The sequence below is a fragment of the Xyrauchen texanus genome, chromosome 29 (assembly GCF_025860055.1).
Source record: "Xyrauchen texanus isolate HMW12.3.18 chromosome 29, RBS_HiC_50CHRs, whole genome shotgun sequence".
In the NCBI taxonomy this organism is placed as follows: Eukaryota; Metazoa; Chordata; class Actinopteri; order Cypriniformes; family Catostomidae; genus Xyrauchen; species Xyrauchen texanus.
The window spans coordinates 35,366,574-35,510,752 of record NC_068304.1 but is presented as its reverse complement, the minus strand read 5'-3'; the positions used below and the strand labels follow the sequence as shown (position 1 = coordinate 35,510,752).

Here is a 144,179-nt window from a genome sequence, read left to right as displayed (position 1 = left end):
TTCGGCTCTTCTCCAATCGCGGTCCTTATCCACATCGCTGTACACAAGAACAAACCATTTTTTTCCCTCAACTCCCAGCTTGGCACACCAAAACTTCAGCCTACTCCAGACTCTAATCTCTCTTTCTGTTGTGACAACCCCCAATTTCAACCATCTTCCTGGTTACTTTTATTGCTGACATAAGTGTTGTCACCTGGTGATCAATCAAGCAGCCATTTTAGATGGTAGTGGTGGAGGATCCTTAAAGGGGCAGTGCGTAGTCCTGCTCCGCCACAGTACATTACTTGATCAGTCTGCCAAATGTTTGATCAGTTTGACATTTTTCCACAAAACTAGATTAAACATTAAAAAATTAAAGATTAAATATTTTTGATAATGGAGATGACAAATAGACGCCACTCTCTGAATTAAACATGCAAAATTATGTTGCTTAAACAAAGGTGAGGGGCCAGACAAAGAGGGATCCAACCTAATCCCCTATGAAGAGGTCGCCAAGTGCCACTTGGTGGCCAGGCTTTGACCCATTGGGCCCAGCCGAGCTCACCCTGAAACAATAACATCAAGGGTCACTGCTTTGTGGGCTCAGCACCTGCAAGGAGGAACATAGGGGATGGGTGCAATGCCCAACAGGTGGCAGACAAAAAGATCAAAAGATCGTAAGCCTATGCGGACTGGACCTTGGTACATGGAATGTGACCTCTCTGGTGGGGATGGGGAGATGGGGGTTAACTCTCTCCTTTTTCTGGAGTCATCCAGGGTGAGAGGCGCCGAGCGGCTTTGGGGATACTCACAAGTCACCGCCTCAATATATCTTCGTTTTACAGAGGGAAAGGCTCTTGTTGTGGTCTATGCCTATGCACCGAACCACAGATCGTAGTATCCGGCCTTCTTGGAGACCCTGTGAGGGGTGCTGCCCGGGGACTCCATAGATATGCTGGGTGACTTCAGTGTTGGCGACAATGGAAAAATTTGGAGGGGAGTGATTGGAAGGGATGGCCTGCCCAATCCAAACCTGAGCTGTGATTTGTTTTGGCTTTCTTTGCAAGTCATGGATTGGCCATAACTAACACCATGTTAGAACATAAGGTTGTTTATAAGTGTACCTGATTCCAAAGCACCTCAGGCCATAGGTCAGTGATCAACTTTATTATTGTATCATCAGACCTGCGGCCATATGTTTTGGACACTGGTAATGAGAGGAGCAAAGCTGTCAACTGATCTCCACCTGGTGGTGAGTTGTATTAGATGGTGGGGGAGGCTGCCATACAGACCTGGCAAACGTAAGCATATAGTGAGGGTGAACTGGGAATGTCTGGTGTAGTGGCTTTGTCCAGGCTGTTGTAAGCAGGGATGGGGAACTGCTAACCTTGTCTGGCAATGTAGTCGAGTGGTGGAAGGAACACTTTGAGGAACTTCTGAACCCAGTTGACACGTCCCCTATGGAGGAGGCAATTTCTCTGGCTGAAGTCATTGAGGCAGTCAAAAAGCTCTTAAGTGGCAAGGCTCCGGAAGGCGACGAGATTCACCCTTAGATGCTGAAGGCCCTGTATGTTGTTGGGTTGTCATGGCTGATAGGGCTCTTCAGCATTGCATGGAAATCGGGGACAGTGCCTGAGGATTGGCAAAAGGGGTGGTGGTTCCCATTTTAAAAAGGGGGACCGGAGGGTGTGTTCCAATTATTGAGCAAACACACTTCTCAGCCTTCCTGGGAAAGCCTATGCCAGGGTGCTGGAAAGAAGACTCCGACCAATTGACGAACTTGAGCTAGAGGAGCAACGTAGATTCTGTCCTGGTTGTGGAACAGTGGATAAGCACTTTACCTTAGCGAGAATCCTAGAGGAGGCATGGGAGTTTGCTCACCAAGATTACATGTGTTTTGTGGACTTGAAGTAGGCTTATGACCACGTCCGCCGGGGTGTCTTGTGGGGGTCATGTGGTCCGCTAATGCGTGCCAGTGGGTCCCTGTATAACTGGTGCGAGAGCTGGGTCTTTCTCTGTAGTAAGTCAAGCGTGTTCACAGTGGGTATTGTACTCCACCAAGGCTGTTCCTTGTCACCTATCCTGTTTGTGATATTTATGGACAGGATTTCAAGGCACAGCCAAGGATCAGTGTATGCCCAGTTTGGGGGCCTCAGGGTTTCATCTCTGCTTTTTGTGGATCATGTTGTTCTGATGGCATCATCAGGCAGTGACCTCCAGCATGCACTGGGCCGGTTAATGGTTGGGATGAAGTGTATCCGTAACCCCCTAAACGATCCCCCACCCATTAAGCCTGTTTTACAGAGCAGTTTCATAGTAAACAATTAATTATAAACAGTTAGTTTTAAGGAACATTAGTATTTATTACTTTTTATAATGGCAATAGTAATATAAGTTGCCAAATTTCAATAAATAAAAGTAAAAGGTACATAAAGCCAATCTGCATGGTCAGTTGGCAAGGCCTGAAGTTTACATTACACAGGGTCTGTGCTGCTGGACTAACTAATGAACTTGAGAATTGTCCCAGAAGGCAGGCAAAAAAAAAAGAACCTTCATTTAAAATGGCCTAACAAAGTAACAGCACAAAGGAATGGTATCAGCTAAATTTACAGAATAGTAACGGCAAAGTTTATACAAACAATGAAGCAATAAAACAAGAGTAATGAGTGAAGACTGAAAGACAGATAAAAAAAAAATATATAAAAATGGGAGAAAGACAAATTAACAATTAAATGAAATAAAAATTAGATTGACAGCTTGCCAAAAATAACACTCTAATGCCATCTAGCATTCTGGAAAAATTATCACCATTAAATGCTTTTCCGATCCATCACAAAATTTACTAGGAAATATGAAAAAAAAATAACATTCTCAAGAAATATAAGTAAACATATGAGAATATTTATTTATATGTGCACACTTTGGACAAAAAGTTCTAATGGATATGGTTTACTGAAGCATTGACATTACATGGCCTATTAAGCAGAACTTGCATGATTGAACATGTTTGTACATTTCTTTATTACATTCTGAAACACGTCGCATTTTGATTTAGCATGATGTGATGTGTAGTCCTGACACAAATTAAGAAATTACTTTCAATGTGGCATTTCTGTCATAAAAAGCTGTCTAGTATTGAAGCTGGAGATCTTTATTTTGAGGTTTCTAATTAAAGAAGAATTTTAAATATAAGATAAGGACATACATTCTTGCTTGATCGTTTCACTATCCTGGTGCGTTTTTCAAAATTTTCAGCACCTGATGTGAAGTAGCTAACCAAAGCCATGCCTAAATGGTACATATCTCATTAGCGGTTGTAACACAGTTAAAGGATGGTCAAGGAGGAGGCGAGAACCGGCTTGTCAACATAAATAATATTTAATGAAAACTTAAACCAAAAGCACAAACATAAACACACATGACGGACATGCGTCCCGCGTGGTCATCCCCGCGAGGTAACAAGAGTAGAGCCACTGCTCCTCCATATTGAAAGGAGCCAGTTGAGGTGGTTCAGGCATCTGGTCAGGATGCCTCCTGGGCACCTTTCTTGGGAGGTGTTCCGGGCATGTCCAACTGGGAGGAGACCCAGGGGCAGACCCAGAACATGCTGGAGGGATTAAGTTTTTGGCTTGCCTGGGAACGCCTTGGGATCTCCTAGGAAGAGCTGGAGGATGTGGCAGGGGAAAAGGACATATTTTGTCTTGCTGAGTTTGCTACCACCATGGATGGTATAATGAGTTCATGTGAAATTGTAACATACTATTGTTTGAAACATTTATTTGAAGACAGACAGTATATAGTGTGCAGTACGCTAGTATTCCATTCTGAACGCCTACCCAGGTCACCTTGAGATGTTTATCACACACACCCTACCCACCATGTACAAACATCCTTCAGATCATCACTGCACGTGTGAGTGTGCATATGAGAGTGAGAAATGTTTACAAGTGTGCATGTGTGTGACAGGCTGGGACATATAAAACTGCTCCCCATGTGAACTGATCCCTGGAGCCCCGACACCACTGCAAGAAATACAAGAAGCTGGTCTTTACAAAGTCCTCTTCACACCAACACACACACCTCAGTGGAGGCAAAGGGCATTGTTCAATTACACTATATTCTAATTCTAATAATGACGAGGGTCTGGTAAGTAGGAGTTTATAACTCTTATGCAGCACTTTTATTAAGTAAATGAAAATCAAAAACAAATAAGGCCAAAACGAAACAAGAGCTGAGCTAAGCTAACCAAAATAAGCAAGAACTAACCAAACTACAAAGACATCAAATAATTCAAGACAAACGACACGGAAAACATAAGGGTTACATGTACACACACAAGATCTAAAAAGGGTAACAAGACACAGCTGGAATGAATCAAAGAGAACACAGAACAGAGACACAACAAAAACAAAACTTCAAACTAAATGTCTTAAACTTCCTAGTGACCTCTAGCAGGAGACAGAAGCCCAGGGGGCAGCGTTGCAAGAGGCTGAGGCCCAGGGGCGGAGTCACAGCAGGAAAAGTCGCAGGAGTATCAGGGAATGGAATCCCAGGAGGCGGAGCCGCAGGATGCGGAGACACAGAAGGCCCTGGAGGAGCTACAGGAGGCTGAGGCTCAGGGGTCAGAGCTGCAAGAGGTGGAGGCTCAGAGGGCGGAGCCGAAGGAGGTGGAGGTTATGGCATCTGGGGATTCAGAGGGCTCAGAATTAAAATCAACCTGGGACACAGAGTGCCTGGGGACTCAAAGGCACTATGGAACTCAGAGATCAAGGCACAAGGGAGCAGGGCACTAGGGGATTTGGAGAGCAAAGCACTAGGGTGCATGGCACTAGGGGACTTGGAGAGCAAGACACTAGGCAGCAAGGCAGCTGGAAATCAGAGGGCTCAGAGGCCAGGGAAGCTGAGGTTTCATGGGACAGAGCCATTGGAAACTCGAGGGGCAGAGCCATGGAACATTTGGAGGCAGAGCCATGGAAGACTCAGGGGCAGAGCCATGGAAAACTCTGTGGTCACCGGGGACACAGGGGACTGGAAAGGCACGTCGACGGACACAGAGGACTGGAAAGACTCGTCGACGGACACAGGGGACTGGAAAGGCTCGTCGAGGGACACCGGGGACTGGACAGGCTTGTCAACGGCTTCCATAGCCGGGAGCTCTGGCAGCGACTGGGGATCAGCCTCTGTGGCCGTGGGCACCTGCAGAGACAGGGGAATGGCCTCCATGGCCGTGGGCACTGGCAGCGACTGGGGAATGCCCTCAGTGGCCGTGAGCACTGGCAGCGACTGGGGAATGGCCTCCGTGAGTGCTGGCAGCGACTGGGGAGCATGAGCTCTTCTCCTCCTCTTCCAGACGGCCAGAAGCACTGCTGTGGGAATGACTTCCGTGGCCGAGGACGCTGGCTCCGGGAAGGACGAGGCTTCAGGCACTGGCTCCAGGACAGGCGAGGCTTCAGGAATTAGCTCTTTGACCCTGGCAGGTGTGGGCTCTGGCTTGTTGACCATGGCAGGCGTGTGGGTGGGCTTCAAGCAGACTCTCGTGTGACGTATTCGCGTTGTCATGATACTGACATAATTTCACGTTCTCCAGACATCCAGTATAAGCACACAAATGCACCATTATGAGTAAAGAAATAAATAAATACAGATCTAAACCAAAACCAACCAAGCTACTGTACAACATTCCTCCTCACTTGTAAACAGCACTGCCCTTCTGGCTGTGACGCACGTATGTCAATTCTCACGTGTTTCAAATGACAATGCAATTACATCAGATGCACGTACAACTACAGAACAGAAGCATGATTTAGAGTTGAAAAAATTACTTAAGTATTTATCTTTTTCACACCAAAAGCCACTGGCCACTTTAGAAGACATGAATTTAACAGCTGTTGTCATATTGATGACATTTATGCTGACTGTAATCAATAAAATGATTTTTGAAGATTACAAAGAGAAATCTCAATTCACTTGCCTACTGCCTAAGGACCTACTGAGATAAGAAAAGAAAGTCATACACACCTCGGATATCATGAGGGTGTATAAATGATGAGGTAATTTTTATTTACGGGTGAGCTCTCCCTTTAAGCTACTCAAAAAAAAAAGATTGTGTGTTTTAAACAAGCTTTTTCGATTTCACATTATCATCACCTCATCACCTGTCATTATTTGTCATTATTTGACCCACAAACCATTTAAAATAACAATATCATGATATGTAAGGTTATTGCAATGCTTCAACCCAAATAAATTTCTGACAGTCTTATTACTATCAAAACAGTAGTACTCATACTGTTAAGATGACCATAAGATTATGGTTATACAACCCACCCCTAAATTACACTGTTGTACTGTTGTTGAGTTTCACTATTGACTAGAGATTGCTGCAATCCTGCACACATTGCATGTCTTCCAGCACAAGTACAAACAGTTCACAAAGTTCCTTGGATATAAAAAGCACAAAACTTTGAGCAGCTCTGTGAACAGAGCCTGAAAGCTGATAATTGGCAAAAAATGTAGCTATATTGGCAAAAAAAAGCCTTTTAACAGACCAAAATATACACCTTTATATTCAGATCTATAGACTCTTTTTAGACTCTAAGGCTCTTTTTTAGACACTAATGACTTCACACATTTCAGACCATCCATTACTGCTAATTATTTGTCAGGTTGGCTGGAGTCTGAACATACTAATGGAGAATTTCTTTTTGGAGTGCAAACACAGATCCTGCGAAAACCCACATTCAACTGTAACAAGCCAGATGGAGACCTCTATGACCCAACAATGTTCTGTAATTATTGTCTTTTGTAAGCTCGTTATTTTAGATAATATAATTTGCACACTGTGCAATGTAAAATTAAAACATTGCTAAACTGTTTTTATTATTAATATTATTATTATTATTATTATTATTATTATTATTATTATTATAGGGAACATAAATAACTAATTACATTTATGCAAAGGGTAATTCATTACACCAAACGATTAAATTGCTGTGTTGAATCCACAACCGTTGGTTCTCACCAATGGAAAAGAACGAAGGTGCGTCGTCCATCTTTTTTTACAGTCTATGGTTTCAACACAACAAAATTACTGCTGAACTTTTGCTTTTGTATAGTTACATAAACAAGCATTCCCATAGCAAAGGACTATCACAAATGAGATTTGCTTTCATATAGTTTTTTCAAGCCATGAGATTAAACTGAGTCTGCTGCTTATCAGATTTTCTCAGTTAAATTGTTAAATGCCTGATAAAGGTAGACCCATTTACACTGTAAATTCGGACACAGAAGACCAAAAGTTTTGTTGCTGAATTTGGTCTATGCTTACTGAAATTAAAATCCCTCACAAAGGAAACTGATGAAATATAATGATTAGAAACATGTAAAGACATACACATGAAAAGAACATGATATAAGGGAATTAACAGGAGGAATTAGAAAGAGACAATGGAATTCTTAAAAATAAGGTTTCTTTATCAGCATGTATGGTTCCAAGCAAAAACTTTAACATCCATGGAATATTCCCATTGCACAAAAGGTTCTTTGTATTGTAAAAAGGATCTTTAGAATAGAAAAAAGATTCTTTATGGTTCTTTTAAGAACCTTTCACCGAAAGGTTCTTTGGGGAACCAAAAATGGTTCTTTTACGGGATCGCTGAGAAGCACCCTTTTTAGAACATTAATTTTTAAGAGGCGTACATCTAACAATATTATATAAAACAGTATTAAATCATTCTCAAATGTACCAAAAAGCAGTTTGGGTTCAGATTTGTATCACTTAACGTAGCAGAATTATTGGATTTTGCAAGAGTGTGTAGATTCTTTGAACAGTATTAGTTACTGTCTGCACAAAACCTAGATTTATTTTCCCAGATTTAAAGCTTAATATTTATAAAAGATTATTTCACCATTTAAACATCATAGGCTTCTTGAAAAGGTATCTCTTAAACTGTACCTTAAGCTCTGACTTAGTGTATTGATTCTGGTGCAGTGTAATATGTGGGGTTCTGCCATTCGGGCCGATCCCTCACTGAGTGCGCTCCGACTGTCAGGTCATTCAACCGCTGATCCATTCACACACTCACTGCCTGGATCCATGTACTGTTCAATCACACAGAGCTCTATCCACTTCCTGTTCAAGCTCTGCCAAATCTGACATCAGCAGGAGAACGCCAACTGTCACTGTCAGCGTGGAAACCCATCGTGGCCTGTGCCATCCTGAATAAGGGTTGGCATTTCAGACAAGACTAGGTGTACAAGAGTCATGATTTTGGGTGTCACTTATGGATTATGAAACATATTGTTATGGGAAGACTGGGGCAGGGGCATTTTTTTACTACAATGAAAATTTCTCAGGGAGGCTGTGGCAGGGCGGAGGGCGGGGCCGGGTCGTGATCCTACATACCTGGTTCCATATTAGGCTAATATGCATCCGTGAGTGATAAAGGTCGACTGCAGGGGATCGTGCGGGAGAGAGAGATCGTTTACGGACATGTCCGTCATGTGTGTGTTTATGTTGTCTTTTAAGTTTATCATTAAAACTATTATTTATATTGAAAAGCCGGTTCTCGCCTCCTCCTTTCCATTGATCCCTTTACACTGGTGACGAAGCCTTGGAAGGAGGAGGGATACGCCGTAGTAGAGTTCTCGCCACTACCGTCCACCCCAACGGAGCAGCCGCGGCCATCTGCCGGGGGACGAGGAGCCCAGCCGCCTGAAAGAGGACGATGGCCGTTGACCGCGAGGGGAGAAGGGGCTCCTAACCGACCGTCTGGAGTGGTCAGGGCCGCTGCCAGGGGCGCAGGAGTCGCAGGAGTCACTTACCGGCCGCTGAAACGTGGCGGGGTTTAAGACCGCCGACCGCGAGCGGGGAGGGGCTCGCTACCAACCGCCTGGAGCGGGAAAACCGCTGCCAGGGGCAAGGGAGACCCCTTCTGTTCCCCGAGAACGCGGCGGGGCGTTCCGTCCGCCAGGGGCTGGAGGACTGCCTCTGATCCGCCCGTAGAGGCGCGGCTGCCGTCCGATAGAGGGTGGAGGAGTGGCCGAGGAACAAGCTGGTTGTTTACTAACACATGTAAAATAAAATGCCACCCATGACAACTTATCTTAAACTGTATTTTCGGCTATTTAAAGGGATAGTTCACCCAAAAATGAACATTTTCTCACCATTTACTCACCCTCATTCCATCCCAGATGTGTACGACTTTTTCTTCAGTAGAACAAAAACAAAGATTTGTAGAGGAATATCTCAGCTATGTAGGTCCATACAATGCCACTGAATGTTGCTCAGACCTTTGTAGCTCCAAAAATCACATAAAAGAAACAAAAGTAATCCATAAGACTCCAGTGGTTAAATCCTTATCTTCAGAAGCGATATGATAGGTGTGGTTAAGAAACAGGTCATAATTTAAGACCTTTTCACTTTCAATTTTACATCTGAAAGCCACATATGGTGGAGTGAAAATGAAAGTTAAAAAGAGATTTAGAGTAAAAAAATGACTTAAATATTGTTCTGTCCCTTTAATTAATTTCAAGCTAAATTAAAGGGGACTTTAAAACATTAAAGGAGGTAGTTCACCCAAATAAATAAAATGTGTAATTTACTCATCCACATATTGTTCCAAATCCATATGATTTTTGTGTTCAGTGGGACAATAAAGATGTTAGGTAGAATGACAGCCTGTCAAAATTCACTTTCAGTGTATGAACAAAAAATAAAACGTGCAACAAATGTGAATGGTGACTGAGGCTGTCATTCTGCCTAACATCTCCTTTTGTGTTCCACTGAACACAGAAATCATATGGGTTTGGAACAGCATGAGGATGACGAAGTCAGTAAATGACAAAATTATTATTTTTGGGATAAAATTAAACATGTAACAAAAATATAATATTGTTTTTTTTGGCAAAAAGATTTTTATTATTATTAATAATAATTCTTAATACATTCATTAATACATTGTAGAAAATCACAAGAAATAAACTTTTAAAATGTGTGAAAACTTGCCCCGTCCTGACTTTTCCCTGACTTTTTAATATGTTCTAGAACCCTCAATGTGCTAATGTGTATTGTTTTAACAGCACAGACTTCAGGAGGGCCTCGATTTTGAATTTAATTCTTTAATTTAGTCAAATTCAATAAATGTATAGAATGATATCTGAAAAAGATGCATTGATTCATTAAAACAATTGGATCAACCAGACTTGTAACAGCGCCACAAGGCTTCAGATTGGAGAGTAACTCAATAAAGAAGACCTAGAGTTGTTGAGTATTGCCAAATGCAAAGTAATTCAGGCGTAAATGATAAATATAAGTATGTGAAGTGTGGCGCTGCCCTCAAGACAGAGGCATGGACTGTTCAAAGCCATCAGTCTCTGCGGTAATTAATTATCACTACAGGGCAGAAATCTCTGTCCGTGCTTCATCACCCTGTTTGGACAGCGTTATACCTGCTCACTTGATAGTTGCAGATTCACGCAAACACGTTTCTGTGCCACTCATTTTCCAATGTAAACATGTGCCAGGTGGACGTCTTTGTCTGTTTTGCCACGTCTCGTACAGGAATGCCATGTTTTCAGCTGAGTTCTGTTCTGTTCTGTTCATTGTGCTGCAGCTAGCTTTTTAGCACAAGAACGATTTAGATACATAGTTACATTTACATTTATGCATTTGGCAGATGCTTTTATCCAAAGCGACTTACAGTGCACTTACTGTATTACAGGGACAATCCCCCAGGAGCAACCTGGAGAAATGTGCCTTGCACAATGGTGGTGGCTGTGGGGATCGAACCAGCGACCTTCTGATTAACCGTTTAGTGCTTTAGCCCTCTACATGTCTTGTGCTCAAAAATACTAGGAAAATCTATTATGAATGTACAGTATAGGGTCAGTTTTGATTTAATCTCGACTTTAAACTTTTGGCCCTCTAGCAGTTAAAAAATAAAACAACATGTGTCTTGTGGAAGAACATTGTTTTGGAAATTATGTAAGTCATGCTTCGGCTCTGCTCCTCGGTGTGGATGATTGTCCCTGTAATAATTGCACTGTAAGTCTCTTTGGATAAAAGCGTCTGCCAAATGCATAAATGTAAATGTAAATGATTGTGGTTCAAGGCACCGGTGTACACAATGACACAGGACATCTTATCAGAGTGAATTGACAAATAAATAATGAAAGAAAGGAAAAGACAGATATCTAAAAAGATGTCATCTGAGTATGTAAGTGCCATATCTTATGCTGTTGTTTTGACTTATTGGAAAAATTTATGCTTTGAAATAAATTACATTAATTAAGTTAGTCAACATTCGTTAACATTAGACATAACGATAGCTAGTCTGATAAGGTCAAACGTAGTAAAGTTTTTATAACTGCAGGATATTCTGGCCAAATACAACATGGTAATAACTAATTTATAGATTGTCATTGTTAAAACCAGTGGTCAACATAATTTCAAGACTCACATGTCCTTGGCAAGCCTAGGACTTAAGGATTTATTTATAAAAATGATTGCCATAATAAAGAAAAATACACACGTGTGCAGACGTGCATTATCAGTGTTTCCATGGGAAATTAGCGTGCTAGCAATACCTGGTTCTCTTCTAATTCACTCCCTATTAAACCCTTTGTGTTCTCAGTTTCCTTGCTAGATTGTTGTTTGATGATGTGAAGTAACTTACCTCATTCTCTCTACCTAATTGGTCCTGTCTCATGTATCTGTTTGGTTGCCCGCCTCTGCCCACGTGTCGGCAGTGTGGTTACCTTGCATCTTGTTGTACGCTTGTTCTCTGTACTCACGAATCTTCAACAGAGGATTCCTCATCTATGCCCGCATGTCGGGAAAGTGATTGCCTTCCAATATGCTGGCCGTTATTCTCTGCACCTCACCACACTTCTACAGAGGATTCCTACAAAGCTTCTCCTAACTTCCACAATGTACACACTCATCTACGAACACCCTCTTCATGGATCTACCCATTGTGCGGCTACGGTGCATACTCATCCACAAAACTCCTTCCCTCAACTGCAGATGGTGTTGGGATCACCGGTCTTCGTCAGCACAGATAAAGGCACAGACAAAACGCAACCCAGCACAGACAAAATGCAACCCACACAACCTACGGCCGCTTTGCACTCCAACACCTGCTCCACTCTCGTTCTCAGTGGGACTCTGGAACTGCCAGTCTGCTGTGAACAAAGCTGCCTTCATTCCAGCTTTCGCCACGCAGTCCACCCTCAGCATCCTGGCACTGACAGAGACATGGATACGTCCTGAGGATACAGCAACACCTGCTGCTCTCTCTAACAACTTCTCCTTCTCCCACACCCCTCGACATACTGGTAGGGGTGGGGGAACAGGTTTGCTCATTCATAATAACTGGACTTTTTCACCACATGCTTCACTATGTAACAATACATCTTTTGAATTCCATGCCATTACTACAATGCAACCCACAAAATTACATGTTGATGTCCTGCTGTCCTGAGGATGGCAGGCCACTTGTGGTTCTTGGTGATTTCAACATACACCAGGACAAACCCCAGGCCATTGAACTGAATACTCTTCTGGCCTCATTTGACTTGGAAAGACTACACACCACAGCAACTCACAGGTCGGGCAACCAGCTGGACCTCATTTTTACACGTAACTGTACCACCTCTAATATTCTTGTTACACCTTTACATGTCTCTGATCACTACTTTGTTCAATTCAACATGATTCTCCCATCCATTGTAAAACCGACCCCACCTTTGGTTTCCTTTCACCGTAACCTCCGTTCCCTCTCACCCTCTCGCCTTTCCACTGATGTCTCTGCCTCTCTTCCCACAATAAATGTATTTTCCATGCTTGATGTGAACACTGCCACAGACACACTTAGCTCTACTTTAACAACCTGTCTAGACAACATCTGTCCTCTCTCCTCTAGACCAGCATGGACTACACCACCCAGCCCCTGGCTGTCTGACGTCCTTCGTGAACATCGGACTGATCTCAGGGCAGCTGAGAGGAGATGGCGGAAATCTAAAGATCCAGCTGATCTAGGTAAATATCAGCTTCTGCTCGTAACTTTTTCAAATAACGTTAAAACTGCAAAAACTTCATATTACCAGACCAAGATCAACAGCACCACAGACACTCGTAGCTTGTTTAGAACATTTAACACACTTCTCTGCCCTCCCCCTCCACCACCTGACACATCACTGACAGCAGATATATTCGCCACATTTTTTACTGATAAGGTTACAGCCATCAGCAATACATTCACAGCACCACACCCTGTCAAACACCTGGCTCCTGTATGCAACTCTTCTTTCCCTATGTTCTCTCCTTTAACTGACACTGAGGTCTCTAAACTCCTCCTCTCCAACCACCCCACAACCTGTTCCCTTGACCCCATTCCATCACACCTTGTCCAGGCCATCTCTCCGTCCATCCTACCAGCACTTCCACACATAATTAACACATCCCTTCTTGCAGGCACTTTTCCCACTACATTCAAGCAGGCTCGAGTAACCCCACTGCTGAAAAAACCTGCACTTAACCCCACACAGATAGAACACTACAGACCAGTCTCTCTCATCCCATTCATGGCAAAAACACTTGAAAGGGCAGTTTTCAATCAGATCTCCGCCTATCTCTCACAGACCAAGCTGCTGGATGACAATCAGTCGGGCTTCAAAAGTGCCCACTCCACTGAGACTGCCCTGCTGTCTGTCATCGTGTCGCTGAGACAGGCAAAAGCTGAATCCAGATCATCCGTTCTGATTTTGCTGGACCTTTCTGCTGCCTTTGACACAGTCAACCATCAGATCCTACTCTCCACCCTCTCTAAACTGGGTATCACTGGAACTGTGCTTGACTGGTTCAACTTTTATCTCTCAGAAAGGTCCTTTGAGGTAGCATGGAGAGGGGAAGTATCCAAGCCACAGAAGTTACTTACTGGGGTACCTCAGGGATCAGTGCTTGGGCCACTTCTCTTCTCCATATACACAACATCATGGGACCCATCATCCAGTCACATGGTTTCTCTTACCACTGCTACGCTGATGACACGCAACTCTACTTGTCTTTCCAGCCCAACGACACCACAGTGACCGTTCGAATCGCTGCCTGTCTGGCAGACATCTCGGCCTGGATAAAGGAACACCACCTTCAACTCAACCCTTCCAAGACCGAACTCCTTGTCTTTCCAGCCAACCCGGCTGTTGAACACAACATCACCGTGCAGCTGGGTCCAACTACAGTTTCGCCTTCCAAAACGGTCAGAAATCTAGGGGTAACCATTGATGATGAGCTAAATTTCACAGACCACATTTCAAAAACTGCAAGATCTTGTAGATTTACACTCTACAATATCAGGAAGATAAGACCCTTCCTCTCTGTACATGCCACACAACTGCTCGTTCAGTCCCTTGTCATAACTAGACTGGACTACAGTAACGCTCTCATTGCAGGCCTTCCTGCATGTGCTATTAGACCTCTCCAAATGATCCAGAATGCAGCAGCACGTCTGGTCTTTAATGAACCTAAGAGAGCACATGTTACACCACTCTTTGTCTCTCTCCACTGGCTGCCGGTTCATGCACGTTTTAAATTCAAGGCCCTGATGCTGGCATATAAAACAGTCACTGGGTCTGCTCCAGCATACCTAAAAACATTTATGCAGAGCTACGTTCCCACCAGAAGCCTGCGGTCGTCTAAGGAACGTCGCCTTGTTGTACCAAAACAAAGAGGCACCAAAACACTTTCCCGGACTTTCAGTTTCATCGTACCACGGTGGTGGAATGACCTTCCCAACTCAATCCGGGAAGCTAACTCACTCTCTATCTTCAAAAAACGGCTAAAAACACATCTTTTCCAAAAGCACTTAACCGGTCACAAAAAATATATATATATATATATATATATACACATTTCTTGTTGCACTTAAATCTGTTTTGTATACTATTATGATGATAGTGAAACTTTGTAATATGGCACTTTTTGTACCACTGTCTCCTTAAGATGATTCGCTGATGTTCTTCCTCTTTTGTAAGTCACTTTGGATAAAAGCGTCTGCCAAATGAATAAATGTAAATGTAAATGTAAAGGTATCATCTATTGTTTATAAATCCTTGGAACTGTTCCTTTGCTCTTGAGACTCTTGGTCTTGCTCTCTGACAGTTTTCCCATAGTTCGTTGTAGAGTTTCTTATGATGGGTCCACCTTCACAGGATTTTTGCAATGAATCTGACACAGTACTTCTGTAATAGCCCAACAAAGCCATTATGCTCCCAACTTTAACGTACATTTGAACTTAACTTTATAATTATTAGCGCATTTACAATCACTGTAATTACATTTATAGTTTATTGAATTGTCTACAAGTCTTAAAGCTCTTTTATTGACTGCAAAGCTCTGAATTTGGTAATGTTCCCAGAATGGTACAGTAAAAAATATCTAATCAATAATTAACGATTCTTTGCTGGTGGACAAAGAACATATTGCTTATTTTAATAGATTATTAAGACTCATGACTCATGTTGACTTGTGGTTAGAACATAATTTCTAATCAGAGGGTGTGAAATAAACCTAATTAATTAAGCTTCAGAATATATCTGTTGCGTTTATTGAAGTGCAAATGAAAGCTGTAAAAAATTTAAATCAGTGGGGTATACAGAAGGCCTTGAGCTACTGATTAATCCCACCCATGTGTAAAAAAATGTTGTACTCATAAAACATAAACCAGTAGCATGATGAAAAGGAATTCTTATAAAACAAATCCAGAGGCAAGCTGCTCATTTTTGTGTTCAAGATTTGTGCTGTTGTTTTTCTAAAGTGATCTAAAATACTAATCTCATAGCAAAAGCAATGGACATATTTTTTTACATGTCCATCTGATGGCCTAGTTCTTGGCCAATAAAGGCTCCAATGTGCACCAGACTTTGGGTCGATAGAGGAAATTCTGGCTCTGCAAGTATAATGTAAGAAAATACATTGTAACAGTGGACCGATGTCAAAAAAATCTTTACGGCAGATTCATAAAACCATATCTCTGCTCTAGTCAGGCCACACCATCTCCAGCTGGTTCTAAATCTTTGCTGAAGACTATCGGAAAACAAAACTAATGACGTTTGCTGACTGACGTCTGTGGCCATTTTTTTCTCTCCAGAGAACGAGAGGCATTGCAAGCATAGTCTCTAACCAGCTGGCTTGACTCAATAAGCAAATCTGGTTTGATAGGATATTTGAATTAAAGACTTTCTGCAAATATCTTATATATTTTATCGCAACCAATGTCAGAGAGGTTTAGCAAATGGTTTTAGCAAGTGGCTTATATATGCTAACAAATAAGTACCAAAAAGTTACAATGTTAGTACCATGTTAGTACCATGTACCATGTGAATACCATGACTTGTGCCATGGCAGTAAAGTTTTTTGGATATGAACCATGGTAATATTCTTTACACTATCTAGGAGTACCAAATGAATACCATAGTATACTCATGCGATTATCTAATCAGCCAATTGTGTGGCAGAAGTGCAATGCATAAAATCACGCAGATACAGGTCAGGAGCTTCAGTTAATGTTCACATCAACCATCAGAATGGGGGGAAATGTGATCTCAGTGATTACAACCGTGGCATGATTGTTGGTGGCAGACGGGCTGGTTTGAATATTTCTGTAACTGCTGATCTCTTGGGATTTACATGCACAGCAGTCTCTAGAATTTACTCAGAATGGTGCCAAAAGCAAAAAAAATAACATCCATTGAGTGGCAGTTCTGCGGATGGAAACGCCTTGTTGATGAGAGAGGTCAACAGAGAATGGCCAGACTGGTTCAAGCTGACAGAAAGTCTCTGGCAACTCAGATAACCGCTCTGTGCAATTGAATTGAGCACAATAGCAACTCAGAATGCACAACATGTCGAACCTTGAGGCGGATGAGCTACAACAGCAGAAGACCACATAGTACTGAATATATATATTCTATATATACTTGTAGAAAACAACATTATGCCACAAATCCTGTCGATTGAGCTTAACTTGTATTGAACTCAGAATATTCCTTTATTTTGTATTTGGTTTCTCCATAAAAGCATGGCACTGGTGACTTTGCATGCAGGGAGTTCCAACTGTGAGAATCTAAATATAGCCCCCAAAATCATCATTGCTGTTGGAGGCAATATGACGCCCCTCTCTTCCTCTGTATCACTAATAGTAACAACAGAAAATATGTTTGTTTAGTCCTCTTCTGTCATAATGAGACATTTTAAATCCATTATGACAGTGATGTCTTTTCCACATGGGAATGCTATTACCATTCTGGTAATGACAGCTGCTGATCACAAAGCACATTTAAAAGTTCATTTAAAAGGTCACCCCGAAAATGGGCTCGGATATGTGGTGTGGTCATGTGCTATCAGCTCAGACTCGTAACCAGAAGGTGGATGGTTTGAGCACTGTCAGGAGAACATGAAACAGCCTTTATAATCCATGATTTACAACTTAAAATGTGACATATTTCCGAGTGAAATAGGATATTCAATGAGAGAGAAAAAATGTAGGGCGAGACTCGATTTTATCCATCAGGAGTTGATTAGATGGTGAATAATGGGCATTCCTTAGAATAGATCCAAACCTGAATGCAAGTTTTCAGTGGATTTAAAAATCCTTCTTCAAATCTATAGTTATGTGCTATCATTGCTGTAATCTTTTACATTAACGTTAAGCTCAGGCATTAAATTATGCATTACATTTGAAAAGATTTTAGAAAGGCAGCATTAACTGCAACACTAGGCACATCATCTGAAAATGATTATCAAATCATATCATGATTATTTGAAAGTTATCAAATTTAAACATAAACTATAAAGACAAACCTTACTTTTTATGGAATAACGTGCCATGATGAATTCACACAATACTCCAAGGTACTTCAATGAATACCATGGTATTACCATGGTGATATGTCCAAAATAAAATGGTAACACCATAGTGGAGTACTTTTGGGTACCTATTTGTTAGTGAAGTGTATAGATGGAATTTTACACTAGGGAACTTCATATATATCAACCAATTTCCCTATCACACACACACGCATACAGTGCTCCCATGGGAAATAGACTGATGCTTTACTATTGGAGGTGTTATTGCTTCGAGTGCTATTGTAGCAAAGCTGCCAGCAGCTATACACAAACACTGCTGCTCGTACTGCAGATCAGGTGCCATACAGGATTTTATAGCCCACACTCATGGAAGGATTTAATCAATATGAATTTTAACAGACTAGAATATGTACTGTATATGTAAATGTTTGTAAATAAAGAGAGAGTTGTCATTGATCACAAACTCTGTTTTTATGCCACTCTCAATGTAGTTTGTCATGAAAAGTCTCTTCAGCATTAGCATAAGGACTCAACTCTCTGGATATTTAACGCTGCTGAAAAATAGCACAATAGTTTTCAGAAGCTGAACATACAAATTTAAACATTAGTTCACCCAAATTTTTTTATTCTTTTTCATTTACTCACACTTTTTGTTATGAGTGCACATGAAGGCAGGCGAGGAGGTTGGATCTACGTGCGGGTTTTATTTGACAAGAGTGGAAATAAACAGACATGCACAAATGAAACAACCACGATGGGTAAAACGAAACTAAAAACACGAAGAAAACATCTAGGGAACACGGCTGGAAAGAACACGGGAAGACAGGTAACCGAGCAAACATCTGAACATGGGACATCAAAACAGTGGGAACAACGAACGACAAGGTAATGGAGGAACAGGCAGGGTTTAAATACACAGACGCATGAGGATACAAACGAGAAACAGGTGCGAACAATGACACAATGATGGCAGTGATGAGGGCAGGGAACTATGGGAAATGTAGTGCATGACAGTGACATGTGAAACGCGGGGCAGACAAAAGGGAATCGTAACACTCTTGGCGTTCCTAAGCAGTATGTCTTCCTTTCTTCTGTGAAGCATAAATGGAGATGGAAGGCAGAATGACAGCCTCAGTCAATGTTAACTTTAAATTTATAGAAAATAAAATGCAAATTTGCCATGAAAGTGAATGGTAACTGGTAACAGACAGTTGAAGTGCATACGCCAGTCCATTACATTCTGCCTTATATTATATTTTTTGTTCCACACACCCAACAAACATTAAAAATAAATGGTAATATTCATGCTCTAAATTTTTAAAAGACTACTTATTATACAATGAGCTGAACAACTGAGAATCTCAACAGACAAGCGCTCTCTCTCTCTCTCTCTCTCTCTCTCTCTCTCTCAGTTTCAATTCAATGTAAAGTACTTTATTGGCACAATTCTGTTTACATAAAATATTGCTGAAGCATCAATACACAAAATGGATAATGACAAGACAAATAATAATAAAAATAGAATAAAAATGATAATATATAAGGTTCGCCCAATGTTAGCTGGGATAGGCTCCAGCCCCCCGCGATCCCTGTACACAGGATAAGCGGTTGACGATGGATGGATGGATGGATATATAAGGTACCAGGTAATGAATAGAATAAAATAAAAATTATAATAACAATATACACTATACAATATAAAAAGACATTATAAACATTAACACATAAAATACTGTGACTGAAGTACATTAAGGCAGTAATTGGTTTCTGAGGGTGTGCACATCACAAATTAATTTTGCTGCAACTGATGCATGATGGTCCTCCCCCAGCAACACCTGCATTTGATCTGTTTCTGCTGAACTGGAAAACTGTGGCATGAGGTTTGAGAGTTTGTCAAATTATTTATCTCTCACCTCTGTACATTTCTCACAGTGAAGGAGAAAGTGTGTCTGTCTCGACTTCAGCAGTGTCACAGTGAGCACAGACTCGTTCTTCCTTTGGAAGCCATGTTTGTCTGTGTCTGCCTTTTTCTATAGCCAGACTGTCATCGCTGAGTCTGTATTTGATTAGGATCCATCTCTGTTTTGGATCTTTTACAATGTGGAGATATTCTGCTAGATTATACTTTCTGTTTAGGGTCCGATGACATTCTAATTTGCTTTGGTTTTTATTTTCACTTTCCCAATGGTCCAAATATGATTTTTTGTATTATTTTATGATTTGGTTTTGTTCAGCAGTGCTGGTCTGAATCTGCTGTTTGTTAGTTGTTATTGGGTTTGTGAGTTTCAGAGCCAGCTGAAAAGGGGACTGGTTTTAGGCTTCAACTCTTGGGTTTTAAGGGCTTCATATTGCAGTGTGTTAAGGGAACTTGAATTTAGGTGTGTCCAAAATTTGAGGGATAGTTTTTCAATATGTATAATTAGGGGGTATCTGCCTAGTTCGGCCCGGCATGCATTAGTAGGTGTACTTCTCTGAACCCTTAGAATGTTTCTAGAGAATTCTGCATGCAGGGATTCTATGGGGTGTTTGTCCCATCTAGCGTAATCTGCCAGACAGAGTGGACCCCCAAACCTCACATCCATTCAGAGCAATAGGCACAGTACCGCCGCTCCCTATAAGCAAACTAAGCAGTTTGTGTACGGCGCCAACTCCCTAGGGGGCCACCCTCTTACACTAGGAGGGCACCAGAAAGTCCACGTTATTCAAGGACCCAAAAGCAAACACAGCTTTGCAGACACAGATGATCGCTTCACTCTCATATCACACGATCAGACGACATCAGCCCCCTCCAGTCCACTCCTTGAACTCTGCGTAGGGCATCAATTTGGCCAGCGGCGAATATACCCTGAATAGGTATAATTACGCTATCAAAGATTTTACACCAAATTGTTGCCTTTAATAGCATAGACTGCTCCTCTAGCTTTCTCTTTTAGTGCATTCACTGCCAGACCAAAACCACCGTGAAGCACTGATTTTAAGACCGAGGTAGTCGTAGTGTAGGGTGTGTTCTATTGCAGTGTTTCCCAGAGTGAATGTGTATCTGGTTTCCTGTAATCTGCTCCCTCTCTCTCTCTCTCTCTCTCTCTCTCTCTCTCTCTCTCTCTCTCGCTCTCTCTCTCTCAATAGAGGGCATGAACCTCTCGAGTGTGTATAGGACAGTTACTGTGTGAGATGAAGAAAATTACGTCCTTCCGAACAGTTCATGGCATTCCCGACTGCTCTGTTAATTGATGGCTTGGTGAGAGCACTTCAACTGTCTGTTACCCAGGCGATAAGGACTTAACTGGTTGCTATAGTGAAAGCATACTGTCTTTGCTCTCTAATTATCCATCACTCTCTCAAAGCTGCTGGAGGAGAGAGAAAAGAATGTATCACTTTTACTATTGCTCTTAGTAAGGGTTAGTGATTTGAACAAACTCCTAACCCCAAGTTTAATCTTTAACATGTAAATCGTCCCACACCATTTGTGTTACAAACATAAATAGTGCATTACATCTTGCAGCTTGTTATGGAAAGGTATCTGAAAGTAATCAGAATAACTCAGAATTGCTCTTTTGAGCAACCATCCAGAAAACCCTAACAACTGCATAGCAACAAGTTAAAAACCACTCTGAACACAATAAAGGCTCATTTATACTACACAAGAAGCCAAACTTATTTCTCATGCATGAACTAAAGTACCCTAGGCAACAGATCTGATGTTTATACTTCGTGCTGCATTGCTTTCAAATGACTTTGTTGTGGGTGACATCACAGTGTACAACGTATTGTTCCAGCCATGGAAATAATGCCAATAATGCAGGTCTTTCTCTCCGTGGATCACCGCTTTTATGGCTGTATCGATTCTTTGCTTTAATAAACATGTCATGGAGCCCCTTCCACTTTTGAGGACAAGTTATCTGATCTGACTTCATAAATACCGGAATCTGTCTTTACGCATTTGCAGTGGCCACACTGTCTTTGTGGAATTTGTATTGTAAACCATAAAAAAGGGTACTTCTGCACAATCTCTTAGAGACAGGCTTCAAAGTTATCCATTGTTCACCATAGTAACTTATGCAACAATTCAACTCGATTTTATGACACTTCTTACATATTTTACGAGTTGGCTATTTTGTATGATTTCCTTCGTATGGATTTGTATGATTTCATCACATGCAAATGCCCAGATGTGTAATGAGGAAGTAAGCGTGAGTTTCACACTCGAGAGGTTAAGGATATGCTTATTAATAATATGCACTTCCCCAAACGCCTAACCGATCAGTAGAGTATGTAAACATAACAGGAAGCTGTTGTGTGTGACAGAAGCAAGTAATTGTCACATATTAGATGACAACATTGTCCAGCAACATCATAGGCTGCCGTGAAAGTCATACGAATTCACTCCCATGATTAGTTTAAACCAGTCTTCAATGCTCTTCAAATAGCCGAGTTCTCCTAGATCAAGAATTTCAGAGATGAGTACAAACAGGAGAAATATCAGCAAACGAATACCTTTGGCAGAACTAAAATATCAGTGCATTTTTTCATCATTTTTAGGCAAACTAAAAGAAGCCTGTTCACCCAGTAAGTATAAATTAGCCCTAACAAACGTATAGCTACCACTCAAAACATCCTTACATTCACATAGCAACAAGCTAAAAAAAAACTCTGAACACCATAACAACCCCCTAGCAACCACTCATAACACATTGTTATAACAAATGCATGATGACAAGCTTATTAATATCTTACCAGATAGCATCACACTAAATACCATTAAGAACACCTCAGCTAGCTTAGCAACATGCTAAAAACCAATCAGAACACCCTTTAGCATCAGCATATCTCTGCCCAAACAACCACTCAGAACACCTTAGGAACTGCATAACAAAGCCAAAGTAACCACACAGATCTCCATGATCTGAAATAGCATAGCAACACAGTACTAGAAACCATTCACAACACAATAGCATAGCAATGCCCTGGCAACCGCCCACAACTCCTTAGCACTACTGCAGCAAATTTTCCTCTGACAAGCACCAATTCCATTTTCCGTAACAAAATGTAAAGAATCTTGTCCAATCTCCTACATTTTTTTTATTTGCTAAGAACTTTTCCATGTTTGAAATTTCAACTTTTCTAATTAAACGGAAAAAGTCACAATTTTGCATGTATTTCTAGGGCACACAGAGGATGTCAGCAGCTTCTGGAAAGACAGGGAGAGACAGAGGCGTGTTACATTTTTTGATAAGGGAAAGAGAGAAAAAGAAGAAGATAGGGGGGGAAAGCAGAGGAAGAACATGCTCAATAAGCATGTCTGAGGAATATCACATGGCCGCATACGGTCGTGTTTCTTGTTGGAATCGAGCAGGCGTTTCACCCCCAGTGCAGGATCGAGTTGGGATTATGAAGGGGTTATTGAGCAGGACACAATCTCAGAGACATCTAGATATAGAGAGACTGTGTGTGTGTGTGTGTGTGTGTGTGTGTGTGTGTGTGTGTGTGTGTGTGTGTGTGTGTATGTGAGCGTGTATTTATCACTTTGTGGGGACCAAATGTCCCCATAAGGATAGTAAAACCCGAAATTTTTGACCTTGTGGGGACATTTTGTCGGTCCCCATGAGGAAAACAGCTTATAAATCATACTAAATTATGTTTTTTGAAAATGTAAAAATGCAGAAAGTTTTCTGTGAGGGTTAGGTTTAGGGGTAGGGTTAGGTTTAGGGGATAGAATATAAAGTTTGTACAGTATAAAACCATTATGTCTATGGAAAGTCTGCATAAAACATGGAAACCAAACATGTGTGTGTGTGTGTGTGTGTGTGTGTGTGTGTGTGGCGTGTTTATCACTTTGTGGGACAAATGTCCCCATAAGGATAGTAAAACCTGAAATTTTGACCTTGTGGGGACATTTGTGGTCCCCATGAGGAAAACACTTATAAATCATACTAAATGATGTTTTTGAAAATGTAAAATGCAGAAAGTTTTCTGTGAGGGTTAGGTTTAGGGGTAGGGTTAGGTTTAGGATAGAATATAAAGTTTGTACAGTATAAAACCATTATGTCTATGGAAAGTCCCATAAAACATGGAAACACAACATGTGTGTGTGTGTGTGTGTGTGTGTGTGTGTGTGTGTGTGTGTGTGTGTGTGTGTGTTAGAAAATGACAGTATTAACTGGCTTACAAAAGCTCCTCTTTTCTGTCCGTTCATCCATAACCCATCTCCTGTTTTCCATCTTTTTCATAAGCTCGCCCTGTGTCCTGAGAGATACAGACAAAATCTTCAAACAAAAGATTCAATCAAACTTTGACTGGCTTACACAGATGGGGAAGATTCTGCCAATATACATCAATTTCTCTAATAAACGATTTGGCAGTCTTTGACTAAAGACACAATACAAAACAACAAAAACAAAACAAAAACATCAACAAAAAACTTAAACAACAACAAAAAGAACATATGAAAAATGTTCAGTGTGTCTAAGCATTTGACTTGGCAGAATTGTTTAATAAACCAAGCAAACCTGCAACTGATCTTGACAGCCACAGATCCCCATGTTATTTCGTTGTATGGAAAAGAGCATCTTGGACACTAAATAACTGTATTAAAAGTTAAAGCAACATGAACTAGACTGTGGCTTAATTTTTTGGTGTTTTGGGTGAATTTTCCATTTAAAGCAACTATGATCTGACCAAATTTAGATATAAATGATTGGTTTCTGCAACAGCGGATTAAGACCAAGTTTTTTTTTCCCCTACAATACTTGTGGAAGTCAATTATCAAAGTAAATTTTTGAAAGTTGCACTTAAATCCACTTTGCTCAAAAATCTGTTTGAATGGACATGACCCCTGCGTATATACTCAGACTCAGAAAAAAAGCCTTAAACTTATTAGACTTCATCTTTCATGGGCTGCTGTTTAAACCTTCAAGGCTATATCAATTATCTGACACATCTGGCTCTTGTTTTACACATTCCTCCTGAATGACCTATGATTGGTGTAAACAGTGATCAATAATGGGAGGGAGAGACAGCCATCAGCAGAATGAATGATCGAGTGAAAATCAAGAGAGAAAGAGAAAAGACAGGGGATCTGAATCGTGTCGAAGAAGGCTGCTTGTCATTCAAATTAGACCTCCAAATAATTTTTAGTAACACTTTTTACACCAGCATCCTTTAAGCACATTACTATTTATTTTTTTTACCCATCAAACTCACATAGAAAATACAAAATCACAAATGAAATCTGTTTTAACATCTCAATTTTTTCTCGTAGACAGCATTGAGATTGAATGGAAAAGCAAATGGAGACTGGAGTCAACATGAAACAGCATTCACGATAGAAGAGATCTCAACAATGTTTGAAAAACTGGTTATATTTGCCACCAAATATAAGGGGTGGCTGTGGCTCAGGTGGTAGAGCAGGTTGGCCATTAATCACAGGGTTGGCGATTTGATTCCTGGCCAACATGACTCCACGTGCCAAAGTGTCCTTGGGCAAGACAATGAACCCCAAGTTGCTCCCAATTGCAGGCTAGCACCTTGCATTGCAGCTCTGCCATCGTGAGTGTATGTGTGTGAATGGGTGAATGAGTCACAGTGTAAAGTGCTTTGAAAACTTCTAAGGTTAAAAAGTGCAGACCATTTACCACCATACCAAAGTTTGCAATAAAAACTCAGATATCTATTTATTTTTATTTCTCCAAAGGAATTTAAGAAGTTAGCATACAGTATAACTTAGAACTACATTAGGTCTCCTGTGCTATGAAAAAGAAACTATGAGCAATAACGTTTTCCTTTAGGCAAACAGACATGTGAATGCAGTCCAGTTCCCCATTTATGAGGAAAATCTATTCAACACTGCATCCCATTCCCCAATTACAATCAAATGTCTTTTTAAATGAAGTGATGAAGCCAACACATTTGCAAGGCACTGCTTTCATCTGCAAACAGGTTGGTTAAACGACATCGCTTCAATATTTAATAAACACCGCTGGCCTTAAGCAATTTGTTTAATGACCTTATCAAAGAGACTCATTAGAAAAGATCTAAAACACCTCCTTTAGGGTCCGTACAATTTTTGCTCCCCTACATAAGACAATTTTATTGCTCAGAGGTTGCTGTTTTGGAGCTCAGGAGATTGTTATATTCAACATAAGTATCAAATTCATCACAGAAGTTTCTCCTAAAAAGTATAGATAGACACAAATGAGTACATTATGGCATCCAGAAAGAGCAAAAATATCTAAAAGAAATGTGGATAGCATAGCTCAGATCATTTGGTCTTAGAAAAATTTGATGAGAAATATTTGAGTTCATACTGAGATCTCTGAATTTAGATTGCAGACTTTGATGTCTCTGCAAAACCAAACACGATTCGAGACATCGAAGAGATATCTTCCGAAACTGTAGAAGAGACACTTGAGACTTCTTTTTTCCAGGATAATCTGAGAAGCAGGAGATCTCTGGAGCAAATGAAAACAAATGAAGCCAAAATCTTCATTTGATTGGCATTTAATTTCATTGTTGTCTGGAGAAACAATTGAGATCATTTGTAAAGAGATCTCATGTGGCTTCTTCTCTCATTCGGGTTTGTGGAAAGCACGCATTGAGGCAAACGGACCAACACATAGAGGATCTCAAACACTCTTTAGTGAGGGTTTTAGCAGTCTGTGTGTGTGCAGATTCAATCATCCATTCATCACCCTCAGGGGCTGTTACCCACAATATATCAGGCAGTGAATCTTGAGACAACACAGAGGAATTTTACCACAGAATAAATACATCAATACAGACAACATACCTGTCGGTGACACATTTTAATGAATGATAGCGAGAGAGAAAAGGCAAGAGGTACGTGATGAGGTGAGACATATTATCCGCAGTACCTGAATGCAAACGCTTAGCTTTACAAGCTCGATTTCACATAATGTAGTGTACTCAGCAGCGTAGCGTCTTAGTATGCAGGTGCACGTGGGCCCGGCGGATTGGGGCCCACACCCATAGGGCTGTGACATAATTTCCGCGTACCGGAACCAGCTCAGTTGACCGAGCAGACTCATCATCTCCCCTGCATTGAGTTAGACACAAATTAACATTCAGTGATTAAAAATATTTATTTTCTGTAAATGTAATTGTTCAGTGGTTTATTTCCTTTGTGCTTTCAATTTATGTGCAGCCCTGAGCCACCGTAGATTTGAGGTTATTTGCGAGGTACGAGGTTACGCTACTTTTTAAATTTTTTTATATTCCTCGCCAGAGTGACACTGATGTCGAAGGTGAGAGGGATGTTTTGCCAGCAAATATTAGCAGTTGCATCACTTCAGATGAGAACAACATTGTAGTTGGTTGCTCGGCGGAATTACAGGTGTCAGGGAACAATGAAGCAGCCGCTGAAGAGACCAGAGCTGGATACTCAGTTCAAGATTAAAGATCAGTTCAAGATCTAGCCAGATTTTTGATAGTTGAGAACAACAGAATTGTGTCTAGCTTCAGTGAAATATGTACTGTTTTATTTCTCTTTCTTACCATCCCTGTCACTGTGGCTTCAGCGGAGCGCTCATTTTCAATGTTGAAGCTAATAAAAAATTATTTGAGGAGCACCATGGGTCATGGCAGACTCTCGGCACTAGCCATTCCATTGAGATGAAGAAGTCGCAAACTAAATACAAAGGACATTGTGGAATAGTTTGCTGAAAGGAAGGCCTGGAGAGTGCAGCTAAAATCAGTGAGTATGTGGTTTCATTTCACATTTATTATGTCTGTTTTCTATACGTTAAAAGCCTATTTGGCCACCGTGCCAATGTGGTTGAAAGAGGAAGTGGGAGCCGGGTGAACAATCCAACGTGAGTTTTATTATGCGTCATGCATCTCTCTCGCCCGGCGGGCTGGACGGCGATTTTATCCCTCTCCAGCTCTCACTGAAACAGAACAGATGTTAGAGATAATTTCCCACAGGTGTCAATCCTTACCGTTCTTCCTCTCCGAGACTAGCTCTCCTCAGACGTCGTTAAGCCACGACCACATCACCACAATGTGCTTCTAGTTGTTTAAAATATTGACATTGCTAAGTGCATTGTTTATGTTTGGGTGTGCCTAGTAGGCTGTTTAATAGGCTGCTGGTAGTTTGGTAAATGTTCTGATTGTGAAAAGTCATTGGTTGCGGTATAATGCCTCTCGTGGTTACGGATGTGTGTATACAGTTTAAATAGTCTCCACGCGCTAACTCGCTCACTACGCTTACTCTATGTGCACAGCATTGTTCTCCATTGTGTATTACACATACTTTAAGCACAAGTGAAGCTCATGTGCTGACAGCATTATATTTACAGCACTTTAGATTCACTAATTGCAAATTTGTGTAATCCCAAATATGCGTTGCTGCTAAATCACAATCCAAATCAAAAGTAACCATAACACTGGTTTTTGTGGGCAGAACAGTGGATGAGAGCATTTTTCTGCATTACAATACAATTGCCAACCATCTCCAAAACAAAAAAGTCTTCCTTCGGTGTCAATCCGCACATCTTATCAGGTGGCTTGTTGAGTGCATTACCGCCGAGACCTAGCGCAATTTTACGTCATCCATGCACAACTCACCACATGCCCCACCTAGAGCGAGAACCACATTATTGCGACCACGAGGAGGTCAACTGGAAAAAGTCTACATCAGTGTCATGTATACTTGGACAGAGAAACGAAGGCTGTTGCTTGACTATGCAAAAACCCATGCTATTTAGATTATAACTGCCTATGTAAACATACACACTGTGTGCTCGGGTTGTTCTGATTTGTATTTTGTTTTTTAGCTTCAGTTTCATGAATTACATGTTGTATTTTACATACATTTTTAGATTGCAGTAATGCCAATAATCCCATTTAGAAATGAATTGACAGACAAACACACAGAGAGAGACAGACCATAAGTAGGCCATCCAGTCTATAGAGACCACTCACTGATGTGGAACAAAAAGAGGAAATACACACACACACACAGCAGTTAACCCAGGAACTTGGGCTGGCAGTCCAAATGTTCCGTGTGTGTGTGTGTGTGTGTGTGTGTGTGTGTGTGTGTGTGTGTGTGTGTGTGTGTGTGTGTGTGTGTGTGTGTTTACAAGCATGGTTCTATGGTTATATTTGTCTCTGGGGCATCAGGTGTGTGAAACCTTGGTAAAAGACTAATTATTGCAGAGTAGCACCTCTGGCAACCTTTGTGAATTTACAGTTCTGTAGGGGGACAATTATGGACAGTGATTCCGGTAAGAGAATCAGGCACGGAAGAGGTATATCTTCATCAAACTTCTCTTTAATAATACTTGTCAGGCAGTAAGTGACATCCAGTTACAATCTCAAGATGGTAGGGAGAATTATAAAACGTCATCACGTTGTGTTGTGGTATTTGTTGCATGAACGCACAACATTGAACGATATATGGGAGAGCGCATCTGGAACTAGATATCGTATCAGTCTGCTGGAAGTAGCAACTATGATATTAGTCCGTCAGAAACCGCTGCCTGTTTTCCGTTCCGGGACGGACTTTCTGACACTAATTTCTGTACAGTGACCTGAACACAAACTTTACGTGTACTCTATACTCACCTCTGTTCAACTACAACTGCAGAAATAACCTAGATATGCACATCATGAAGGATAGCAGTGCTTGAAAGGCCTCAATAGAATAGTGTTAAAGTTAAGGTATTAGGTACAGTTAGGATGATATATCGGTTTACAGATTAATCTGTGCCATTTGTTGCTTTATGGAACTATCGGTTATCGGCAAAAAAGCTATGCTGATAAAAAAATGCAACTATATGGAAACGCACCTTGTCAGCACATACATCATATCTCCAATTTCATATCTTGTGAATAATAATAAGCCTTATTCATTATTAAACCTCATGTAACAGGGCCTAGTCTCGGTGATTTCAAAATAAGAGTCCCCATTGTGTTTTGGGCTTGTTTATCATTAAGTCCCATGTTATGTGCCAAATCTGGTTATTATTGGGATTTTGGTTGAACAATAAACTGCATCAGGGATTTTATTAATTTTGAACTCTTGTAGCCTCTATGTCTGAGCCCGCTGTAGTAAGGAACGAATAAGAAAATGTTTACATTCTATAAATCGATTAAAAAATATATACTATCACCAATTAATCAGTAATCTGCCTTTCCCACTACCTTAGTTATCTGTATCATTCGCAAAATCCACTATTAGTCAACCTTTAGATTTAGGTTTTGGTTCTGTGAAAACGAAATGCTGCAGGAGATTTCTGACGACTCAGCATGAGAATCAACACATTAATTTACATTGTCTTTGTAGTGTGAATGATATATGGTCCAATCACAATTAAGTATACAAATAGGTGTAAACAGATGTAAATAAATATAAATAGAACACTATTCAGAATACAGTAGGTATTCTGAATAAATTTACAGTAGGTAAATAAGATATCATTAATGACATTAGCATTTCGAATACTGAACATTCTATCAATGCAAATCAATGGGATATTTTAAAAAATATATGATTTTTATGAAAAACTAAAACCGATAGAACACCTAACTAAAAATATCTACAAAACACTGCGAACAGAGTCTTGTTTGTTGAATGAAAATTAATTGAATAAAAAATGTAACTGATTGTTAAAGGTTCAATTTATGCATTTGGCAGACACTTTTATCCAAAGTGACTTACAGTGCACCTATTACAGGGACAATCCCCCCGGAGTAACCTGGAATTAAGTGCCTTGCTCAAGGACACAATGGTGGTGGCTGTGGGGATCGAACCAGCAACCTTCTGATTACCAATTCTGTGCTTTAGCCCACAACTCTTTTTTCTGTAAGAAAATAGCTCACAACAGTGCCCACCCACTTGTCAAGCATCTACATTTCGGAAGTATTTTTTCCATTAATTTCTTCCACAGAGACTTCCTGTAAAATCTTAAAAAAAAAAATGCTCCAAGCAAAAAACAAATCAACTAGCTCAAAGGTAAATCACACCATTACAAACTTTGAATTGAAGAAAAAAATTATTTGATGATCAATTTAAATCTGACTGTTCTATTAAGGTTTGTTCTGGAAACTTTCACACCTAATGTTCAAGAGTGAATGAAGTTAAAAACAGAAAACAGAAAGTGGATGGAAGCTCGTAATAAACATGGATTGCCTCTTTTATTAATGGTGCTCCACTGTTTCAGACAAAACACTTGAGACTGTGTAAGTGAAGCCTCAATAACACAAACCCACTTCAATTGTCTCACACAAGGACAGAGAGGAATCCCCCGAACCTCCCTGAGGCCCTGGGGATCCCACTCTACTTCACATCAGTGTCAAGGTCTACAGTATGCTTCTTTAAGTCCAGCCGGAGCAGGCAAAAATAACCCTATTACAGTAACACAGGAATCTGGCCACAAGCAATGTGATCTTCTCCAGAGCTGAAAGATTAGCGCAAACTTTTCCATTCTCTGCAATGCATAGAAAACCTCATGCTCTCAAACAACACAGAGCAAGGATGAGGGATGATGGGAATTTAATGCAAAAGCCCAGCACGTCTACAGTTCATTTTGGGTTTTCCAGATGGAGTGGAAAATGCAGAAAATGTGAATGGATTTTGAATGAGCAAAAGTCGCCTCCACAATGCTAGGATGTTATGAGTCTTGCCAGGGCATTGGTACGCAGTTTCTTGGCTGTTTTAGATGGTTGCTAGGGAATTGCTAGGTGGTTGCTATGGGAATTGTATCACCCATTTTATCATTGGTCTAAAGGTATGGTCACATTTACCTTTTCATGGCAATATTACATGGGCGAATAAGGTGTGGGCAGATGTTGTGTGTGTGAAACCAGCAAAAAAAATTATTTTAACACTTTATTCTCTGTGAGATTAACTTTCAAAAGTTACTCACCACTGAAAGGATCTTCTTGTTTACTGTGAATATCCAGTGCAGCTGTGTACAAAGCACAGACAACACAGGTCACTGCCACACCAAGCATTTGGTTAATGCAGCAAATTCGCCTGTCAAAGTCCACCAAACTTGATCATGCAAAATCCGTGAGAGGGAATTCTTCGCCACCAGAAATCCATTGCGCATAATTAAATAACATTTTTTTTTTCTTGAGGTACACCGTCTTTCAAAATCAAAATGTTCTTAACAATCAATAATGGTTATTTCAATAAACATTCAGAAACATCCATACTTCATATTTGTCTTTTCTATAATGTCATCTTATATTAAAAATCATGCATTAGTCCATAAGACATAGCTCCATTATATTCACCTGATTAAAGTTTTTATATACTGTGTATATATATATATTTATCTATTTTATTTTTTATATATATTTTACAACAAAATACTCTATGCACTAACATGAGGATTTAGACACAGCAAAACTCTCTAACTGTCTTTTCCTACATTTTCTGTTACTTTTGGTTTTAAAACATATCCCAAGCCTTTGGAGGTCAACATGAAAAGAGTGTAGCAGCTGGCCTTGAGTTTCAAAAACATTCTCAAACTCAATGACAGGTTGAGATTTGCAAACGCAAGGTGAGTGATAATTAATAACTAAGGAAATGAACATCTTAAGCACCCTGTGGGAAAGAGATGCATTATGGGATGCAGGTGTGAGGGTTCCGTTCTTTTACATTTGCTCTCTCATGCACGCCATGTGATGTGAAATTCACAATTTCTTTGTAAAAAAAAAAAAAAAGCATTCCACCAAGTAATAAAGTTCATAACGTAAATTTTACGTAACTGTTTACAGTTGACAAGCAACGTAACAACTTGGTGCATTAATGTAGAATTTGTGGTCACAACCAGAGACTATTTAGCAGAGACAAGCCACTTGTATTTCATTGAATGGGAGACATTTGAACACCCAACCAAGAAGCTCTAACACCCAATGGTCAATGGATGTAGAAATGAAGTCCTGCCTTACAGGTAAAAAAGCCAATCACCTTTTAGATACCGACATTGCCTGTCAATCGAATTCGCTAATGCGCATGCTCATTAGCTATACAAGCTGGGAAAATTGCATTTTTAGCATAATATGAGGTAAAGAAGCACAATTCATGATTCTATTATTATCTCATTTTATTTCTGATTTGAAATATGTTCTTTGATCGTAATCTTGACCAACCGTTTGTCCCCATTCAAGTAAAAACCTTAGCTCCCGAAATAATCACATATAAAATTATTTATATTAAAGTATTAGCTAGTATGAGTATTATATTTTTAGAAGTTAGGATGTTGTTAATCGTTTTAGGAACTGTAACTCAATTCCGTGTTTAGACAGTTGCAAAGCAGCACGTATTTAGGGCAACAGCATTCATAAAGCATTCTGTCTGGCACGGAGCTTCATTCATGTTCACCTGACTATATGCTGCATTGTTTGTGCAGATGTAAGTTGTAATTTAACGTTTTAGTTGTAGATATAGCTGATTGATCTCTCATAGCCTATGCGAGTGAGAGAGGTAATTATCAAGTTGTAATTAAAATAATGTATTTACCAAAATAATCTTCTTTTTCTCTAATTCCTCGTTATTATTGATGAAATAACGAGATTAACACAGAACAGGAATAGTCATTAATTCTTTAATGCATTAAGGATTTTGTCCACACTTCACAGGATGTGCTGCAATGCTGATAGGTGGGTGCTAGAGCACCCGCAGCACCCCTACTTCCCACGGCTTTTGTGTTAAAGGAGAGTCTCTTCTCAATAAACTCCCCTCAACAGGAAGCATTTCAAAACTGTCAGCATGGAGTCCCTCCGCAAACACTCTTTCAGCAGACTCCATGTGTACTAGCTGTGTCTAGAGTCTCGCTTTCTTGTGTGCTTTATTACCAAAGCCCGTTTTAATGTGCAAGGAGGTGTCTTTGTCTCATCATGTTTTATTCACAGCAGGAGATCTCCAACAGGAACAAATACGCAAAGTCTCGGCTCTAGAGAGATCAAAACATGGCTGCATCAATCTGACCTTACTCTCACCTCAAATGAATTTGACTTGGTGACACTCCTTAAAGAGCAAAGTTTTGTTCGGTGACAAAAGGAGATGTCTCTCTGCAACAACACTCACTTTTAATAGTCAAGAAGAGTCATTCCTTCAGATCAAATGGTCCCTGGAGACACCGCAAGACATGTGCCAGATGTGCAAGCAGATATGGAGCAGATGTGAGCTGAATGCAGTCCACTTACAAAGGACTAATAAGCAGGAAATGGAGTATTCGCGCCTCTTAGAAAAGCTAGTCTTCATCACTCTCTCTCTATGAGGAATAGCAACTATTGTGCTCTCCTCAAACAGCAACATTTTAGAACCAGAGGAATTATGGAGAACAGTGATTCCAAAGCTGAAGATTTATTATATTTTGGTCTGAAGTGTTTTTTTGTCTAAGCAGTGACCCATGAGTGACACCATTTATCTGAGTGTGATCTGTGCATTCCACCGTGGGGCTGTTGTGGTGTAGAGGTTTATTTATGTATTTTTTTTCTGGTGAAAGAAATGCAGTACATAAATTATAGTGAAAGCCACAATATTAATGCCATGGATCTATATTTACCGAGTAATCCATTAGGGGGGGTCAAAATGACTATGTTTGCCTATGATTTGAAGCAAAAAAAGAAAAGGTGCTTCATTATTTTATTTTTTTTCAACATTTGAATAAATAAAAGGTACAGAATTTGTACTTCAGACCTTTGTTTTGTTGAACAAGAAAAAATAGCTTCATACTATACCATGTGACCCACATATGGTTTTTGGCCATAGAAAAAATAATTTACTCACTCTTATGCCATCCCAGATGTTTATGACTTTCTTTCATCTGCTGAACATCTAGGTTACTAGTGTAACCCGAGACATTGTGTCGATTGTAGTGACACAAGGGGCTTCTTTCGGGAGCATCGGATAGTTCTGAAAAGGAAAAAGGCCAATGCCAAATTGGCGAACAGAATTTGCATGTCCCGCCACCGGACATACGGGTATAAAAGGCAGGATGTTCCCCTGTTCAGTCAGGTTCTGCACTGAGGAGCCGAGAACAAGGTTCAGCCATTACAGTGGCTTGGTACAGTGTTGTGGCAAGGGGGACACAATGTTTCGTTCCCTCCATCAGGGATTGGGGGTTACACTAGTAACCTAGACGTTCCCCTTCTGTCACTCACTCGACGTTGTGTCGATTGTAGTGACACAAGAGGTCCCTATTTAATAGCGCCTCTTACACTGACCAAGGGAGACGCGGGTCTGCCGGCAGGGGGACCGTACCGCGGAAAATACTCACAGGGGAATTAATCCATGATGGCTAAACACGGGCCAGGGCCGACTCAACCTTTAAGGAAGGAAAGCCACAACCGCAACATTGCCACGGTCAAGCTCTCACAATGAGAACATGAATCATTGATAAATGCTGCCTCAGTGTGTTCGCATGCCCATACACGTGAGTCAGCATATATGACCATCAGAAGTGGAGAGATATCTACTGCATCCAGGAACTACACAAAGGCGGAAAGGCATCTTGAAAAAGATGCGTCTTTAAAAAGACGTTCAACGCCAAAGTGTAAACTCTTTTAGAGGAAATATACTCTTTTAGGAAATGCTGTCAAAGCACCCAGGGGCGTGAACTGCACTGGCGTGCAGGGAAGGGAGAAAGCCGCTGGTAATGCGCCTTAGGATCCAACAGCAATGCTGTTAGAGGTGAGTGGAACAGTAGTGAGTATCTCAGCTTGCTGATCACACAACCGCTCAGCTCCGAAGAAAGAATCTGACTGGACAGAGGCACATCCCACCTTTTATACCTGTATGTCCAGGGGTGGGACATGCAAATTCTGTTCGCCAATTTGGCATTGGCCTTTTTCTTATTCAGAGGTATCCGAGGCTCCCGAAAGAAGCCCCTTGTGTCACTACAATCAACACAACGTCTAGTGAGTGACAGAAGGGGAACTGAAATTAAGTTTTTTAGAAGAATTTCTCAGCTCTTTTGGTCCAAAGGATGCAAGTGAATGAGTGCCAGAATTTTGACACTCCAAAAATCTCATAAGCCATCATAAAAGTAATTCATAAAACTCCAGTGGTTAAATCCATATTTTCAGACGTGATACGTGGGTGAGAAACAGATGACATTTACTTTAGTTTTTTCTTGTGTTTTTGGTGATTCACATTCTTCATGCATCTTGCACCCTACTTGGCAGGGAGAAGAATTTCAAGCAAAAAATTGCTTAAATATTGATCTGATTCTCACCCACACCTATCAGATCACTTCTGAAAACATGGATTAACACTCTGGAGTCTTATGGATTAACTGTATGATGCCTTTGTGCTTTTCGGAGCATCAAAACTTTCACACTCATTCACTTGCATTGTATGGACCTACAGAGCAAAAAAGCTAAAAATCATAATTTGTGTTCTGCAGAAGAATGTCATACAAATCTAAACGAAAGATGGGTCATCCTCTAGATCTTCCACAGAGGATATCATAGCATCTCAAAAACTCCTTACTATTAAGCTCAAGTTTCCTGGCCATTAACAGCATAGTGTCTTGCATATTTGACTGACCTCTGGGACCCTGGATTTGCTAACAATGTGTCTAATGACAGGAGCAGCCAAGAGAACAGATCTCTATCAAACTCGGAAGTCAATCCAAAGTCACAGCAAATCAGCCGAGAGATCTAATTTTTGATATGCGAGTCATTAAATCCCTCTGGTTTAAAAACTACTCCAGTCTGGGGTCCTATGGATAGAAGAGAGAAAATGACTCTGGATGTATTCAGAGTATTTTATGGTTTCAGGGAATTTGGGTTTTCACAGCTATTCATAAAATGCTAATTTCAAAGTCATAGAACAGCATAGTAGCATGCCAACAACAATTCAGAATATATATGCAAATATATAGCAACGCCCTGGCAGCCACCCACCCTAGCATCATTGTACACATATGTATTTTGCAGACAAAATACAATTTTGTTCCCTGGGAATCAAACCCATGAACTTGGCATTGCTATCACAATGCCATACCAGTTGAGCTACAAGAACCCTCATTGCAAAGACTTTTGCATTTCAGAGAATGTAAACTAGGCTAGTTACTTTCATTGTGTAACACAATAATATATCATTTTCAAACCGTCTGTAGTAACATTCACTAACAAGTATTATTTGTTAATTTAATTGAATTCCTTTCTTTCTGTAAATTGCCATAAGTTATGGTTGTAAAGCCAAAACCAGTATTGGAAATGCATGTAAAATGGCAGAGACGAGACAAAATATCTCTCAAATCCCTTTACTTAACGCCTTAGTTTTGCTGACAATATTCAATAAAATCTAATAGTAACAAATGAGCCACCTGCAACTCTTTAGGCTGGTCAAAACTTTCTCTTCTACTGTAATGATTCTGGCTCATCAGAACCCAGCCTTAAATTCTGTTCAGGAGAGATTTATGAGGTGCGAGGGGTCTCCAAGCTCCTCACGACTCTAGTCTGAAGCAGAGGTGCATACAGCTCTTCTGTCTTTATAATGATTAATGACCCACAATGGGAACCGCAGATCTAAACCAGGCCAAATGCAAACCGTATTGCAGCAGTATGGACCACACAAACCAGAGAACAGTGCACACGTTTAATCTGAGGCTTGTCCTGATGCTTGCAAATGCTGCAGTTCTAATATCTGTGTCTACAGGTTAAACTCCAGAACATCTTACTTATTTAGGAACAAATTAATGAATTACTGACTGAATTAGGGAGATTCTTCCACAGGTTAATGAATCTTCATCATGATTTTATAGTTATTTAGCCTATATTTTTGTTGAATATTCGTTACCACGTTGAAGTGCTGTGCTTAGAGTCTGTATATCCCGCTATAACTTGTCTGATTGGGGTCACGTGAACGTAGTCGAGCTGACTAGTCGTTCAAACAACCTAGTTGACTAGATGATTATGAAAAAACATCCTTAAAAAAATATATTGATTTAAAAAGCAAAACTGCATGAGATATTAAAAGGTGCACTATATAAGATACAGAAACACTTGTTATTAATGATGCCTGTGTCATAATACCGTTAAATGAAATGCAGCCAGCTCCATGTTGCTCATGCTCGTGCTTGCGCACACACTCCATACGGACGTGAGCGAGCATTGACCAAAACAATGACGTAACATACAAAGAGACAACGTTATTCACCGGTATCATGCTGACAGAAGAGGTAGCAGAATTAAAATTATACAGTTATGATTGTTTAACTACAAACTTTGAGACTGTGTATTATATTTGACTCTCCGGTGCTGGAACAGGGCTAAAAACATTTGTGGATATAAGTTTGACTATGTGAGACTGTAGTTTAAAGTAATCACTTTTCTTTGCATGATACATTGACTTCATTTATACAATAGCCTAGTTCCTTCTTAGGCATATGGCATTCAGTAGATACATGTTTTTCTTACTCAGAGTTTGTGCAGGAGTCGTTGTTGTGCTGGGAGCCGACGTTAGCTGGATTCCATCTTTAAGGTAACGTTACCTAGTGTTGCATACTGTCTGTTGACGTGGAAGAGAAGCTGTTACTGAGGCAAGGCCCATTGGATTTTCCCGGCAAAATCGACCCGCTCCCTTCACATGAAAATCAGTCTACAGGCTTTAATAGGCAACCTAGGAAGTCCGGAAGGGCTTATGTTTTAAGTTGCGTTACAAGCCGTTCACACATTGGCAAATAAAAGGCAAATATTACATGAAAATTGTTACATATTGCACCTTTAAGACTTGCTTTCAATAAATGTATTTTGTATTCTTTGTTCTTACTGCACTGCCAAATACAGTAACACAAAATAGTGGTTTATGCTTAAAATGAGATCACATAGGAGGACCTCAGAAATCATTACTGTTTGTTTCTCCTATACGCAGTATAAAGCACTGTATAAAAATATGGGTAACATGAATAAATGCATATTGTAAGCTACTGTTCTATCCATAAGGCAATGCTTTTCTGATGTAATTTGTTCATTAGAACACAAAAACTAAAATGTCTGTACAGATTGCGCCGAGTATGGCTGCTGCGTTGCGAGCTCCGTTACAACACTGCCGTTTATTGTTTGTTTTGTTTACAGTTCTTTGTTTTTTTGTCTTGGATGTTGTCTGCCTTATTGTTTACGACAGCCAAACGCTTTTGGACATTGGTTCTACAATTTCACATCGAAAACCGGACTTCAAATTCCTTAATGCCGACCCGCTGTTTACAAACACGCCGTCGGAGCCCTTTGTCTGGGCTGCTCGGCCGCTGAAACGCAGAAGGAAAAGAGGAAAACGAGCCGGCGTTCTCATCAGAGTAAGACGTCGTGCAAATCGACCCCCGCTACCCAGTATACTACTGGCAAATGTTCAGTCTCTGGACAACAAGCTCTGCGAGCTGAGTGTAATGATAGGCATTCTATTGAGTAACCACAAGGTGGCAGTATAGCCTTGCCTGTTGAGTGATGCGACATGTAGTGAAAAAATAAATAAAGAGAGCCTGCTAACACACAGAGCTAGCAGCACAAATGTTCATGAGTGACTTTATTGAATAATATAAAGCAGAACATAACATGGTACCAGAAGTGGGGTAAAGAAAAGAACTGATGCAAGATGGACGCAGTAAAACCACCAACTCCGCTGAAAATGACGGGGAATGTGGATGCGAGCTGGCGAACCTTCAAGCAACAATTTCAGCTCTACATTGCCGCGGTAGGAGTTGATCGTCGGGAGGAAGAAAGAAAAATAGCCCTTTTGCTAACCATTGCAGGAGCGGAAGCTATTGAGGTATTCAACACCTTTGTATTTAATGAACCCGGCGATAAAGACAAGTTTGAAGAGGTCCTAAAAAAATTTGATGAACACTGTCTTTCGAAGAAAAATGAAACTTACGAGAGATACGTATTTCGTTCTCGTCTCCAACAGCCTGGTGAGTCGTTTGATAATTATCTCACCGATCTCAAAATAAAAGCTCAGTCCTGCAACTTTGGTGATCTGAAAAACTCAATGATAAGGGATCAGGTTGTATTTGGTACAAATGAGAAGAAGCTAAGAGAAAAGCTGTTGAGGGAAGCGGATCTCACACTTGAAAGTGCAATAAAAATATGTCAAGCTAATGAGCTGGCAAAGCAACATGCTCTTACTTTTCAAGCGGCCCCACATAACCAAGAAAGCGAATCCGTGAACATAGTGAAAATGAAAGGAAAATCACGGTTCAAGTTCAAACAAAAGACAAAAACAGAGACGATGATCAAACACAGTTTGACTGTAAGAAGTGTGGTGAAATGCACGGACCAAGACAATGCCCTGTATTTGGGAAAACATGTGCAAAGTGTAAAAAGCAAAATCACTATGCAAGAATGTGTCATACCAGAAAAAAAATACACACAGTGCAGGAAGACACAAATGACAGTGATGATTTGAGCGATACATTTTTCATCAAAATGGTGTCATGTGTTAAAAAAAAAAAACTACGTGCAGCCCCAAAATGCAAGTGACACAGAGCATTCAATACGTGCAGTAGAAGATGACAAATGGACTGCACCTCTGTTAGTCAATGGGACACTAGTAACCTTCAAAATTGACACCGGGGCCAAAGCCAACTTGATCAATGAAAATGATCTGAAAGCTCTTGCAGAGAAACCTAAAAGAGTCGCTGACAAGGAAATGTCATTAAAAGCATACAACCATCAGCCAATACAAACTATGGGTGATTGTAGGCTCAAAGTGACTGCAAAAGGCAGACAACACAACTTGATGTTTACAATAGTGCCAAGTGGACACGAGTCGATCCTTGGAGACAAAGCATCTGAAGATCTTGGACTAGTCAAGAGGATCTACCAGATCAATGACGACAACATAAAAATAGACCATCAGACTAAAAGGCTGTCACAAAGCGAAGGTAGTAAAAGTATTGTGAACAAATACTTGTCTGTCTTTAAAGGACATGGTACACTACCTTACACGTACAAAATACAGCTCAAAGAAGATGCTAAACCTGTGGTGCATGCCCCAAGGAGAGTGCCAGCCCCTCTTAAAGCAGAACTTAAAAAGGAACTGAACAGAATGACACAGATGGGAGTCATCGAACAAGTAGAAGAGCCCACAGACTGGGTTAATTCCATCACGTGTTAAAAAAAGAAACTCCACTGAGTTACGTGTCTGCCTAGATCCTAAAGACTTGAATGAAAATATTAAAAGAGAACATTATCAAATCCCCAAGCGAGAAGAAATCCTGAGTGACATGGCCGGTGCAAAGTACTTCAGCAAATTAGATGCCTCGCATGGATTTTGGCAGCTGAAACTGGACCCAGAAAGCAGCAGGTACACCACCTTTAACACACTGTTTGGGCGTTACTGCTTTCTGAGGCTTCCATTTGGCATCAAGTCGGCGCCAGAGATTTTTCACAGAGCTATGGAGTCAATAATAGAGGGTCTGGAAGGAACATGAGTGTACATTGATGACTTAGTTGTCTGGGGAAACACAAAACAACAACATGATGAGAGACTAGAGAAGCTGTTACAGAGAGTGAAAAAGTACGGACTAAAACTAAAAAGAGAGAAATGTCTTGTTGGAGTGACAGAAATGACATTCTTGGGAGACAAGCTCACAGCAAACGGCGTGCTCCCAGACAACACAAAAGTGCAAGCCATACTGAATATGCCGGCTCCAACTGATCAAGTCAAGGAGCCAATGCTGGTGGCCGAACAACCCAATGCTCCTTGGCAAAAGGTGGGCACAGATTTATTTCATCTGCATGGCAAGGACTATCTTCTTGTTATAGACTATTACTCGAACTACCCTGAGATTGCACAACTCTCCAGCAACACCGCACAGTCTGTTATAGGCCTAGTGCATATGAAAGGGTTCTTTGCCAGACACGGAATCCCACAATGTGTTGTGAGTGACAACGGTCCGCAGTATGATTGTGGAGAGTTTAAAGAGTTTGCGAAGCACTACGGATTCAAACATGTTACCTCAAGCCCATTGTACCCACAAGCCAATGGTCAGGCTGAAAAGGGAGTACAAATTGTTAAGAGGCTACTGAAGAAAGCCAAGGACGGTAAGACTGATCCTCACCTTGCTTTACTAAGCTACAGAGCTGCACCTCTGGAGTGTGGAGCATCCCCTGCTGAGCTACTTATGAATCGCAAGCTCCGCACCACACTACCGCAATTGCAACCAGGACTAGACAATAACAACTGGATTAACAACAAAAAGAGACTCAAAATCAGACAAAAAATGGCCTATGACAGAGCTACAAAAAGTCTGGAGCCTCTTTGTGAAAAGGACACTGTGAGAATTGAGGGACCTAATTGCTGGGACAGAAAAGCGACCGTGCTCAGTGAAGTCGGACCTAGATCTTACATTGTGGAAACAGAGGATGGACATAAAGTGAGGAGAAACAGGAGGAGTCTGTTAAAGACTCATGTGGACACTGACAAACACGGTGAAGCTGAATCTAAAAAACAAAGTGATACACCAAATGCACACCAAGCTGAGCCTCACACCACAGACTCTCAAATGACTGAACCAATCAGAAGGTCTACTAGACCTAGAAAACCACCTGAGAGACTTATTGAAAAAATATGAGGCTTTACATGGTTGTTTAAAGTAGAGTGCCGTGTTATAGTTATTGTTATTTCTTTGAGGTACGAGTACTTTGCAATATGTTGACCTTTTGCATTTTCGTAAGGATTTATTGCAAGCAAAGTTTAAAGTTAAGTTAAACTGTTCAATGTCTTTGTTTTATAACTTTGGGAAGGGGATGTAACGATAGGCATTCTATTGAGTAACCACAAGGTGGCAGTATAGCCTTGCCTGTTGAGTGATGCGACATGTAGTGAAAAAATAAATAAAGAGAGCCTGCTAACACACAGAGCTAGCAGCACAAATGTTCATGAGTGACTTTATTGAATAATATAAAGCAGAACATAACACTGAGAGCGCGGATCTCTTTCCAACGAGAGATGAGAGATTGCTGTGTTATCTGCCTTACAGAAACCTGGCTGGCTGCGGAGATTCCAGACTCGGCCATCGAAATCACGGGCTTTTCCGTGCACCGAGCGGACAGAGCGAAAGACCTCTCTGGTAAAAGCAGAGGTGGTGGTGTATGTTTTATGATCAACAAATCATGGTGTGATCAGAGGAACGTACATTTCATCAAGTCTTTCTGCTCTCCTGATCTGGAATATCTCATGCTTCTGTGTCGACCATTCTGGCTGCCGAGGGAATTCACAGCGGTCATCATCACAGCTGTGTACATCCCCCCACAAGCCGACACAGACCGGGCACTCAGGGAACTGTATGGGAGTATAAGTGAGCAGGAAACCGCGCACCCTGAGGCCGCGTTCATTGTTACCGGGGACTTTAACAAAGCCAACTTCAAAACAATCGCTCCAAAATACCACCAACACATAAAGTTCAACACACGAGGGGACCAGGTTTTGGATCATTGTTACTCTCCTTTCCAGGATGGCTACAAATCCCTCCCTCGCCCCCCATTTGGCAAATCGGACCATTCTTCCGTTCTACTTTTGCCCGCTTACAAGCAGAAGCTGAAACGGGAAGCACCCACCCTCAGAACGATCCAGTGCTGGTCGGACCAATCAGACTCTGCGCTACAAGACTGTTTTGATCACGCGGACTGGGAGATGTTCCGGTCCGACTCTGATGACGACATCGAGGTTTACGCTGACAGCATAACGTGTTTCATCAGAAAGTGCGTAGAGGATGTTGTTCCGACCAAAACAATACGGATATACCCCAACCAGAAACCATGGGTTAACGGCGAGGTTCGCGCGGCACTCAATGCGCGGTCCTCCGCTTTTAATTCTTCTAACACGGAGGAGCGTAAACAAGCCAGTTATGCCCTCCGTAACTCTATCAGTGCAGCCAAACGCCAGTACAGGCACAAACTTGAAGGTCAGTTCAACACCACTGACTCTAGAAGCATGTGGCAGGGAATTAATACCATTACGGACTACAAACGGAATAAAGACTCCGCTGTGAACACCGCTGCATCTCTCCCGGACGAACTTAATACATTTTATGCTCGTTTTGAGGGCAGTAACACCGCCCTCGCGGAGAGAGCACTCGCTGCTGACACTACAGAGGTTGATTCACTCTCCGTCTCTGTTGTGGATGTAACCCGATCCTTCCGACGGGTGAACATCCGTAAAGCCGCGGGCCCAGACGGCATTCCGGGCTGCGTCATCAGAGCGTGCGCAAATCAACTGGCTGGTGTTTTTACGGACATTTTCAATCTGTCCCTCTCCCTGTCTGTAGTCCCCACATGCTTCAAAACATCAACCATTGTGCCTGTACCGAAGCAAGCCACAATCACTTGCTTAAATGACTGGCGTCCTGTTGCTCTGACCCCCATCATCAGCAAATGTTTTGAAAGGTTAATCAGAGATTACATCTGCTCTGTTCTGCCCCCCTCTTTGGACCCATTGCAGTTTGCCTACCGCAACAACCGCTCCACTGATGATGCCATTGCATCTACACTGCACACTGCTCTCTCCCATCTGGAAAAAAGGAACACATATGTGAGAATGCTGTTTGTAGACTACAGCTCAGCATTCAACACCATAGTGCCCTCCAAGCTTGATATGAAACTCCGGGCTCTGGGCTTAAACGGCTCGCTGTGCAGCTGGATCCTGGATTTCCTGTCAGGCAGACGTCAGGTGGTTAGAATGGGCAGCAACATCTCCTCATCACTGACCCTCAACACTAGAGCCCCGCAGGGCTGTGTTCTCAGCCCCTACTGTATTCCCTATACACGCATGACTGTGTGGCAACACATAGCTCCAATGCCATCATTAAGTTTGCTGACGATACGACGGTGGTAGGTCTGATCACTGACAATGATGAAAGAGCCTACAGAGAGGAGGTGCACACTCTGACATGCTGGTGTCAGGAGCACAACCTCTCCTCAACGCCAGTAAAACCAAGGAGCTTGTGGTGGATTTCAGGAAGAAAGATGGAGAACACAGCCCCATCACCATCAATGGAGCACCGTAGAGAGAGTCAGCAGTTTCAAGTTCCTCGGTGTCCACATCACTGAAGAACTCACATGGTCCGGCCCACACTGAGGCCGTTGTGAAGAAGGCTCACCAGCCTCTTCTTCCTGAGACGGCTGAGGAAGTTTGGAATGAACCACCACATCCTCACACGGTTCTACACCAGCACTGTAGAGAGCATCCTGACTGGCTGCATCACTGCCTGGTACGGCAATAGCACCGCCCACAACCGCAAAAGCCCTGCAAAGGGTGGTGCGAACTGCCAGGAACATCATCGGAGGTGAGCTTCCTCCCTCCAGGACATATACACTAGGCGGTGTGTGAAAAAAGCTCGGAGGATCATCAGAGACTCCAGCCACCCGAGTCATGGGCTGCTCTCACTGCTACCATCGGGCAGGCGGTATCGCAGCATCAGGACCCGCACCAGCCGACTACATGACAGCTTCTTTCCCCAAGCAGTCAGACTGTTGAACACTTGATCTATCACGATCAATAATTAGCACTGCACTTTATTCATCTTATATCTCACACTGGACTGTCAACATATTCTCCTCACTATACTACTTCATATATATATATATATATATATATATATATATATATATATATATTTCATATACTCCTTATTGTATTGTATATTGTGTGTATTGTTTACTGTACATTGTATATAATTATTGTGTTGTGTAAGTATGTGTACATTTGATTTGTAAATTGTTTTGTGTAAGTATGTTGCTTATTGTAATTGGTATATGTCTCGTCACTGTCATGACTGCTATGTTGCTCGGAACTGCACACAAGAATTTCACCTACTGTTGCACTTGTGTACATGGTAGTGTGACAATAAAGTGATTTGATTTTGATTTTGATTTTGAAATATCACTAAGGCAACACACAGTTGCATTCTTCAGTGTCATTAAGCATGTGTAGCATGAGTGAATGTGTGTCATAGCCTACATGTTTTTAAAGCACTGAATCATGGGTGAACATTGTTCGTGCTTCAGTGATCTTGATAAATATCACTGCTGTCACACTATGACAGAAAATTCTGCTGTTTTATACTGCAGTAGTTATGCTACAATGTAAAGCTCTGTGTGTGTGTTTGTGCGTGCATTCGTGTGTGTGTGTGTGCCTGTGTGTGCACATGTGCATGCGTGTAAACCTAGGGCCGGTTCTAGACATTTGGAGGCCCTAGGCAAAATGTATGTTGGAGGCCCCACGCCATGCCCTCCTCCCCTCCACCTTTCAGAATTCACGAGTTCACACTTACATCAAATTAAATAGAGTAAAGATTATGCGTATTTGGCATGCTGTCCAGGGGAGGGCTCCAGGCTCTGAATTTTGGCCAGATTTACACAGTATTACATTGGATTGCATTGTATTTTGGATTGTGTTGTTTACATCCAATAAGAGATTATTAAAAATCAAAGTGAGGAGATGGGGGCGGTGGAGGGATGCTGATAAACTGTCAATGAACAGAGGTAAGTCTATCTGAATGTGCTCCTCCCGAACTTTGTTAATAAAACATCATTTAATAAAAAAGACTGGAAAACAAATATGATTCCTAACCATTTTATTTATACAAAACCTGTTATCAGTATTTTTATATTTTTATTTAAATGTGCATATTAATGTAACTTTAATTAAGGTAAACCCACTATTTGGGATAATGAACAGTTTTGTTTTTGATAGACTAAATATAGTCATATTAGGTATGTATTGTAGAGAAACACCTTATGATACACAAATCAGCTGCTAGTGGAAGTGAAAAGACAAGTTAATTTCGTCAACTGTAATTGTGTGCTTATATGCTTAAGATTGCATACTTATTTTCAATAAATATTGCAACAGTATTTATGATTGGAAAAAGTCTATTATGGTCTATAGTCTATTATGATAGACTAGATCAGTTAATGTAGGCTAAACATCTGCATTTTAGAAGATATACAGACTGTTTTAAAACATAATAAACAATGCTTTAGTATAGTGCGTTTGCTCTTTGACTGACAAACGTTACTTTTTCTGTAGTATTTTGCGAGTCAGCTCCTGACTAGGGCTGGAAATCGATTCTAAAAGAATCGATTCCTTGATTCAGAGGCGTTAGGAATCAAGATTCTATTCCACAGGTTGTAATCGATTCCATCGAGGAGAATCGAATCCTTTGTAAGATTCAGTTCAACAGTTAATCATGAATTCGCCTCTATCTCTCCAACAGTGACTGGAAGTCCGATTCATTTCCGCGAATCAGACTCTTTCGGACGGTTCATTTAGAACGTATTTCTTTTTTTTTGCATTGTAGCTACATACGCTCGGATTCAAAGTGTCAGAAGTGAATTCAGACCATCAACGGTGCTCGCGCTCTTTTGAACTGGAAATAACCGTCAAATGATCTATCTTAAAATGACGCTGATCGTTAGAATCAGTTTATTTTTTCCAAAACATTACAATCACTCAAAAATAGATGATACCTGAATCACGAGCTGCACTTTCTTTGCGTGCCTGCTTAGCCTTACGCTTAGCAGCCCCTGAAGGATGAGTTCGTTTCAGCGCCATCAGATAAATTTGCAGAAAAGTTGGATTTTATTCATCTACAATCTCTTCATTCATAAATTCAGAGGTTGGGAGTGACTCGCATGTAAACGGTGATATTAATTGGTTTAACTACAGGTGAATGACAATTGTTATATCCAATGGACAAACAGCATAGTATTTTGCTGCTCTTGATTGGTGGATAAGCCTGTGTATGTTTTGGAGGCCCCGCCTCCAAGGCCGAGGCCCTAGGCAACTGCCTAGTTCACCTCTAGGTAGCGCCGGCCCTGTGTAAACCAGGAATCAAACCCGGAGGGAATAGATAACACCTTCAACATGACTGTGTTTCAATTATAAGACAAGGCTTTTGCAATGACAGAAAAACTGGAATGGTTACATAATCAGAATCTAATTCAAAAGTTACACTTAAAGAATTTAATCAAAATACTGTTTACGATCTTTGAAAATGGGTATTGGGGGCCTGGATAGCTCAGCGATTATTGACGCTGACTACCACCCTGGAGCTGCAGGTCCGAATCCAGGGTGTGCTGAGTGACTCCAGCCAGGTCTCAAAGCAACCAAATTGTCCCAGTTGCTAGGGAGGGTAGAGTCACATGGGGTAACCTCCATGTAGTGGTGATTAGTGGTTTTGGCTCTGGCCGAATATCAACCTATGTCCGAATATCACACCTGTGGGACAGGTACAGGATGGCAGCAACAACTGCTGGTGAGTTACACCAGGAACGCACAATCCCTCCATCGGTGCTCAGACTGTCCGCATTAGGCTGAGAGAGGCTGGACTGAGGGCTTGTAGGCCTGTTGCAAGGCTGTTGTTCAATCATATTATGTTTATACAAATATTTACACAAGTTAAGTTTGCTGAAAATAAAAGCAGTTTAAAGTGGGAGGACGCTTCTTTTTTGCTGAGTTTAGTTTACTTGCTACTAAGTGCCAAGTACGGTAAGACTTGATGCCACAAACCTGACAAACTTAGGTGCATCAAGTGATTAGCTCTTGCTCAAAAATGCTCATTGTATCAACTTAGTACCTTGAAAACACAACTTTGTTTCCAAGCGGACCGATAAAAAGCTGTGCACCCTGATGTTCAATCAACATGATCACACAGATTGTCTGTAAGTAGTTCCCAAGAGTTCCAGTACCCGATCGGCCACATTATGCCGACTCACCAACAAGCGACATCTCCTATCAGACATTTTTGCATCTTCTCCAGCAGGTTTACCTTCCCCTGTGGCTTGATGGTAAGCGCATCCTATCTGCAGCACAAAAGACCCAGGTTTGTATCCCTCGTTGAGACGAGGAAGAAATTGCATTCGCATCATTGGTAAAGAGTGCGATTCGGAGGTTGCATTTTTCCCTCTAAGATAACATTTTTAATCCATGATGGTTAGGTTTAGGGTTTGGATTGGGGCTAGAGTTTATAAAATATACATTCCTCTTCACTGAATTACAGCATGTACAGCTAAAAACAACTCTCTTCACAACTCATATGTGGTGCCCCTTAGACATTTCTCCCTAAAAAGGGAGCACACCTGTGCCCATACACCCAACAACACTTACTGCTTTGACCACTAGGGCAGTTTTTAGCATTTCAGTTAGCACAGACCAATTTTAGCTAAAGAAAAGTCAACCTGCTGTTTCTGATTTCACCGTGAGATCAGTCTGGTTGCATAAAGCCAGCCAATTAGAGCTTTTCAGACTGTAATTTTTCTGTGCAATATGCCTCAAATGGTCTGTGAATGGACTGTGAGCAAGGCTGAGACGCTCATCAAAACACAAAATGTTATGGAGCACATTTATGTGTGTGCTCTTGAAAAAATTTTTGTGTGCTTTTTAAAAAATAAAAATAAAAAACAAACTTGTTTTGATTGCTAAACCTGAAATCGAAGATAAAAACTGTTGAGGAATCTTCCTGTTCTGCTTTGTACATGTGCATTTTCTCTAAGAACAGCTCTTGGCTGTATTTTCTGTATAAGATCAGGACACAAGAGGTGCCTGTGATGCTCTGCATTTTCATCCTGTCATTTGAAAAGCACTGATCCTCAAATCTCCTCACTTCTCACCGCCACCCGCTGCACAACTCTGGGAAACTTGAATGAAGTCTTCTTGGCTCAGAATGGAGGAGAAATGAAGCAAAGACTAAAGACTTAATTTGCACCCAATTATAAACACACACACACACACACACACACTGCAGACAGGAGATTGAGAATCAGTGAACTGTGGTCTAGGCATGAGCACCACCATTTGGAGAACAAGACAATGGCAAAATTCCCTACAGAATTGTCTTTAAAAGTATTTTCAAATGGTTGGTGCTTCTCAGGAAATGCAGTGAAACTTGACCAGTCAAAAGCATACAGTGAAAAAAGCACCATAAAGGAATAAAAGTCATAGTATGTAAGTCATACAACCACTTATTGCAATTTAAGTCATTATTCACAATCAAATTAGATCATTTATACAGTTCATAATCACCTCTGAATTCAAATATATTGGCTATGTCGATAACATTCTGAGAAATGGGAAAACTCTCCACTTGCTTTAATATTTTTTCCTCAATGTTATGATATACAGACATCTTTAAGTGTGACTCAAGTGTCCAAATCCTTTTTAGGGGCCTCTTTACACAAGCCAAATATGGCATCACTTCGTATATGGTTTGCAGTTTACAGGCTCAGTTTGTGATTTGTCTGTTGGTTTTACAGTAAAATAAAATGACCCTTTTTCATCTAACTAGCTTCCTCAGTTCGATTTCACTCTTTTGCCATAGAAGGACGATTTATCTACGCAGTCAATCCTGATGTGGTCTTGGAAGATACATTTCTTCTTCAAAGAAAAACACCTTTGAGCATTTCAATCACTGATAAATGATGCCATTTACTCAAAGCTCATTTTAGTAAAAATTCCATGACCCATATCAGACTCAGGCAGGGGACATTTCCATCTGAAAGAGTTTGACATGGCATTCATTCCATTTATCAGGGCCTTGTTAAGCGGTCTACAGAAGTGCTGACGTGACTGTTTGATGCAGCTGCCCTGACTGACAGTAATTACCGTACAGAACCAAACCCACACTACAAACAGGATCTATACAGTGCACTTGGCCGCCTGGGAATTTATTAGCTCACAGAAGTCATCAGTCGTCTGGGAAATTCTGAATCTAGGCTTATCTGAATTCTAAGCTTCCCCTTTGCAGTGGAGGTGGATATTTGCTCTATACAGCAAAAATTAGGGATGCCCCAATGTATCGGCCACCGATATTTATTAGCCATTTATTGACCAAATTAAAACCATACGTGAATTGATCATAAGCATGAAAACGCTGATGTGAAAAAGTTATAGCATTGTTCAATTTATAGTATTTTTTTCTGTGTAATATAAAGATACATTTATATTTATATATATATATATATTGTTGCTGCTCTCTTTAAATTTTGGCCTGAATTCATGTTCAATGGAAATAATTTATTAACAGAACAACAAAATATAATGTATGTGAATGTGTTCAATTAATCTTTGTTAGTCAAGTCCAGCCAAGTCTTGTTCAAGTCTAGTTCAAGTCTTGTTCACGTTAATTGTTAGAGTTTTTGGATTTCACATTTTGTTTAAATAAAATGCACTTGGGTTCATCATGGGTTGTCAAGTATTCTGTAACGATGCTGGCAAGGACAATGATGAAGACGATGATGAAGACGTGAAGATGAACCCAAGTGCAGTTTATTTAAACAAAACGTGAAATCCAAAAACTCTAACAATAAACGTGAATTAAACTTGAACTAGACTTGGCTGGACTGGACTTAACTATAAAAATAAAAAAACATGAGCTTGGCTTGGCTTAACAAAGTTTACATGAACACATTCACATACATTACACAAAATAGCTTTTGTACTTCTATGTATTTAAAAAAAAAATTCCTTACAAAAAGTGATCTGATGACAAAATAAGGTGACTAAATGGCAAAGTATTGATTTCAGCCTATTTTTTTGTTTTGTTTTAATCGTATATATATTTATTTTTTTTAGATCGTATCAGCGAGATATTTTTATATTGGTGCATTCATACAAAAAAAGGCATTTTCTTACTCAGTAATTTTGTCTTGTTTTCCAGTAAAAATATTTAAACACCCTTTAGAAATGTAAACAATATATATCTACTTGAGAAGCAATCTGACACAAGATATTACATTTTCAGAGAATTTATCTTGAACATAAATCTTTTGGCAATGGTAGATTTTACTAACAAAATGGTGAAGATCATTATCCTTCTGTCATTGAATTTACATCTTACTTCAACTCTCCAAGAGGGCCTCAAGAACCTGAACTAATTGCTCACCAGCATCTTGAATCAGATGACAGATCATTTATTTGATGGCTTCACTGACTCAGCTGTCAAGAGAATCAATCAAATGTAGTTTCACGGTCACAGGAAGCTGAGCTGCCGTAACTTTCCTCCAAAAGAGTTTAAAAAGAAAAAAGTCGATGCCTAATAAGTAAAAAGCCCTGGTCACACTGGACTTAGTTCTCAATTCACTCTGATTCAAACTCATTAAAAATGCAGGAACCCTTAAACTCAAGCTGCGAACGAAAGTTAAAGTTTGGTGAACTCTGACCTGTGAGCAGACAGTATATTTTAACATTTTTAATATGATATTGTTATATGTGATGTATTATTTACTTAAAGCTGCACTACAGAAATTATTTGGTAAAAAATTTACAAATTACCATTATAGATTGAGTACATACAAAAATCAGTTTTCAAAACAATGTCCTTACCTTACCTCACATTCATTACAGTAAGTCAGCAAAAGTGATTTGTATTTTGAGCAGTCGGATCGGATTTGTCACGGTAAACACAGAAAAGAAGAACCGGCTGTCACATGTTCCTGCTGGGGGAACTACAATGTTCAGTTCAGTCAGTCATGGTCACAGAGTTCAAGAGAGCATTGCTGCAGTCTGTATGGATGTTTACCCGTTTCAGTTTTTCCCAATATTTTACACACTAAAATTGGAACTTGAAACGCAAATCACCAAAACCTGAAACTCATGTACCAAATCCCTAAATCAAGTCTGCAAAATTGCAAGCACAATTCCTGCTTTACACTCAGTTTTCAATTCTATATCACACTTTTTGCAAATCACTACACACAGTTCCCTTCCGAGGGAACTCGCACTGCGTCGTTGAAAACGACTCTTTGGGGAACGCTCCTTAGCGTGCGCCTCTGAATTATGAATGAAACTATTCCAATCTTGATTGGTGTTGCGTCATGACGTAACATGTGACGGCATAACCGGATGCATAAAAGTGACGCCGGTACACACACACATTAGCTTTCGCTCTTCAGCAAGCGCTCTATGTTGAAATTGTTTGTCTTATTTGGTGTTGTTTGTCTGATTTAAAAATATTATGGCCACCGAACAGTTCAAGAAGTGCGTGCACCCCTGCCCTCGTTTCATTACGTGTAGGGACACGCACGCTTTATGTGTGAACTGTTTGGGAGCGCAGCACGCACAGGCAGCTCTCGAGGGATCTGCCTGTGAAAGTTGTGAAGCACTACCCATGAGAGTGCTGCGCTCCCGGTTGGCGTGCTTTGATGAGCACGGTCAGGCTCGCGTTCCCCACGGTTTTGGTCCCGCGTCTGTTGAGGCAGCGCGGCGATTGAAATCGCGGGGTTCGCAGCGGATTTTGCAGATGAGAATGAGACTGCTGCGGCACGTTCTCATTCTTCGTTTGAGGATCCCGAGCCTACTGTGAGTGGTGCAGAAGCCCGCGTCGCGGCTTCTTCTGCCCATGATCAGGTCCCGTTGCTTGAGCTCACTGCTTCCGAGGAAGTGGATATGCTCAGCATCGATCGCGGACGACCGTGAGCCAAGCACGCCAGTTTTTGGCCAAGCTTATGAGGAGCTGATTGAGGTTGTGACGCGTGCCGTGGCCAGACTGAATATCAGCTGGCCACAAAATGAGCAGGGAACGCACGTTGAAAGCAAATTAGACGTGCGTTTCCTGCGGCACAGATCACAACCTCAGCGCCGGGTTTGCCGTTTTTCCCCGATCTCCACAAAGATATCTAAAACGAAATCGTGGGGTAAACCGCATTCGTCCCGTATCTCCAGCCCCAGTGTTTGATTACAGACGATGTTTTAGGGGCACGGGATATGGGCTAAAACCCCGGCGCTGCCTAGTAAGCCCTGCAGAGATACATCTGCTTTAATAAGTAGGGCTTGCATGGCCGCACACAATCGGTGTTGGTTTCCCGCCGTCTCTGACGCTTCGGGCCACATCAATTTCCAGCGAACGCACACCACACAACACACGCACCACACAACACACACACGCACACAAATGTATGGATGCAGCTCCTGTTCGTGTCAAAAAAAATAAAATAAAATAAAATAAAAAAATAAATAAAAAAAAACCCAACAAGCATCAATTGTGGTCACAAGAACCGTATGGACTAAATCCTGCCGGTTTCCCGCTTCAGGAAGTCGGGAACAGTGCTCGAAAAACACCCGAGACCAGCCTCGAGAGGCTGGTTCCCTTAGTAGATTTTGTAGAGGCATGGAATCATCTTCCCAACATATCTGCATGGGTCCTGCATATAATAAAATCAGGGTACAGACTGCAGTTCGGGCACCGCCCCCAAATTCTCTGGGGTGGTGCAGACTACAGTGGTTCCGGAGCAGGCTCAGGTGATGGAACAAGAAGTGCAATCTCTGCTGCTGAAGGAGGCCATAGAACGTGTTCCTCATTCAGACAGGGAGTCCGGTCTTTACAGCCGGTACTTTATAGTTCCAAAAAGGATGGGGGTTGAGGCTGATTTTAGATCTCAGAGTTTTGAACCGGCCTTTGAGGAGGTTCAGGTTCAAAATGCTTACCATTCCTGTCATCGTGAGTCAGATCAGATCCGAGGACTGGTTTGTCACGATAGATCTAAAAGACGCCTATTTTCATGTACCCATCCTTCCATGTCACAGAAGGTTCCTGAGGTTCGCTTGGGCTGAAGCTTACCAATATCGGGTTCTTCCGTTCGCCTAGCACTCTCTCCCGCACATTCACCAAATGTATGGATGCAGCTCCTGCTCCTCTGAGACTTCAGAGCATCCGCATACTGAATTTTATCGATGACTGGCTCATTCTGGCCCAGTCTCGAGAAATGGCGGTTCGGCATCGAGATGTCGTCCTTAGCCATATTCGAAGTTTGGGGTTGAGACTCAACACAAAAAGAGTGTGTTACAACCATCCCAGTGCACAACGTTTCTGGGTGTTGTGTGGGACTTCGATTACGATGCAGGCACGCATGTCTCCTGCACGTATCGAGTCCGTTCTGGCGATGGTGTCCGGGTTAAAACTAGGCCAGGCCATCACTGTAAAGCAGTTTCAAAGACTGCTGGGCCTCATGGCAGCGGCATCCAACATTATACCTTTGGGCCTTCTACACATGAGGCCCCTCCAGTGGTGGCTGAAAGCCAAGGGGTTTTCCCCAAGGGGAATCCATTTCAGTATAATCAGAGTAACGCGCAGATGCCTTCGTTCTCTGCTAATATGGAAGAAACCTTGGTTCCTGTCCCTAGGGCCAGTGTTGGGAGCGTCATGTCGCGGAAAACCGCTTCGACAGACGCCTCCCTCACTGGCTGGAGCGCTGGTCATGGACGGCCACTTTGCCAGGGGTCTGTGGCAGGACCATCATCATTCTTGGCACATAAACTGTCTAGAGATGTTGGCTGTGTTCAGGGCTCTGAGGAGCTTCCTTCCAGACATCTAAGGTTACCATGTCCTAGTATGTTTGGACAATACATCAGTGGTAGCTTATCTGAACCAACAAGGGGGACTCAGATCGCGCCCTCTGTGCAGACTGGCGCATTAGATAATTCTTTGGTCCCAAGGGAAAATACTGTCTATCAGAGCAATGTATGTTCCGGGGTTCAGAATCAGGGAGCAGACATCCTGTCGAGGCAGGGGCTGAGGCCGGGGAATGGAGACTTCATCCAGAGGTGGTGAAGTCGATAGGGGACAAATTTGGACCATCGGAAGTGGATCTATCCGCGTCTCGAGGGACGTCCCACTGTCCACTTTGGTTCTTCCTCTCACATCCAGCCCAACTGGGGTTGGATGCCATGGTACAGGCCTGGCCGAGGCCTCGCCTGTACGCATTTCCCCGATCGCTCTGCTCCGGGAGTCCTGGAAAGGGTCCGCCAAGAGGGCATCAGTCTACTTTTGGTTGCTCCGATGTGGCCGGCCCGAGTATGGTTCTCAGACATAATTTCACTCCTGATAGCTCCACCACGGCAGATTCCTCTGAGGAGGGATCTGTTGTCTCAGGCAGGGGCACAGTTTTCCACCCTCGGTCCAGAGCTGTGGAAACTGTGGGTCTGGCCCCTGAGAGGGTTCAGTACCTAAATGCTGGTCTATCAGCGGGGTGGTTGAAACCATACTTGGCTCTAGGGCTCCGTCTATTAGGAGATTATATGGCCTCAAGTGGAATGTGTTCTCCACTTGGTGTAGAGAACATGAATTAGATCCAGTTAACTGCCCGGTGGCTTCAGTTCTGGAGTTTCTTCAAAATCGTTTCTCTGTGGGTCTCTCCCTTCCACACTTAAGGTGTACGTGGCTGCCATTTCGACTTTCCATGCACCACTGAGTGATGGGCCTCTGGGGAGGCACCAGCTGGTCATTCGTTTTCTCCATGGTACATGGAGGATGAGAGCGACAACCAGGTCCAGGGTTCCTGCCTGGGACCTGGCGGTGGTTCTCGAAGGGTTATCCCTGGCCCCCTTCGGACCACTTCAGTCGGCTTCAGCCCAAGGACCTGACGTTCAAGATGGCTTTTCTCTTAGCTATTACCTCTCTAAAGAGGGTGGGAGATCTTCAAGCCCTGGCAGTAACACCAGCTTGCTTGGAGTTTGACCCTGGCGGAGTTAAAGCCATTCTGCACCCGAGACCTGGCTATGTGCCTAAGGTGCCTTCTAACGCGGCACGGTCTCACGGTCCTGCAGGCTTTTCATCCTCCACCTCATGTGTCGGCAGAAGAAGAGAGGCTCCATTTGCTCTGCCCTGTCAGAGCTTTGGGCATTTACCTCTAGAGGTCCTCTTCTTGGAGGAGGTCGGACCAACTGTTAGTGTGTTTTGGGTCACCTAAGAAGGGGCTCCCTGCCTTGAAACAAACCATTAGTAATTGGATTGTTCAGGCTATTATCTCGACCTACAGGTGCGTAATTTGCCTTCACCCTTGGCCATAAGGGCTCATTCAACTAGAGGCATGGCGTCCTCTAGGGCTCTCTTATCGGGAGTGCCCCTCCAGGAGATCTGTGAGGCAGCCGGTTGGGCTACCCGCACACTTTCATCAGGTTTTATAGTCTGCACCTCCCTAGTACGCCTGGCATGCGTGTGCTCTCGTCCTAGTTGAGTGCCTGAGTTCAGTTTCACTCTAGGGCAGGCCTTTTTTAGGTCGCGTGGCCTAGTGGGCATTCGTTCCCCAAAGAGTCGTTTTCAACGGCGCAGTCGCGAGTTCCCTCGGAAGGAACGTCTCGGGTTATGACTATAACCCTTGTTCCCTGAGAAGGGAGCGAGACACTGCGTCGTCCTGCCACGCCCTCAATGCCTGAGAGCGGCTTGCTTCATCGCTAGGCTAATGTGTGTGTGTACCGGCGTCACTTTTATGCATCTGGTTATGCCGTCACATGTTACGTCATGACGCAACACCAATCAAGATTGGAATAGTTTCATTCATAATTCAGAGGCGCACGCTAAGGAGCGTTCCCCAAAGAGTCGTTTTCAACGACGCAGTGTCTCGTTCCCTTCTCAGGGAACAAGGGTTATAGTCATAACCCGAGACGTTCTCTACATTAGGCACAACATTCAAAATTAAAATGTCTTTAGTCCCTTTGGAAAGCAACGCAAATCACAATGCCTAGTTCTATACACCAATTGGCAACACCTGCTCCTCACAGATGTAAACACTAGTTGCTGAATTGTTCACTTAGAAATCAGAGCTTTAGCACTATAAAAGGCCACAGATGAGCTCTCCTGTTTTGGAGGAAAATGGAAGTCAAGCAAGAGCAAGAGATGCAGGAGTGAGAATAAGAGGAGGAAGACCAGGACGAGGAAGGAAAATTGTCTCAGATAAGATCAGGTCCACATTGGTTGACTTTGTGCTCAACCATAGATTGAGTATGAGGTAGGCTGGGCAGAGAGTTCAACCTGAGCCCCTACATGGTTGCATCTATCATTTGTACATAAGCAGAACAGAAACAGAACCGGTAAGTTACCTACCATCTACGCTGTTCTCTGTGTTTACTGCAGTCTGAAATATCAGTAGGCCCACGTTACTCAATGATTGTTGGCCAATGTTACAGTAATGTAATTTCATAATGAAAGAAAAGAGAGGGTTAAAGAACAGTGCTATGAATGTGCAAGTAAGTACTATACTGTGAATTTACTATCAGAACTGTATTGACACATTACAGTACTGTAATCCAGTGTGTTGTGCCTCAACATGTTGTCTGCTTTAGGTCTATTTCACATATTGTCTTGAGGTCTGTTTCAGAGAGTCTTGGAGCTGGATGCCGCTGCAATTCAGCACATTTACATTTACGTTTACACTGATGAGGCTGGCTTCAACCTAGCCAAAAGAAGGGGATGGGGATGGAACATTATTGAGCACCTTGCCATTATGAATGTCCCTGGACACTGTGGAGGGAATATCACCATGTGCACAGCCGTTAGCCAGCAAGGCATCTTCAATCACCACGCCAACCTTGGTCCCTACAACACCGCCCTTCTCAACACATTCCTGGACACACTACATGGCATCCTCATTCCAGTCGAGCAGAGGGGTGGACCAGAGCATCCCAGTTATATTGTCATCTGGGACAACGCGAGTTTCCACCAGGCTTCTCTGGTCCGCAACTGGTTCATCGACCACCCACAATTTATTGTTCAATACATCCCACATATTCCCAATTCCTAAACACAATTGAAGAGTTTGCCATCAGCATGGCGATGGAAGGTGTATTACCACCATCCCCTCACACGCATGCCTCTTCTCCAAGCAATAGATGATGAATGTGGTGAAGTTGATGTGCTGGCTTTCAGCATAACATGGATTTAACATGGATGAGTCAAATGGATTACTTTCATGATACCTTTGTGCTTCTTTTTTTTTTTGCGTAAAAATTTGGCATCCATTCACTTGCATTCTATGGACCTACAGAGCTGAAATATTCTTCTAAAAATCATAATATGTGTTCTGCAGAGGGAAGAAAGTCATACGTCCGGGATGGCATGAGGGTGAGTAAATGATGAGAATTTTCATTTTTGTGTGAAGGGTGCTTAAGTCAAAACTGACTGAACCAATCATGCTAAGCCAGATTTAACTGGGAGCCAATGGGATGCACACTTTGATTCTGCGAGGTGTCAAAAAAGTGTGTTTTGCAAAATGTTTACATTACATTTTTGCGTTCAATGAAAGTGAATCCAGGCGAGAAAAGTGAAAGTCGAGATCCAAAAATGATATACTATAAAACATACTATTATTAAGCTTATTAAGTTAATTTGTGTTTGTGCAAACTTTCATTTTGGGAGGTATTTAAGGGGCACCACAGCAAAAGGGCTGGGGCTTGAGCCAATAGAGCCATCCCCTCTGCACATGCATGTCTTTGTGTTCCACGGAGGTGGAAAATCACACGAGTTTCGAACAACATAAGATATAGAAAATAATGATATTTCCATTTTTGTCTGATTTATTCTTTTAACACTGAGAAAACATCTCTGGTAAAAGTGTCAGGACCCAGATTGCCATGGACACAGATGGAACAACCTCTATCTCATAGTCCACAGTGCGGATATTATCAGGAGACACCTAAAGACCACAAACAGAAGCACAGGTACTGGACGAGGAACACCAGCTTGAGAAAGCATTCACTGTGCTGTGAGTAATCATCACCCAAAAGCACTGAAGATACTGCGAGGGAACTCCAAAGTTTGTGTGTGTCCAGCATCTGCATGCTATTCAGTGCAGGATGTGTCTATGAGACAATAAGAGCATCCCTAACAAAAAAGTACTTTGATGGTATCATGGTACAGTTATAGTAACAGATGGTTATCTACAAGACATTCATGATAATGAATAAATGCGATATTCATATATGGCATTTACATGCTACTTCAAGTTACTTCAAAGAATACATATTATCATGGTACCATGTCCAAATGTCATTGATCAAGAGATTTACTTCTTTGAAAAACAGATACTGGTGCAGTTTAAATAATATATAAATTAGGCAAATATTGCTTAAATATGAACTTCTGCCTCAGTTATTGTATCTCTCGGTGTGAAACTAGCAGCATGCACTGCAGTTTACCCCCCTTCATTAAAGACACATTTACACCACTGTACTCCGGAGACAAATAAAAAGAGAAAATACTGAAATATATCAAATTAAATATTACATATATAAATAAATGTAAAATAAATACATTTAAAATTATTATTAATAACTGAATGAGTAATTAAATGCAAAAAGCTATAAATTCAGAAAAGATTCAGATATGTATTCTTTTTTTATTGTTACTTTTATTATTATTGCATGTTTGGTCCTGTGTATTAACCTGTTAACTGTCACTATCCTTTTTGAGCATCGGCCAAAAAATTATATGCTCAAATTTAAATGGTTGTAATTCATTGACCCTGCATGTCAATGTATTTGTATTTCACCTTGGAGACCTCTATGTAAAGGACACACATTAGGTTATAATGAAATTCAATGGGAAATGTATATCTGAATTCCTTCTGAAAGATTATGAGGTGTGAATGCATTAAACCTTTGATTCGAGAAGTGGCAGTATTTTAATGATCATGAATTACTATTGATCAATAATGAAGCTGAAATTGACATGAGAGATCCAGGTCAAACTACTGCTTTTTCACACTGAGCTTTACTCAAAACACCATAGGATAGTCAAGGAAAAATGTCCCTGGAATGAGTGCACTGCAAGCTGCACTGGATGACAAACACATGTACTAAATAACAAATCTCTGGATGAAGGGAGTGGCTCTTTTCCTCCATCGGTCAAATACATTAATCTCTGAAGATGTTCAAGTTCAAAATAGAGAGAATGGAAAATGAACCCCAGATCTATAATAAAGTATATAGTTAAGTGATATGAACAGATGAGGTGTCACTGTCTAAAAAATCATTGTGGCACAATCACTGTAACACTGCCCCAAGTAATAAACACTAATGGTTGTTGATGTTTAGAATAGATAAATTACAAAAAAGTAGATAAAAAAAAAAAACATCCAATACTACACCACTGCCTACCCCTGGTTGCTACTGCTGGGATAATTTTGACCAGCTTGTTGTTTTTTCAATAATCAAGCAGTTCATTTACAAAATAAAATTAATAAATACAAAATTATAAAAATAAATTAATTCCCCGCTATCTTCCCCTGCTTGCTATGCAGAGATTGATAGGCTAATTTTGGCTAGCTTGTTCATGACTATTCATTAAAACATCCATCCATCCATCCATCAAAAAAAAAAAAAAGAAAACTCTCCCACGTTTCACCACAACTTAATTAATGTTTCATAAGTTAAATTAGAAGTAACTATGATTAGTTAAATACTAATAGTTACATTAGTTCCATTTTATTTATATATATATATAAGAGCAGCAGTGAGCAGTGAGATGGTGAGGAGAGAGCAGGTCAGTCAAGAGCAGAGAGCCAATCAAAACAGTCAGCATTTACTGTCAAATCTTAATGGAGAGGCAACACCAAAACAGATCATAATAATAATACATTTTATTTGTCCGACGCCTTTCTAAATATCCAAGGACATCTTACATGTTTCGGAGGACTTAAAAATACAAATACATTTAAATTCATATTATGCTAATACATGTTACAAATATGACAAATCAGCAAAATGCTAAGAACGCCCGAAGAAAGCACTATAAAGAGTGTCAGTAGGGTAACTATGGCAATATAGAAAAAATGTTTTAAAGATTAAAAGCTTTCTTAAAAAGAAAGGTCTTTAACAATTTTTTTAATGAATTGACTGTGTCTGCCTGTCTCATTCCAGAGTCTTGGAGCAGCGCAACTGAAGGCCCTGGCCCCCATGGTGGATAGACGGAATTTGGGGGTGACAAGTAGGCCAGTTGAGGAAGAGCGAAGGGAGCGTGTAGGAACATATCCTGATAGGAGGCCATAAATATAGCTGGGTGCAAGATTATGGAGTGCTTTGTAGGTGATGACGAGGATCTTAATGTCAATACGGTAGTGCACAGGAAGCCAATGTAGAGTGATAAGGATAGGTGTGATATGATCAGATGGTCTGCAACCAGTGAGGATTCGAGTGGCAGAATTCTGAATAAGTTGAAGTCTATTTAACAGCTTTGAAGGAAGACCGATAAGTAGGGAGTTGCAATAATCCAGACGAGACGTGACAAGTGCATGAATTAATGTTTCAGTGCTGGCTTGTGTCAATGAGGGTCTAAGCCTAGAGATATTTCGGAGATGAAAGAACGAAGCCCGGGTAAGTGATTTAATCTGAAATTTAAATGAAAGGAAACTGTCCAGAATGACACCAAGGCTTTTGACTTGAGTTGACAGAGGGGCCGTGGTCTCATCTATGGTTAAATTTAGATTTTGCTGTTTTGAAAGAGTAGATTTGGAGCCGATAAGCATGACTTCGGTCTTATTGGCGTTAAGTTTTAAAAAGTTTGTGTTCATCCAAGTTTGAATGTCTTGAAGACAGTTGGTGAGTGAGGTTGGTGGAAAGGGAGAAGAAGGTTTAGTTGAAATATAAAGCTGGGTGTCGATCAGCATAACAGTGGAAATGAATTTTGTGGTGTCTCATGATCATGCCCAACGGAAGCAGATATATAATGAAGAGTAGTGGACCCAACACTGACCCCTGAGGGACACCCTGAGGCACAGGCGCACAGGCCGATTTAAAATGTTTGAGTTGTACGAACTGCTGACGATCCGTGAGGTATGAACAGAACCAGGAAAGTGCATCCCCCATGATACCAATGCTGGCCAGACGTTCAATGAGGAGAGGATGTGAAATGGTGTCAAAAGCAGCGCTCAAGTCAAGTAGGATCAGGATGGACAATAGACCAGAGTCAGCAGCACAGAGTAGATCATTGGTGATTTTAACCAATGCTGTTTCCGTGCTATGTTTAGCACGGAAACCAGACTGGAAATGATCATCTCTGACAGAGGGTCAGAATGAGGGTGGAACAGTCATATCAACTCAGCAAAAAAAGATACAACCCTCTTTCGGTACACTGTATTTTAAAATAAATTTCTAAAAATCCAAATAACTTTACAGATCTTTATTGAAAAGGGTTTAAACAATGTTTTCCATGCTTGTTCACTGAACCATAAATGGTTAATGAACATGCACCTGTGGAACGGTCGTTAAAACACCAACAGCTACAGATAGTAGGCAATTAAGGTCACAGTTATAAAAACTTAGGACACTAAAGAGACCTTTCTACTGACTCTGAAACACCAAAAGAAAGCTGCTCAGGGTACCTGCTCATCTGGGTGAATGTGCCTTAGGCATGCTGCATGGAGGCATGAGGACTGCAGATGTGGCCAGGGCAATAAATTGCAATGTCTGTAATGTGAGACGCCTAAGACAGCTACAGGGAGACAGGAAGGACAGCTGATCATCCTCGCAGTGGCAGACCATGTGTAACAACACCTGCACAGGACTGGTTCATTCAAATATCACACCAGTGGGACAGGTACAGGATGGCAACAACAACAACTGCCCGAGTTACACCAGGAATGCACAATCCCTCCATCAGTGCTCAGACTGTCCGCAATAGGCTGAGAGAGGCTGGACTGAGGGCTTGTAGGCCTGTTGTAAGGCAGGACCTTACCAGACATCACTGGCAACAACATCGCCTATGGGCACAAACCCACCTGCTGGATCAGATAGAACTAACAAAAAGTGCTCTTCACTGACGAGTTGCAGGTTTGTCTCACCAGGGGTGATGGTCGGACTTGCGTTTATCGTCAAAGAAAAGAGTGTTATACCGAGGACTGTAATTTGGAGTGGGATCGATTTGGAGGTGGAGGGTTCGTCATGGTCTGGGGCGATGCACCACCGCATCATCAGACTGAACTTATCATTGCAGGCAATCTCAATGCTGTGTGTTGCATGGAAGACATCCTCCTCCCTCATGTGGTACCCTTCCTGCAGGCTCATCCTGACATGACCCTGCAGCATGACACTGCCACCAGTCATACTGCTCATTCTGTGCATGATTTCCTGTAAGACAGGAATGTCAGGTGTTCTGCCATGGCCAGCGAAGAGCCCGGATCTCAATCCCACTGAGCACATCTGGGACCTGTTGGATCGTAGGGTGAGGGCTCGAGCCATTCCCCCCAGAAATGTCCAGGAACTTGCAAGTGCCTTGGTGGAAGAGTGGGGTAACATCTCACAGCAAGAACTGGCAAATCTGATGCAGTCCATGAGGAGGAGCACTGTAGTACTTAATACAACTGGGGGCCACACCAGATACTGACTGTTACTTTTGACTATGTTCAGGGACACATTAGTCCACATGTCAGTGAAACTTGTTCAGTTTATGTCTTTGTTGAATCTTTTTATGTTAACACAAATATTTACACGTGTTAAGTTTGCTGAAAATAAAAGCAGTTGAAAGTGAGAGAACGTTTCTTTTTATTGCTGAGTTTATATGTTTTACAAATATATTACTATTTTTTTTGTGAAAATGTTACTGATATTATAAGTGAACCTCAAGGAACATATTAAAATAATTTAAAAAAGGCATGCCATGACCCCTTTAATGGTTAAAGCTACTGTTGTGGCACATTCTGTTCTGGTCCCTCATATTTTAGGGACATGAGCAGCTCAACAGTAGCAGAAAAATTTCACAGCCTCACTAACAAAAACATATTGTTTTTCAAATCTTTGTTTTGTTCTGTGTTATAGATGATGTATATCCTTTAGTTGAGGGACTGTGATTGAACTATTACTTTAGAGCATAGACAACATAACGGTTCTGTTTTCTCAGAAAACCTCGTCTCACTGGCATTTATAAAAATGGCTTTAGGTAACAAATGTGGCTGTTTGGTTCTGATCTGCTTCTATGTGTGCTTTAGAAGTAAACATTTCTTGCAGAAACAAATGTAAGAGCTAAAACAAAGCTATAAAAATATTAGATATAGAACCAACTGGAAACACGAAAGGTTCAGATGTAGCAAAGAACTCATTTTATAAGTAATTTTTAATGAAAATTATGTTTGGAATTTCAGCTTGGTTATCACAATTGACTGTGGGAGGCATTTAGAGGACCATTTAAATAAGAGGACATACAAGACTACATGTATAAAAATAAATGTTGTAAAATGTGTCTTCATGGTTAATTTTACGAGTAGAGTTCACATGAGATTATTATAAACAGCTTTTACTCACTCAGTGATGATTTAAAATAATATATTTTACATTCTGCATTCATGGTGCCAATGCGCTAAAACATTATTGTTATTGTATTTTATGATAGCACGGATACTACTTCAAATATGTGTGTATAGAAGAGTGTTTATGATCAGAATACAGAAAACAATGATAAGAGAGGCATGTCTCAGAGAGGCATGGGCAGATGTGTTAATGGCTTTCAGCCGCAGACAGCACATCAGTGAAGCGGCATATCAAACAGAGTGAATATACATTTTATAGATTATTTGAGTGGATTTGATGCCTTAAGTAGACTAATTAAACAAAATGATCACATGTTCTTGGAAAATGTCTCTACACGAAAGATCGTACAGACATAAGTTTTCACAAGCTCACTAATATATCTTTGCTCATGTTGTAGACTGATCTTATCTGACTTAATGGGAATTAGCTCTTGGACTCAAAGTAGGTTGAGCTCCAGGTCACGCCTACCAATGATGTAGTAGACCAATGGCTGTATGAAGGTATTTAGAAGCCAGCACAAAGTTATTCATCTGGGTATTCCATGCATATTGCACATGCACAATATATTACATATATTGTGCATATTGTGCATGTGTAGAATATATTATATATATATATTCTACTTTGAACAGGAGAACTTAAAGTAGGTTGTAATAATGTGTACTATGCTATCTTACATGTAAGACAAGTCGATTGAAAGAGGAAAAAGGCAGAGAAGGGTTTCTTTAAGAACCTAGTCTTACTAGCAATGACACTGTGAAATTAATCAGCGGGACACTTGCGCTTGCTTTTTACAAAGAAGAACAATACGTGTTTCAATGTTGGATAGCGCAAGCCTGTAGTCATCCTCCATCTGGAGGTGATTTTGGTACTTTTTTTTCAAGGCTGTACATTTTTCACCTCTAAAGACAAACTTCACCTTTTTGCTACCTCGTTGCTACAACTTATTTTGGCATGTGTGATAAACTTATCCATAGCCTACTTACAACCATGGGTTCGTTCAGCTAGTAGTCACTGTCGATCTGACCCTTGGCTGCACTGATAGCTAGTTACAAAAGGAAGGCTAAGCTCTGTTTCTCCCTTTCAAAAAGAAAAAAGAGGTCTCATTTATGCAGAGGTTAATGTCATGGAGGCAATTGTTAACGACCTTTATTCATATTTTCTAAAGGAGATGAAGCACATTTATGTTACTTGTTCTAGCTATGTTTACAGTTCACATTAGGCTCATGTGAATTTTCTTGGTTCAGTACTGAAGCCTATTTTAAGTCAATCAAAAATTCAATCTTGAAAAAAATATGTGCCCCCCATCCCCCACCCCCCACCCTCTGTTGAGAACCACAGCTCTACAGCACTCATCTGCATCCATTTATAAATAGAACTGTTCGATGTGTCGCATCAGATTTGCCGTGATTTTAGGATGAGCCATTCCATGAAAAACAAGAGGAGCTATGATCTGAAATACTGATCAATTATTTCGATTAAATGTGCACTCAGTAGTTTTAACCCTTTAAAAAAAGTTTTACTCTTAAGAAATTAATTGTAATTTTTAAACATATGTTTAAAATCATGACCACTGATACGAGATGAGGACTCTAGTCCTCTATCAGTAACCTTATAAAAGCTGTTTTATTCTACATGGAGAGGGTCCCCTTATCGGGGCTGCCATTTTAGAATCACATGACCAGTTGAATACTACTCGCTTAATCTCAGCTTAATCGCGTTATTGGACACTTTCACTTTTGTATTAAATTAATCATGACTGATTGTGAATTGTAAATTTCTACAATGGCATCTGTAACTGAAAACTATTGAATTTGATTGACGCTGCATCCACACCACTAGGTGTCAGTGTAAGTCAAAGATGACAAGAACAAAGATTTACTGAATGCACCTTCCTTTAAATGTCTCTCGCAGTATAACTGAAGCACAGCTGCCTTATAAATTGCATTCACACTCACTGAAATATTAATCCAGGACCAGTTTAGTGGTTTCATTCTGTTTATCTGTCTATCTCAATTTATGCACATACAGGTGTGAGATGGGATTTGTGCTTTTTACATCAACAGCTTGCATTCAATCAACAGCTTGCATTCAATTCCTTCATCCAATCAGAATCTCTATGCTCAGAGTATCAAGAGGACAAGATTTTCTCTCTTAAAATGTCCATTCCACTATCCTCAGATGTGTCTGGCCCCGTCGTGCTGATTTACTCTGCTTTGACCTTCAGGGGTGCTGCTGGTCTTCAAGTTAAAGATCTGTGTTAACATTTTCTCCAGCGCTCCATCCCTCCTGGCACTGAATTGGTTTACTGAACTCTCTCAAAGAGTTCACAGACACCCACTGGAAAACTGTTGCCATAATTAGTTGTGTTTGCTAAGTCAAGCCTCACTAGTGTTGAATCATGCTTTTGGTTAGTGGTTTGTTCACTTTGGCATGTAACTTGTTTGTGCTACAGACATGGAAAGATACTTCAAATTGTGTGGCTTCTTCAGGAGAAGTAAGATTTTCACATGGTGGACATTCAAATTGGTGGGGGAAAAAATCACATATACTTACACTGAAGGAAGGAACTGCAAAATATCTAGAATCCTTGACTTGGGCAACCACCAACTACCTCACTGAGCAACCATTCAAAACACCCTTGCAACTACCTTGCAACACAGACACAAAACAAAACAAAAAACCTTCATAAATGCATAGCAACACCCTGACAACCAGCCACAACATCTTAGCATTGTGGCAGCGGGATTTAAACTGGCATACATAATACATCGTTTGTTTAGAGATCTTTTATGTTTTAGAATATCATGTTCAAGAGGCAAGACACATTCAAATAAAGAAGTGTTTTACTGTAGTTTTAGGAAACCGTAAAACTGCCATTACAAGATAAGTATTGGCAGTTTGAACAATACAACATCAAACCAGTAAGACTCAAGAGATCAACATGGTCAAGCTGGACTGAAGAGAGTACAGAATATAGGGTGCTCAGCAACACTCTTTCTTATCTCTCGAGTAACTGATGGATGCACAGTCTGAAATTGTGGTCTGGGTTTTCTGTCTCAAGAGGTTGAGAAACATGAAGGTGAGTGCTGATCAGATCTTAAAGTCAGCAGGTTTACACTGCTATCTTCTGTCTGACCGAGACACACAACATAGAAGAGATAAAACACAATCACAAAAAACTAAGTAAAACAACTTAGTTCCACGCGAGCTCAAAGTCCTTATTGAAACACCTTGTATAGATCATGGTTTGTGTTATTTTGTGTCTTTTAACATTCAACGTTAAATATTATCTTGGAATAAAATATGAATTTCTTTCCATTTTAATCTATACTTTAATGCAAACATTTCTAATTTCAGAGTCCGATCAAATAATGTGTTGTGAAAAAAAGAGATGTTAAAAATCACTGCTGATATTCCTGTGTTTCTTTGCCATGTGTTATTTACAGCAACTGTAGATACAGCACAGGTGCAGAAAATGTATTTCAAGGAGAAAGGCGAATGGGGCCAATTTTTGGAGGGTTTAAAGGAAGAAACGTGAAGCTTATAATTTTGTAAAAAGCACCTACCTTAATTCTTCTGTTAAATCGTGTGTATTATTGGACCTGTATATTTGCTTAAATACATTTTACTCTCATTTTAGCCCTTTAGGGTTCACAGTGTTGTGTCGTCATGGCAACAAAGTTGTAAAATGTTATGTAACTTTACACAGAAAAGGTTAGCAAGCAATTTTTCACACTAAAATCATGTTAACAAGCATATTGTTTATGTCTTGTATACAATTGCATTATAATTTAGAATCAAGTTTTTAACACTTAGGACAATTGAGGGATTCATACATTACTATTACACAAGATGCAAATATTCATTGATGCTCAAGAAGACAACATACTACTATATGCATACTTTGCTTTGGGAATATCTGTAATGTAAATTCTGAAGAGCCGTACTAAATAAATACAAATATTTTCTGTTATATTTGTATAAATTATGAAAGGTTTGTAAACATTTATGAGATAAAAGGGAATGCAAACTTATCTTCTCAGCTATATATACTGTTATTAAACCTCAGATTAATGTGTTGTCAGCTGTCTTCTTTTTTTTCGGCTTTTTATCTAAATCAAGCAGTTCTGTGATTTGGTGACTAAAAACAGCCATTTGGCTCCTTATTGTTTCAGTTTAGGAACTTTAAAATAATATAAGGAATATTTACATACCCCATAAGGAATGTAAAACCTGAAATGTTTGACCTTGTGGGGACATTTTGTCAGTCCCAATGAGGAAAACAGCTCATAAATGCAGAACGTTTTCTGTGAGGGTTAGGTTTAGGGGTAGGGTTAGGTTTAGGGGATAGAATATAAAGTTTGTACAGTATAAAAACCATTATGTCTATGGAAAGTCCCCATAAAACATGGAAACACTACGTGTGTGTGTGTGTGTGTGTGTGTGTGTGTGTGTGTGTGTGTGTGTGTGTGTGTGTGTGTGTGTGTGTGATTGTGTTTGTAACCTGTATCCAGAGTTCTGGATTAAACAACCCAGCTGCGACAGATAGAGATAACATGGTGAGCTGTTTGCTCACAACTCGGATTCTACTTGCCAAATCAACGACAACTGCATAGCTGCCTCCTCAACTTATAAAACCTGAGGATATCACCTAAGAGATTCACAGTCACTGTTTCCCATACAATGATAAAAAAAAAGCAATTTTTGCCAAGTTTACCGGGATCAAATAAACTATATTTGTAAATTTCTGTGGTGCTTGCAAGTGCAAAACTCACTGCCATGATGCTAAATCCAGGATATTTCTCTGCAGATGCTAAAGTGGTTTGAGTGGTTTTAAGCCTGTTGCAAGGTGGTTCTTAGGTGGTTGCTTACTGGCCCAGACAGGTCAAAAGGGACCATACTGAAGTCTATTTTATCATCCACTGCGTAAAAAATTATTCTTTTGCTTAGAAAAGTAACAGCACACTTCATCTCATCAAGCCTCACAATTGGAGGTATCATTTATGCCTGTAGTACAAATGGTTTGGGACAAGTTACAAGCCGAAGTTTTATAAACTATAAAGGGTTTATTTCAATATCAAACTCCAATTATCCAAGTAATAGTGAGCATTAGCAAGCAATACTAAGCAGCGTCAACACGGACCAGCAGTCCTCGGTTTTGAGTCACCTTTTATGTATTTCTAATGAGGACAAACATAAGTAATTGATCATAAGGAGCCAACAGTATTACAGTGCATCTGGAAATTATTCACAGTGCTTCACTTTTTCCACATTTTGTTATGTTACAGCCTTATTCCAAAATTGATTAAATTCATTATTTTCCTCAATTCTACAAACAATACCCCCATAATGATAATGTGAAAGAAGTTTGTTTGAAATCTTTGCAAATTTATATTAAAAAAAGAATAAAATCTCATGTACATAAGTATTCACAGCCTTTGCTCAATACTTTGTTGAAGCACCTTTGGCACCAATTACAGCCTCAAGTCTTTTTGACTATGATGCTACAAGCTTGGCAAATCTATTTTTAGGCAGTTTCTCCCATTCTTCTTTGCAGGACCTCTCAAGCTCTATCAAGACGGATGGGGAGCGTCAGTGCACAGCCATTTTCAGATCTCTCCAGAGATGTTCAATCGGGTTCGAGTCTGGGCTCTGGCTGGCCCGCTCAAGGACATTCACAGAGTTGTCCCGTAGCCACTCCTTTGTTATCTTGGCTGTGTGTTTAGGGTCGTTGTCCTGTTGGAAGATGAACCTTCACCTCAGTCTGAGGTCCAGAGCGTTCTGGAGCAGGTTTTCATTAAGGATGTCTCTGTACATTGCTGCCCTCATCTTTCCCTCAATCCTGACTAGTCTCCCAGTTCCTGCCACTGAAAAACATCCCCACAGCATGATGCTGCCACCAACATGCTTCACTGTAGGGATGGTATTGGCCAGGTGATGAGCGGTGCCTGGTTTCCTCCAGACATGATGCTTGCCATTCAGGCCAAAGAGTTCAATATTTGTTTCATCAGACCAGAGAATTTTGGTTTCTCATGGTCTGAGAGTCCTTCAGGCAGGCTGTCATGTGCCCTTTACTGAGGAGTGGCTTCCGTCTGGCCACTCTACCATACAAGCCTGATTGGTGGAGTGCTGCAGAGATGGTTTTTCTGCTGGAAGGTTCTCCTCTCTCTACAGAGAAACGCTGGAGCTCTGTTAGAGTAACCATCGGGTTCTTGGTCACCTCCCTGACTAAGGCACTTCTCCCCCGATCGCTCAGTTTGGCCAGGGGCCAGCTCTAGGAAGAGTCCTGGTGGTTCCAAACTTCTTCCATTTACGCATGGAGGCCACTGTGCTCATTGGGACCTTCAATGCTGCAGAACTTTTTCTCTACCCTTATCCAGATCTGTGCCTCGATATAATCCTGTCTCGGCAGTCTACAGACAATTCCTTGGACTTCATGGCTTGGTTTGTGCTCTGAAATGCACTTCTTCTTCTTCTTCTTCTTCTTCTTTCTTTTATTGGCAGCTCGCATTCTAAAATAGAGCATTACCGCCATCTACTGTGGGTCACAGATCAGACACTCTTTCCCTTCTCTCCACAGACATTTCAGGACATGTGCTTCCATCTGACATGCACTGTTAACTGTGGGACCTTATATAGACAGGGGTGTGCCTTTCCAAATCATGTCCAATCAATTGAATTTACCACAAGTGGACTCCAATCAAGTAGTAGAAACATCTCAAGGATGATCAGTGGAAACAGGATGCACCTGAGCTCAATTTTGAGTGTCATAGCAAAGGCTGTGAATACTTATGTACATGTGATTTGTTTTTTCTTTTTTTTTTTATACATTTGAAAAGATTTTAAACAAACTTCTTTCACATTGTTATTATGGGCTATTGTTTGTAGAATTTTGAGGAAAATAATTAATTTAATCCATTTTGGACATAGCAAAATGTGGAAAAAGAGAAGCAGTGCCTTAATGCCATATTTTATTAGAAGACCAGAATAGTACAAAACTAGAGCAGAAACTGATTAATATCAATGCTACATTAAATCTTTGAAGTCCAAATATTTTCTACTGCTGTTGAAATAAATGTAGTTCGCAAGGTCTTTATTTATTGTTATTAATTTCCTTTTGTTGTGACTTTATGCATCATCTTTCCTAATTTGGCATTTCAGCCTTTGAAACAAGATATAAGTGGCTCCCCAAAGAAAACTAGCACATAGAAAGATGCCATCAATGTTCACCATTCACTACCACACCCAAACAACAAACTGTTCTGATGTCGCCATCTGCTGGCTTCACCGAACACCGAATTGTGTAATTTAGCTGAAATTTTGCTGTATTTCTAATGATAATATGTTCATTTTCAATATGAATTCTATTCAAATGCACACTTATTCCTGATTCTAGAAATACAAATATTACAAATATATTTTTTTCTATATTAGCTGCAAAGTTTCAGAGGAGATCACAAAAAATGAGATGTTATGCATGTGTTCCAAGGAAGAATATAAACAGGTTTGGAACGACATGATGGTGGGTATTAGGTAACTGATTTCAGAATATTCCAATTTGGGTGAACTATCCCTATTAAACAGATATGGCTGGTGGAAGCTGAATTAAGTTGGTACAGGGACTGATAGTTTGCTGGAAAATATCATCCCACAGATGATGTCATTTCCAGGCCCTCCATTGAGCCAGCAGGTGGGCTGCACTCATTTATCCAGCACACATCATTACACACACATGACTGATTATTTGTTGAACGGGATCAACTCCTCTGAGCAGGAGAATCCCATCTAGATAGTTACCACTATGACTTTTGATGACTTAAATAGATGATGAAAAATTATCTGAGTGGCACAGTAGCACGAACAAACTACAGCAGAATGTCATCATATGTTCAGCTTGAACAGACTCTGTATGCGTAGAGGAAAATCAGCAGCGTAATAGATCATTCATGAGCAAAAGGTTTTAGAAACTCAAACATGAGACAATAATTCAACCGCCTAGCTTTGTCAAACTTGTTTTCTCTCTTCTTAGAAAATAGCATAGTGGAACATATGTGTGTGTACACGTTCTTATATTGGTTAAGCTAAATCTTTGTAAGATCATTCACATTTTCTTGTTTTGATGCAGGAAATTTGTCTGTGTATGTGTGTGTGTGCGTTTGCCGGGATTCAAGGAAATATGCTTTGCCAATATACTTGAGGGTGCTCTAAAATTCATTTAAGGGTGCCTAGTATCCTAAATGCCCCAGCATAATTAGCCATCATTAATTTAATCCCTAAGTGAAAGTGTCCAATAACAGGGTGATTACTGAGATTTAGTGAGTAGTATTCGGCTGCTAATGCGATCCTAACATGGCAGCCCCCATGAGGGGACCCTCTCCAAGCGGAATAAAACGTCTTTTATAAGGTTAATAATTTGACTGGAGTCTTCATCTCATGTGAGTACTCATGATTTTATACATATGTTTCAAAATTACAAATTATTTCCTTATAAGTAAAACTTTTTAAATGAGGAAATGAATTACTGAGTGCACCTTTAAATATGAAATTAAATTGTGAAATACATCCTCCATCATGACAACACATTTTAAGGCTGATCTGATGATGCAGTTCATTTACACAGAACCAAAGCAGCATCAGAACTGTCTTTGATACTAGGGGCTGAGGTGAGCAGGGCAGGCTTTTATGGGGTGTTAAAAAATAAACATATATATTTTTTTTTTAATTGCATATACTTTTTCCAAAACATGTCATGCTTCTTTCTTTTCTTTTCTTTTTTTGTTTTGTTTTTTTGGACAAAAAAAAAAAGAAAAAAAATATCTGGACAATACACTTAATTGTGAATTGTACATTTATACAATGGTATCGATAACTAAAAACTACTGTGTTTGAATGATGCTACTAAATCCATTATCCTAAGTGTCAGCGCAAGTCCAAGACATAAAAAAAACAACTACTGTGTGCACAATTAAAAGTATAATATCACTTTAATTCATTTCATATTTTATATCTTAATATTAATCCCATAACATTATATATGACGGTGATCACCTGTAGGCCTAATATTAACATAATAAGAGTCTGAGTCTTTTACCCACCTTTACCTACTTATTTTACAAAACGGTATGGTTTCCTGCGCATTTTTTCCCCCATGCATTCACAAGTTTTGCCGACTGGGCAATATATATAATAACTGAAAATATATAAATATATATTTCCAATTAGTGTTTTAATCTATTTTAATTTAAATAGATTTGTAATAATATACTGCTCGCGCTGCATGCGTCTCTTTCACATTCAAATAAAAATAAGAAACTAACGTTTTCTTGGGTGAGTTCATCACGTATTCCGTCGCGATGGGTGGATGCTGGGTGATACACCCATTGAGTGCCTTCAGGTAATAGACAATCAGTATAATCTCCGTTATGTAAGATAATAATATGTCTTTGCTCTTGTAGTGACTGATAACAGTCTAGTTATCTGTTAGAAGGTTTGAACAGATGAATATGTGAGACTGTGGCATGTTAACGCTACATTTCTTCACACTTCACTGAAGCTCTCTCTCTCTCTCTCTCTCTCTCTCTCTCTCTCTCTCTCTTTCTGTTTCACTTTGATAAAAAAAAAAAAAAAAAACTTTTACAAGAAAGGATTTGGGATATATATTTATATATACACTACCGGTCAAAAGTTTTTAAACACTTATTCTTTATTATATATGTATTATTATTATTATTATTATTATTATTATTATTATTGGGTTTTATTTAATTATTATTATTATTATTATTATTATTATTATTGGTTTTATTTAATTATTATTATTATTATTATTATTATTGGGTTTTTATTTAATTATTATTATTATGGGAATTATATTGTGACTAAACAAAATCCAAAATAAATCAAAACTGTGTTATATTTTTAGCATCTTCACAGTAGTCACCCTTTGCCTAGAATTTGCAGAAATGAGGTTTCACCCTGGGATGCTTTTAAACAGTATTGAAGGAGTTCCCATCTATGTTGGGCATTTATTGGCTACGTTTCTTTATTATTTGGTACAAGTCATCAATAAAAATAAAAAAAAATGTTTTTATTAAATTTTAGTTTTATAAATTAAATAAATTAATATGGTGGCACAATTATATTTTTGTTTACAAAACTAATTCCGAACATTTAAGCATACACCTTCAGATCAAAAGATTTTTAAAATCATGAGAAAAATTTCAGTTGACCGGTAGTGTGTGTGTGTGTGTTTATATATATATATATATATATAAACAATGCCTTCCAAAAGTATTCAGAACCCTGTTAAATGATCTCATTTTACTGAAATGGTGCAATGATATTTCATTCTGTTTGATATTTTATTTTAAAACACTGGAACTCAAAATCAATTATTGTTAGGTGATATTGGTTTAATGTTGGGAAATTTGTAAATAAACTGAAATATCTTGCTTGCTGTGGAAGCTGCCAGGTTACACCGATGAAAGAAAATAACGAGGACACATATACTTTACCATTTGCATCCACCTGTAAATCATTAAAGTTGCAATCACATTTTCAGGCTGTGAATCTGAAGGAAAATGAAGACCAAAGAGCATTCCACAGAAGTTGGAGATAAAGTCATTAAAAAATGCATAGATTAGCGAAAGGGTACAAAATAATATATAAAGGTTTGGATATTTCAGTGAGCACCAGTGGATCAATAATCAGGAAGTGGAAGCTGCACCACAACACCCAAGAAAAGGCCGTCCCTCAAAACTCAGTGCTCTAACAAAAAGGAGACTTGTGAGAGAAACCACAGAGAGGCCGAAAATCACTTTGAAGGAGCTACAGAGTTCAGTGGCTGGTGGAGGAGTAATGGTGCACCAGTCAACCATATTAAGAGCACTGCATAATGCTGGCCTGTATGGAAGGGTGGCAAGAAAGAAGCCGTTACTCAAAAAGTACCATCTGAATGCACGTCTGGAGTTTGCCAGAAAGCATGTAAGAGACCCAGCTGCAATGTGGGAGAAGGCTTTGTGGTCAGATGAGACCAAGATAGAGCTTTTTAGCCAAAACACAAAGCGCTATGTGTGGTGCAAACCTAACACTTCTTATGCCTCAAGACACACCATCCCTACAGTGATGTATGGTGGTGGCAGCATCATGATGTGGGGATGCTTCTCATCAGCAGGGACTGGGCATCTTGTTAGAATTGAAGGAAGAATGGTTGGAGCAAAATATAGGGATCTTCATAGTTCTACAAGAGAACCTGCTTCAATCCGCTAAAAAATTGAAGCTTGGGAGGAAATTCACCTTTCAGCATGACAATTATCAACAAAGCATTTGTCAAAGCAGCATTGGAGTGGCTCAAGAACAAAAAGATAAATGTCCTACAATGGCCCAGTCAAAGTCCTGATCTCAGTCCTATTGAGAATTTGTGGCACTATTTGAAAATTGCAGTTCACAAGCGTCACCTAACCAACCTGAACACCCTGGAGCAAATCTGCCGAGAAGTATGGGCCAAATTCACTTCGTCGCTGTGTACAAATCTGGTACATATGTACCCCCAAAAACTTAAAGCAGTTATTGCAGCAAAAGGTGGCTCGACCAAATATGAATGTGTGGGGGTTGAATACTTATGCAAGCAAGATATTTCAGTTTTAAATTTTTCATAAAAATATTTCTCAACAAAAAAAACAATTTCCCCTGACAATAACTGATTTTGAGTTCCAGTGTTTTAAAATAAAATCTCAATCTGAATTAAATTGTAGTGTACCATCTGTAATTCAGTAGAGAGAACTGGTCAGGGGTCTGAATACTTTTGCAAGGCACTGTATATATATGTTTTATTTATTTTTCAGGATTTCTCCTCTGCTGTCTAAATTTGTGAGGCCTTGCCTTTGAATTTAGTTGTAGTGAACTTTACATGTAGTAAAGTATTTATATATATATATATATATATATATATATATATATATATATATATATATATATATATATATATATATATATATATATATATATATATTATAATATATATATATATATATCCATCCATAGATGTCAGGTAGATTTCAGTATTTGAGTTATCAAGAAAAATGTCAATGTTTCAAAGGCCCGGTCTCCCTTAAGTGTATGCAACTTTAAAATTATTTAGCATAGGGACTACAATATTTTTAGCCTTTGGCCTTCTGTAGTTGTACATGGGACAGATGGTACTTTTATATACTTTTAAAGCAGTATTTTATGGTATAGAATGATTATCATATTAACGTGTCATGATGTTTGCATGGCTCTCAGAGGTGTTCTGACAAAAATGCTTTTGCTTTTGTTTCTCCTCCAGGCATTACTATCTTCTGTTTATGGTGAGCTTGACATTCGTGAACCTCATAACAATTCCTCTGGATTTGGCATTTTCTGAGGACATGCATGGTCTTGCCCACAAATGCTGGGTGGTATTTAATGTGTTTTCAGACATCATTTTTGCTATTGATGTTGGCATCAATTTTCAGATTGGCTTTATGGATGGTCTGGTATGAATGTTTCTTCGTTTTCTTGTAGTGTAATATTTAAATATCATATTTCTTTATTTATTCATTTCTTTATTTACTTATTGACATGAGCGTTGGATTAATTCCTATGGAAATACAGTGTATATGGCTTTTCCTTTTAGAAATACAGTGCATTCCTGTTTCTTGTCTAGATTCCCATCCTTGATCTAAAACATATCCGAACGGATTACTTGAGCACTTGGTTTTTTCCGGATTTGATTGCTGCATTCCCTGTGGACATTGTCATCATTATTTTGGTAATTTTGTTTATACTGTTAAAGGGTCAGTTCACACAAATGAAAATCCTCTAATAATTTACTCATCCCAGATGTGCATGACTTTCTTTCTCCTGCAGAACACAAGTGAACATTTTTAGAAAAATACCTCAGCTCTGTAGGTCCATACAATGCAAGTGAATAGTGACCAAACTTTTATTACATCTATATCTTCAGAAGCAATATTATAGGTGTAGGTGAGAAACAGGTCAATATTGAAATCCTTTTTTACTATCAATCTCCCCTTTCACTTATTCTTCTTATGTTTGCATTACGCCACCTAATGGGTTGGGAGGAGAATTTATAGTAAAAAAAAGGACTTAAATATTGATCTGTTTCTCACCTACACCTATAACATTGCTTCTGAAGATATAGAGTTAACCACTGTAGTCGTATTGATTACTGTTATGCTGTAAAATCTCTTGCATCATTCATATTGCATTGCATTTTACATATATGTTAACCTTTAAAAAAGTATGTTTAAATTTCCACAGGAGCAGCATTATCATGCGGATACAAGTTCACTGATGGCTTCGAAGATGTTGCGGGCGCTCATGTTTGTGAGGGTTTTGGGTATGATTCGTCTGCTCCGTGTGCCAAGACTCATGAGATTCTTCTCTCAATTGGAAAGTGTAAGTTACGTTTCAGGACAGCTGTTTTCCCAAATTTCTCATGTTTTTGCAGAACAACACTGCATAGAAGACTCCCAAAAAGACCAGTTATTTTGTCTAGTTTTGCCTCGCCATCGAAAATAGTTCCAATCGGCCAGAGCAATGCACTGGAAAACCACAACAGACTAGAAGAGGAATAAAAACAGTGAAGCGTCTCAATGCTCTTGGAATGTCACTTTTCCAATCGGATGGAGCGGACCGAACTGTTGTATATTTTCTGACATTGTACATATTATCTCTCGTTATAGGCCTCAGCTTTACAACTTAGGAGATCATTCAGATATGTATTTGTTATCCTGATGATATTTCTCATTTGGCACTGGAATGGATGTATCCAGTACTTCATACCTGCATTGGCAGAGTTTCCCCCAGACAGCTGGGTCATGAAAGAGAATCTCCTGGTATATCTCAATTTGCTATTTATTATGAAGGTATTCATAATTGAAAATAATTCACAAGAAATTGAGCTTGCATGCCCTGCTTTATTTGTCTTTTTCTATTACAGAATTCTTCAATTGGGGTAAAATACTCGTTTGGTTTGTGCAGAGCTCTCTCACAAATGACCATGATGTCGGCTGACCCAGCAACACCTATCTGTACATAACACCCCTTTCTTTCATTATTCGTTCATTTTGAGAAATTATAATCAGTTTGGTACATAAAAAATGACACCTGCAAAAAAAATAATGACTACATTACATTGATGTGAAATGATTTTCAGATTTATTTTTATGTTTTTGTAGGTATGGAGGAATGGTGGACTATAATTATTACTAGGTTGATTGGATTTTTAATTTTTATATCACTACTTGCCTTCATGAACGTAACAGTTGGTAACGCCTTCAAGAAAAAGGTGCTCTTAAGTGACTCTTCGAATGATTTTTGAAGAATAGATACATTCATTTAACAGTCTGTAAAATAATTTTATTCTATGACCAATATATTACAGAAAAAACCGCTGAAATCCTCCAAAATGTTAAGTATGCTGCCCAGGGTCTTGCGCCGACGCATCACTCAGCATTACCAGTGGCAATTTGAAAACAACATCCTTGACACAGTCTCTAAACCACTGAAAAAGGTTTGTAAATAGTTCAAATGAACTTGAAAGACTGATGCCAACAGATGAACAAATTTGCCAAGCTTTGAAAGTGTTGGTTCTTTTCTTGGCTGTGTTTCATATCTATAAGTAGCCAATATATCATTTATGTTAGTGAAGCTAGTGGCAGAGAAATTACAAACTTCAGATCTTGTTTTTAACTTCATAATATATTTCCATTTTTCAAAGGATATTATGGCGACCATCTGTTATAACTTGCTGACAAAAGGATCTATGCTCAAAAACCGTGATGCAGATTTCGTCGAAGCTATCTTGATGAAGTTGGAATGCGAGTTCTTCCTGCCAGGAGACATCATCATTCGTAAGAATGCTAAGATTGACCGCATTTATTTCATAGAGTATGGACGGGTGCTGCTGAAGACTCAAAGTTTCCAGAGAGAGCTGTGTGTTGGAGACCACTTTGGAGGTGATGTATGGCAACATTTCACCCAAAAATGAAAATTTACTCACCCTCATGTCATCCCAGATGTGTATCACTTTCTTTCTTCTGCAGAACACAAAGATTTTAGCTCTATAAGTCCAAACATGGCAAGTGAATGGTGACCAGGACATTTAAGCTCCAAAAAGCACATAAAAGCAGCATAAAAGTAATCCATGCAACTCCAGTGGTTAAATCCATGTCTTCAAAAGCGATATAATAGGTGTGGATGAGAAACGGATCAATATTAAACTCCTTTTTTCCCATAAATCTCCACTTTCACTTCCAGATTCTTCTTTCGTTTTTGGAGATTCGCCATGCACATCAACACCCGCTGGTCAGAGCTGGAGATTAATAGCAAAAAGGGACTTAAATATCAATCTGTTTCTCACCCACACCTATTATATCACTTCTGAAGACATGGATTTAACCACTGGAGTCTTATGGATTACTTTTATGCTGCTTTTCAGAGCTTCAAAGTTCTGGACAACATTCACTTGCATTGAATGGAACAACTGAGCCGAGATATTCTTCTAAATATCTTAATTTGTGTTCTGCAGAAGAAAGTGATGATGAGTGCGTTATATACATATATTATATTATTGATATCAGGTGTAAGGGACACCTATATCTTACATAAGTATGAAAAAAATAAACAAGTCAGTAGCCTCCTATCCATAATTTGAAAACGTTTTAATTTATGTTCAGCAGACACCGATTTGCTTCTCGGAGGAGATCAGTTAGTAACGGTTCATGCTGTGACCGGCTGCAGGCTTTTCTCATTGTCAGTAGCCAAACTTATGGAGATTGAAGAGGAGTTCCCTGATGTCTTCAATGATCTAAGAGCAGCAGCTCAACAGCGTAAAAACAATCTACAACATAAGGGGCTGTTCACACAGAATATGTTCTTGCTACAGGACAGCCAGCTGGAGCACAGTGGAAGGAAAAAGAACACAGGGCTAGAGACATGTTTTTCAAAGTTGAACTTATTTCAACTTGATGCAGCATTTTAAAAATGCGCCACTCACTGTGTAAGATGGATTGTAATTGGTCAAAGAAGTCTGTCTAATGGATATTTACATAGACCATCAATTAACAATAGCACAGTAGAATGCAAGAATGCGCCCTGTTTGGATAGCCCCCCAAGTCTTTTATTATAAGTATATTTGATGTTCTAGAATATTGATTTGACTCTCTGGTTAAGAGTTGTGTTTGTGTGCTTTACAAAAGGAGCTGACATGGAACTCCTGACTCCATCCACATCCAGTAGTGTGTGAGACGACAGTCCTGGACCTGGTTTAACTTAACACTGATTCAATTTGACATCTTTGTCTTAAGTTTTAAAATATATATATTTTTATTATTCTTATTTATTAGATCTTGTTCTAATTGCTCATCTTTGTTCATTGTAATTTTTATATAAATGATTTTTTTCCTTGTTTAATTTGAAAGGTTTTAATTTGATATATAATTTAATTCATAATATAATCTATAATATAAACGACATAATATAAACTAAAATAAATATAGAAATTAAACTTTTTAATTTCTTAATTGAACATTTTAATGAATAAATTATTGACAAAACCAGTCAAGTCGTTTTTCAGTGACCCTCCTGATGAATGCACTGTGATATGCATAGTATAATGAATGCATATAGTTTAGATGTTTGTTGCCTTCTGGCAATCTAAGATCTGTTAAGTGTTGCATTACTTGAATCTTACAAGGCAATTCAACACTGAATTCAGTTTGCTAGAGATCGAGTGAGCTGCATGTACAGTAATTATGAAACAATTAGAGAGCTACTTTCATGTTGTTCCAAACATGTACTACTTTCTTCTGTGCAACACAAAAGGTCATGTTTTGAATAATCAAAGCCATTTACAGAAGAATCAACTCAGGATTAAAGAAAAGAGTAACACTTTACAATATTGTTTGGAATAATGTACAGATTTTGCTCTTATGGAAATAAATTGGTACTTTTATTCACCAAAGTGGCATTCAACTGATCACAATGTATTTTCAGGACATTGATAATGTGAAAAATTACTATTACAATTTGAAAGACTTTTTCAGAATTGAAACTAAAAGAGTTCACATAAAAAAAATCCTCCACGTGCAGCAATGACAGCTTTGCAGATCTTTGGCATTCTAGCTTTCAGTTTGTCCAGATACTCAGGTGACATTTCACCCCACACTTCCTGTAGCACTTGCCATAGATGTGACTGTCTTGTCAGGCACTTCTCACACACCTTACAGTCTAGCTGATCCCACAAAAGCTCAATGGGGTGAAGATCCAGAACACTCTTTTCCAATTATCTGTTGTCCAATGTCTGTGTTTCTTTTCCCACTCTTACCGTTTCTTTTTATGTTTCTGTTTCAAAAGTGGCTTTTTCTTTGCACTTCTTCTCTTTAGTGTTGTACATTAAACTGGTGTTGAGCAGGTAGAATTCAATGAAGCTGTCAGCTAAAGACATATGAGGTGTCTATTTCTCAAACTAGAGACTCTGATGTACTTATCCTCTTGTGTAATTGTACATCTGGCCTTCCACATCTCTTTCTGTCCTTGTTAGAGCCAGTTGTCCTTTGTCTCTGAAGACTGTTGTGTACACCTTTGTATGAAATCTTCAATTTTTTGGCAATTTCAAGCATTGTATAGCCTTAATTCCTCAAAACAATGAATGACTGATGTGTTTCTTGAGAAAGCGGTTTCTTTTTTTGCCATTTTTGATCTAATATTGACCTTAAGACATCCGAGTCTATTGCATATAGTGGCAACTCAAAAACAAAAACAAAGACAATGTTAAGCTTCATGTAACGAACCAAATAGCTTTCAACTGTGTATGATATAATGGCAAGTGATTTTTCTAGTACCAAATGAGCAATTTAGCATTATTACTCAAGGATAAGGTGTTGGAGTGATGGCTGCTGGAAATGGGACCTGTCTAGATTTGATCCAAAATGACTTTATTCAAATAGTGTTGGTGCTGTTTTTACATCAGTAATGCCCTGACTATAATTTGTGATCAGCTGAATGCCACTTTGGTGAATTAAAAATAGTATATAAATAGAATCCGAAATAGCAAAATCTGTACATTATTCCAAACTTTTGGCCCCCAGTGTATGCAGTGTAACTAATGTTAACAAATACAACCTTATTGTAAAGTGTTTCCAAATCAAGAAAAATCAAGAATTTAAACGGTCTCACCGACATAAAATACTATCAATTTTTCATACGTTTTTCTATTTCTTTTTCTGTAACGGTTATGATAATATTTGTGTATACATCTAGCAATCCTAATCCCAGCCCGTGTGTGGCCAAGTTGAAGTCTTCACTCTGTGCTTTCACTGCAGCAACTGTGCTCTGCAGCATCTCCCTGTTAAACAAAGAGAAGAGAAATTGTTCAGGGACCCAAACACTGTACGTGAAAACCACAATGTTTAGAGTGCATTTATTCTTTTAAGGTAGAGGATACAATGCCTACGTGATTGGTCAAATATCCGTTCGAGTACAGACGTGCGGTCGTTATACTCAAATATTTGAATTATGTGATTGTCCAATCAGAATCAAGTATTCTAAAGAGCCATTTTAAAACTTACCTAAATTCATAGAGTTTCTCAATTGAAGCGTCTGCATGCTGACGGTCCACTACTGTAATGTCATCAAAGGGAATTGTGGTCGCTGCCAGTTTTCCAATACTGCGACCAAGGTCTGCTGCCTCACCTTTCCAGAGATAAAAGAGAACACATGTAATTCCTAAAAGAGCATAAAACGGTCCATTTCATCTTATATTCTAAGTTACAATATATCAGCACACTTAAGCGTGTCCTTTAGAGACTAACACTGTACTTTGGTGATGTGATGACAGACAGACTGTTGGGTAGTTGGCTTGGCAAATGCATCATGCATTGTATGCATTTGAACCACAAAATGGCAAATGGGACACAACCAATGCAGACTCGCAGCCTTAACGGATGTGCAAGCAAAGGTCATGAGACCACAAGTCCACATCAAAGGCACCATTTGGGACCTTTCTAATAAGTATCTGTCAAGATCTAGCTAAAATAACACTACACTGAGCTGAAATGTACTATGTACTACACCTTCCGTGACTCTGGAACACAAAGATGACACGGTTGTCGTTGGCCATGGGTGTATGCCAGCTCTCTGGAGATCCTGTCTCACGGTTTCCTTTTTGTTCTTATCCTCCCTTAAATACGCCACAAGAGAAGTGAGGGACATATTCTCTGGCGGCCCCACCCTCCTCTTCACCTCTCCAATAGTAACAGGATATCTGCAGTAAAAGATTTAAGATAGCACATTTATCAAATAGAAGGATGCCAATTGTGAACAAAGGATTGAAATGAAAAGGAACATAATGATCTAAAAAAGAATATTAAAATATAAACTATCATGATCTACACTTTTGTAACCTACTCACGTTTTGGTTACTATAATGAAAATAGATTGTTATTACTCTGTAAAGCCTAAATGAATTATTTGCTACTGAGTGTCAGGACAATCTAGTCATCAGCAGGCCTGTTCTTTTGTTTGGTATTTTCAAATGTATCACGATTTTACAGTACTAACAGTAATTGTAATAATTTGAAAATACTTTTTCATATTAAATCATCCAGATATGAAGAAGAATCTATTAGACATCATTTTTATGACTGTAGCAGTTAAATGTGTTTAGGCCATTTTTATTTATTTTTTTCAAAACAAATAGTATAATTTTAGTATAAGTATTAGTATAAGTTTTAATATTTTAGAAAGACTAGCTACATTGATCTAATATATGGCATTGCACTGTATATATAAGGGCAAGTACGTAATGGGCTTTAAAGTCTGGACCTCTAAAACTTATGGACAAAGTTTTCATCCTGTGTAATATATGTTCTCTATCTTTGATATTAGGAATATTGGAAATATAGTAGGCTCATATAATTGCCTAGGCTCATCAACTTTCAAAGGGGGGAAATTCCTGTCTCTTTTGGTTACAATAGAGGCTACATTAGGCAACATTAAAAACAAATTCAGTTTTCTACTATGTTGGGTCGCCACTTGATGTCCAATAGAAAATCTGGGTCCGGAAGCAAAACCAGTTGAGAACCACTGTCTTCGAGGAAAGGGAGGGAATTTATTGTTTGCAATAATTTTGCATTCCTTCACAAAAAGTTGTACATTCCCTCACAATACCTTTATCACTCCCCTTGAAAATTAACCATGTTTATACAGCACGTAGAATGGTATTTACATAGAAACTACAAAATTCATCATGGTTTTACTACTACAGTTTTAATATAATAACACAAAATGATTACATGGTTTCAGCAGGTTTACTATAGTGAAACAATGCTTCGCTTTAATAAGGGCATGTTTTTAAGTTTTTAGTTTTCTATGGTTTTAAAAAATGTATTTGTACCACAAATTAACATTAGAGTTACTCCAGCCAAACTTTCGTAACCATGTGATTGATTTTTATTAACATAGTTTTGGTTTTACTAAGATGTTACTGTAGTAAAACCATGATACATTTTGTGGCTACTATGGTTTTATTAAAAATACCATAGTTCAACTGTGGTTACAGAGATAAAACAATGGTTGTTTTCCTAAAGGATGTATAAAGGTATTGAAAGGGAATGTAAAACTATTTCAGAAAATAAATTCCCTCCCTGCCCTCCAAGGGGGGCTATACATGACCCAAATGTCTTTTTTCTGTGCAGCACAAAACATATATTAAACAGAATATTATACAAACTAAAATATAACTCATTTTTCACTATTTAAATGTTGACATCAGCAGTCTCCTTGGCGATCATGATTTCAAGCTCAATTACACTTCCTAGCGCCATCTGTCGCTCTGTGCATATTGGAAGTGCAATCGAGCTTGAAATCATAATCGTGTCTGGAAAGGGAGTTACATTTTGGTCTGTTCTCACCCAAAACCGATTAGATTGCTTCAGAAGACATGGATTAAACCACTGGAGTCATATGGATTACTTTTATGCTTCCTTTGTGTGCTTTCTGGAGCTTCAAAGTTTTGGTCACATTCACTTGGTATGTAGCCCTAAAAATCTTTTTTTGTCTTCAGCAGAAGAAAGTCACACATCTTGGATGGCATGATGAGTAAATGATGAGAATTTTCATTTTTGGGTGACTGATGGCCTCATTCACTTTCATGGCATGTTTTTTTTTCCCGTGCCATGAAAGTAAATGGTGAATGAGACTGAACATTATACCCAACATCCCCTTTTGTGTTCCACAGGAGAAATAAAGTCATATGGGTTTGAAACTACATGAGAGTGGTTAAAGAAGTACACATAATTTTTATTGTTTTATTGGTGAATAATTCTTTAACACATCTAACCATGTCTATATCCATCCTGCAGATATCCCCCCAAAATTAGCGCAGGAAATGCAAAATATTTGCAGATTCTGTCTAAATAATGTACACATTTCTCATGAAGGAAGCACTGAAATATGTCCCGATGCTTTCAATACCTTCGTTTCCGGATTCCACATGACAACGGCAGGATGCTCTCCACTTCTTTGAAGACAGCGCTTGCATCTATAGCAGTATCTGTGTTGGTGTGGTCGTCGGTTTCTGTAAGAGCATCTTTTGTCTCTGCGTTTTGTGCATCTGTATCTGATTGTCTGTTGGTCGGTGAGTTAGTCTGTATGGCAATGCTTGTGTTCACATGTGACTCTTCGACTGCAACAGCATCTTCGGTGATGTGTTCGTCCATGTCCACAATGACCACTTTCTCAATGACCACATTCTCATTAACAATGTCAACATTGTGACCCGAGTGCTCTGGTTGGAGCCGAACAACACAGCAATCAATGCTTTTATCACGCTTAAATTTAAATGATACGTATGCCCCGCAATGATTTGCCTTGGTCTTAGTTGGGCAACCTGATGACTGACCCCTTGGGATCCTGGATCTTTCACACCTCCACTGGAAAAAGCTTTCTCCTCTTTTCTTCAATGTAACAAATCTTCCCATAGGTTCAACCGAAGCCAAATACTGTTCCATAAACTCAGCTCTCGATGATTTCACAATATGGACACTTCTTTGAATTCTTATGTCATGATCTTTGCGCGCTGTCTTCTCAATGTGTTCCACCCAGAATTTATCCATTTTACGTAATTCTATCAAAAAGAGAAGTTCATTTAGGATGGATACTGTATTGACTTGAATTTTCAATTTTCATTACAAAAGATGCTATAAAAGTCAAACATGGAAACTTACATTACTTCAAAATGGCAAACTCTACCAGGCCGATATTAGGAGGACTTCAAAGGATACCTAAAATGAGAGGTATGTTTAGCAAATTTTGTCCTTTTTGGAGTTCGACTGATGTGGTCACCAGGAAATGCAAAAGTATGGCAAAGATCTATGCAAAGATTCTTCAAAATATCTCATTTTTGTGTTCAAGAGAAGAAAGTCATAGGGTTTTGGGATGACAAGAGAGTAAATGGCACAATTTTTATTTTTAGATTTTCTCCCCTTTTGCTCCCCAATTTGGGTGGAATGCCCAATTCCCAATGTGCTCCAAGTCCTCATGGTGTCGTAGAGACTTGTCTCAATCCAGGTGGCGCATTTTATCACGTGGCTTGGTGAGCGCGTTACCGCGGATATGTAGCGCGCATGGAGGCTTCATGCTATTCTCCACGGCATCCACGCATAACTTACCACATGCCCCACTGAGAGCAAACCACATTATAGTGACCACGAGGAGGTTATCCCATGTGACTCTACCCTCCCTAGCAACCAGGCCAATTTGGTTGCTTAGGAGACCTGGCTGGAGTCACTCAGCACGCCCTGGATTCGAACTCGCGACTCCAGGGGTGGTAGTCAGCGTCTTTACTGAGCTACCCAGGCTCTCACCATTTTCATTTTGGATGAACTTTTCCTTTACAAATCTTGCTTGCACATCATTTTGTGATGCCACTAATTTGGCTTTGGGGATAGCTCACCCATACATGCATAAATATATAATTGTGTGTTGTTCTAGTCTTTCTTTCAAACACAAATTGAGTTTTTAGGCATGATGTTAGAGACTGAAAGCCTCAGTCACCATTCACTTTCATTGTAAGGAAAAATAATGCAATGAAAGTGAACGGTGACTGAGGCTAACATTCTACCAAACATCTCCTTTTGTGTTTATGGATGAAAGAAAGATTTACGGGTTTGGAAAATGAGGGTGAGTAAATAATAACAGAACTACCCCTTTAAATGTCCCTCTTGAAAGCATTTAGTTGAGCTAACTGCTTGGTAGGAGGCGTTTTACGTGCAGCCTTGAAACCACACACTTTTAAAGACTATTGGACGGATATGCTTAAATTAAGCGTCTTCTAATGATTATCTAAACTGGAAAGTTATTTCAGCAGGACTTAATTTTATGTTAATTTTTTTTAAAACAGGCATTTGTGTACAAGAAACGCTTTTGCACTTACCCCTCTGCTATCAGTCGTTTACTCAATTTCCAACGGAACGAAACCGCGTTCTGATTGGTTTGTGCTTGTTGGGGACGCCTTGTGATTGGCTGTATTCTGGACAATACGCAGCTTAATTGGCTGAGCCGTCTGTCAGTAAATGTTCGTGCTTCCTCTCGAAGGGGGGTTCTGGCTTGAAGCCATATCTCCCTTAGAGCCGTATCAGAGATTATTTAGCCCGAGACGAATCGCTAATTCCCAACAGATGTAGAAGTTAAAGTCCCACTTTACAGGCAAAAGAGCCAATCACCATTTTGATACAGACATCGCCTGTTGGTCAACTCAAGAACGCGCTTGTGCTGTAGCTGAACAAGCCTGAAAATAGCGTTTTGTAAACGCGATCTGAGCTAAATAGGCACAATTTATGATACAGTTGTTGTAAGATTTTACTGCTGATCGTAATATTGACCAACCGTTTTGGATAATTTGTCCAAAACGGCTTTGTCCTGTCTTTCCCCATTCAAGTAGATATGGGCTGTACGTTTGCAAGGGAGCGTTCCAAAGATGGCCACTGAGTGGACTGACTTCCCATGAAAACAACTTGGGCCGCATTCAAATCGCAGGACGTTTTTTGTTTATTTATTATTGTTTATTATTATTATTATTGGAGATGTTTATACACTACATAGTATCATCTTTTAAATGAATGAACTCCAAGTATTGATAGTTCACGTATAAATGGAATCTAGCATAATCATTTATTTAAAAAAAAATAATAATAATAATAATAATGGCTGTGTCTCGTTTGGAAGGCTGCGTCCTCCGGAGGTCGCATTTGTCGGCCGCAGCGTCTCGTTTCATAAAAGTGAGTAGGACACTTCGGATGCGACCTTCTTTCGCGGGAATTCGGAGGATGCATGAGGTGTAATCCTTCGTGAGCACTCACAACCCACAATTCTTTGCTTCAACGGAAATGTCTAAAACAATGAAGCCAATTTGCCCGTAAATATGATGTTCAAACGCAAGTAATGTTAGTTCCCAAGTTGAAGTACCCCCGTAGTTTTGTGCAGAGTATATAATATGTATAATTATAAAGTATTAGACTAAAAGTACACCTGTAAAATCTATTTTTTTTTCTCTTACATCATTATAACTCTCCTGAATTCTACCTCATACATTCCTTTCTAAAAGGACTTCGTTCACATGTTAAAGTGACGTGACGTGCTGTCATAGCAACCATGTTACATTCCGTTTCCATTTGTCTTAAAAAGGCCGTCTCGTTTAAACTAGGCTTGTTTAAAGGAGGACACTCGGTATACAGCAGTCTTCATAGATCGCGTCCTACATAGCACGCAGCCTTCGAAACGAGACACAGCCAATAAGGCTTTTTCAGTCACCACAAACGACTGTGATTGGTCCATCCTGACCAGCGCTGCGGAAGAAAAAATAAAATAAATATGTACCACAGGACAACTCCGTGCTATTTCAGCAGCTGGGAATAATTACACACTTGAATAGTGTGGTATTGTTATATCGATTGAATAATACTAAAACATAAAATAGTGAAATAGGAGAATAATTACTTATTCTTATTACTTATATTATAATTACAATCCGAGACCAATGTTGGCTGTTGTTTTTTAATCGTTTAATTTTCTGACGTCTTTATTTACAATTAATTAATCATGATTTTTAATTAACTTAATATTTAAACTTTAAAACAGAAAATAAACAAACTTTAACGCAAGAGGAATGAAATCCTCCTGTGACGCAGGCAGCGACTGGCATGCCTTTGTCGCCCTCTACAGGATGAGTATTGTAACAGCTTCCTTAAACGATGAACAGGAATTCCTGTGGGGCAATGTGTTATGTAAGCTTTGAGTAACCCTTGAGAAATTTGTGGATGTGTGATGCAATTTCAAATTTCATCACACATGCATGAAGATAATATTTCAAAATAGGCATCGGCTCAAAAAGCAATACAGTTTAAAACAAGGCTGCATGACACCATTTTAATAAATAAAATATATTTATTTTTCTTCAAATAGAGTTTCAGTAGTTGGCAAAAGAGACAGTGTTTGGCAATGATACAGTGTTACAGGCACTCAAGTAAGTAAAGCACTTTGGAATCAATTCTGTAAACGAAACCAAAAAGGTCCACAGAATATTTCACCGAAAAATGAAATGAAATGTACATTATTTTGTTTTGCTCTTATGAAATTGAGGGACTGTTAAGACACAAGATGAGTTGGAAAAAACCCTATTGGCACGTTGCAACCCCTTTTTTGAGAAATAAAGTATGAACTTGGTGAACATTCGTACAATAATAATTTACAATATCGATTCATGTATGTGGTTTTTCTTTCAAGATTTCAGCAAAACCATATTCCAAATAAAAATTCCATGATTAGTTGCTATAGAAGTAAAGCGAAGATAATCCAGAGACAAGAGGTACCACAAACATCAACCGGTGAATGTCTAAACACATGTACAATATAATCAACTAATCAAAATACATATATGATAATATCTTAAAAGTCATTTTACTTATCTGTGACATTACACGAATAAAGATAACATAGTAACGCATTTAAAAGTGTTTAATAGAGTAATTAAAAGTGGCAGTGAAGTGGCTGCTATTCATCATCCGGCCACAAGAAATGGAAAATCCCCCATAACTAAATGGCATTATCTAACTGACAGAGTTTACATGTTTATTCTTCAAGAATAGTTCACCCAAAAATAACAATTTTAATTTTGGGTGAACTGCTCCTTTAACAAACAAAGCAAATATTTAAATTAAGGGATATTTAATTGGTCCAGGTGACATTAAAGGAATAGTTCACCCAAAAAGTGAAAGTTAATTTACTCCAACTATGAATTACTCACCCTCAAGCCATCCCAGATGTGTTTGACTTTCTCTCTTCCGCAGAACACAAAGATTTTTAGAAGAATATTTCAGCTCTGTAGGTCCATACAATGTAAATTAACATGGTCCAAAACTTTGAAGCTCCAAAAACCACATAATCTATTCAACTCCAGTGGTGTAATCCATGTCTTCAGAAGTTATATGATAGGTGTGGGTGAGAAACAGATCAATATTTAAGTCCTTTTTTACTATAAATCTCCACTGTCACATTCTCCTTTCATATTTTGACCTACTGGGCAGAGAAGTTATAGTAAAAAATGACTTAAATATTGATCTGTTTCTCACCCACACCTATCATATCACTTCTGAAGACATGGATTATACCACTGCAGTTTTATGGATTACTTATATGCTGCCTTTAAATGCTTTTTGGAGCTTCAATGTTTTGGTCACCCCTCACTTGCATTGAATGGACCTACAGAGCTGAAATATTCATTTTTGATGAGGGTGAGTAAATGATGAGAGAATTGTACATTTTAGGTGAACTATTCCTTTAAGAGATTAGCACATACTACCCCTCTCACAAGTGATACAAACCAAGCGTTTCATATTTCAGAAGTCATTTGATCTTGTTTTTTTTCATTCAGATCAACTCAAATCTCACTATCCAACAAATGATATACAAACAGTGTCAGACCCAGAGAAATATACACTCATATACATTGCATGTATTTAGTCCAGGACTAGTATTAAACACTACATTGGTGTGTGTGTGTGTGTGTGTGTGTGTGTGTGTGTGTGTGTGTGTGTGTGTGTGTGTGTGTGTGTGTGTGTGTGTGTGTGTGTGTGTGTGCTTGGTGAAACACAGGGAGAGGGCTCAGGCCCTCGATAAACATTTAGTCTGATCCGTTATGGGTTCTAGAATAAAGATTAGGTGTAAAAAGCACTCAAAGCCTTAAAATGTGGTGACAATCTTGGCGGCTTTTGTCCACTTGTTCTGAGAAAAAAACAATTGTGACTATCCTGTTTTAACGTGCTGTAGATTCTCTGATCTGAAACTTATTTATAGGAAATGATAAAGATCGGAGAGTCTTCGATGTTCTTATAGCCGAATCGCTGAGTCAAAACACGGAAGGTTGTTACTGTTAACAGGAAGTGACATCACTGACACGCTCACTAGCAGGCACACTTGCTCTGGTCCTGGTCCCGAGACTCTGCGAGGTCACAGGTGCTGTGGCCGTTGGTGCGAACCATTCCGTCGGGGATCCAGGATTTGTCCACACATCTCTCCATGCGCTTCATGATGAGATCAAGCAGAACCTCCACGGCATGACCCACGTTCTCACCATTCGCAGCGCTCGTCTCAAAGTACGGGATACTGCAAGGGTCAAAAAACAGGGTCAGGGGCCTGTTTGCTGTGGATTCATGTCTCAAATTGTGACCAAAAAAAGGGGAAATAAAATCACAACTATGTTCTTATTTAGTTTCTTCTAAATAGCCTTTGTTTGCTTGAATTTTTAGGCCACCACCCACACTAATACATTATTTGAAAACACATTGATTTTGCTACGTTTACACCTCTCATCCACACTAGAAGGCAGACAAAGTGATAAATAACATTTAGGGCTTTACTTTAACCAAAATTCAGGGCTTTGGCCTCAGAAACCCACCTCGAGTGCCACCCATGCCAAAAATGAGTCATTCGCAGTAATATATTTACATTTCTCTCGTGTTTGTACAAAGACACACCTGGGAGGGTGTTTGGATGCAAGTGTCAGTACACAGCTTCTATGAAGATGTGCAATAATATTTAACAGGCAAGTCACTGCAAACCTTCACATTAAACTTACAGCACAGTGCTGCGTGAACCTGCCAAAAATTGACGAAAACATGATTGCTTATTCTCCAGCATGTACTCAGTTTGAAAACACACTGGTTTGGGTTCCATAGATCACTGAAAAAATGTCAATGCCTCTAAATATCCAGGAGTAGTCTTTGTCAAAATAGAGATCTAATAAAATGTTTAATTTAACAAGCAATTCGGACCCCTTAGGACAAGAATGAAACCTCATATGCACAATGCTTGTTTTAGCCTGAGGCCTGAATGCTTAAAGGGATAGTTCCAAAAATGAAAATTGTCTCATCATTTACTCACCCTCATACCATACCAGATGTGTATGACTTACTTTCTTCTGCAAAAACACAAATGAAGATTTTTAGAAGAATATCTCAGCTCTGTAGGTCCATACAATGCAAGATGATGGTGATTAGACATTTGTAGCTCCAAAAATCATATAAAGGAAACATAAAAGTAATCCATATGACTCCAGTGTTTAAATCCATATTTTCAGAAGCAATATAATAGGTGTGGGTGAGTAACAGAAAAATATTTAAGTCCTTTTTTACTCTAAATCTACACTTTCACTTTCAGAAGTGAAAGTGAAACTAAATGGGCACCCCATGTGACTTTCAGATGTTAAAGTGAAAGTAGAGATTTAGAGAAAAAATAAATACATTTTGATGTGTTTCTCACCCACACCTATTATATCACTTCTGAAGATATGGATTAAACCACTGGAGTCTTGTGGATTACTTCTATGTTTCTTTTATGTGATTTTTGGTGCTACAAAGTTTGATCACCATTCTCTTCCATTGTATGGACTTACAGAGCTGAAATATTCTTCTAAAAATCTTTATTTGTGTTCTGCGGTAGAAAGAAAATCATACACATCTGGGATGGCATGAAGGCGAGTAAATGATGAGAGAATTTAAATTTTTGGGTGAACTATCCCTTTAAATTAAACATCACGCACAATTGTACTGAAAATAATTGAGAGAAAATATAATTTTCCTGACACCTGTAAAATGTGTTCATGAGACTTAAGTTTGGAAAATGCTACAACTGAAGCAATATAGAGTGCTCATCTAAACTGAAGACTCACTCTTCACATTTACTCAGCAAATATTAGCGTTTGGTGTACCACCATCGTAACATGCAACATTTAATGAGCGCTATCCTCATCTTAGACAAACAGAGTGCAGGCACGGCCCTTAAAACACATATGCCCGGAATCGCACACACCTTGTGAACACGTATGAAGACCTACATGCACACCAGAAAATAATCTCACATGGGACTTTACAGCAGAGCTAGATATTTACCCAACACTTTCTGACAAACCAGTAAAACATCCCTGATGCTGGATTTACCATAACTATTCAATAATTTCACAATATTACTAAGGATATGACATTTCAGGTAAAGGCACTAACAGGGAGCTTAAAATGAATTATTTCCTGGTATGAGATAATTTCATCACTTTCCTTGGTGCTCTGACATTTAAATGATCTCAATTGATAGTACATTCTACTAGAAAGTAATTGTAATCAATATATCAGCAGAGCAATATAATGTGGTATGCTGAATATCAGCACATGCTGATATTGACAATTATATACTTAATGGCGAGTTTACACAACATGATTTTAGGCCCGATTTTCACTCGCTGACAGTTTTGCGGAGGTCGCCGACAAAAGTCAGAAATCATAGGCAAATCAGAGCTAGCTACCATGAGCAACGAACGCAATGTAACAAAGAAGCGATCTGAGAGAAGCGTCAACACATCGCCAATGTCAGTGAGATATCTAGCATGTTAAATATCTGGACCTGTCTGCGATTCCAAATCGTGCAATGTGAAATATGTTTTGACTGAATACAACAGCAGCGTTGACCTACAGCCAATGAGAGGGCAAGAAACGGTGCACGGGAAGGTTCAGTGGGACGAGTCCTGACATACCTGCAACAGAACATCAACTAGCATGGCTGCGGTATCAAGAAAGTCTAATTGGACTGAAGAAATGGAGGAAAAATTAGTGTAACATAGGCAGGAGCACCGGTGCCTATTTTATGTTTCCACTGAACTGTACCACAACCGGGTGGAGAAAGAGAAGAGTTGGAGAGAAATTTCAAATTCTCTTGGACAGTCAGGTGAGCAAAGATAGATTTTTCAGTAGGAGGTACTTTTCATATTGTAACACATTATGTAAAGGCAATTAAAAACATACTCATCATATTCTGAAACACATAACATATGATCATGCATTCGTTTTCATATCACGCATCACTTCTCAAGTGTACTCTGTTGTGAAACGTAATTTGGAGTCCAGGCAGAGTCGTCGGGGATTCCTCATTAGTGAAACGTTTTGTAATGTGTTCACTCCTGTCGCCGATTCCTTGTGTAATTTGCAAACCCAATGACTTCCATGACAAGACAGACATTTGTATAATATGAACGGTTCCACAATCTGACGTCTTTGAAATTGATGTAGTGTGTAGGAGACATTAGATGCAGATGAGGTCATGACTGCACATTCAGACACACACTAACAAACACACACTTCAAGTGAGTCTCTTAAAGGAGTAGTTCACCCCAAAAATGAAAATTCTCTCATTATTTACTCACCCTCATGCCATCCCAGATGTGCATGACTAAAAAAAGATGTTAAGCTCTGTAGGTCCTCACAATGCAAATGAATGGGTACCAACATTTTGAATATGCATTACGATAGGTGTGGGTGAGAAACAGATCAATGTTTAAGTACTTTTTAACTATAAATCCTCCTCCCTGCCCAGTAGGTGGCGATAAGCAATAAGAATGTGAATCGCCAAAATAAAAAAAAAAGTGAAAGTGGAGATTGATATTAAAAAAGGACTTAAATATTGATCTGTTTCTCACCCACACCTATCACTTCTGAAGACATAGATTTAATCACTGGAGTCTTTTGATTTACTTTTATGCTGCCTTTATATACTTTTTGGAGTTTCAAAGTTCTGGGCACAATTTACTTGCATTTTATGGAGCTACAAAGCAGAGATATTCTTCTAAAAATCTTTGTTTGATCTGCAGAAGAAAGATATTCACACATCTGGGATGGCATGAGGTTGATTAAATGTTGAGAGAAATGTAATTTTTGGGGACTTCTTTAAGGCCTGCTGGACTAAATTAATTACATTTCTTACCCGTATTTCTCTGCGAGCTCTCGCACATTCTCAGATTTCACAGCATGCTGGTCCTTCAGGTCAGATTTATTTCCGCATAAAACAATGTCGGGATTCTCGCAGTACGCATGTGTCTGCAGCTGACCTGCACAGAAATTACAGGAATCTAAATAATATTATGTATCTAGTTATTAGAAATAAAATTCAATTCCAATCTATGAAGGACTTACTCATCCAGTTCCGGACATTGAGAAAGCTCTGCTCATTAGTGAGGTCAAAGAGCAGCAGGAAGCCCATGGCATCCCTGAAGAACGCTGTGGTCAAACTCCGAAATCTGCAGAAATGTTTAGAAGACTCTAAACAGTGAAAAACTAACCAAACAGCAAACGATACCCATTCATTGACATAGCATTGACAGCACAACTATAGGACCACAAACTGTGAACATGGCATGAAAAATCAGATTAAATCTTCTCTTTCACAGAAGACTTATTTTCAAGTAAACATGAAATGAGAAATTGAGTTAGGGGCAGGTCTATCTGCTTAACCAAACACTGGAGTCATATGGATTACTTTTATGTTTCCCTTATGTGATTGGGGGGTCAATCTGTTGCAATTACACACTTAACCTTTACAGCTGATGTGTGTAATTTCCTATTTTAAAGTTCTCAGTTATATCCCGGCTTAATATGAATTAATGTGTTATGTGATTTTGAGGATTTCACATTTTGTAACTAGACCACTGAGCATGTCCAGAGATGAGAGTCAATGAAAGAGCTCTTTTCTTATTTGAATGAGTACAAGTTATTAAGTGAAATGTACTGAAGTGGGCATACTGATGGTATGAATCTCACCTCTCCTGTCCAGCCGTGTCCCACAGCTGAATGTGAATTCTCTGCCCCCTGCCAGCTGTGCCATCAGGACCATTGGATTTGTACACCTGTACAGAGAGGAGCAGAGGCCAGGTGAGTCGTTTCCTAAACTATACTTGACAAGGATGAAAAATATTCTTGCTGACTCAGAGGTGGACGCGTCTTTCTTTACAGTGTCATTACTTTTGATTCCATGGCTCTAAAGGATCAGCGTTTGTTTGGTTTTGTAAGCACACTTATCTCTGTTCACAGCTAGGTGTTCCTGAATTAATCCTTCCTCTCAAACAACTATCTATCTATCTATCTATCCTGTACCAGTCCAGTACAGTATGAGAGATGGGTACACCAGTGCTGCCAGAGCTGCTCTCCTTACAGATGTAAAGGGTAAAATACGTCAGAATCAAAACTTTTATGAAATCCGTGACAGCAGAAAAATTTCCAAAGGAATCAAAGGTTGCTTTGCTCATGCTAGCCTGAATGAAATGTGCAATTGAGATTGTCTGATTGTTGAAAAGTTGAATAGTGAGAATGTTTCTCTGACGCACGGGGCTGGTGTGGTGCTGAAATTTTGTGTAATAATGCAATTAAATGTTATGTTCTTGTTTCCAGTATTGTTATTGATGATATTTGGATTTTGGCAATAATATTTGGATTTTATTATATATTTATTTTATTATTTATTTTATAATATTTAATAGATTTTAAATAATACTTACAGCAGTGGTGAATTCTCAGGTCTAGCAAAGCCTTCTCTGCTGGCCAAATAAATAAATATTTTTCATCCTTTCATTCTCAATAACCTTTTTGCCTATGTATTTTTAATTGCTTTCCACACTTAATAAATCTACAAACAACTAGAGAAAACTAGTTTATCCAGTCAGAATTTATTACTTGATTTTTACAAGCACAAATCACATGCCCGTAGCAACAAGTGAGTCTGAGCCTCCAGGCCTTCAGAATTTCTTCAGAATCCCTCAACAGCGCAAATGAATGAGCAACTAAAGTCAGATTGTCAGATTCATCAGCCAATCAGATTGATGTATTTGTTCTTGGTGGGTGTGATCTTTAGGATATGTCCAAAAAATTTTTTTTTTTGCAATATACAAATATGATATGTCCCAGTCGAGGCCTTCTAGCTGGCCTTGAGTGACGCAATCACACTTAAAGTGATGTCATTTTAAAGCGAAGAGCGCGAGATCTTGCTAACAGTCGGCTGTCATCACTGCCGCTATCGCCATTGAGAAAGAGATCCTTATGGATTTAAAAACACAAGATGTTCTAAATGACTGTGTGATTGTCAATTTATTAAACAGGAAAGGAGGACTGATTTTCACTTCAAGTAAATTGGTAAGTGCTTTTTGCATTATTATAGCAACATAATTATTTTTCTAAGTGTAAATTATGCTGCTTGAACATTCAGTGTCGGATCAAGTTTTGAAGAGTAGTGCTGCTCTTCAACTCGGAAAGTCTGATTTTTAACTTCCTACTAGGGAAAGTGCAAAGGAATGCATCTTGAAGTCAAAATGACAAATTGTAGGCTCCTGGAGAAATTCACAACTCCATTTCGTCGAGATTCAGGGGCATGATGTCACACAAATATGCAGATATACAAAGTAAGTGAAAAACATTCACTTTATTAAGTAATATCGTTAAATGTGTTCGTTTCCACATGACATGATATTAAAGTTTGTTTCAAAAACGCCAGCAGAAACAGGTGTACAGTATAAATCATGGTCAATTATAATCTCTTTTGTTAATCGTACACCTGAAGCACAAATGCTAGCGCTGCAGCACTGTTTATCAGTTGGGTTGCTAGGAGACGTCTCTAATGAGAGGCAAACCGCTGCTAAGCTAACGGGAGAATTGCGGAATGGAATTAATTTATGGTCAGAGATATCAAGTAGGAATATACCACATTCAACTTGAATGGAACGCAGCATAACCTTGTGGTGGGGGATGTAAATGTTGAAAATACGATCCTTATCTGTTCATAGTGTGTTTAAGTTTGTTGCAAATGTACAGACAATGCAAATTAGATTAGTTTTCTTGAAGTTTATCTATCTATCTATCTATCTATCTATCTATCTATCTATCTATCTCCATCCATCTCAAGGTGTCTACCATGTTAATTACAAAGACTGCGGCAGTTTGCATGACATAACGTGTTCCCATCAAATTAAACTGCCTCAGGGGATCGTATTCCATTCAGGAAACACATAATTACTCAGAGCATATGAGCACATCTGTTTGCTTTTACAGGGTTGCAGCTTTCTGCAAATGGTTTTTCTGCATGTAGTATTCATGGCTGTGCTTAGACAAATATGTTTATATCCATGTGCCATCTTTATACATCCCTGGATCAGAGTCTGCGATTTACACATGATGAATGGCTGTACTCATCCTCTGGGCATGTTTCCATGCTTGGGTAAAAAAATTATCTGAACAGGATAAGGTGTTTTTTACAGCCCAGTAGACCTGTCCTAAACATCCATTACAGGTACAGCAGGAAACATTTTTAACCAATAAGACCGGGAGAAAGGTGCCTCTTTTGCATAGCAGTGAAAATACACCCCCATACTTGGATAATCATTAATAAATAACAATATGTCAACAAACTGTAACCAGCATAGGTGGTTGCTACCGTGTTCTGGGTGCTGGCAAAATAGCCCACCCCCTCTCTATGATATTGTGGTCTGCAGATACAACCCTAACTCCTAAAAAGTTAGGGCAGAATGAAAAATGCTAATAAAAACAAAAAGGAGTTATTTGTAAATTATATTCACCCTTTGCTATATTGAAACACTACAACTAAACATTATATGATGTTTACCTTGTGAATTTAATTGTTGTTTTTTTAATGTACAGTCATTTAAAATCAGATGACTGCAACACACTCCAAAAAAGTTTGGACAGTCGAGTGTTTACCACTGTGGAACATCATTTCTTCTAATAACACTTATTAAGCATTTAGGCACTGAAGGCACAAGTTTAAGTTTAAAAAGTAGAATTTTCCCCCATTCATCCTTTATGCAGGTCTTCAGCTGCACAATTGTCCGGGGTCTTTGTAGCCATATTGTACACTTCATAATGCACTACACATTCTTAATTAGAGATGGTCAGGACTGCAGGCTGGCCAATCTAGCACCTGCACTCTCTGCTTGTTCGGCCAGTATGTGGTTTGAAGTTGTCCTGATGAAAATTCTGTAAGGTGTCTGGAAATGGCTGTGCTGGATGGCAGTACAGTGTATATATATGCTGCTCCAAAATTTGTACATATCTGTATTAATGGTGCCCTCACAGATGTGCGAGTTACCCATGCCATGGTCATTGACACACCCCTGGCCCACACTGGCATTTGGACCTGATGCTGATAAAAGCTTAGATTGTCCTTTTCGTGTTTGGCCCGGAGAACACTGACCACTAAGTTTTTCTAAACTATTTGAAATGTGGCTCATCAGACCAAAAAACACAGTTCCACTGTTCTACTTTCCATCTAAGATGAGATCGAGCCCAGAGAATTCAGCAGCGCTTCTGGACAGTGTTGATGTATGGCTTCTCCTTTACATAGTAAAGTCTAAACTTGCATCTGTGGATGCAGCAGTGAGTGGTGTTGACTCACAAAGGTTTACTAAAGTAATCCCAAGCCCATGTTCATGATATCCATTAGAGATGAATTATGTTTTTTAAGACAGTGATGTCTGAGGGATCAGAGATCATGCACATTCAGAACTGGTTTTCGTCTTTCCATTTACGCACCAAGATTTGACAAAATTCCTTGAATCTTTTAACTATATTATGCACTTTAGATGGTGAAATGCCCAAAATCCTTCCAATTTGTCTTTGGTGAACATGGTTTTCAAAGTGCTGGATTATTTGCTGAAGCATCTGTTGGCAAATTGACAAGTCTCGAATGATCCTTGCTCTAGGCTGTTTTTGAAAGCTCCCTATATACAATGACATGATTGCCTCACCTGTTTAACGTCTCCTGTTTCACATTGCCTTCTTTTAATGCATTAAATTGACATTAGTCTTGAATTGCCCCTGTCTCAACTTTTTTGGAATGTGTTGCAATCATCTGATTTGAAATGACTGTACATTAAAAATAAATAAATAAAGACATTTGCAATGTTTAGTTGTAGTGCTTTCAATATAGCAAAGGGTTAATATAAATGTACAGATCGATAAGGATTGTTTTGCCTGTTGTATCATCCGAGAGTCGAAAATCACACGTCTTATCACTTAGGAAGTGATAGCAAACACTTCCTCAACAAACCACATGATTTAAAAGTATTCATGTCTGTAGTTCAAATAGGCAAGACGAGCTACAAGTCCAAGTGTAATATTTAGGGTTAGGGGTTTGTTTAAATCACTCACCCGAAGTATGAGCAACAGTAATAGCAATGCTTGCCTTAGCAAACACTGCATATAATACTCTCAAAACTAACACACAGGACAAATTAATAAAAAATTACTAATTGCCTACAAAAATGTAAAGATATAATCAAAGTAAAAATACTCACCACTCGTTTTTCTCGAAAGTCTATTCCCACTGTTGTGATGAATTTGGAGTTGAATTTGCCATCTGTGTACTGATACAGGAAGCTCGTCTTTCCCACCCCAGAGTCCCCCAGTGCGAGAAACTTAATGAGGTAATCATAGTCCCCATCGGACATACTGAGAGCTGAGAACAAGGACCTGAGATGGACGAACACACAAACACACCTAAAACATTACAGAACAAACAAAACACTACACTGGGTCTAACAATTACTCAAAATGTTAATCAACATGAAATGCAACCCATTTTAATATGGCATTTTTCAGAGTGAAACAATTATTCAAAGGGAAAACAAACATCCATCCGAAATTGATTGATTGGATGGTGAAAAGTGGTCTTTACACATACTGTGATGAATCATTGAAAATAAGACCAGGAATATGTATTTGAGTAAATGGGACACTTTTTTCACGTTGACTAAAGAAATACCCAAAATGACCATAAAGTCGATTACATTTTTTTTTTTTTAAAGCATCTTGATCTGACTCAAAGGAAGGCGGCAGATGTTTTTGTTGATGCTAGAGTGCTGATTTGGTAACAGGAAACCAAGATGTTCACTAAAGTGCAGTATTTCAATTCTAGTAAATGAGATTCGTAAACCTCTATTTCATGGAATACTCTGATTATTAACTAGGAATGTCTGTAAATGCTGAAACCCTAGAGGAGCAAATGAGGAAACGGACTTTAAAAAAAAAAAAAAAACACCTTCTCAGGCTTGAATGCATCCACACATTTCAAAAGATCGTTTTTCAGATAATTTTTCCCAGAGGATCACTTAAAGATTATTTGCACCAAAAACAGTGATCATTTTCAAGCAGACCAATAGTTGCTTTTTGGGACTATCAGTAAATGGACAAATATCTATGCCGATAGTTGTCGACAGTTTTTTAATTACTATTATTCCTCCGTGTTACTCTGTGGCCGGCGCTAGAGGATTCTACAGTTAGAACAACTTGGGTCAATGGTATAACAGTGGCCTCTGGAGTGAAATAAAAAAAATTAAGTGGATTTCCTGCAACTAAATATTTCATATTCTCCATATCTATATCCTCATTGTAATGCATATTTTTAGTTCTAAGGGCATGCAAAGAACAATGCGACTTTAAAGAAATGTGCCCCATCAGCACATACACCATGTCTCCAACTTCATATCTTGTCTTTCTGATATATCTGAGTCTTTGTAATAGGACCCCCCAAGAGCTCTGACACATTAACTCTGTACTGTACTTTTCACCGTTTTTTTCTCTCGCTCGTGCACACACACACACACACACACACACACACACACACACACACACACACACACACACACACACACACACACACACACACACACACCAAGCACCAACATGTGCAATACATAATACCATGTCATAAGTAGGTGTGTGGTAGTTTGGAATCACAATGATGGGAAACAATTATCATGCACTCGAGTACCAGATTCTCCTGCTTTTAATGGGAAAAATGACAGAAGACGAGCGCTGATTGTCATTGATCTTAATTCTTTCCCCCAGCCGCTTCTGTCAATTGTAACGTCCGCGTAAAGCAACAGCTAATATCTCACACAACTCACGCAAAATACGTCTGTGCTTCAGGTCTATTTCTCTCCATGTGTGAAATGTTTCCAGCTGTTTAAGTGTGAGACCCCAAAATACGGGACAAACGGCATAACATATGGATTCAATACTGAATGCAATTTTGTTCACTTAAATACGGGTTGATTCTATTTAGCCTATATTCTATTCTATTATTCTATTGTATTATATGGTATGGTTGGCAACCCTATATCTAATGATTTCCGAATGCACCATTTTTGCATCTAACAAAAGAGCCTGCCTTGATGACAGAATAATTTTTTTCTAACAGTTCAGATGTGCTTTTCTGTTGCTAGAACCATTATCTCAGCAGGGAGTCCCGATGGTCAAGTGATAAACGAGCTCCAGCTAACAGACGCCAATACGTGCTTCATCTCCCTCCACCTAGCCGCCAATTATGTTAATGAAACTCACACCTGAAAATCCCTGGAAATTCAACTAGTGTGGCACCGACCAGAGGCGTAAAAAAACATATATGCAAGGTATGCAATGCATAGGGGCGCCATGTAAAGGGGGGGGGATCAGCAGCTCACTAAAAGTGGTGTAATCAGCTTCCTCGACCCCACCAACATCACCCCACCCCCCCACCCGCTTATAATCAGCCTCCTCGACCCCTCCAACATCACCCCATCACTGTTAATTTATATTTTAAAGTAAAAATTCCTCACGTTACCTGTTCACAGTTTTTACAGCACTGCGTTTCATAATGTGCTCTGTCTCTTGTCTTGACACGTCCACAAGCAGAATGTGGTAGAGAAATCTATCCAATGATGCCTCAGTTTAAGCTCTGAAAGCATTTAGTGAGTTCTTTAGAGTTCTTCAAACACATTAAAGTCGATCATATGATCGCAGTAAGAATATATACTCAAACAAACAGCCACAATCTTTCACTCAGCATTGCTAAATCCCATCCCGACCGTAAGCTACTTAACGTCTGGGTTCAACTCCCAAGTATTACAGTTGGGCTTTATGAGGGGCAGAAGGCCCTGCAAATCCAGTGGTTGAACAGAAAACCTGATGCTACTCACAATCTATCCAGCATTGAAAAACACGCAATAAACGGAATAGATCACCCAAAGATGAAAATTGTCTCATCATTTACTCACCCTCAGGCCATCCCAGATGTCTATGACTTTCTTCTGCTGAACACAAATTAAGATTTTTAAAAGAGTATCTCAGCTCTCTAGGCCCATTCAATGCAAGTGAATGGTGGCCAGTAATTTGAATCTCCAAATAGCACATAAAGGCTGCATAAAAGTAATCCATACGACTTCAGTGATTAAATCCATATATTCAGACGCAAAATGATGGGTGTGAGTGAGAAAAGATCAATATTACAATCAGTCTCCACTTTCACAATCTTCTTGAGTTTTTGGTGATTACTGGACCACCTACTGGAGGTCTGCTGGTCAAAGGTGGAGATTTATAGTAAAAAAGGACGTATTCATCCGTTTCTCACCTTCTGCTGAGAGAAGACATGGATTAACCCACTGGAGTCTTATCGATTACTTTTATGCTGCCTTTTTTTTTTTTTTTTTTTTTAGGTCACTATTCACTTGCATTGTATGGCCTTACAGAGCTGAGATATTCTTCTAAAAATCTTTGTTTGTGTTCTGCAGAAGTAAGAAAGTCATACACATCTGGGATGGCATGAGGCTGAGTAAATGATGAGAGAATTTTCATTTTTGGGTGATCTATTCCGTTAAAGCTTGTGCTCTTGTATGCCTTAAAGACAACCGAGGATTTAATGCTTTCTCCTGCAGATTTCAATCCAGTTCCAAGCTAAAGTTTCATGTTCAAAACAGGTTAAAGTGATATTCTCGTATTATTTACTTGCCCTCATGTTGTTACAAACCCAAGAGACAATTTTTTTCCTCACTCTCCTTTCACTCTCATTGTATGGAAGAAAAGATAGAATGAAAGTGGTGACTGAGGTGAATATTCTGCCTAATATATCCTTTTGTGTTAAACAGTGAAAGAACGTTAGGTTGGGAACACCACGAGGGTGAGTAAATAATTTTAACGATTACATTTTTGGGTGAACTATCCCTTTAAGCTATTAGGATGGACAGCACCTGTGGCATGATGTTGTTTGCCACAGACAGTAATTTTGACTCATCCCTTAGTTTTTATAAAAACAAGAAAATAGCATTTACTGTAATCTAATGCAAAAGCATTAGCAACATTTTAGATGGTGCTTGTCAGTGATTCTGCAGACTGAGTTTATCTTAAGGGTAGGCTACAATGGATATTCAGAAGCAACATGCCAATTTCCTGTGTGATCATGTTGTTAAAAACTAGTTAACAGCTGTAGACTCAAGTCTGCAGAGATTTACATTTATGCAATTCTAACAGTAAACATTTTTTATGCACATTTTCTATCATGACATTTCTTTTTTTTTTTTTACTCCGTGTTAGATTAGATGTAGTGTTCAGATGAAAACAGATGATATTATAATAGCAATACACACAAACTTGCAGAGAAAGAGGTCCACTGAATGTTTCCTCCTCCATGATGAAGTGACTGATCTCATCTGTGATAAGCAAACAGTGCAAGGCATTCTGGGCATCCTCGATCGAGACGCATGTTTATAGGAGTCAGTAGTTAAATTTACAGTACTTTCACCTCTGTTCAATGTTGTTTAGTTGAGCCTGACATTGAAATACTGGTCTATGGTGCAAAGTATTTCAAAGTGTTGAAAAGCATAAATGTTTTGCAAAAAGCACTTGAAAAAAGAACCCTGTGAGATATCCCTACATCTGCTGTACTTTCACTGTTCTCATACTAGAAGCATCCCCCTAAGACTCAGCTATTTTTTTACACCAGTTTTTCAATGTCAGGCTCAACTAAACAACATTGCACAGAGGTGAAAATATAACTGTAAATCTAACCACTGACTCTTATGTACTTGCGTCTCGATCGAGGTTGCCCAGAATGCCTTACACTGTTTATCACAGATGAGATCAGTCACTTCATCATGGAGGAAACGTTCAGTGAAACTCTTTATCTGCGAGATTGTGTGTATTTCTAATACAGCTGAACGCTACAGCTAAGCAAACACACAGTTAAAAAAAACTAGTTTTACATGCGAGAAAATGTGCATAAAAAATGTTTACGGTTAGAATTGAATAAATGTTCATCTAATGTTTTGCAAAAACATTTTTAAATTAATGTAGGCACAATTTATATTTGTCTACAAAACTAATTTGTCAAAACTTTTGACTGGTGGTGTATACAGGGCTCAACGTTAATGCTTGTCCACTTGTCTGGGACAAGTGCATTTTTGAATTGGCAAGTGAAAGAGAATTAGCCTTCTTAAAACGTCAATAATTAAAAAATAACCTGCTATATTTGTGATATAGCTAGCTTAAGACAAATATATTACAAATATATAGATATAAACAGAAGAAGAAATATCTAGAAAGATGTTATAAAAGATATTAAATATGGATTCATATCATCCATTGATCCAGTATGTTAGGGAATTCTCCGCTCGAGCTGTGCGACTTGAAAACAATGAAGACCAATAAAATTAACTGCTTTAAAATTAGCTAAATAGTAAAAAGTCTCTAAAGCACGAAGAATCCAGAATACAGTAGGATACCTTCTAAAAAATTGCTAATACTTCAGTATATTGATTAAATGCAATTATTTCAGGAGCTCAGGTTTTCACAACAAGAAGAGTTGTGCAGAGTTGTATGTAGCCTTTTAAATGTTTGATACATGCTTAAATTAAAGGGGTCATGACATGAAGAATTACATTTTAAATGATATTTTGACATATAAGAGGTCACTGTACTGTACACTGTAAAGTTTTCTCTCCAGTCCAAAAAGAGCATATATAGTTCAGGGTTTCCCGCAGAAAATGTGTTAGTTAAGGTGGGGGGTGGTGGGGGGGTGTATTTGGATTTGCATAACTCCTGACACAAATTAAGACAAATACTGAAACTTGAGTCATATCTTTTTAATGATGTATTAGTTTGTCAAGGTAATAACATTACATCTAATAGTCCGTCAAAATGTGCAAAGCTTATTACAATCACTGCTTATGGCAGAGCTGACACCTAGCTCCTTTACTGTCGAGTCGCTCTGCTAAAATTCGCGCTGTGAACATAAAGCCCGCCTACTTTGATTTGATTGGTCATCTCAAATATTCTGACATTGATGAGCAGTGACAGACCAATGAGGCTCAGATGAACACACACACACGCTCGCCGCCGCTGCGGAAGAACGCGCTGATAACAAGACTGAAGCGAACACAAAGGCTTATCACATATTTAAAGCTGGAAAGGGAGAAAACAGGACAGAGTAACACGGCGAATATCGCTCATATATATTTTTTTGACGACGTAGTTAAGGCGGCAGGCGTGTGTTGCTTAGGCGGCCGCCTTAGTTTCAAAGTGCTGCGGGAAACCCTGTAGTTTTCACCCTGCAAAAATAACTTTTGAAATCGGCTACATTGTGACGTCACAGTGTAGTGTCATTTGTATAGTCCCTGCCTCAACAACATAAAGTACTGTGCAAAAGTTTTAGGCACTTCTGAAAAATGTTGCATAGTGAGGATGTCTTCAAAAATAATGACATAAATAGTTTGCATTGATCAATTAATGTCATACAAATTCCAAAACCTAAAAAGGCTAACTCAATATTTGGTGTGGCCACCTTTGCCTTTAAAACAGCACCAATTCTCCTAGGTACACCTGGACACCGTTTTTCTTGGTTGTTGGCAGATATGATGTTCCAAGCTTCTTGGAGAATTCGCCACAGTTCTTCTATCAGTTTAGGCTGTCTCAACTGCTTCTGTCTCTATATGTACTGTAATCTCAGACTGACATGATGTTCAGTGGGGGCTCTGTAGGACCATGACATCTGTTGCAGTGCTCCCTGTTCTTCTATGCTACTCTTTTCTATTTGCAAAAGTAATGTTTGGGAGTCTAACATTTATATACCTATTGACACACTAAATCTGAAGATATAAATAACCATCTAAAGACAAATGTTTTTGAGAAACATCTTATGTGCCTAAGACATTTGCACAGTACTGTATAATCGTTGTGGTGAGTTGACAGAGAGAGAGAAAGGGTCTGGGATACTGCAACACTAAAAGTGGTGCTGTTGTTATTGTAGTTTGCTTTTAATCAGCAAAAATAGTAAAGTTATGTCCCCAGCTCAGCCCGTATTGACACTAACTACAACCCCTGGAGCCATGAGTTTGAATCCAGGGTGTGCTGAGTGACTCCAGCCAGGTCCCCTAAGCAACTAAATTGGCCCGTTGCTAGAGAGGGTAGAATCACATGGCGTAACCTCCTCATGGTCACGATAAGTGGTTCTAGCTCTCAATGGGGTGCGTGCTAAGTTGTGCGTGGACCATGGAGAATAGCATGAGCCTCCACATGCTGTGAGTCTCCGTGGTGTCATGCACAGTGAGCCACGTGATAAGATGCACAGATTGACTGTCTCAGAAGCAGAGGCAACTGAGACTTGTCCTCCACCACCCGGATTGAGGTGAGCCACCACGAGGACCTAGTAAGTAGTGGGAATTGGGCATGCCAAATTGGGGAGAAAAGAGGATAAAAAAATAAACAAAGTTAGGTCCCCAGATGTTGCAGGGCTGGCCCAAGGCATAGGCGAGATAGGTGGTTTTCCTTTGGTGCAAAATGACAGGGAGGCACTCCACTAGAGTTTTTTTTTTTTTTTTTTTTTTTTCAGAAGAGCCCCCTTTCATAATGACTGTGTGCCCCTTAACCATAGTTACCAATTCAACTTATTATTAGCGACTTTGTGCTTGTATTTTCAGAAAGTCGCTTGTAAACATGCAGTTTTTAGGGCTTATTCCCAGTGTTCAGTCAGTGTTATGGGCTTGCTGAAGTATGACCCACCACTAATAGCAGCTGTCAAATATCCCTACCTACCATTGATGCCGCACTCTACATCAGGCGTCAATCATACAGCTAGTGAAATATTACAAACCTGGTCCAAACCGACACACGCAGCACTCGCAGTAACTGGCATAAGTGCTTCACACTGAAAACTGGTTCAGTGTGTGACACAAGTCAACCCACAATGACAACAATATACAAGCTGACCAACAATCATGCCACGGTCCAAATCATTGAGATCAAAAAATGTTCCCCATTCTGATGGTTGATGTGAACATTAACTGAAGCTCCTGATCCGTATGATTTTATGCACTGCACTGCTGCCACACGATTGGCTGATTTTTGGTGCCAGATGGGCTGGTTTTTGTATTTCTGTAACTTCTGATCTCCTGGGATTTTCACACACAACAGTCTCTAGAATTCACTCAGAATGGTGCCAAAAACAAAAAACATCCAGTGAGCGGCAGTTCTGTGGATGGAAACACCTTGTTGATGAGAGAGGTCAACAGAGAATGGTAAGACTGGTTCGAACTGAAAAGGTCTACGGTAACTCAGAAAACCACTCTGTACAATTGTGGTGAGAAGAATAGCATCCCATAATGCTATTCCGAGATGCTGGTTGCAGGGGCGAAAATTTCATCAAAATGTTGGGGGGGACAATAAACATAACAATTCTCAAGAGCAATTTTTGAAGGGGACACCAAGGGTTTTTTGTTGTTGCCCCATTTGCATTTGTATTATTTTATTTCTTAAACAATTATTTTAAGAATATATCATTATATTATTTACAATACACATATTTTAATGATATTTTAGGGGGGACAACTGTCAGATTTCCGCCTATGGCTGGTTGGCGCTGTTTTGGCCACACAAGGGGGACCTGCGCAATATTAGGCAGGTGGTTTTAATGTTATGGCTGATCGGTGTAGGCATGAATACACAAACCCTTTAAGATCTGTTCTGGATACAGACATTTGAGTGTTCAGCTGTATCATCTGACATGTCTTTGATCATTTGACTGTTTCAAATAGACAACTTCATATGATGTTCTGAAGCACAGGAACCTTTGAGCTTCTGAGGCCTATTCGGATTTACACATCCAGGGAAATAACCAGTCAGTGAGCACCATGGCAGAAATGCGTTTTACCAATCGCTGGACTTGTGCAATACCATGCAACAGCTCACCAAATTGCCTGAGCTTTGAGTTCTGCTTGCTTTCTAACTAAAGCAGCACTGTATACCGTTGATAAGAGCCTGGATAAAGACAAGGGAGAAACATTTCCAGGAGAGCACCACGTTGGGCAGCCGGCCAACACTAATGGAGAGAGCTGCAGATATGCAGATCCAGAGAGCAGCAAGAAACACATCAGCAAACACTTTGACACCAGAGCTTTACAACAACAGTGAAGCTCTGACAAGTTGATTTTTTCTCTTTAATGAGCACTTCCCTTTTCTCAGACTGTATGTGTGAAGACAAACCACCATATAGGCCCATGACTTGATGCAAAAACATAATTAAGAAGATATATTCTTTGGACAGTTAGACATTCCATTGAAATACAATCTCATAAATTTCACCCAATGGCTACTTTTGGTGTGAAAACATGTGATGCAAGTTTAAGCTTTTTTTCTCCCATTTTGCAGTCCACCAGATGAAAATCATAAGCCCAATCACTTTTTTCATGTATGTAGAACAAGTTACTTGCCAAAGTTTAACGGATAGGATTAGGGGTATGTTTAAATCCATAATCCGAAGTTTAATAAAAATAGTGATGCTTACCATAGCAAACACAACTAATGAGATGTCATCCCAGGGGCAGACTGGGAGCAGAAATCGGCTCTGGATTTTAAATAAAAACCGTCCCAAAAGTTTCTCGGCCGGCCCACCGTGAAAAGTCCCGGTTCTACCCATGGCCAGTCCGCCCCTATGTCATCCTGTCCACTGGAGTGGTTTGAAATTCAATCACATACTTACAAATATCTGTCTATTTGCTAAAATCTTTAAAGAAATATTCAGGGTTCAATCGTATATTATACGTGCCAATATATTGTGCCAATAAATTCAACACTTCCCGAATGTTCTTAAAATAACAACTAAAAAAAAAATCAAGGTTACACTGAGGCACTTACAATAGAAGTGAATGGGGACAATTTTGTTTAGAAATTGGGTTTAAAGGCATACATTTTAAGCTTATGATTTTATAAAAGCACTTGCATTAATTCTCCTGTTAACTCATGTATTATTTGTAAAGTTATAAAGTTAGTTAAAACGTCGTTTTTGCGGGGGACTACTGTTCTATGTGGATAAACTTTGAATTATTATTGCCAATGTTACGTCTTCATAGAAACAAAGTAGTACAATTTTACATAACTTTACAGAGATAAGGTTGGCAAGTGATTTTTCACATTTACAAGCATATTGTTTGTCTTGTGGCTGTACTTTTGAAACAGTGATTATTTAAATGTTTACGGATTGGCCCACCCACTCACTTCTATTGTAAGTGCCTCACTTTAACCCAGATTTTTGCTTTTTTCTTTTTAAGGAAAGGAGGGGCAACTACAAATCTATTTTTGCGGTCATCAATATTATGTCATATAGGCTGTTGATTAAGCTCAATATGTATTTAACCTGAAATATTCCTTTAATGAACTTAATATAATGAACTCATATCCTTCTTGCTATTGGATGGAAAACAGTTTACTGTGTGTTGCTGTGATTTTGCCATGGCAAGTGTAAACACGCACTTTCCAAATTACAGCTAATGAAGTCTCTTTAGGGGTGTCAGATTAGTGAATAGTGTTTTGGAGGATATTGAACATAAGATTTAACTAAAAATAATCAGCTGGTGCTCATGTGCTCCTGGCATCCTGTCATGTGACCCTCGAATGTCAACCCTGCCAAGAGCTCTGAATAAAACACACACACAGTCTCATATGTTCTCTCAATCTGCTTTCTTTATACAGGCAGGAAAAATAGATAAGCCTGTATAAATTATTTGAGCTTTGGGGAAAGTTCTCAGGCTACGCTCCTGAGATGGGTTCAAAGGAATTTTTTCTCTAAAGATGGATATTCATATAACTTTCTTTCTTCCGTGGAGCACAAAAAGAGATGTTTTGAAGAATGTTGACGCTACTCTTTTCGATTAAATGAAAGTTAATGGGGACTCGGTCTGTCGAGCACCAAAAAGCACTATAAAAGTATAATAAAAGTAGTCAATAGGACTTGTGCACTATATCCCAAGTCCTCTGAAGTCATTCGACAGCTTTGTGCAATTCAAATAAAGCCTTTTTTCCTAGCTATAGCTCTCAAAGAAAGATGCCTGATGTTTTTCTGGCTACTCAGCCTTACAGTCTCCATTTGGTAAGGATTAGTGAAGGGGGAGGAGTTAGGGCATCTGTTGCCTGCCAGCAACAAACCCCGGCACCTTGTACAATGGACTTAAATCTCATTAGCGTTTGCGAAAATTCAAATATAGTGCCTAGGTCTGACATCAATGAGAGTTCTTGAGTCTCTTGTGATCAATCATCATTGACATTATGACATGCCACATTTGAACGTACATGAATGTGAACAAAATTTGATAGCTTGCCATTTTTGGAGCTTGACAGCTCTAGTCCCCATTCGCTTACATTGTTGGAAAAGAGCAGCTTGGACAATCTTCAAAATAGCTAATTTTGCATTCCGCAGAATAAAAAAAAAATCTAGTTTAAGCTTTTGATCACATTTTACAGCACTGTGAGGGTCAAATTGAGAACGTCATGATAAATCCATTAGAAGAATATATCAATTCACTGCAACAAATTGATCTACATGCTATTTACTGTATTTCATCGCTTAAGAAAGAAAGGACATTTGATCATTGAGAAAGGGGAAAACTCTCTTAGTAAGGAGTTCCTTGTATGTAGTAACCTGATATGGGAGTGAAGCAGCTTTTTTTCCTAGGTGAGACAACATTCCCAGATAAATGTCTTCCTCTGAACAGAAACCATGATCGAGAATCAACACCACACAAGAATAATTATTTAAGATCATAATGGAACCATATGCACATGATTTAGATGAAGATGAACAGACCTAATCTAATGTACAGTGTGTGTGAGAGAGAATAAAACACACCTAAACTATCAAGAAACGCACACTATCATAACATACATTTTAACAGTCCACAACATAAAGTTAGTGACATACAGCATGTGAGATCCTCTGTAATCTGTAAGGAACCATCTTTATATATTTTATGTTTGTCGAGAGAAGAATACATAAATACATTACGAAAAAGACAGAAAGTAGCATTTAATTGAATAAACAGGTTTTCAGAAGACATTATAATCAAACGGTTATCAGCATCCTCCGATGTATTTAACACCATAAAAACTGTAAAACAATAAATGTACATACCAGTACAGTTACCGGAGTGTTTCTTGATATCTTTGGATGTTTAAAGCTTTCTCAGAAATATTAAACCAAGCGACAACAGGTACACGAGTGTGTGATACTTTGTGGATACTTTGTTTCCTAAAGTTGCTCCAACACCCACATGAAGCTCCAGTGCATGTAAAAGCTGGTATGCAATGACGCAACATTTCCCGTGTTCAGGCACCAATCCTACTGCTGTCAAGACCTAGCTCGTGAATATTAACTAGAACGTGCTGACGTTGTATGAAACCTTCGCGAGCAAAGGCCAAAGAGTATCTAGCAAGTCAGTCCACTGTCGGCAATCTTTGGAACGCTCTCGGGAGGCTATTTCCAGTCATGCCAGTGCACCTCCAATCTACTTGAATGGGGAAAGACCAACATCTCAAAAACGGCTGGTAAAGATTACGATCAAAGAACATTTTTCAAATCAGCAGTAAACTCTGACAGTACTTGAATCATAAATGTTGATTCTTCACCTCAAATTATGATTAAAAAAACATTTTCTTGTTTAGCTGATGCGCATGCGCGTTCTAGAGTTGATTGACGGGTGATCTCTGTATCTAAAATGTGATTGGCTGTTTTAACTAAAGGCGAGACTTCCTTTCTATAGCTCCAATTCGTTTTAAAAGAAGTGGTCCATCTCTGCTAAATGTCCTCTGGCGAACACTCAAGTTACGTAATTAATATTATTATGAGCCCAGCAAAGCGTCTTGCTTTCGGCCTATCAGTCAGGAGTAATGGTCGGACGTCATGTCACTGTCATTAATATTCATGAGGCTATCCTTTGCCATGGTGTGATGAGTTGATTCACGCCCCTCCCTCCGCATTGAACACGGCACCTTCGCTCAGATCTCTTCATATTACGATTTAAATTGTGCTACGCTTTAGTCTGTACATAAGCAAGACACATTGCTGGACCGATTTAAGATTGTGTTTACAACATGTACAAACTAGAAAAGGAAGTGTGAGGTTTGCAAGAGCTTGCGAAGTTTGCAATCTTTAAGTGTGCTTGTTGCGCGACCTGGTCGCTCAAACTGGGATGACAAAGGTACATTTATACTGTGCTGTCTATTTAAACGATTGAATATATAAAGTAGTCCTATATTCATTACAAATTACATTAGCAGCAACAATTTAAGTGTAAAGCTGAAGCACATGCATTTCAGAATGTCTTTGGTATGTCTCTCTTGCTATAAAGACATCATTTAGAGTACAATGGAGCTAAAAAGCCTTTCTCAAAAGCCTGCTGTAGCAGTATCATGGTACAATATGGTAAAACCTTGGCATTTGTATTATATACAGTAGGCCTATATCATGGTATTCATATGGAAGGCTACTCCAAAAACATGGTAATGGTTTGTTTTTGGTACTTCTAGGTGCTTTCTTGCAACGTAAGTGTTTTGAGACACTTTTATTTAGAAAGTCTTTTTACTTATAGACAATCGTTCACAGGCTTCACTGGCAAATTATTGTAGCGCAGCTGCAGGTTTTGTTTCAATGAATTGTAAGTAAATATTAAATTCATTCAGCATTGTTTTTGTTCTCTGTCTTCTAAAGCATCACCATACTATTAATGCATGACAAAGAGCTTCAAACGACTTAGCCCAACAGTTACACATTTATTGAGAAGAACCGACTCAAAAGCCTAATTAATTCACGCACGAGGCATCACTTCAATTCACGGGCCCCGCGCTCATGAGCCTATGGCCGTGTTCACAACGGCATATCCATAACTGTTTTTTGTTTTAGTTTTTTTGCAATCACATGTAGGCTATAACAGAAAGAGTAAGAGTTGTATGACATTTAGTACATGGTCTATTTGTTCCGTGTGGGGCGCCACAACACGTCATCGGAACACAAAGGAGGCATTTTGTTCAACAAATTTTGAACATTAATGGCTCGGTAGATCGGCGCCCCCGAAGCGATGCCGCCCTAAGCGCTCGCCTTTGTTGACCGACCATGGTCAATTTAAGCAAGGAAATTTAAATAATCTGTACAAATGAGCTATTACGGTCAGTGTCATATTTGCTTACATTTGCAGCATCTTTAATATTTCATAATCTTTTGTCATCTGTTGATTAAAATTGAACAAAATCCTAAAACTATATTTATTTCTTGGCTTAAATGAAATAACATTTGGACATCAGACAGATGGACCCCACTGTCATATCATGTGGTCCTCCCTCGCATACAAACACACAGCATAGCACAGGATTCGCCAAAGTGAATAGAATAAGTCTTATTTACTTGTTCTGCAAATAAGCTAATTTATTCAGAAGCCATGTACAATGTGTAACTACCATTTGACCACATGTATATTCAAACTCTCTCACACACAATCTTCTCTCAGTATAGTCAGTCTCTGGTTTGAGGTCAGTGTTTGGTTGCTGATGCATCTTCAGTTGCAGTATGATCTTGTTGGGTTGTTTCCGCTCCTCTCTGTTCCTCTGGGTCGGGCTTGAGGTCTTCATTTGGTGCAGATGGAGGTTTTCTGGGCAGCTCAAAAAAAGGTCTGTACACGTACATGCCTCCAACTACTCCAACCAGGGTCGCAAATGCGATTTGATGAAAGGGAATCCGTCTTCTAAACATGATCTTATCTTATAAAGGAACCGCACCCATTTGAGAAACAAGTTTATTTTTTAAATGTAATCTCCTAAAAAAGGGACAGGTGGAAGTTTCTGAAATATCACCCACATTCTGTAGTCAATTACAGTTGAAGTCTGAAGTTTACATGCACCTTAGCCAAATACATTTAAACTCACTTTTTCACAATTCCAGACATTTAATCATACAAAACATTCCCTGTCTTAGGTCAGTTAGGATAACTATTTTAAGAATATGAAATGTCAAAATAATAGTAGAGAGAATTATTAATTTCAGCTTTTATTCCTTTCACATTCCCAGTGGGTCAGAAGTTTACATACACTTGTTAGTATTTGGTAGCATTGCCTTTTATATTGTTTAACTTGGGTCAAATGTTTTGGGTAGCCTTCCACAAGCTTCTCACATTTCTGCCCACACATTTTCTATCAGATTGAGGTCGGCTTTGTGATGGCCATTACAATACCTTGACTTTGGTGTCCTTAAGCCATTTTGCCACAACTTGAGGTATGCTTGGGGTCATTGTCCATTTGGAAGACACATTTGCGACCGAGCTTTAACATCCTGGCTGATGTTTTGAGATGTTGCTTCAATATATCCACATCATTTTCCTTCCTCATGATGCCATCTATTTTGTGAAGTGCACCAGTCCCTCCTGTAGCAAAGCACTCACACAACATGATGCTGCCACCCCCATGCTTCACGGTTGGGATGGTGTTCTTCGGCTTGCAAGACTCACCAGTTTTCCTCCAAACATAACAATGGTCATTATGGCCAAACAGTAACATTTTTGTTTCATCAGACCTGAGGACATTTATCCAAAAAGTAAGACCTTTGTCTTGCATCATTTGATCATGTTCACTTGCAAACTGTAGTCTGGCTTTTTTATGGCGGATTTGGGGCAGTGGTTTCTTCCTTGCTGTGCAGTCTTTTAGTTTGTTGATATAGGTGTGTTATACTGTGGATATAGATACTTATCTATCCATTTCCTCCAGCATCTTCACAAGGTCTTTTGCTGTTGTTCTGGGACTGATTTGCACTTTTCACACCAAAATATATTCATCTCTAGGAGACAGAATACGTCTCCATCCTGAACGGTATGATGGCTGCGTGGTCCCATAGTGTTTATACTTGTGTACTATTGTTTGTGCAGATGAATTGGTACCTTCAGGCATTTGGAAATTGCTCCCAAGGATGAACACGACTTGTGGAGATCCACAACTTTTTTTCTGAGATCTTAGTGGATTTCTTTTTATTCTCCCATGATGTCAAGCAAAGAGACACTGTGTTTGAAGGTAGGCCTTAAAATACATCCACAGGTACACCTCCAATCAGAAGCTAATTGGCCAATTGTCTAAAGGCTTGACATAATTTTCTGGAATTGTCCAAGATGCTTAAAGGCACAGTTAACTAATGTAAAGTTCTGACCCACTGGAATTGTGATATAGTCCATTAAAAGTGAAACAATCTGTCTGTAAACAATTGTTGGGAAAAAATTACTTCTGCACAAAGTAGATGCCTAAACGACTTGCCAAAACTATAGTTTGCTAATATGAAATCTGTAGAGATTTTTTTTTAATGACTTCAACCGAAGTGTATGTAAACATCTGACTTCAGTTATACATATCATTGAGTCTAATGCATTGTGTATTTTATATCAAAGCTTACGTTATATACTTGCCGCGTATGTTAAGTTGTTTTTGATGTTCAACAGGCTTCAATAAAGTACATTTTATATATCTCATTTTAGACAACTCTTATACATAATACTACATTACAAACATAGAATATCAGTGTATGTTGTGGACGACAACATTGACTGATCTATAAAACTTATTTCAAGAACATACACAAACATAATAATTTAGAACTATGAACATTTTTAATTCATTTATATTTATTAATGTTGCAAACTTACCCTGATGGATTCACTCTGTTTATAAACTAATGTGAGAAGCGTTTGTCTTCAGTTAAAAAGCATGAAAGCAAGGTCGATCTGACGAAAGATCGACTACGGCAAACCACGCAGCCCAAATCAGACGTATACATTCTCGCGTTTCGATTTTTGTCAGCATCATGCAGTATACAGTATTTACAAGACGCATCCGATTCAGTACTTATTTTTATGAATACCACAAAACAACTTAATATAAACTTCAAAACGTGTGAATTGCATCCCAGCCGTTAGAAATATTCTATCCTGTTTTTTATTATTATTAATTAGCATTATTGTTCAGTCTAACAGATTTCACAGCTTTTATCTGTTTTTTCCCCCTTTTTATTTGCACATTACAAATACAACAAACAGTTAGCATCACAATAATACAGAAAGTAATAAAAATACCAAAGTATCAAGAAAATACAAATATATAATTTTTGAATATAATAAAAAACATAAATCAGTTATAATTTGGGGTTTTAGTTTAGTTTTAATTTGTATTTAGTTTTAGGTTTCAAAGTATTATTTAGTTTAGTTTCAGTTATTTTACCAACTGTGTTTTATAGTTTTAGTTTTTCAATAGATTTTCGTTTTCATTTTTATTTTAGTCTGTCATTATATTTTAGTTTCCATTTTTATTTCTATTTCAGTTAACACAGATGAGTAAATGTCTTGGCAGGGGACAACTTGGTGTAATGTTCTTTAAATTAATCTATTCCCTATCCAGACCAGATTACACATAGGTCTACATATAGTGTATAGCTAGGCTGCCATATAACACGGCAAAAACAAACAAGAAGGACTTACAAATGTGGAGATATGTATCCTTTTATTTTTTTCTCTCTTTTTTTTTAATTATTATACACATAACCGAATGTGGGCTACTCATGGCCAGTAGATGGCATGTTTGCGATGCAACAAATGGAGATGTTAAAGGGATAGTTCACCCAAAAATGAATTTTTGGAAGAATATCTCAGCTCTGTAGGTCCTCACAATGCAAGTGAATGGGTGCCAAAATTTTGATGCCCCAAAAATTGCACAAGTCAGCATAAATGTAATCCATACGACTCCATTGGTAAATCAGTTTCTCCAGAAGCTATATGATAGGTGTGGGTGAGAAATGTATACATATTTAAGTCAAATTTTTCTGTAAAATGTCCTCGATGCTCAGTCAGCCTCCACTTTCACTTTCTTCTTTTGGTGATTCACATTCTTCATGCATATTACCCCCTACTAGGCAAGAAGAAGAATTTCTATCAAAAATCATGGTATTAAATATTGATCTGTTTCTCACCCACACCGATCATATTGCTTCAGAAAATATGGATTTAACCACTGGAGTCGTATGGATTACTTTTATGCAGCCTTTATATGATTATTGGAGCTTCCAAATTTTGGCACTTGCTATGGACCAACAGTGCTGAAATATTTTTCTTAAAATCTTAATTTGTGTTCTGCAGAAGAAATAAAGTGATACACATCTGGGATGGTATGAGGGTGAGTAAATGATGGGTGAATTATACCTTTAATATAACAAAACGATTTTGTAACAAGTCTAAGTATTAAAAACGAAAACTGCAAATATTTAATGATAATTTATATTTGTTTGATGAAGCTGTCTGAGTTTTCCTGTGAACCATGGTTTATCATTGTTGAATGTAGGGATGCATATACCCTCACAGAAACTTTCTCGTTTGTTTATTTTTATTATTTAATTTCCGTTAAATAAAATAACTTGAATCAATTCAAGTTATATAAAAAATACAAATAAAGAACATAAATCCTCATTAAATATTCAGGCGTGTCTGTGACATCACGACGCAAACACGGAAGTAAATGTCTCCACGTTGGTTGAAGAACATGTTTTGTGTTAAGATGGAAAGCATCGAAACTGTTTTGAGCTTCGTGTGGAAATGGAAAAGATTCACGCACGCTTCAAACAGGAAATATCTTCTCCGTCTGACACTGTGAGGCTGAGAAAGAGGAGTTCTGTTCTGTACAGCACACATGACAGCAGTGCTCAAAAACACGGTGAACACAGAAGGCTCGTTATTATTTATCGGATACTGTAGACGTATGAGAAGAAAAATGCGGGTTTTCTTTAGTTGCCCTTGCATAACGATCACAAAAAGTAGATTAACATTTTAGGACATGTACCATGGTAATACAATGGTAGAGTTAAAAAATAAAATAGGCCTAAGTGGTGATCAAGGGCTAATTTTCATATAGGAAAAGGCTATATTAGTATATATAATTAGTATTTAAAGTAAATTTGGGTTGCATGACAATATTCTGACATATGAGCATGCTAACTGTGAGATTTTGCAACCACCAGAAATGCACTTTATTAAATCACTGAATTCTGATCACTGTCATTTCTGCCGAATTCCTTGGAGTCACAGTTTTCACTGTTGTATTCCGCCTGGTCAACTGTCTCCTGGTCCAGAGCAGCTTTGTGAATTATGACACTGTTCATCGCTAAATCGCTGCAGTAGTTCTGAACTAATTTTGCTTCAGGACCCAGATTTTACATTGTGCATAGAACATCAAATGCTGACCCAACATAATGCCAAAATTGTTGAATAGTTGGATGCATTCTTTTCCTGCAGGTTTTAGTGCCTCACATTTTCCCAGCTCTGCTAGCTGCGTATGCTGATGTGAAGCTGTACTGTCTCATCCTGCAGTGGGAAACTCCAGATGTGGCAAAATGGACAATAAGATGTTGATGTCCGCACAATTCTGTTGGCATGTGTCTTTCTGTTTGATACCCAGATATTATTAAAAATGAAATACCTTTGAGTAATTAAAATGTCCTGCTGTGTGACATTATATACTCCATCTGTGACAGATTTAAAAAGCATTTTGCTTGTTCTATTGTCCTTGCATTTTGTCACATTGCATCAGACCATTTAAAAAGAACAAGGCAAAATGGTGAAAAATAGGCTGACCAGAGATGCACTTTCCTTTATAAATTGTTATAAATTTGAATCTGCAATATATATATATATATAGATAGATAGATAGATACACTGGCGGCCAAAAGTTTGGAATAATGTACAGATTTTGCTCTTATGGAAAGACATTGGTACTTTTATTCACCAAAGGGACATTCAACTGATCACAATGTATAAATGTTTATTTTGAAGGAAAAAAAATCAGAACTGCTTAAACTACTTTAAAGAATCCTCATCAAAAAATCCTCCACGTGCAGCAATGACAGCTTTGCAGATCCTTAGCATTCTAGATGTCAGTTTGTCCAGATACTCAGGTGACATTTCACCCCACACTTCCTGTAGCACTTGCCATAGATGTGACTGTCTTGTCGGGCACTTCTCATGCACCTTACAGTCTAACTGATCCCACAAAATCTCAATGGGGTTAAGATCCATAACACTCTTTTCCATTATCTGTTGTCCAATGTGTGTTTATTTGCCCACTCCAACCTTTTCTTTTTGTTTTCCTGTTTCAAAAGTGTTTTTTTCTTTGCAATTAGCATTCTCTTTACTGTGGTACATGAAACTGGTGTTGAGCAGGTAGAATTCAATGAAGCTGTCAGCTGAGGACATTTGAGACTCTGATGTACTTATCCTCTTGTTTAGTTGTACATCTGGCCTTCCACATCTCTTTCTGTCCTTGTTAGAGCCAGTTGTCCTTTGTAGACTGTTGTGTACACCTTTGTATGAAATCTTCAGTTTTTTGCCTTCATTCCTCAAAACAACGATTGACTGACAAGTTTCTAGAGAAAGCTTTTTAGCCATTTTTTTTAACCTAATATTGACCTTACGACATGCCAGCCTATTGCATACTGTGACAACTCAAAAACAAACACAAAGACAATGTTAAGCTTAATTTAATGATCCATATAGCTTTCAACTGTGTTTGATATAATGGCAAGTGATGTTCTAGTACCAAATTAGCAATTTAGCATGATTACTCAAGGATAAGGTGTTGGGAGTGATGGCTGGTAGAAATGGGGCCTGTCTAGACTTGATCAAAAATGACTTTCTCAATTAGTGATGGTGTGATGGTGCTGTTTTTACATCAGGAATGTCCTGACTATACTTTGTGATCAGCTGAATACCACTTTGGTGAATTTAAGTACCAATTTCCTTCCTAAACTGCAAAATCTGTACATTATTCCAAACGTTATTCCAGTGTGTGTGTGTGTGTGTGTGTGTGTGTGTGTGTGTGTGTGTGTATATATATATAAATTGTGGTTTCAATTCATTCTGCTGCAATTTGATAGCATGTCTGTCTGCTGTGCTCCTCGTTCAACTGGTACTGCTGTAGCCGACCAATACCAAGGAAACAGTTTTGACCACAGTGGAACTTCCTGAAGTTTTAATGTGCCCCACAGTGTGGCAGAGTTCTATGGAACTCACCCATAGCACTGGAACTTTACTCAGGTTTTTGTAGTTGTGATTGGACCTCACCTCCCTCTCTTCTTGTATGGATGCAAACTGGCCACCAAAAAACACAGAATCCTGCTTATAACCATCTTATGGACTACAGCTATTAACAGGTGAAAATCAAACAGACCTGGAAATGTTCTTTTGCACAGGCAAGCATCACTCACATTTTCTTCAGAGAACTAGTTTAAAATAAATATTTAACTTATCTCAGCCTTTGTTTAAGAGTAGCTTATGGAATGTGTTTTACAGTTAGTTCCCACACAAGGAGTTCCATTTTATTTATCCAGTGTTGCCATTCTGTGTGATATTTTGCAGTGAGTATTTAGCCCTCTTTAATACTTTAGCTTTTTGTGTCGATTGGAAACTGCACTGTTCTGAAAGACCTTACAATCTTTTATGGACAGGTTTGTCTATAGCGAAGCTCCAAAAATGGAGGAAATCTGTTGCTTATGCCCTGCTACTGTTGAATATAATTCCAGCATTATATACAGGTTTAATTCACCAGTGCGGAGCTCTGAACGTCATGAGTCACCTGCATCAACTGTGTGACATCAGTGAGTCTCAGAATGCACCGGAACCTGACATTCTGTTCCTCGTGCCCTGCCACTCCACACCGCTGTACAACAGAGCCATAGAAAGAGAGAGTTACGACAACTCCATTGACTCCAATGGAACGTTTTTTTTACAGCAATGGCGGCTCGTGGAGCCTCTCAATAGTTCCCGGATGTAGCAGCAAACACATGCCGCGCCGTAGAGACAAACCGTTTGCGACGCACTTTTAAAAGGTGAGACGTTTAAAGAATAATATTATCTTATTCTGTATATTATCAGTACATCTAAATAAAAATAACTTGTAAATTAAAACCTTATAGTTGAGTATTACTCATTAAATTAGGAGATAAGGGATGTTATCGGATAACTAACAGATTAGGCAAGGATTGGAGCTGGATAAAGTTAGTAACAAACACCCTATTAATTGTAAAATCTGTTCTCTTGATTCAGTTTCATCCATCGTTTTTGGAATTAGAGAAACGGAGTCTAAACATATATGTTTTGCAGGGTGAGGTAAGTTGCATATTAGTTCAATATAACGTTTGACCACGTGTGACAGCGGTGGGTGGAAGTGGTAAAAATGAGGATATCAAGTTTGTTCCCTATTACACGTATTAAATAATACAATTCCTTAATAATAAAGTGCACCCTATTGATATAAATTTAGTGTGAATTGAGTTTGCAAAACATATGGGTGGAGTGTTTTTAGGCATTGTGATTCAATTGACTATTAACAGTTACCTGTCTATATTTCAGCTCAGCTGAATTTTGGATTTATGTCAACAACAACAAAAAACTCTTTGCAGGGTTCTGATTGCTGGCAAGGGAATCTGCAATTCCTGTAGGGTCTTGTAACCAGTTGGACCGGCTGCAAAGCGAATTTTTAATGCCTTCTTAATTGTGTCATTGGTCCATTTCATCCCTTTTGTGGTTCGTCTTCCTAATGCCATAATTTGGTCTTTTGATCAAATTTGTTTTAAATTTTTGTCCCTCATTTTAATTGTTTTCTTGAGAGCTGCATTTTCCTTCTTTATTTTTCTTAGTGCTGCCTTTGCATTTTTTGATATTTTTTCTTGTCTCTTTAATTTTCTACTCAGAGTAAGAGCTAACCCAAAAACTGAGGTAACTTTCAGAGTATATTAGAGCTGGTGTGTAGCCATGGCAACATGCTCTCTGAACATAACCTGCTCCAGAGTAACATGTCAGTAATTTTCAGAGGTTGTCAGCGCATGCATATACTTTTGATAGTGATGCAGTGGGCGTGGAAACTCAGATCATGCATAATATTATACTTTTAATGCATAATTATGGTCAGGGGCGTATAATCAAAACAAGTAAGTACAACCCCCACAATATTTATACTATGATCAATGGAAACATGTAGATACTTCACGTTGCAACCCCCCCAAACCTATGCCCTTGATTATGGTAAAATGCAATCTTTACATTACCTCAAATATCTTCTTCTTTACTGCGACATTTCCAGATTTGCATTCAAAAGTTAACAAAATGTGTACATTGGGCTTTTTCTTTCAATGAGAATTTTTAACAGTTTTTCCTCAATAGCTTTGGCTCAGTTCTCGGATGAGAATTATTTTTTTCGAAACAATACGTTCAAAACACAAAAGCCCACCATGCAGTCACCCTCACAGCCAGGTAAGGTGCCCTCTCTCTGCCAGCGCAATCTGATGGCCTCTGCAACATCAGGGAATGCAAAGGCATCTTTGTTGAACACGAGGACACCTCTGTCCAGTCTGCCAACTTCACACTCCCTTTGATGACTGGCTAGGATCATGAGGGAGTAACCAAGGTCATAATCAAGCATCCACTTGAAGGTTCTCCCCCTGTTCTGGCCAAACTGGATGGCACTTTACTTCAATAAAGTGAAAAAGACACTATTAACACATATATACGTGTGTGTGTGTGTGTGTGTGTGTGTGTGTGAGAGCGTGTATTTATTACTTTGTGGGGACCAAATGTCCCCATAAGGATAGTAAAACCCGAAATTTTTGACCTTGTGGGGACATTTTGTCGGTCCCCATGAGGAAAACAGCTTATAAATCATACTAAATTATGTTTTTTGAAAATGTAAAAATGCAGAAAGTTTTCTGTGAGGGTTAGGTTTAGGGGTAGGGTTAGGTTTAGGGGATAGAATATAAAGTTTGTACAGTATAAAAACCATTATGTCTATGGAAAGTCCCCATAAAACATGGAAACACAGTGTGTGTGTGTGTGTGTGTGTGTGTGTGTGTGTGTGTGTGTGTGTGTGTGTGTGTGTGTGTGTGTGTGTGTGTGTGTGTGTGTGTGTGTGTGTGTGTGTGTGTGTGTGTGTGTGTGTGTGTGTGTGTGTGTGTGTGTGTGTGTGTGTGTGTGTGTGTGTGTGTGTGTGTGTGTGTGTGTGTGTGTGTGTGTGTGTGTGTGTGTGTGTGTGTGTGTGTGTGTGTGTGTGTGTGTGTGTGTGTGTGTGTGTAAGGGGTGGCTGTGGCTCAGTTGGTAGAGCGGGTCAGCTGCCAATCGCAGGGTTGGTGGTTCGATTCCCGGCCCACACAACTCCACATGCCCAAGTGTCCTTGGGCAAGACAGGGGCGTAGCAAGCTTTTCAAAAGTGCGGGGGATGGATGTGGTTTGTTTATAAACGATGAACGCTAAATAGGCTATGTGCACTATATTACATATTTATTATATTTTTACTTGTGTCATTACATAATTGTTATTATAATGAAAACCACATTATATTTAATTTGTTATTTTCAACCTTTAATAATACCAGCTGATAGGGCTCTCTGTATGATTACAGCATTATGTGAGATATATTTTTTCTTGAGAAAAATTAACATGTAGGCTATCTACTGTAGCCTACCTAATATTTATCCAAATAAGTCAATATTGAATCAAGATTGAAATCAAATCAAGAATTGAACTGAAATCATGAAAATTGTGCTAAGCAATAATACAAACAGTAGCCTACCAGTCATTGTACCATGTAAACATTGTAACATGTTGTCACTAAACTTAATAAAATTCTGTTTAGTTACCAAATGTTTTGACAATCACAATTACACCTATTGTGATGCAAGTTGTTGTTTTTTACACCCCCCAATCCATCCGTTTCTCTTGTGGAATTAAAATATTGTGATAATACCGTATACTGTGATAAAAGCTCAATCAATTTACTGGCACATGCCTAAAACACACACACATGGCCTCTCTTCCTTCATAGACCTCTTTCACAAACGGTAACATTCATTTCACCTGTGAATTTTCCTGTGCTCTCTCAGAAACTGATGCCTCCAGCAACTTCCTCTCCTAAACAAGGGTGCAGTGGTAAAGGAATAGGGTCAAACAGTTACAGCCGTGGCACTAGCAAACCTCAGTGAATATTGAAAAGTAATATCATGAAATAAATGCAAACAATATCTAATGATAATAGGCTACTGTTGTTTAATGTCAACATTTTTTAACTTTCACTTACAAGATTTCTCTTGAAAAAGGTGTCAATCTTCTCCTGCCTCTTTCTTTTCTGCATCTTAATGATTCTGCGTGACAAAAAGACTGGTAAGCTTGATAGTGACATGGGTCTGACAGGACTGTGACTGAGACTGCTAAATTTTGCTTACTTGCGCCCTGAAAAGGGGAGATATAAAAAAAAAAACGCCCACACAAAGCTTTTTCTCTGGTGGTATAAATAATGTAACAATTTACTGTTTTTAAACATAAAATAATATACACTTTTCTAGTTCTTCAAAAGGTATGCAAACAATGTCATCATTTCTCACTTTTTTCTCCTCAACATGTACAATCAAACACAACAGGTAATCCACAAAAGTATTCAGCTAATCAACAAACAATGCTCAATTTCAAAATCAATTACACTGGCAATTTGTCCCTCCTCCTCGTCAATTCCCTGCCTTTGTAACCCAGGTTACAAGAGTGCACACCAAACCTATGAGAGAAGGAAGAAAAAAAGACAGAAGTTAGATTTATATAAGTAATTTATTACTTTTATTTTAATGATAAAGAAATTAAATATGAATAACATAACCTGTAAATGTGACAAACTAGAAAAGAGAATAGTTCGATTAATTTGGATTAGCTCCGCCCTCAGCTGTTGTCATGACTAGCGCGGGCTTTAGGAGTGAGGAAGTTGTCGCAAAAAAAGCGTGAGTGAAATGGCCGCGTGATTAATGCACGTAGATTCCAGTGAGAAAAAAAGAATATTAGATGAGAAATCCTACGGATTCGTCAGAGGACCGTGTCCAGCCTAATTTTCCTAGTTTGTCTGGGATTATTTCTGATTGATTAGCACCCGTTCTTGGTGAGTGAGTTATTAATCAGCTATAGTATACATTGTTCAGTGTTTTATGGGTTTAAGTGATACTGTGTTGTAGTTTTTTGAGAAATATGTTAAGAAATGTGATTTAAAGTGATAAATTGAGAATTAATCTACTGCTAAAAGTGGTTATGTATGGTTTTTCATTTCATTGGCGTAATGAGTGTATTGTAGCTCACGTGGAGGTTTTGCTAGCCATACAGTGCGAGTTATAAGCTAACCAAGTGCACGTCATTTTCAGACGTAATTTTATCTACTTTATTTCATATTTGTGGGATTTATTAAGGATTAAGAGAAGTCATAAGCATTAATATGTGTATATATATTCCTTTTAAAGGACTTGTTGATGAGAATTAGTCGAATTGAAATGTTAATGTGTGTAAAAGGGAATAAATTGTGATTAATTGTATTTTTCTGCCTTGTCTTTGCAAGGTTGGGTTTTTTTTTGTTTGTTTTCTTTCTTTTCCCTCTCTTTATGTTGAGCTCCTGTCTGTGATGTCTTTTGGAATCAAACGAGGAGTTTGAACTGAAATTGTTTCTGCCGTCAACGAGGTCAGCTCGACATTGGTGGAAACTGGCGAGCCAACCCTGGTTTTCTGAACTTGGACACTTATTACACATTCATCGAGGTGGTAGGACCATACGTGTACACGATTTTGTGTTTTGTTTTCACTCAAGGACATCTTTGCATTCAGTGAATGAGACGGGATTTTTCCATCTTATTCGTTCACTTTGGATCTGCATTGCAGTTCATAAAGGACACTGAACGAGTAAACTGAACATTGAAATGAGTTTAATTCATTGTAGTTAATTCGGATACTAATTTTTGAATTAGTGTGCCATTGAGTATTGTGTTGACATTTATTTGTCTTGATTGTTGTTTATTTTTTTTTCCATTTGTTTTTGAAATTCTTCTGAGAAGGTTGAACAGAGCCATTGAGTCAGATTTATTTGGGTTTTGAGTGAAACCGATTTCAAGGAATTAATTCAAGAAGGGATTTGTAAAATATATTGAAACTGTGTTATTTTATTTTGTTGTTTTCCTTGTTGTTTTGTCTTATTTCCTAAATCTAAACAAATTATTTCAAAGTAAAAAAAGAAAAGAAATACTTACCTTTTTCATCTACATCTGTCTCATGTGTTCCTTTCCCTTGTCTTGCTGCAATACTGGCTATAGAACGTAGTCTTCTGAATCTGGTCCGAGATATAGAAAGTTCATTTTATGCTAAGGCCGCAGTGTGCGCGTGTTACATAGAAGTTGGCGAGCCCAGCCAGGAGCCAGTTCTTGCAGCAAGGGTAACTGTTAAAGAGACAGAGAAGGGAAATTACTAGAACAAGAGGAACAACTTATCGAAAATTTCAACTGTCACAATGGATATTGTGAAGCGGAAAACGTTAAAGTAGCAAACGCCCTCATAGTCGGAGGCCTTACGTTAACTGAAACAGACAATGAGCTAGAAATGTACCTAGAAAGATTTGGTTCAATTAGCCGTAATATTATCATTGATGACCCAGCTTCAGAGTTTCACCGAAATGCCATCATAGAGTATAATCACGACTCAGCAATCCAAAATTTGCTCTCCTTCCTACCCTTGACTTTGGGGAGTCTCTCTGACCCAGGCGTTACTTTCCGAGTGCGTGCCTTAGCCACTGTCTACACTCAACCTTCTATCTGCACTGCCACTGAAGGGTATCTTGAGGAATTGAAGGCCATTGCTAAAGAAAGTGGAATGTCCTTCCAAAGTGTGCTTCAAGAGGAATTGGAGAAACTCAGAGAGACCCATTCTGAAAATGAAGCTCCAGCAGAATCTCAGCAAGCTGAGCTGTCAGGGTTCTAGCAGTGACTTACAGAGTGCAGAGGCCACCACCCCATCGTCAATAAGTAGCCCCCTGACTAATTTAAAAGTGACACAAACTCAAAGCTCCGAACCTAAAAACCCAACCAAGAACAGAACAATGTTTGTTTCTCCCCCTTCTCCAGAAACTACCACTGAAGATATCACCGTGACAACCTGCCCTGTGTTCCCCACCAGTATTGTGGACCCACCCAGTGTTCAGAGAATGGTGGTTGAACACATAGTAAAAACAAGTGAAGCTACTCTGTCACAGCAAACCTCGATCCGTCTGAGAGTCTTCTCAGGGAGGTCTCCTCGCCCTCCCAACGAACCAGATTTCGACACCTGGCGTGCGAGTGTCGATTTCTTGTTAAATGACCCTTCAATTTCTGACTTGCACAGAACGCGAAAAATCCTCGACAGTCTCTTACCTCCAGCTGCCGACGTTGTAAAACATGTGCGTCCTCCAGCCTTACCTGCTGTGTATCTTAAGGTTTTAGAGTCCGTTTATGGTTCTGTTGAGGACGGAGACGAGTTGTTGGCCAAACTCATGGGCACTCTGCAAAATCAGAGTGAGAAACCGTCAGACTACTTACATCGTTTGCAAGTTATTCTGAGTGCTGCAATCAGGCGGGGTGGCATAGCAGAAAATGAACATGACCGTTACCTTCTGAAACAATTCTGCAGAGGGTGTTGGGACAATCGTCTCATTGCCGATCTTCAGCTTGACAAACGAGAAGCCCAACCACCCACTTTTGCCGAATTAGCAGTGCTTATTCGAACCCAGGAAGACAAACACGCCTCTAAGGAGGAACGGATGAGGAAGCATCTTGGGATGACAAAACCCCCCTAATGCCTACCCAAAGTCACGAGCAGTCTCCAACCGAGTATCAGCCTGTTCATGTGATGCGCCCAACTCCGATGGCTCGGAAACTAGCCTTCTAAAGAAACAAGTTGCAGAAATCCAAGCCCAAGTCACTGCCTTAAAGCAGTCTCCTGATCGGGGGAAATCCAAAGAGTCACTCCGAAAAGGCTGAGTTGACCGCTTTAAAGAAGATGGTGGGAGAATTATGCACCCAAGTAGCTGCAGTAAAAGCATCGGTCACCCAGGGACTGAAACAAAACAGTGCAGAAGAGTTGGAAGTTGCAAGGCTGCAGCGTCAGATCGCAGAGCTACAAACGCAAAGTGCCACTCGTAAGATGCCTCAAACTCCTAACAGTCGGAGACCGCTTGACACGGAAACGGATAGAAATCCCAGGATGGGTCAGCTGAGAGTTAACAGACCACGACCCTGGTACTGTTTCCGGTGCGGAGAGGATGGGCACCTGGCTATCACTTGCGAGAACGCTCCAAATCCTGCCAAAGTCGAAGAGAAGCGACTTGATTTAAGAGAGCGACAAAGGCAATGGGACTCTCTGCATGGAAGGCCCGCCCAGCCTTTAAACTGAAGAAGGTCTCTGTAGCGGGGCATATGGAGGCCAGATGTTCAGACTGTCGCCCTGAATGTTACAAATTGATATTTGATACGAGCAGCCGTGAAGCACCACCATTGAAACGCTTGCCAAAGGGGCTAGTGGGAATAAAATGCACAGCTAAGGTCACCATTGAAGGAAGGGAAGTAGATTGCCTGTTGGACACAGGGTCACAGGTGACCACAATTCCGCAGTCGATTTATGAAGCCAATTTGCCAGACTACCCACTGAAGCCGTTGGAAGACTTGCTGGAGGTAGAAGGAGCTAACGGACAGGCTGTGCCATATCTGGGGTACATTGAGCTAACACTGAAATTCCCCAAAGTGCTCACTGGTACTGAAGTTGAGGTTCCCACTCTGGCCCTGGTGGTTCCAGATTTAACAAGTCTTTCCCAGATTCTAGTTGGGACCAATTCCTTAGATGTGCTTTACAGCAAGTGTGCTAAAGAGAATGTAGCTAGCTTTCAGTCAAGTTTCCATGGTTACCAAGCCGTACTCAAAGTTTTGGAGGCTAGATGGAGACAAGCCAGTAGTAAGACTCTGGGTTATGTGAAGTTGAGGGAAGCTCCCTGAAGTTGTGCCTGCAGGAAGCACAGTGGTTTTTGATGGCTTTGTCCACCTATATGGTCCTCACACAGAAAAGTGGGTGACTCTCGAGCCTCCATCTATTCCTTTACCAAGCGGTCTACAGATTGCAAACTGTTTGCACACCTTACCTCAGAACGTCTCTCCAAATTGTCAGTTCTGCTGAGAAATGGAACGCGAACCGACATAAAAGTCCCTCCTAAAGTTGTGCTGGCAGAGATTCATGCAGTTCAGAAGATCATAGACCAGCAGCACCAGAGTTCAGAATTCACAGCTGAGGAACCGTCAGCCCAACTGTGCTAACCTTACCTTCGAATTTGGCGATTCTCCCTTGCCCACGAGCTGGAAAGAGAGGATCTCAAAGTTGTTGAACTCCATGCCTGAGGTCTTCTCTCTGCACGACCTTGATTACGGCAGCACTGAAAAGGTCAAACATCAGATAAAGTTGAATGACAACACACCGTTCAAGCATAGAGCTCGACCCATACATCCCCAAGATGTTGACGCTGTGAGAAAGCACCTCCAAGAACTATTAGAGGCCGGGGTTATCCGCGAGTCTGAGTCTCCATTTGCGTCACCCATAGTGGTAGTCCGCAAGAAGGATGGTACAGTAAGGCTATGTATTGACTTTCGAAAACTTAACTCACAGACGATTAAGGATGCATATGCCTTACCAAATCTGGAGGAGGTCTTTTCAACACTTACCGGCTCGAATTGGTTCTCGGTGCTCGACTTGAAATCCGGGTTCTACCAAATCGGAATGGAAGAGACTGATAAGTGTAAAACCGCCTTTGTCTGCCCGCTGGGATTCTGGGAATTTAACCGGATGCCGCAGGGAATTACCAACGCACCAAGCACGTTTCAGAGGTTGATGGAGCGGTGCATGGGAGACCTGAACAGAAAGCAAGTGCTGGTTTTCATCGACGACCTCATAGTCTTTTCGAAAACTCTTGAAGAGCATGAGTCCCGGTTGTTGCAAGTTCTAAACCGACTGAAGGAGTATGGTTTGAAATTGTCACCCGAGAAATGTCGGTTCTTCCAGACGTCAGTGAGGTATCTGGGTCATATAGTCTCACGAGATGGAGTAGAGACGGATCCAGCAAAAGTCGAAGCCTTGAAGACATGGCCGAAGCCAACAAACCTGAAGGAGTTGAGGTCTTTTCTAGGTTTTGCTGGATACTATCGGAGATTTGTGCGAGAGTACTCCAAGATCATTAAGCCTCTCACCGACCTTACAGCGGGATATCCTCCACTTAGAAAGAGCGGTATTAAGAAACCGAAGGAAGGAAGCTATTTCAATCCCAAGGAAGAGTTCGGTGATCGATGGACTCAAGATTGTCAGAGTGCTTTTGACTCCATAATCGGCAAACTCACGTCTGCACCTGTGTTGGGCTTTGCTAACCCCAAGCTTCCCTACGTGCTTCATACCGATGCCAGTACCACCGGGCTCGGTGCAGCTTTATATCAGGAGCAGGAAGGGCAGATGCGGGTCATAGCTTTTGCCAGCAGAGGATTGACCAAGGGTGAAAGCAGGTACCCTGCGCACAAACTAGAGTTTCTGGCACTAAAATGGGCTGTCACCTCCAAATTTAGCGACTACCTCTATGGTGTAGAGTTCACTGTGGTAACTGATAGCAACCCCTTGACGTATATTCTAACCTCAGCGAAGCTCGATGCCACCAGTTACCGCTGGCTGTCCAGCTTGTCAACTTACAACTTTAAGCTGCAGTACAGAGCAGGTAGCCAAAATCAGGATGCTGATGGTCTATCCCGACGACAGCATGGTGAACCTCTGGATGACCTGATTTCTCAGAAGGAGAGAGAAAGGATAAGACAGTTCACATTGAATCATTTCATGAGGCCGGGAGTTGAATCATCTGTTTTCATGGCAGACACGATAAGGGCGATTTGTGAAAGGCATCAGGTGATTGGATCATCTAATAATCCTAGTTCCTCTCACTTCTCACTTGCCTTGGTTGAAACCATTGCTCAACATGAGGACGCTCTGCCAAATGAATTCCAGTATGAAGATGAACATGGTCTCCCAGATCTTCCTCATCTCTCAGAAACTTCCTTGGCAGAACTACAGAGAAAAGATCCGGAAATGAGGATTGTTATTAGAGGATTGGAGAGTGGAGTGAAACCTCGTAACCTGAGAGATCAACCCCCTACCATGGGTTTGTGGTTAAAAGAGTGGAACCGCCTCGAGCTGAGAAGTGGGGTGCTGTATAGGAGGAGACAGGAGTGTGGAGCCTCTTGCTATCAGTTGGCACTGCCCACTACATTGAGAGACATGGTGTTACGGAGCCTCCACGATGACATGGGTCATATGGGTATTAACAGGACCCTGGATCTCGTCAGGCCAAGGTTCTTCTGGCCGAAAATGTCACAGGCAGTGGAGGAAAGGATAAAAACTTGTGAGCGTTGTGTCCGCAGAAAAACACCTCCGGAAAGAGCAGCTCCTTTGGTAAACATCCAAACTAGCAGGCCCTTAGAGCTGGTATGCATAGATTTTCTGTCCCTGGAACCAGACCAGAGCAACACCAAAAACATACTGGTTATCACGGACCACTTTACTAAGTATGCCGTTGCAATACCAACTCGAAACCAAACTGCCCAAACCGTTGCTAAGAGCCTGTGGGATAATTTCTTGGTACACTATGGGTTTCCAGAGAAACTGCATAGTGACCAAGGGGCAGACTTTGAGTCCCACACAATAAAGGAGTTGTGTAAGATCGCAGGAATTCACAAGGTGAGAACTACCCCATACCACCCAAGGGGCAATCCAGTGGAACGATTTAATCGTACACTCCTCCAGATGCTGGGGACACTGGAAAATGAAAAGAAATCTCGGTGGAAGGAGTTCGTAAAGCCTTTAGTGCATGCCTATAATTGCACCCGCAATGACACCACTGGGTTTACTCCTTATGAACTCATGTTCGGACGACAACCCCGCTTACCTGTAGATCTGGCTTTCGGATTGCCAGCAGATACTCCCATCAAGTCTCACTCTCAATACGTGCGAGATCTTAAGAGTCGGTTGCGAGAGAGTTACGAGGTGGCTACTAAAAATGCAAGGAAGGTAGCCGAGCGAAACAAAAGAAGATTTGATAAGCATGTGATTGCTTCGACATTGGAAGAAGGTGACAGAGTTCTGGTACGGAATGTGCGATTGAGAGGGAAGCATAAACTGGCTGATAAATGGGAACAAGATGTTCATGTGGTTGTCAGAAAGATTCGAGATCTGCCAGTATATACTGTCCAACCAGAGAGAAAAGAGGGTCCTCTCCGGACGTTGCATCGAGACTTACTGCTGCCCTGTGGGTTTTTGCAGCCAAGCAATTCCGAAGAACGACCAAAGCAGAAAGTTCGAAGGCCTAGAACCAGAGCTTGTCCTGATGAAGGGATAAAGGAGTCTGAGTCCGCTTCTGAATGCTCAGAGTCTGAGGATGAGCGAATTCCCTGTTACGTACCTGGGAGAACATTGGGCTCTGAAACTCAAATTATTACAGGCATTGAGCACTTACCTTGTGTTCGAGGAGTTGCATTTGACTTACCTGTCCCTGATCCTACTAGACGGAACTTACCTGAATGGAAACCTGTGGAGGAAAAATTAGATGAATTTGTTGGAGGAATATGTGCAGATGAGATTGAATCAGATGTCTCAGTGGAGCAGAGACCAGAACCAGAACAATCCCCTGGATCTCTGGATGACTATCCTACTCAATTGGTTGAGACCGTGCCAAGTAGTTCTGAGTTAGGGAGTGTAAGAAGAAATCTGATCTCAAACGAAAAGAGTTGTGTTGACAATAAAGCTGAAGAAAGGAGTGCTGAGCCTGAAGACACATTTACCCTCAGACGCTCACAGAGAGAGCGACGTCCCCTAAAAAGTTTGAATATCCCCAGTTAGGGAATCCACTCACCCTAGTAATCCAGTCCTTGTTGCAGGGTCTAAATGCTTTTAGTTCTTCTTTAGAAGAGTCAGTTGTCGCCCCTGTAATTCACGTGTAGATGCAACGGGACGTGCATATATTCCAGAGGGAGGGTGTAACCCAGGTTACAAGAGTGCACACCAAACCTATGAGAGAAGGAAGAAAAAAAGACAGAAGTTAGATTTATATAAGTAATTTATTACTTTTATTTTAATGATAAAGAAATTAAATATGAATAACATAACCTGTAAATGTGACAAACTAGAAAAGAGAATAGTTCGATTAATTTGGATTAGCTCCGCCCTCAGCTGTTGTCATGACTAGCGCGGGCTTTAGGAGTGAGGAAGTTGTCGCAAAAAAAAGCGTGAGTGAAATGGCCGCGTGATTAATGCACGTAGATTCCAGTGAGAAAAAAAAGAATATTAGATGAGAAATCCTACGGATTCGTCAGAGGACCGTGTCCAGCCTAATTTTCCTAGTTTGTCTGGGATTATTTCTGATTGATTAGCACCCGTTCTTGGTGAGTGAGTTATTAATCAGCTATAGTATACATTGTTCAGTGTTTTATGGGTTTAAGTGATACTGTGTTGTAGTTTTTTGAGAAATATGTTAAGAAATGTGATTTAAAGTGATAAATTGAGAATTAATCTACTGCTAAAAGTGGTTATGTATGGTTTTTCATTTCATTGGCGTAATGAGTGTATTGTAGCTCACGTGGAGGTTTTGCTAGCCATACAGTGCGAGTTATAAGCTAACCAAGTGCACGTCATTTTCAGACGTAATTTTATCTACTTTATTTCATATTTGTGGGATTTATTAAGGATTAAGAGAAGTCATAAGCATTAATATGTGTATATATATTCCTTTTAAAGGACTTGTTGATGAGAATTAGTCGAATTGAAATGTTAATGTGTGTAAAAGGGAATAAATTGTGATTAATTGTATTTTTCTGCCTTGTCTTTGCAAGGTTGGGGTTTTTTTTTTTGTTTGTTTTCTTTCTTTTCCCCTCTCTTTATGTTGAGCTCCTGTCTGTGATGTCTTTTGGAATCAAACGAGGAGTTTGAACTGAAATTGTTTCTGCCATCAACGAGGTCAGCTTGACATTGGTGGAAACTGGCGAGCCAACCCTGGTTTTCTGAACTTGGACACTTATTACACATTCATCGAGGTGGTAGGACCATACGTGTACACGATTTTGTGTTTTGTTTTCACTCAAGGACATCTTTGCATTCAGTGAATGAGACGGGATTTTTCCATCTTATTCATTCACTTTGGATCTGCATTGCAGTTCATAAAGGACACTGAACGAGTAAACTGAACATTGAAATGAGTTTAATTCATTGTAGTTAATTCGGATACTAATTTTTGAATTAGTGTGCCATTGAGTATTGTGTTGACATTTATTTGTCTTGATTGTTGTTTATTTTTTTTTTCCATTTGTTTTTGAAATTCTTCTGAGAAGGTTGAACAGAGCCATTGAGTCAGATTTATTTGGGTTTTGAGTGAAACCGATTTCAAGGAATTAATTCAAGAAGGGATTTGTAAAATATATTGAAACTGTGTTATTTTATTTTGTTGTTTTCCTTGTTGTTTTGTCTTATTTCCCTAAATCTAAACAAATTATTTCAAAGTAAAAAAAAGAAAAGAAACACTTACCTTTTTCATCTACATCTGTCTCATGTGTTCCTTTCCCTTGTCTTGCTGCAATACTGGCTATAGAACGTAGTCTTCTGAATCTGGTCCGAGATATAGAAAGTTCATTTTATGCTAAGGCCGCAGTGTGCGCGTGTTACACCTTCATCACAGATACTTTATACATTGCATGCCACATACATAACCGAATTTAGCTAGCTGCTGAACAATATCCCAATTAGCATTAGTCTAAAAAACTAAATATAATACCGAAAACACTCGACATGTCAACAAAACATAAACAGAACATCTTCCCAAACACATATCAAGCTTATTTAAAAACCTCGAAAGCATAAACACTCATTCAAAGTACCTAGAAAAGGGAGATGCAAATAACCACCATAAGTTCCCGCCTCCTCAGCACGAGCTAACCGATAACACACCAAGAGAGGCTGGACTTAAGGTAGAACAGCCAATCATCAGCCGGTCACACTCAAAGCCGGTGTCATGTTTGAGAGGGAGAGGGAGGAGGCAGCCGCAGCGAGCGCAGACACAGAGCGGCCAGAGACACGGAGGAGCGGCTGTAGTAAGGCGTTTGTGCAAAACTACGGCAAAACTGCAGAAAAAGTGTGGGGGTTGAACCCTCTCATCGGGAAAAGTGTACGGGTGCGACGCGCCTGGGCCAAGACACTGAACCCCAAGTTGCTCCCAATGGTAGGCTAGAGCCTTGCATGGCAGCTCTGCCACCATTGGTGTATGAATGTGTGTCTGAATGGGTGATTGGGAAACAGTGTAAAGCGCTTTGGTAACCTCTAAGGTTAAAAAAAGCGCTATATAAGTGCAGACCATTTACCATATATATATATATATATATATTAATCAATTTTCCCAAATTCTTTTGAATGTCTTTTAAATGTCTATGTACTAAAATAAAATATTTGATGCCATGAGTGTACCTTCATTAGTGGTGCTTGCAAAGCATCACTATTGTAATCTCACATACTTATTATTTTTATTTTTTTTTCTTATTATATCTCCGTACAAAACTTCGGCACCTAACTCGTCCCGCACCGTTTGGCGTAGACCCACGAATGAGGTATCAAATCGAACGGCCTATTGAGGACACGTGTGCTATAAATGAAGGAAATCCTTCACTATAGATATTTATTTGTTATTGTGTGCATATTTATTCACTGTAATAGTTATTTATTTGTAAATGTGTGAATAAATGAACTAAATCCTTCACTCTAAAAAGTGGTTTTTATATAAATATTCTGTTTCTATATACTTATTATTTGCCTTTTAATGAAACAGTCCTAGATTATTGTTGTTTATTATAGAATGTTTATCTGCCTTCATAAAGGTCATGTAAATTGTCTTACCCATTTATTTTATTTGTATTGCTCATTTTTGCCCCTATTTATTAATTTGGATTATAATGTAATTAAATTGTTATACACATTTTTGGGAACCTTGATTCATTTAATAGCAATTCTACCCTTAAAGATGTCTTTAAGTCAAACACAGTCTGTTCGTTTTCAGTTTTATTTATTAAGTAGTTCACACCACAAACAAAATATATTAATGTTAACAAAATACTAATAAAAAGATAAAAACAATTGTTTAACAGAAAACTTAAACAACAGAAACTATTTAAAAGCACACAGTACAAAATTAACAAAGATAAACAGCCATTTATTTGGTGGAAGCAAGAGCCCGTTGCTCTGCCAGCCAAAGTTCAACCGTTTTGCCCTCATAAGTGCTGCAGAAGGATTTGCCACCATAACGTGAGTGTCCATAATCCTTTGTTTTGGGCTGCTGGCACAGCCGGCAGGTAAACGGTGTGCCCTTCTTCGCCCTTTTTTGAGGCAGCCCAAGCGCAACCGACTCCGCTTTCTTCTTCCACCTCCAGGCAGTCGTCCGAGGCACATCTCTCACATTGTCTGCGGCTGCGACCCTCTTCTGCTCAGACAGCCATTGGGAAGCAGTCTTTCCAGCAGAAGTGGCACAGAAACTTTTCCCTTGGAAAAAACTGTGTCCAAACTCCAATCTCTTTGGCTGTCCACACAGTCTGCAGGGATATCCCTTTGGGTCCGCTCGCCGTGCAATGGCTTTGCCATGGATCAGGGCCTTCTTGTCCTCTTCGGCCCTCTTCTTTCTTCTCCAGGCTGTGGCCCTTGGCACCCGTTTAAGGGCTGCATCAACCACAGCAGGAGGAGGAGGAAGCACAGCCAAAGATGCACAAGGAGGAACTGTAAAAGACAGAAAATATATTATAGACATTTATTGCTTTTCATATGAATTCATTATTCTACATTCATTCATTCATTCATAGTTTAAAAATCTTACCTGACACTTTCACGCCCTTCAGCTCTGGAAGCCACTGCCGACTGGTGGATGGTGTGGCTTATGGAGAAGACTTTTGCTCCAGGCTTTTCAGGAACTGTATCCTTACCTCAAGTTCCACAGAGGAAAGCACTGGAGGCCAGTGAGGTTTGCAGAATTTCTTCTTTTCTTTTAGAAGAAGAGATTCTGCCCTGCAGACTCGGAAGGTTGTCTTGTCCATGTCCCCTGCGAGCCTCTCTCTGAACTTCTCCTTGCGCTCACACTCTCTCTTTGAAAGAACAGGAGGCCATCTCTGTGATTTTGGAGCCATAATTTGCAGTACGAGCTCTTGTCTCTTTAATAAATAAATGCTGCTCCTGTCTCTTTTATAGCTGGAATGTGGTTCAAATATCAAGGGTTCTGCACAGAGAAGATTGGGCAAGAGATAGCTGAAACCGATCTTCAGGTGAATGTGTTGATTTGTTTCAGATGGAGTCGTGTCCTGGTTGGCCGCGGACGATTTGTTTCACCATGCACCGCCCATTCTGCCCTCGGCCCATTGGACGGCCGACGATATGTTTCAGGGGAGCTGTCTCTCCCATTGCCCGAGAGGACAAGCGACTCTCCTGTCAAATAAGTCTCACTTACAACGACTTTGTTGCTCAGAACTTATTTATTTAACAGAGCTCCACCGACACAGTCTCACTCTCTCTGTATTTGTCTTTTTAGCCTTCCAGTCCCGCCCTCTCTCTCTCTCGGGTATTCTATTCCCTGGATAGGTTGTCAATCAACATATATAATAACCTATTCTCTATGACACCTCCCCCTTTAACTTTTCTAAAGAAACACATTGTTGTAACCATAATTCCTTTTCTAACTAGCACTTGACCATATTCATTTGAACTATAATGAACATTTTAAACATTCGACAGTTTCTCTTTTGTCAAACATTTAACCACGCACTCATTTAAGATGCATAACTCACCTACACTACACATACAACATGCATAGATTTCCAGTTTACTTTAACTATAAATTTAGTTTGACAGTTGGTTTTATTACTCTGCCGGACCTGGTCACAGTCACTCCTTGTGTCTCACTCGGTGTCTGCGACTCTGGCTGATCCGCGCTGCTGATGTGCAGTTTTTCAAGCTTCTGCGGGCTCTTCGCTGTCGTTTCGCAGTTGTTATCAGCATTTAGATATTCCGCGGGCACTTTCTGTAGATGTCTGCTGTTCCGCCTCATCTCTCCTTCCCCCTTCGGTGCCTGCACCATGAATGAGCCTGTGCACTCACTTGCGTTTTGATCTGCACTGGACCTTTCCACGACTTTTCCCTGTCCTGTTTCATCAGCACCAGATCACCTGGCTTCAACTCGGGTAATTCACACACTCCATGCCTCCGATTGAAGTAGAAGGCTTGTTGTGTTTTAGCCAAAGCGTCCCTTTCTCTCACCATCAGTCTATTTGGCCACTTTGGCTGCAGGTTTTTCTTCAACGTAGGCGGTGTAGTACGAATTTTCCTGCCTATCAACAATTCAGCAGGGCTTACCCCTGTAGATGAATGTGGTGTTGCGCGGTAACACATCAAAGCGAGGAGCGGGTCATCCTGTCTGAGGATGCGTTTGGCTACTTGGACCGCGCGCTCGGCATGTCCGTTTGCCTGCGGGTTGTCGCGGGCTCGATGTGACATGTTCAAAGTCATATTTTTCCTTAAATGACGTCCATGCCTCACTAGTAAATTGCGGACCGTTATCACTCATGATCTGCTCCGGTATTCCAAATCTCGCAAACGTAGCTTGCAGTCTGTTTATCACCTGCGCAGTTGTTGTCTTTGGCAGATGAAGAATCTCTATGAAGCGTGAGTAAAAATCCGAAACAATCAGATACATCTGGCCCTTGTTCTCACAAATGTCTATAGCCACGCGCTGCCACGGTCTGTCAGGTAGCGGGGTTGACTTCAGTGGCTCTTTCCTTTGTGTTTTCCTGTTTTCACGACAGAACATACACAAGTCAGTTTTGTTATTTATATCCGATGATATACCAGGCCACCATACGGATGAACTTGCACGTTCTCTGCATTTTGTCAACCCTAGATGGCCTTCGTGGATACGCTCAAGGATGTCCTGTCTCAGTTCCCTTGGAATGCAAATGCGTCTGCCCAGAATTATCAGTCCTTCACTTATTGACAGCGCATCTTTCACTGAAAAAAGTCTCTAATACCTTCCGGTACGTTTCTTACGTGCTCTGGCCATCCCTGCTTTATGAACTTACTTACTAGTTGTAACTGTTCGTCTTTTCCAGTCGCTACTTCGATCAAGCTCAACTTTGACTGTGACACGGGCAAGCCGGCTATGACGGCGTCTACGTAACAGGCTATCTCGTTCACTGTAGGCCTACTGCTCGGTGCATCATCGCCTATTGGACTTCTCGACAGTGTATCAGCTACTACTAATGTCTTCCCAGGTGCGTATTCCGCGGTCACTGCGAATCGCATCAGCCTCATTAAAAGTCTCTGACAGCGTATCGGTACCGTGTCCAAGTCTTTTTTATTGATCAATGGTACGAGGGGTTTGTGGTCTGTAATGAGGCGAAATCTGTCCAGCCCTATGAGATACTTCTCGAATCTCTCGCATGCCCAGACCCCGGCCAAGCATTCTTTTTCAATTTGCGCGTACCTGGTTTCTGCCTCATTTAACCTCCTCGAACAATATGCCACCGGCTTCCAGCTGTCTCCGTGCAGCTGTAGTAGGACCCCTCCCAGCCCGTAGCTACTCCCGTCTGCTGACACCGCTGTGGGCTTCCCTGAATCGTAGTACACGAGAACAGGTGCAGTGATTAGAGTCTCTTTGAGCTTTTGAAACGCGCTTTCTTGAGACTGGTCCCATGTCCACGCTACCGTCCCTTTTAGTAAATCAAACAGCGGCCCCCCCACTGTTGCCAAGTCTGGTATATAGCGTCCCATGTAGTTTATCATCCCCAGGACATGTTTCAGTTCACTCACATTTCTTGGGGCTTGCAGCTCTGAAATAGCCCGTACTTTCCCCGGGTCGGGCCTGACTCCTCTCTCGTCTATGACGTGCCCCAGGAAATAAAGCTCCTTCTGTCTGAATATACACTTTTCTTTGTTGAGTTTGAGTCCTGCGCGCTCTATCCTCTCCAGAACGCGCCTCAGATGCTCGTCGTGCTGTTCTTGGGTTTCGGCGTGAACGATTAGATCGTCCATGTAGACCGCAACTCCCTCCAAGCCTCCTAGGAGTTCGTTCATTTTGCGCTGAAATATTTCTGGCGCTATGCTGATGCCAAAGGGTAAGCGCTTAAAACAATATCTAGCAAACGGCGTTATGAATGTAGTGAGAAGACTGCTCTCACTATGTAGGGAATTTGCCAAAAGCCGCTTGCGGCATCCAACGAAGAGAATATTTTGGACCCGGCGAGTTTGGCTAGAACTTCATCAGTCGTGGGTAGGATGTACCGTTCCTTTTTACATTTTCGTTCAGTTTTTTCAAGTCTACGCAGTTGCGCACTTTCCCGTTAGGTTTCATTACTGGTACCATCGGCGTGCACCAGTCTGTGGGTTGTGTTATCTTTTCAATGACCCCGTTCTCCTCCATTCGTTGGAGTTCGGCCTTAACTTTGGGGAGCAATGGTAAAGGCACTCTTCTCGCGGTGTGGACTGCGTATGGCTCTACATTTTCTTTTAGATTTATTTTAACAGGCTCGGTTCTCATTGTTCCCTGTTCACCGAATACTGCGCTGACTTGCTCGATTCTTTTAACTAAGCCCATCTCTACTGCTTGTTCTCTGCTTAGCAAATTGTTCACAGTGTCGCCTTCCATGACGTGAATTGTGAACTTGAACTTTTTATCCTTGTACTCCGTGGTGGTTTCAAATTGTCCCAAACAATTTATCCTCCCACCCGGGCTGTCATATCTCGCATGTGTCTGACTCAACTTCACTTTACTTCCAAGCGAGTTAAAAGTCTCTTCATTCATAACGGTCACGTCAGCTCCAGTATCAATTTTAAAATTTACTCGCGAGCCATGCACGTTCAATTTCACAAACCAAATCTCTGTGTCGTCAGCCCCAGTTTTACTTATCGTACCCAGGTAATATGAATCGTCATCACTTGCCTGTGTGTGTGTTCCTCTTATTACCTCATTAACTCTCCTTGAGTAACACATACGCTCCCAGTGTCCTTTCTTTTTACATTTTCGACACTCAGTTTCTGCTGCAGGACATTTTTCCTTGTTGTAATGTTTTGTTTTTCCACACTTTCCGCACCTGCCGCCACCGGTCATTCTATCATTTTTTACTTTCGCTGGTTTCTTTTCATCCCATCTTCCTTTCCTTTCAGGTCGTCTGCTTGTAACCTCCTGAACACTGCTTGGCGCACCTTCCTCCTGTTGGCTCACTTGCTGGGCGATGTCCTCCGCCTGCCTCACCATCAGCACCGCCGTGTCTAAGGTAAGGTCTGTCATCAGCTGTAACTTTCTTGAAAGCTCTTTATCTTTGATGCCAACCACAAGCTTATCTCGGATGTTCTCTGTTTTCTGTGCACCAAAGTCACAACTCTCTGCTAATTCGTAGAGTGCACGAATGAACATCTCGGCCTTCTCCCCGGCCTTTGTATGCGTTGGTAAAAGCACGTCCTCTCGTGGATGATGTTCTTTTTCGGGATGAAATAGTCATTGAACTTGTTCAGCACGGCGTCAAAGTCTTTTTTCTGCTCGTCTCTCTCAAACGTGAATGAGCTGAATACGTTTTCTGCCTCTGGTCCCATGGCATAAGGGTACTCACTTGCACCTCGCCATCCTCCTCCGCTGAGCTTCAGTGGCTATCCTGTACCTCATGAAGCGCTGTCGCCATGCGGCCCATTCTTGAGGTCTATCAAAGGTGAAGTTCGTGGGTGGAGCGAATTTCGCCATTTCTATTACTCCACAACTTCTGACACCATGTCAAATAAGTCTCACTTACAACGACTTTGTTGCTCAGAACTTATTTATTTAACAGAGCTCCACCGACACAGTCTCACTCTCTCTGTATTTGTCTTTTTAGCCTTCCAGTCCCGCCCTCTCT

The 144,179-nt window shown here is 39.9% G+C and overlaps 5 protein-coding genes and 1 pseudogene across 7 annotated transcripts; 3 read left to right on the top strand and 3 right to left on the bottom strand.

Moving 5' to 3' along the window:
- The first annotated feature begins 74,188 nt into the window (after window positions 1-74,188).
- On the top strand, window positions 74,189-81,102 carry LOC127623066 (potassium/sodium hyperpolarization-activated cyclic nucleotide-gated channel 1-like). Its single transcript, XM_052097263.1, has 10 exons — window positions 74,189-74,229; window positions 77,161-77,350; window positions 77,521-77,625; window positions 78,138-78,284; window positions 78,563-78,715; window positions 78,820-78,910; window positions 79,058-79,167; window positions 79,264-79,392; window positions 79,600-79,837; window positions 80,558-81,102. The coding sequence occupies exons 1-10, from the start codon at window positions 74,189-74,191 to the stop codon at window positions 80,860-80,862; spliced, it is 1,509 nt and encodes a 502-aa protein (XP_051953223.1). The 3' UTR covers window positions 80,863-81,102.
- Window positions 81,103-81,450: 348 nt separating this feature from the next.
- LOC127623188 (uncharacterized) lies at window positions 81,451-88,342 on the bottom strand. The gene is made up of 6 exons (XM_052097509.1): window positions 88,315-88,342; window positions 87,107-87,163; window positions 86,355-87,006; window positions 83,954-84,144; window positions 83,450-83,573; window positions 81,451-83,226 (listed from the first exon to the last, which is right to left on the bottom strand). The coding sequence occupies exons 3-6, from the start codon at window positions 86,993-86,995 to the stop codon at window positions 83,073-83,075; spliced, it is 1,110 nt and encodes a 369-aa protein (XP_051953469.1). The 5' UTR covers window positions 86,996-87,006; window positions 87,107-87,163; window positions 88,315-88,342; the 3' UTR covers window positions 81,451-83,072.
- Window positions 88,343-91,929: 3,587 nt separating this feature from the next.
- Window positions 91,930-118,088, bottom strand: LOC127622665 (ras-related protein Rab-27A-like). Of its 2 annotated transcripts, none has more exons than XM_052096689.1 (6): window positions 118,006-118,088; window positions 101,554-101,728; window positions 97,016-97,101; window positions 96,392-96,495; window positions 96,183-96,306; window positions 91,930-92,540 (listed from the first exon to the last, which is right to left on the bottom strand). In XM_052096689.1, the coding sequence occupies exons 2-6, from the start codon at window positions 101,704-101,706 to the stop codon at window positions 92,339-92,341; spliced, it is 669 nt and encodes a 222-aa protein (XP_051952649.1). In that variant the 5' UTR covers window positions 101,707-101,728; window positions 118,006-118,088; the 3' UTR covers window positions 91,930-92,338. The 2 variants fall into 2 exon arrangements, with proteins under 2 accessions (XP_051952649.1, XP_051952647.1); XM_052096687.1 differs by lacking the exon at window positions 118,006-118,088 and adding an exon at window positions 113,466-113,626.
- Window positions 115,602-118,092, bottom strand: LOC127622668 (uncharacterized). Of its 2 annotated transcripts, none has more exons than XM_052096692.1 (2): window positions 118,006-118,092; window positions 115,602-116,139 (listed from the first exon to the last, which is right to left on the bottom strand). In XM_052096692.1, the coding sequence occupies exon 2, from the start codon at window positions 116,073-116,075 to the stop codon at window positions 115,857-115,859; it is 219 nt and encodes a 72-aa protein (XP_051952652.1). In that variant the 5' UTR covers window positions 116,076-116,139; window positions 118,006-118,092; the 3' UTR covers window positions 115,602-115,856. The 2 variants fall into 2 exon arrangements, with proteins under 2 accessions (XP_051952652.1, XP_051952654.1); XM_052096694.1 differs by having other exon boundaries at window positions 115,602-116,083; window positions 118,006-118,084.
- A 1,848-nt stretch (window positions 118,093-119,940) lies between these two features.
- Window positions 119,941-126,301, top strand: LOC127623065 (GPI mannosyltransferase 3-like; annotated as a pseudogene).
- A 5,288-nt stretch (window positions 126,302-131,589) lies between these two features.
- On the top strand, window positions 131,590-135,123 carry LOC127623063 (retrovirus-related Pol polyprotein from transposon opus). Its single transcript, XM_052097262.1, has one exon. The coding sequence runs from the start codon at window positions 131,590-131,592 to the stop codon at window positions 135,121-135,123; it is 3,534 nt and encodes a 1,177-aa protein (XP_051953222.1).
- Window positions 135,124-144,179: the final 9,056 nt, after the last annotated feature.

What these genes read in the sequence shown, in the direction of transcription:
- LOC127622665 (XM_052096689.1), bottom strand. Translation starts at nt 101,706, where the DNA reads ATGTCCGATGGGGACTATGATTACCTCATTAAGTTTCTCGCACTGGGG. An exon ending in CAATGTCCGGAACTGGATGA is followed by an intron (nt 96,307 to 96,391) that starts GTAAGTCCTTCA and finishes ATTTCTGTGCAG; the next exon opens with GTCAGCTGCAGACACATGCG. An exon ending in GAGCTCGCAGAGAAATACGG is followed by an intron (nt 92,541 to 96,182) that starts GTAAGAAATGTA and finishes TGACCCTTGCAG; the next exon opens with TATCCCGTACTTTGAGACGA.
- LOC127623188 (XM_052097509.1), bottom strand. Translation starts at nt 86,995, where the DNA reads ATGGATAAATTCTGGGTGGAACACATTGAGAAGACAGCGCGCAAAGAT. An exon ending in GTGTTCCAGAGTCACGGAAG is followed by an intron (nt 83,574 to 83,953) that starts GTGTAGTACATA and finishes ATCTCTGGAAAG; the next exon opens with GTGAGGCAGCAGACCTTGGT. An exon ending in GAGAAACTCTATGAATTTAG is followed by an intron (nt 83,227 to 83,449) that starts GTAAGTTTTAAA and finishes TTTGTTTAACAG; the next exon opens with GGAGATGCTGCAGAGCACAG.
- LOC127623066 (XM_052097263.1), top strand. Translation starts at nt 74,189, where the DNA reads ATGGGTGGATGCTGGGTGATACACCCATTGAGTGCCTTCAG. An exon ending in CACCCATTGAGTGCCTTCAG is followed by an intron (nt 74,230 to 77,160) that starts GTAATAGACAAT and finishes TTTCTCCTCCAG; the next exon opens with GCATTACTATCTTCTGTTTA. An exon ending in TCATGAAAGAGAATCTCCTG is followed by an intron (nt 78,716 to 78,819) that starts GTATATCTCAAT and finishes TTTCTATTACAG; the next exon opens with AATTCTTCAATTGGGGTAAA.
- LOC127622668 (XM_052096692.1), bottom strand. Translation starts at nt 116,075, where the DNA reads ATGTTTAGAAGACGGATTCCCTTTCATCAAATCGCATTTGCGACCCTG.
- LOC127623063 (XM_052097262.1), top strand. Translation starts at nt 131,590, where the DNA reads ATGCCTGAGGTCTTCTCTCTGCACGACCTTGATTACGGCAGCACTGAA.